We start from the raw sequence: 144179 nt of genomic DNA on the forward strand, positions 1-144179 counted from the left end.
AAATCTATAAAAAAAAATAAAAAAATAATAACTTGCTTGGGACTTGAACCCACTTCACGTCTACCGCGCCGTACGAAAGTTGACGGCATTTCAAACTAGACCAAACTCTCGTATACGTCATGTGGGAATATACACAAACTAAACGTTTACACCATAAATTTATATGAATTTAATAAAATTATTAGTTTGATTTTTGTCGAAATAAAACACAACAAAATATAGGGTAAGAAAACGATATATGAGATGAAGATTTGTAGAAAGTTTGTTCGTAATCAGATTATGTAAATTAAAGCATTGCTTACTAATAGGTAACTACATTATTTTGTTTACATTTTCCAAATAGATAGGTATTGAAACTATTAGGTATTTCCAACTGAAACATTTAGAATTACGTACATGCGGCTTTTCACTATAATTATAAATTTGATTTTATTTCTGTCCACACATCAATAAAAACTAATATTATACAATATTTTTGTTTACCGATAACCTCCATATTGAACAATTATTGACAGATCATTTCAAAATTTCAACACCCAATCAGAGCCCGTATAACAACTAATACCATACTGTCGGTGTGCGCATGCGCGGGGATCAATCAAATTTTACCCTCAATCGATTCGCCGCTAAAGAAGAATATATTCAATAATCCCTAAAAAGGGCTACATCACAGAACTATTTTTCGATTGGATGAACAATCATCATCAGTGCTTACGTGATCTAACATGCTAACCACCAAAATACAATACATATTACAAAACTATATGGGTAAAAACCCTTTAAAGTAATCCGTCAAGGAAACATAGATGAAATATGTGAACTTTAACATGGATTTAAAAATTGAAAATATTGACATGAAAATATTCCATGTAATATTCTCTAGGTACCATCTGAGCTCTAATTCGATTTGTTCACATGATGACAGTATGGTAGCAGGTGTCTACTCTATACTGCTTAACTATAAGAAAAACTTTCTATTCTTTCACCCGGTATAAGTACACAAAATAAGTTTGAGTAAATATTTGCACAACTTTAAGTTTTTGATTTTTGACCACTTCTCTTCTGTGTCTATACAAGCGATCTTCCACTCATTATATTATCTAGTAAGGTTTCCATTTACGCTGATGATACCAAGTTGTACGTTAATCCTATTGTTAACCAACATGTTCTTCAACATGATCTCGATACAATATTGAAGTGGTCCTTGGAGTGGTTACTTCCTCTAAACATTGAGAAATGCGTTGTACTACACATTGGCAAGAACAACCCGTCACTACCGTACTTTATAAATGGACATCCCTTAAGCTCGGTAACCTCCCACAACGACCTCGGAGTGATAATTAACAGTGACTTAAATTGGTCGGAGCACATTGTGTCGGTGTGTAAACGTGCAAACTCGAAACTATTTCTGATACGTAAGTGTTTTACACGTATTTCTTTAAATTCCATGTGCAGACTTTATGCAATATACGTCAGACCTACTCTTGAGTTTGCAGGACCGGTTTGGAATCCAGATCTCGCTCGTGACAAGGGATTAATCGAAAATGTGCAGCGTAAAGCTACAAGACTCGCATTCGGCCGCGTAAGACCTTGTTATGAAGATAGACTCACCATGGCTCATCTAACGACTTTCGAGCGTCGACGTCTTCGAGGTGATCTAATTGTATGCTTCCGAATTCTGAAATACAACTTTGGAAACCTAAATACCATGTTTACCATAAACCGAGATGATAGATTAAGAGGCCACCAATACAAATTAAAGAAGGAGCAGGCAATAGCACGGTCCAGAGTAAACTTTTTGCCTAACAGGATATTTAATATTTGGAATAATTTAGATCGAGACACCATATCAGCAACTACAGTGAATACGTTTAAAAACAGACTGGATACGACAATATTTCATACATAAAAATTGCACGATGTTAAATTTTCTATGGATATTTTACTAATATCTCTTATTTTATGTAACTGTCAGTAGTTATTTTACATTGTTATTTTTCTTTGTTTTTGGGCATAATAGGAGCTTGCTCCTCTGCCCTTACTTGTTATGTAATAATAATAATAATAATAATAATAATAACCTGTGGGAGTTTTTTGTCAGTTCTTCTATCAGGCGCGGCCCCCTGCGAATGGGGGATGCTTTCTGGGTATTCGTAGCGCCAATACCCAGAGAGTAGCAGAGATACTTGCCGTGGAACAAAAACTGACACCTGGCAGTAGGTATAAAATGCACACCCATGAGAATGGAGAATAATAATTTATGTTTAGGATCGCTGCCTGGGGATCGCCAGGGCACGTCTGGAGCCGGCGCTGGACGTGACAGCATGCGGGACGTCGGTGGCAGGGTGTTGAGGAGGCGGGCCCCTGTCATACAATCAGCTACAGCCCAACCACAACCACAACCACAAGCGAGCCAAACAACAACAAGAGCTCCACCCGCCGAAGGTGCTGCGCTGGATCATCAGCCGGCGCTCACTCAAGCGGGACGACCGAGGCAGCGCATGAAATGGACTGTGTCCATTAATGAAAATATTTTGCGCTTCTACTACAAGGTGACAAACCTCGGTCAAGAAACAATCGGCTACCGACAACAGCTGTATGCCGAATTTTGCAGGACGTACCCAGATATTCAAGTATCGGAGCAACGAGTATCAGACCAATACCGGGTAATTATAAGAAACAACCTTATCCCAGAGACTAGACGCAATACCATCAGAAGCGAAGTCGAACGGGAGATTCATAACAATATTGTAATTGAAGATCAAGTCCCCAATGAAGTTCATGAGCAGATTCCTGAGCTTGCCATACAAGAAACTCAACCTGACAATACAGAGCAGGAAAACAACGAGCTACATGATAACCTAGTAAGCGAAATGGCACGTGCTGTACAAGAGTTTAATGGAACAAACCCACTTAGCAGACCACCGCTACCACGAATAAACTCTTGTAAGAGACTAGGTGTGCTATTACAAATTGTGAACACTGAAGTCCTACCCAATTATGTCGTAGAAGCCCACACATTAGAGTATCTGCACATGCTAATCTACTGTGCAGCAACAGCAATTGCTAATGTAATGGGCATTAAGATCAGAACACGACGGGGTACTAATAACGGAAGGACTGGTAGCAGAATTGCACCCTGGGAAAAAAGACTGCTCGGAAAGATTGAATTACTGCGTAGGGATATTGGTCAAGTCACAGAATATATACGAGGTGTAAGAAGTACAAGAGTCATCAGAAGAGCTGAAGAAATAATACGGAATACTCCCAGACACTCAAGATTCGATCCAGAAAACAACACAGCCCAACAGTGCCTAGATACATTAAAACAAAGACTCTCAGTTTATTCAGGACGACTAAGAAGGTACAAAGTGAGTAACAACCGAAAATCCGACAATGCCCTTTTTGAGACTGCTGAGAAGGCGTTCTATCGAAAACTCAATTCCACCGTAGACAATCTCGATAAGTCTTACCCAAGCCAAGAAGAAATTCATGAGTTTTGGGGAAATCAACTTTCCACACCAGCTTCTCTTAACAACAATGCTGGATGGATAGAAGATAAGGCACAGAACTGCCAACACTACACTACTACTCTCTACGAACCCTTCACCACTGAAGAAGTCTCAAATATCATCAAAGAGCTTCATAACTGGAAATCACCTGGACCAGACGGAGTTCAAAACTTTTGGCTCAAGAAGTTTTGGAGTACTCATGAATGCTTATCAACACTAATTAATCATGTTATTTCTAATCCGCAGGATATACCATCATTCCTAACTCAGGGAACCACTTATTTAATACCGAAGGATCAAAATAACACCCAAGATCCAGCAAAATATCGCCCAATTACTTGTCTTCCAACTTTGTATAAATTGGTCACATCCTGTGTAGCCCGGCGTATCTACCAACACTGTGCTCTGAACAATATCATAGAGCCTCAACAGAAAGGATGCGCTAAGGGTTCCATGGGTTGCAAAGAACAACTTATCATCGACTCAGTCATTTCTAATCAAGCATATTCCAAAAAGAGGAACCTATTTACTGCTTTTATTGATTACAAGAAGGCCTTTGATTCAGTGCCGCATGAATGGCTTATAGATATATTGAGAATATATAAAGTCGATGATAATATAGTGACCTTTTTACAACATATAATGACAGAGTGGAAAACTAGAATTCACCTTCAAATACCTGGTGAAAGTAACATCGAAACTGAAAATATCGCAATCAGCCGGGGCCTGTTTCAAGGAGATTCGTTGAGTCCTCTGTGGTTCTGTCTAGCTATGAACCCACTATCTCAGCTATTGAACTCCACAGATGCAGGTTTTAGCATCAAAAATAACAACAATGTGGTGGCGAAGCTTAATCATTTATTGTACATGGATGATTTGAAATTAATGGCTTCCACTCGAGACCAACTCGACGAGATGCTAAAAACTGTAGAAACTTTTTCTAATGATATTAGTATGCACTTTGGACTAGACAAGTGCCGTATTTTAAATATAGTCAGAGGAAAAGTACAGCCCGGAGGATTCGATATGCAAAATGGCCAGAACATCGAGGCCATGGGTGAAAACGATATGTATAAATATCTTGGAGTAAAGCAGGCGCGGAAAATTGACCATAAACAAATGAAAACAGAGATAACTACTGAGTTTATACGAAGGGTAAAACAGCTGCTTCGCTCACACCTTAACAGTAGAAATTTGTTTAAGGCACTAAACACCTACGCATGTTCCGCGCTTAGCTACTCATTTGGTATTGTTAAGTGGACAAAAACAGATATAGATGCTCTTCAGCGAAAAGTGCGAACACACCTCACAAAGGCACAAAAACACCATCCTAAAAGTGCAGTAGAAAGAACAACATTACCACGGAATCTAGGAGGAAGAGGACTTATGGATATAGGTGAGCAATTAGATAAACAAATTGCTAATTTAAGAACTTATTTTCAGATGCAGGCTGAGACATCTACTCTTCATCGCGCTATCTGCGCAGTAGATGACACAACACCGATCAAACTGAGGGAACCAGAAATGCGCATAAACCACCTTACCAAGGACGAAAAAGTGCGCGCCTGGATGGGTAAACCTCTGCACGGGCGGCATCCCAATGAGGTCAGCCAAGATTACGTCGACAATATAGCGTCGAACTACTGGTTGACATCAGGAAAGATGTTCCCTGAAACGGAAGGTTCATTACTGGCCATTCAGGATCAGGTTATACCAACGAGAAATTACCTGAAATATATCATCAAAGACCCTCAGGTTCAAAACGACAGATGCCGATATGGATGTCAAGCCCAAGAAACCATCCAACATCTTACAGGGGGCTGCCAGGCATTTGCTGCAACTGAATACAAGGAACGGCATGACGTAGTGGGAAAAATCCTTCATCAAGAGATAGCTATCAAGCTGGGACTTCTCCAAACGGACCATCTCCCGTATTATCAATACGTCCCTGAGAGTATGCTTGAGGATGGCAACTACAAGCTATACTGGGACCGCACTGTGCTCACAGACCAAACAGTGGCACACAATAGACCAGATCTCGTACTAGTTAATAAATTAACAAGACAAACAACACTAATTGATGTGGCGATACCTAACAACAATAATCTACGTAGTAAATTCACTGAAAAGATCGCCAAGTACAGAGATCTAGAAATTCAAATACGAAGGCAATGGAGAATGCAAAGTACCCAGACGATACCGATTATCATGTCTACTACTGGAGTCATTCCGAAGACCCTCCTCGAAGGCATAAAAAAGCTGGGTCTGAATGAACATCTTTATAAGACCATGCAGAAAGCAGTACTACTCGCAACAGCCAGATGTGTACGGAAATTTTTGGGAGATACACCTGCATACCAAGTCACCTAGGGCTCGATAACACGGAAAGAGTCCCACCAGAGCTTAATCCTTTTGATACCGTAGGTATCTGGGATGAGTCAATTTTCCCCTTAGAGGGAGTGTGAGCCGTATGGCTAAATCTGGATAATAATAATAACTTTGTAAATACTAAAGAAAAATGTAAGATGATAAAAAAATTTTCTGGAATCCGTCAATCTGTTCACGAAAAAATCAACTATGAAAATGAGCATACTTTTCTATATCCTTAACTTATGCCTCGCAGTATACCTATTCTCTATTAAGCCGTTCAATACATCAATAATTTCTGGTAAGATCCAAGATAAACTTTAAAGACTTAAACTTTCCGTTCAACTGCAATCTATAAATCTCCTCGCTGACATTTCTGCTAACAATCTGCTATTTACCTGAAATTATTTAAAGTTCACGAAACCCACCACTGGGTTGTGTCGAAAGCCTAACCTTTGACCGAATTTATTTGGGCCAAATCGTGCAAATCTTATGATTATGTGGGAACGAACTCGAACGAATAGTTCCAATATGTGCAGAAGACAGCAAATTGGTACTTCAAATTGAAATTCGCTTACCGTGATTCCGCCGTATATCGTTAAGCATCGAAATCCACTTAGTGTTTTTAAAGTCCGCTCTTTCTTCTAATTAGCAATTATTGTTCAGTGCCAAAACTTTATGGCACTTCTCTTATTTACAAACAATCGGGTAAATAACTTACAGGACGAAGTGGACTGGCATGGCGGAGTTAAAGACATTTGAAAGATATTTCTCAACAACTAAGAAATTTTATAACTAAAACTACACGAGAAGTATTAGGGACACAGGAAAAAACAAACAGAAAATATGATCCTCCTTGGCTCTCTGACGAGATACAAGGAATGATAAAAGAAAAAAATACTCTCTTCGATAGATAGCTTGCCACTAAATCAGCTCAACACAGAAAAGAATATCAAATAAAAAATAGGGATTACGAAGGATTAAAATGAAAAAAAATCTTACTTGGGAATAAAAATGCATTTAAATTGAAAACCTAATAGGAGATGCTCAATCCACAGAAGCATGGAGAAATGTCAGAAGCTTAAAAAAGAATGCAACGTGTTGGGTTTTTTCAACATTAAGGAAGAATTTTCGCTGGTTTTGAATCTCGTTGGAAGCTAGAAATAACTAATAGGGGAGTGCAATTAGAACGAAAACATGCATTGTTTCGGAAAAATTCAAACAAGCTTATGTTTTTCTAAAAATTTTTTTGTTAGTTTATATACATGTTAAAGTAAAAAGTTGTACTCGCACATTTGACCGCTAATTGTTTATTAATTGTTTAAACAATAACAATTATTTTGTGTAAATAATTTTTAAAATATCGTTAAATTCATCATTTTACTTTGATCAAATATGTTTCTATTTTGTTTTTGATTATGCTGAATCCGAATATGGCATTACAATTTGAAAATTCTTATGCAGAAGCTCTTTTACAGTATGTCTGCGTAGCTAAGAACCACATGGAAAACTTTTTTATTATCAATTTTACGAAAAAATGTTATTCTACATAAAATGCTCTGGATAGTCAAACATCTAAAACTCAACCATCAGATATCAAATTTTATCAATTTTATACGAGTTATGTCAAAAATATGAATTTCGTTAGAAAGTAAAGTACCTTTATATTCCAGAATATCAAAAATTGATATTATAAAAAGTTGTTTGAAATTAAAAACTATGTTTAAATATACAATTACATCATTCTAATCGAAAAAAAAAAATTAATTTTTTCTCAAATTACGGATACTCATCATCATTATTTTATTAAAATTGTTTTTATTATATTAAACACAAGCTGTGTTTAGACTACTGAAATCTGGTCATCAGTTGACCAATTATCAGTACTTATTTAACTTGATAACTATGATTTAACTATGATTTAACTATGATTTAACTATGATTTAACTATGATTTAACTTGATTTAACTATGATACATAATCTCCTAGATCTTAACCCTATGGTATCCTCTTATTTTTTTAACAAGTATGAAATTTTAAAACTAAAACTAACACACAATACAACACTATGCTCTGCTTTTACACTAACACTTTACACTAACTCAAATGGTTTTCTTCGTTTGAGTCTTCTTTCTAGCCCAGTATTGTCGAGGAGCTGGATGGCCTCAATGTTTACATGACTATGGAGCCGTTGTTCGTGACTACCTGCCATCTTCTTGATAACTTTGTATACATCTTCTATCTCAAGATCCTTGTGGTAAGATCCTTGTGGAGGTCGACATTTCGGATATACCAAGGAGCATCAACGATGTTCCGTAATACTTAATTCTGGAATCTCTGGATAATCTGAATATTACTTGAATTGGCACAGCCCCAGAGTATTACAATTATGATAACTATTTTATTATCACTTTTACGAAAAAAAGTTATTCTTCATAAAATGCTCTCCCTGGTCTAAAATCTAAGACACAACCATCAGATATCAAACTTTTTTAATTTTATACGAGGTATGTAAAAAATATGAATTTTTCTTAAGAGTTAAGTGCCTTTATTATTCACAATATTTTAATTAGAAGGATGTAATTGAACACTAAAACAAATTTTTTAATTCCAAACAACTTTTCTTGTCCACAATTTTTGATATTCTGAAATTTAAAGGTACTTTACTCTTGAGTGAAACTCATATTTTTTTACATACCTCGTATAAAATTAATTAAATTTGATATTTGATGATTGCCTTTTAGATTATATACGATGCAGAGTATTTTATAAAGAATAACTTTTTTTCGTAAAACTGATAATAAAAAAGTTATCAATAGATTCCAAGTTATGCAGACATACTATATAAGAGCTAAAAAAATTTTTTTTTGCTGAACATTTATTATTGTTGAAGCTTATTATTAAATGTACTTTAGGTAAGTTTTACAGAAAAAAGTTTTGATCACTTTGTATAAACATTTTTTTAGCTGATAATTTTCGGTTTTTGTATTACATTTTTGTTATCTTCCTTAATTTTCTCAAAAAGAAATAGTTTATTTCATTTCTAAAGTAAAATAATTTAGTGCATTTTAAAGGCTACATCCTAAGATTTAAAAAATCGCTTACAAAACAATAATAGATCTGTTCAAACTTGAGTAATACCGTCTTAAATTGGTGGTAATTCTATAACACTACGAAGATTTCAAAAATTACATTTTTGAGACGTCATATCATTTGAATTAAATTTTTGAGATTTTTTTTGAATGAAACATCATTTAGTAAGATGCTTAAAAGGTAAGTTGTGCAAAATTGAGAGTTTTATAGTAAAAATTGTATTAGTTACACATTTTTAAATCATTTTTTAACAAAATTCATGTAAGGCTCATTTTCCGCTCACACCGTACTTATGCCCATACATTTTATTTCTTTCTATTATAACCATAAGATAGCTTAACTATTCTTCTTTCATCTTTAATTTGTAAAATTTCATTTGATCCATCAGTTAAAGAATTACATTAAAATAACTCAACCGTGCACTACGCCCTACTCTAGTTTACAGTGCGCCAATGTTTGTGAAAAGGGTGACTTAAGCGTTATAAATTAAAAATTATAGAAGATACAGATTTAATTTTAGAAAATTCTTCATATAAGGTTTTTTTTAACCTTTTTTGAATATTTCAAGTTTTTTTCCAAAATTTATATTTTTAGGATTATTTAAAAAAACATCGAATTTCGCAGTTCATTTGTTTAATAAAAAATGAAGCACCCACTTCTCGAGTAGAACTTTTTGATATGTTGTTTATTAAACATTTCTTAATGAAATTACAAAAATTTCTATCTTGTTTGATTTTTTCCGAAGTAAAAATCTATATGCACTCCCCTATAAGGCACTTTTCACAAATAAACTTTATTACATTAACACAAGCTTTTGGTATTAAAATAATAATTTATGTGGGATCGGACACAAGCCCTACTTTCCCGTTTTTATATTTTTTTATTATTTTATTCTAACAAAACCTTGGTAACGAACTTTCTTTGTCTTGTGTTAAAAACTTGTTGAAAAACTTTGTTACGTGTACACAAGGCGCAAACCACTAAACAAAATATTTAAATAAAGCAAAGTTTTACTAAATATTAGTGTTGGGAATTTATTTCTCCAACACAACGAACAAAGTAATCACAGATTTAATCCCTATACCAGAATGGAGTAACCACTATCAAAAATTGCTTACCGAAAATGGACCAGAATATGGCTTTTCATTCACAATAATTTGTTTCGAGCTTCTGTGTGGTATAATATTAAATATCTACGTCATACGTCTTTGGTTTGTATCATTGGTATATACCAATAACGTTTGACGGAGATATATTAATATTAGACGACACATGACAGAAGCTCAAAACAAATAACAATCGATGAAATGCCCAAGTACCAACCCCAATTAAATAACAAAGAAATATATGGAAGCATCGATATATCAGCAGAGGAAAGAAGGACAGCGTTATTTATAATGAAAAATGGCCGATTGCCTGGTCCAGGAGACATCCCTGTCGAACTTCTAAAGGCAGGAGGACCTTGTCTGATAATAAACACAATTACACAGATTATTAATTGCTGCTGCAACCAAATACACATACCATCTGAGTGGAAGAAGGCTAATTTAGTTTCTATTTTTAAAAAGGGTAATAGAAAAGATCCAAACTGTTATCGAGGCTTAAGTGTAAAAAGTACTATATGCCGCCTGTTTAGGCAACATTAAACAGAACATAGGTCATGAAAAAATAGGAGATCAGAGTGGATTCACACCACACATATTATCTTGTACAGATAACCTTTTTGTTTTGCAACAACTAGCAGAAAAGTTTGTATCCGTAGGAAAAAAATTACACTTCGTAGAAAAAGCTTTTGTTGACTTAGAAAAGGCATTTGATACCATTCCTAGAACAAAGCTGTGAGAAGCCTTGAAAGACTTGACTATTGACAACCACCTTTTGCAAATTATCATAGAAATGTACAGGAATAATACAGTACAAGTTAGAAAGGAGTGAAAGGCAGAATTTACAAAACAGTCATCAGACCAATAATGACATACGCGGCAGAAACACGACCTGATACAGAAAGGACAAAAAGAATGCTAGAAACATCAGAGATGAAAACATTGCGAAAAATCGATGGTAAGACGCTGTGGGATAGAGCTAGAAGTGCAGATATACGAAGGAGATGCAAGGTGGACAACATTAATAACTGGGTAAGAAACAGAAGAATAGAATAAAATGACCACATAAGCCGAATGACAGCAAATAGAGCAGTAAGGACGGCGAGAGACGGTTCCCCAATAGGAAGACAATCAGTGGGAAGACCACGAAAAATATGGAATGGGCACATTGAAAAACAGACAGAGTAATGTCTATATAAAAAGAAGAAGAAGAAGAAGAAGAAGAAGTTAGAAAGGGAGAGATATTGTCGCACTCCATTATTGTCATAAAAGGCCTTAAATAGGGTTGTAGTATGTCTTCTCTTTTGTTTAATTTGTATGTTGAGGCTGCCCTTAGAAGCTGGAAGAAGAGATGTGGCGGAATGGGTATTCCAATTTAATGACAACACCCTTTTCTCTCTTAGTTTTGCAGATTCAGGTAGTGATAGTTCAGGATGCTTTCAAACTCAAACGCAGGTCAAACTCAAACGTAAACCACGTATATGCTTTTTTGATACATACAAACATAATTTATTATTATTATTTGAATAAAACAAAATTTGTTTAAATCCAAATATTAATAAAAAAATATGAAAAACAATTTTTAAGAAACGCTTTTCTTTAGTTACGAATGACTAAAATTAAAAATATTATAAAGAAATCAACTAAAAAGCAAAAAATAACAAAATTTCAAACTCAAAGGATTATTAGAAAAAAACTGTTTTAAACAGATTAAATATACAAAAATTTCACACATTATTTAAAAATTGAAAAAATCTAACACATTCGTTAAAGAAAAGCGTAAGGCGCGTCTTCATCAAATAAACGGTTTGAGGATAGATACTTTTTTACTTTTCGCGCCCCACGCTTTTCTTTAACGAATGTGTTAGATTTTTTCAATTTTTTGACGAATGTGTGATATTTTTGTATATTTAATCTATCTAATTTCGAATTTTTGTTTCGAATAATCCTTGAGTTTGAATTTTTTTTATTTTTTACTTTTTAGTTGATTTCTTATAATATTTTTAATTTTCGTAACTAAAGAAAAGCGTTTCTTAAAAATTTTTTTCATAGTTTTTTATTTCTTATTTTTAGTCTTACACTTTTCAAACATTAAAATATATCGTCATGTTTAAAAAAAGGATGTACATGATAGACACATTTTTTAGATTTATTTCAATATTTGATACATGCATTGTACATTTTCAGTAATTTCTTCCTACATTTCTTAAATCAAAATCATTATTTACACCTATTACAGTTTTCGCAGTCTTTCCATCTCTTCTAATGCTTTACTATTGCACGGTGTACACCCTGTTAATTTCTCGCGAATTACGAATTCTAATGTTAATTGTAGCACGAAACGTCTCTACCAGTGGTTTTTCTAAGACTACGTTAAAAACACGAATTTTTGAAGTTATACTTCTTTACGGGCGTAATGACGGTGAAATTTTATATGGGAAAACCTAGCGACCGGGCGCATGCGCATTATAACTTTGTTCTGATTGGATGTTCAAATGACATGACAAAAATTATCCAATAAGGCAGCTGTGGCACAGCTGTGGGACTGCGTTTGGTTATAATGTATGCTTGTTGCGTTTTAAAATTTGTAGGAAGAGAAACAACAAACAAAAAGTTAGTTAATGGTTATACTGCCTTTTTAAATAGTTTTCATATTATATTTTTGGACTTATTTACATAGAAGAGATGATTGTTGCATATGCCAATGTGAAAGCTCATCAAACTGTGCCTAGTATGAGTGCCGCAGGCTTATTCAAAGCTAAAGAATCTTTCACTGGTAAGTGTTTTATAAATAGTTGATCAAATTTTGTTATGATATTTGAACATAGCCACTTTGCACGACGCAAGTGATTGCGAAATTTATTAGTCGTTATACGGGCTCCGATACCTACCTTGAACCTACCAAAATATATAAGTAGTGGTGTCGCGAAAAAAGGTCGCCAACAATTGGTCGAGCGAAAAAATGTCGCGCACATTTGAGCGCGTATCAAAAGGTCGCCGGCGAAAAAACAGCGCCGACGAAATAAGGTCGCGTGCAATTGATCGCGCGAAAAAAGATCGCGTCATGTTTTACATTATTAAAACCATTCAATTGGTTTTCAAAAAGGTTCTAAAGAAATTCTATTTGCATACTTTAACTTTATGCATTATGAGCCGATTAGTCTTGGAATTCCATCTAATTACTTTTTAATGTGTTTTGGATGTATAAGAAGATGGGAAAAATAACGTATATCTAAATACTTTTTAATGTATTTTGGATGTGTAGGAAGATGGGAAATATAGGAGAATGGGAAATTATTTCATATGGTATTTTCAGGTTATTCAAGTGAATATACTTGAAAATTGAACAATTTTGAACATGAAGAAAGTATTTTTTTTGTTCTACGTGAATAATTTTAATATATGGATCTAAATTCAGAAAGGTACTTTCCTTCACACTTTTTACAGGCTTAGGACTGTCAGCAAAAAACTGGCGTGTTTAAAAGTGTTTGCTCTTCCTAATCGGATATCGTTAAAAATGTACAGTAATAATAGTTCTATTTACAGTATATATTACATACAAACGAATACCAGGTACCAGTTTACCTATTTTTGGTATTTTCAGAGACCGGTAATTAGCATAATTGGTTCTTAGTAGAAAGTCGTTATGCAGATTAGTGAAGAATAAGTAGTTTAGATAAGGGCACCTTATTGTGTAGGTATTTATTAGGAATTCCATGAAGTCATTACGATAAGACATTATTGGAAATGCTAAAATAAGTATTGTACAAAAGTTCTTTGTCTAATTGTGCGTTATTCACTAATGTGGTAATTATTATTCCATATTCGTGAAACGTACTTTTATTACTTTTTAATGTATTTTGGATGTATAAGAAGATGGGAAAAATATCGTATATCTCATTATTCATTAGCTTGTCGATTTGTCAAGATGGTCTTAACTTACGTAAAGAGTCAAAAAGGTGCCAATATGTTGGTGTATAATGGATATATCCATAGAAAGGAAAAAACGATTGATCAAAAGACAATTTGGAAGTGCGCTCAGTACAATAAGCATAAATGTACCGGGAGAGTTCACACAGTGGGAGATGAAGTAGTGAAAAGTACAAGTCACAACCACGTTGCCGATGCGTCAATATTAGAAGCAAAAAAGGCTTGTAACAGAATGAAAGAACTGGCTCATCAAGTTGAACTAACAACACAAGGAATCATAGCTACCGTTTCACAAGAAGTGTCTGTGGGTGCAACTGGGCAGCTACCTTCTATTTCATCCCTAAAGCGAACTATTCAGAACACACGCCAAAGAGTGGAAGCTATTCCGGCAAATCCAAGAAGCTTAACAGAGCTTATTATTCCGGAAGAATACACCAGAAACAATAACGGCGAACCGTTTCTTTTATTTGACAGTGGTCCAAACGAACAGAGAATTTTAATATTTTCCACTGAAAGAAATTTAACTTTGATGGCGAGCTGTGAACACTGGTATGCCGATGGAACATTCACATGTACTCCTCTATTGTTTGGTCAGCTGTATACAATACATGGCGTACAGTATAGCAACGTTATTCCAACTGTTTTTTCTCTACTTCCTAATAAAACTCAGGCAACATACACTCGACTCTTCCATGAATTAAAAACGTTACGACCAGGTTTACGTCCTACAACAATAATGGTGGATTATGAAAAAGCAGCAATTAATGCTTTACAACAAGAGTTTCCTGAAGTCAGAATCCGTGGATGTTTCTTTCATTTCACACAATGTTTGTGGAGAAACATGCAAGGTACAGGACTGCAACAAGTTTATACAGAAGACGCGAATTTTGCTCTACATCTGCGACAATTGGCAGCCCTAGCCTTCGTACCTGAAGTAGATGTTGTTGCAACATTCGGAGAGCTACTGGACAGCGAGTTTTACACTCAAAATGAAAATTTACTAACACCTTTAATAAACTACTTTGAGGATGTATGGATAGGCAGATTGGATCGACGACAACAAAGAAGACCGCCAATGTTTCCAAGGAATCTTTGGAATTGCTTCGAATTTATAGAGGAAGATCTACCGCGTACTAATAATGCTGTCGAAGGTTGGCACAACAGCTTCTCCTCGATATTAAATGCAGCACACCCAAATCTATGGAAGTTTATTACGGGGCTAAAGAAAGAAGAGAGTTTAAATCGATTAAAAGTGGAGCAATACATAGCTGGAAACCAACAACCTCAAAAAAAAATTTATAAAGATACAGCGCGGCGAATAAAAACGAGTTGTTTGCAATACGGGAACCGGCCAAATCTAGAATATTTAAGAGGAATTGCCCAAAATTTTCAACTGCAAGTATAAAAAACTAAAAAACAATTAAAAAAAGAATTTAAAAAAAACAAAAAAAAATAAAAATTAAAAAAACACAAAAAAATAAAAATAAAAAAAAAATAAAAAAAAATTAGAAAAAAATAAAAAAATTAAAATTAAAAAAACTTTTAAACACGCCAGTTACTAACTGCCAGTCCTAAGCCTGGATAAAGTGTGAAGGAAAGTTAAAGTATGCAAATCTGTTATTAATATAAATGTATTCTTTAACTATGATATCTTCAATAAGTACTCACCAGTGACAATGTATTAATGAAATTGTGCCTGTTATATAATTTTTAACCACAATATCATTATTTTATTTGGGAAATTTTATTTTAATAAAGATAGTAGCCCTTAACCTACCCTATCTATATGTAGTATATACCCTGTAAAATATATTAATCTTATATTAAAACTTACTCTTAAATAACCAAGGGTAAATTTTGCGACACTGCCAAGTCGTGAAATAATACCTCTAGGTACTTTCCCTACAACATTTACAGTTAAAATTACCTTAATTCGACCATTAAATTGGTCGAACATTTTACATGATCAATTTCAAATAGGATTATTTACTTCCAATTATTTTCCTATTATTTAAAGTGGAAAATAAAACTAAAGTCATTTAGAAGTCAATATTGGGTTGACGAAATATTTTTTACCAATAGGTTAAAATGACTAATAAGAAAATATTTAACTGTTTGGGTCATTATTTAACAGCAATCCTTTAGTTCTATTGCATCATCTAAATCTGACCTAAGCCTGGATTAAGTGTGAAGGAAAGTTAAAGTATGCAAATGAAAACATATTTTCTGACGCGATCTTTTTTCGCGCGATCAATTGCACGCGACCTTATTTCGTCGGCGCTGTTTTTTCGCCGGCGACCTTTTGATACGCGCTCAAATGTGCGCGACATTTTTTCGCTCGACCAATTGTTGGCGACCTTTTTTCGTAGATCCATAAGTAGTATGTAATACTTTTATTTACATAATTTATATTTATATTTACATAATATATTGTCTTCTTACTCTATGTTTTGTTGTATTTTTTCAATTCTAAATCATTTCAATTCAAAATCAAAATAATTTAATTTACATAAGTTAAAAATGTCAAAAGGTTAATCTGTTTAGTTAGACGATCTTCGCACATAATGACAAGCTGTCTCTGTGGCGCAGTTTTAATGCGAGAGAATCCCAATACAACGCAAATATCAGCCGCGTGGTAAGTTGGTTCGAATCCCAATAGAAACTTTTATTTTTTTATTTTTTTTTTTATACATTTTATGATTGTAAGTATATTTATTATATAATTTTATTTTCAGAAAATACGTATTTAGTTAAAAATTTTTCCGACAATTAATGTTCAGAAATCATTTGTGGCATTTTTAGTGTTTGTGTGTGTTTTATTTTTTTATTATTTTAATTTTTGGCACTGTTTTAATAAAAATGTTTGAGAAGTAGTAAGTATAAATTAATTTAATATTTAAATAAAATATAAATAAAAAGTATATTAATTTCGTTTATAATCATATAATCATATAATAGAAGTATAATTTCTTACGTGCGTACAAAGTACACACACATTCTTTTTTTAAATTCGAATTTTGGTTGAAGATTTGTTTCGTATCGTATTGAAATTTGACACGAATAAGCGCCGATGTTTATATAAACAAAGATATGAGCGTTCAAAATTGTCGCCGCTTAGGATGTCTATAAACATGATGTACAAACATGAAACATAGTCGGGATCGGCAAAAAATTTGAAACTTTATTTTTTATTTATGAAGCATAACGTAAACAATTAACGTAAAAAGGGAAATTATGTATAATTTATACAATTAGCTACAAGCTGTAAAAGTTTCAAGTTTCTACATTGTAAAAAACAAGAAAATTTAAGCATTTTCCATTAAAATCGTTTTTGTTTATTTAAACAATTAATAAACATAAAAAAATATATTTATTGAATATTCGTGTAGTGTTCCCGCGAATGCATATGTCTGAAAATTTTCATTCATTTCCATTGAAGAAAAAGAAATCAAATTAACGTCTAAAGATTTGACCCAAACGATTGTACTAAAGAAAAGCATTTAAAAAAATAATATACTTAATTCCTTTATTCAGTTTAAATAAGATATCGATACCTATACGTACCTATATTATGATATACCGCAAGTTAACCTCTAGCGTCACTATTTTTTTTTTTTTTTGAATAACGCTCTGGCGTCACGATTTTGAATGACGCCCAATACGATTTTGCATCCGCCAAAATTCCATACCGAACGATAAAAAGTATTCACTTTAAAAATAAAATAAAACTGAAGTGACTATCGAAAGGTCAAAAAACCCTAGTATAGCAAGCTTTTAGCTTGTGCAGTAAACTTTTCTCATTTTGATAATTTATTCACACGTTTATTACTGAAGTCTCGTTAGGCTATAACATGACAAATTTACCAAAACGCATAAAGTCCAACAAAAATATTCTCATAAAAAACAAACGCTATTACGCTTCATCCTTCATAATTTATTTCTTGCTATTATTTAGTGGTACTCCCATGGTACCGTCATTTCTGCCCAACGGCCCAACGGAACGATGGAAATCGTTGAGATAGTCAAGTCGTATAAGGTAAATAAAAGGGAATCATAAAATGGAAGTTAAGGGTTTCTATGTTGCTATATGAATAACAACAGTATTCAACAAAATATGTTGAATATGTTCAATTGGAAAAATAAAAAAAGGAAATGCCAAAACCTGCGAAGACTACAGAACAATTAAAATTATTAAGATTTAGCTATACTAGCCCCATATTTAAGGGGAAAATTGACTCATCCCAGATACCTACGGTATCAAAAGGATTGAGCTCTGGTGGGACTCTTTCCATGTTATCGAGCCCTAGGTGACTTAGTATGCAGGTGTATCTCCCAAAAATTTTCGTACACTTCTGGCCTTCGCGAGTAGTACAGCTTTCTGAATGGTCTTATAAAGATGTTCATTGAGACACAGCTTTTTTATGCTTTCGAGGAGGGTCTTCGGAATGACTGCAGTAATAGAAATAATAGTCGGTATTGTCTGGGTACCTTGCATTCTCCATTATCTCCGTATTTGAATTTCCAGATCTCTGTACATGGCGATCTTTTCAGTAAATTTAGTACGTAGATACACAACAAATACATGGGAACAGCATTATAAATCCTTGCTGACTGAAGACCGCCCACAATACATACAAGAAGAATCAAGCCCAGTAATAGTAGAAGGTGAAGAAATAACAATAACAACAGAAATGGTACAGAAAGCTATCTCACAATTAAAAAATGGTCGGGCACCTGGCCCTGACAATGTTCCCGCAGAACTAATAAAATCAGGTTCAAAGAAATTAATCCGAATGATCACAGAATTCCTTCACAGAATTATTAACGGAGAACAAGTTCCAAAAACCTGGAAAGAGGGCTGGATCTCTTCAATACACAAAAAGGGAAGTAAAAGTGATGTCAACAATTATAGGGGAATAACTGTAACAAGCACAATGAGCCGTTTATATGGCAGAATACTGAAAACCATTATTTGCGAAGAATATCAACCCTATGAATCCGAAGAACAGTGTGGTTTCAGGGCCGGCCGATCTACGATTGATAATATATTCTGTCTAACACAGGTTATGGAAAAAAGACTAGAACGTGGACAAGACACACATATACTTTTTGTCGACCTAACGAAAGCATATGACACAGTGCCCGTGAAAAAATTGTGGGAGGTTTTGGACAATACACACATATCTGCAACTGTCATCAAAGCCATACAATGCATCTATAAAGATTCTATGTCAAGGGTAAAGAGAGGTAACCATCTGTCATCTAGCTTCCAAGTAACAAAAGGCCTTAAACAAGGGTGCTGCTTATCTCCCATTCTTTTCAATATATATACCGACGGTGTTCTCAGACTTTGGAAGCAGAAATGCAGTGGTATGGGTATACCAATCGGAGACATAACATTATACACTTTGAATTACGCAGACGACCAGGTGGTAGTTGCCCAAGATAAGGAAGACTTAGAATATATGACCAGAAAATTGATGGAATAATACAGGAAATGGGGTTTAGAGGTAAACATAAGGAAAACACAATATCTACACATCGGTAACCAAATACAACAGGAGGACCTAGATCTTGACGGAAGTGACTACATCAGGGGTTGTACAGAGTATATATATCTAGGGATTAAATTAACAAATAGTGGAAGAACGGAACCCAGTATAGATGATAGAGTGACGAAGGCTAGAAAGGTTACTAGAGCCCTAAACCCTGTCTTATGGCAACATAACATAAATTTAAATACAAAAATGAGGATGTACGACGCTATTCTGAAACCAATTTTAACGTATGGCTCCGAAGTGTGGCAAATGACAAAAAAATCCGAAAATAAGCTGCTTACTACTGAAACGGATTTTTTTAGAAGATCTGCCAGAATATCGAGATGGGACCATGTTCGAAATGAACAGATCAGAGAAAAAGTAGGTAAGCAGAAAACAATAGTGGACGAGGTACAACGAAACCAACTTACTTGGTATGGACACGTCCAACGAATGGGAGATGAAAGATTACCAAAAATTATAATGAGATGGATACCGCCAGAAAAACGGAAAAGAGGAAGGCCACCGACCTCCTGGAAACAAGGAATTACAAAAGCCATGTCAGAAAGAAATCTTCAAGAAAATGACTGGCTAGATCGACAGGCTTGGCGATTGGGTACCGGAAGGCGTAGAACGCTATAGAACCGGTTATATATATATATATATATATATATATATATATATATATATATATATATATATATATATATATATATATATAGTACGTAGATTATTGTTGTTAGGAATCGCCAAATCAATGAGTGTTTTTTGTCTCGTTAATTTATTTACTAATACGAGATCTGGTCTATTATGTGCCACTGTTTGGTCTGTGAGCACAGTGAGGTCCCAGTATAGCTTATAGTTGTCATTCTCAAGCATACTCTCAGGAACGTATTGATAATATGGGAGATGGTCTGTTTGGAGAAGTCCCAGTTTGATAGCTATCTTTGATGAAGGATTTTTCCAACTGAGTCATACCTTTCCTTGCATTCAGTTGCAGCCAATGTCTGGCAGCCCCTGGTAATATGTTGGATGGTTTCTTGGGCATCTCCCGTCTTTAACAATGTATTTCAGGTAATTTCTGGTTGGTATAACCTGATCCTGAAAAGCCAGTAATGAACCTTCCGCTTCGAGATACGGGATGTTGAAATTTTTCTTACAAACCGACGATTTATTTATTTGTCTAAAAACGGTTGAGATATGCAAGTGAAAGGAGGGTTTTTAAGATTTTTTGACACACAATTAAGAATTTTATATTCACCATTGACGTGCATTGGCGGTCGTATTACTCGTATGCACGGCAATGGTGAACATAAAATTCTTAATTGTATATAATAGGTACATTTTAAAACCCACCAAATTTCATTTGCATACCTCAACCGGTTTTACAGCAATAAATAAATCATCAGTTTGTAAGAAAAAATTCAACATTCCGTATCTCGGAAACGAAGCATTTAAGGTCGCGTCATATTATAATGCACGTCGCGTTTTCGGCACGTAGCGTTTGCAGACCGTCAATCGGACTGCCCATTCACATTATCATACATAGAACGTTTACGTTGGTTTCAGTTTGGTGTGGTGCAGATGTGTTTATTGTCACAACACATGTTTACATGACAAATTGCCTCGAAAACTACTTTTTAAATTAGACCGGGCAGTATCGTCGCCCCGGCTAGCGAAATTATTCCGATTCGATATGTTTAAACAAACTTACTCAAAAAGAAGTCCTTATAACATATTCACAGGGTGCCGAGCGGTACCGTGGTCGAAAAATTGTTTAAACATTTTTTTTTAACAAATTCACAAAAATATTTTTTTCATTTCGAGCAATATTTTTTAGATAAACTGGGTCATTCTGGGCAAAAAAGGTCTCTTGTCATTTTTCTCTAAAATTGATTGTTGTCGAGTTACATGCGATTAAAAATTTGAAAAATGCGAAAAGGCCATTTTCAAGGCTTAATAACTCGATTAAAAGTATTATTATGAATTTCAATAAGTGACCAAATCAAGTTTCAAACTCCTTCTTCAAGGTCCTAAAGAGATTTTTGTCATTATTTTACTACAAAGCTGTTATTTTTAGTTATTAACAATTAGCGCTATAGTCCAACTGTATCGTCGCCCCCGTTAGCGAAACTATTTCGATTAGATGTTTTTGCACAAACTTACTCAAAAAGAGTCCTTATAACAAACACATCCACAGGGTGCCGGGCGGTGCCGTTGTCAAAAAATAGTTTTAACAATTCTTATTAAACAAATTCACAAAAATAATTTTTTCATTACGAACGATGTTTTTTTAGATAATTTGGGTTATTCTTAGCAACAAACATATCTTGCAAAAATGCGGAAATGGCCATATAACTCGACAACAATCAATTTTAGAGAAAAATCACAAGAGACCTTTTTTGCCCAGAATAACTCAAATTATTATTAATTTGGGTTTAATTAAATTATTAATAAAAAATTATTTTTGTGAATTTGTTTAACAAAAATTGTTTAAACAATTTTTAGACCACGGCACCGCCCGGAACCCTGTTGATGTGTTATAAGGACCTCTTTTTGAGTAAGTTTGTGCAAAAAATCTAATTTCGCTAACGGGGGCGACGATACAGTTGGACTATAGCGGTAATTGTTAATAGTTAAAAATAACAGCTTTGTAATAAAATAATGACAAAAATCTCTTCAGAAACTTGAAGAAGTTGTTTGAAACTTGATTTGGTCACTTATTGAAATTCATAATAATAATTTTTAATCGAGTTATTAAGCCTTGATTTTTCGCAATTTTAGAGAAAAATGACAAGAAACTTTTTTGCTCAGAATTACCCAAATTATCTAAAAAAAAATATTGCTCGAATGAAAAAACATTTTTGTGAATTTGTTTAAAAAAGATTGTTTAAACAATTTTTCGACCACGGCACCGCCTGGCACCCTGTGGATATGTTATAAGAACCTCTCTTTGAGTAAATTTGTGCAAAAAATCGAATAGGAATAATTTCGCTAGCGAGGGCGACGATACTGACCGGTCTAAATACTCGGTATCAAATTCAAAGAAATACCTACATAAACAACAAGGGGAAAACGACCCGTATCTGTCAACATCCGAAAAATATTGTTTTCGAATGAACCGAACGCAGACGTAACGTGTCTTATACGTACAATATGAATGGTTCAATTTAAAAACCATTAAATTATATGTTTCGCAAACGAAACGCTACGTGACGAAAACGCGACGTGCATTATAATATGAGGCGACCTTTATAGTATAAGTTTATACAAAGCAGAATGCCGTTTCTTTTTCAAGTAGAATTAGCCTTTAAAGTTTGTCCCTTTAAAGTACTGATAAAAAACATGGCTAGTTGTTAAAATACCTAACTTTTTTATTATCCAACATAAGCGATTGAATAAAAAACAGAATCTTAAGAAAATCAGAGGCTATAGTTTGGTTTCAATTTCAGTGCATATTTTATAAATGCTAAAATATTCCACAGGATGTGGTGAACTTTGAGAAAAAACAAAGTTTGATTGGTACACCCGGTAGACAGTGACAATTTACCTGTGTAGCAACAATTTCATTACAGCTATATTTATTGTTTACACATTGTTTATTATATCAAAATTTTCAATTGTACGAGCCCTAACAACTGTTTGTTGGAACAAGCAGTTATTTGGCGAATAAAATATCAATTTACCGAAATTGTTTTATTTAATTTTTTTTTTGAAAAGTAATTATGAAATTAACAACATTTTTTATGATGTACAGAATTATTTTTACGGTTTAATTATATATTTTCTGTTGATTACTGTTGAATTAACTGTTTAATAATCGAAAACTGCTGACAACTAAATATTGGAAGCTTTTTTAATTTTCCTCGCGTTTTAGCGTGCCTGGAGAGAAACGCATTCAGTTTTATCAGCCTGACGGAAAGAAGGCTTTGAAATCAAACATAGGAGTAGCTAGTTTGTTGTCAACAATAATTATAACGCGTCATTTAAGTATAAACAAATTAACAACTCTCAGTTTTATCACCAGTAAAATACAATAATGGCACGTGGAAAACTTACTGATCCAAAAGTGCGAGAAATTATTATTCATCAGTACCACAAAGGGAAAACAATGCGAGAAATTTCCAGTGAATTGACTGTAGCAACAACTATTACTGTGTTTAATATAATTAAGAAATATGGTGAAACTGCCAGTATTGATGTTAGCGGCAAAAGCTCAGGCCGTCCAAAAGCTGTTTCTCAAAGGAGTGTAAGACATTTAATCAGAATATGTAAGTCGGGAAGAAGAAATACACTACGAGAGGTAACTTCTAGATGGAATAGAGAAACTGGGATACATGTTTCCAGAGAATGCTGTCGCAAATATATGCACAAAAGCGGTCTTAGTTTTTATAAGGTATGTTTGATAGGTTCTTATTTGCGATATAAATTTTCTATTTTTTTATTTATTCGAATAGAACAAAGAAAAACCATTGTTGACGGAAACTCAAAAAAGGAACCATTATATTTGCCGAATATTACCGAAAGCGTGTGATTCGGGAAAAAACAGAAGCATTTCATAAAGATTGTCTCAAAAGGACTGTAAACTTTCCACAGGGCACCATGGTGTGGGATTGTATGTCGGCCAAAGGGTTGGGAACTTTACATTTTATTGAATGCATAGTAAACGCAGCCAAATATCAAGATATCCTTGAATTTCGTTTTTACCAAGTTCGGCAACGTTATATCCATCCGGAGATTTTATCTTTCAACAGGACGGAGCCTCATGTCATACGGCTAAATCTACCAAAAAATGGATGGGAGAACATGACATTAAAGTTTTGTCACATCCTTCTAGTAGCCCGGACCTTAATCCAATATTAACTTTGGCACAAAATTAGAGTTTCACAATATTCGATAAAAATATCAATATTGTATTGATATCGTATCGAAAACCAATACGATATCGATACAATACATACCTTAGCAATATTAGTGTCGATACTATACTCATTATCTGAAATCAATACAATACTCTTGTATTGTCGATACGGTTGCCTCGATATTATTGAAAATATCGATATCGAGAAAAAAATGTTAACGCAGTTGTTTGGATTATATTTTGTGGAATATTTAGATCAGAAGTAATTATTTATGTATATAAATCTATAAGTGATCTGCAACCCAAGCATCAGCTGTTGTAATATTTTACACTTAAGTGTCAACTTGAAACTCTTGATAATAAGTAAATGACTGTGTGATTAGACTGTTTATATCATGTGGCATTTGTGGTAATATTATGGAAGTTAGTGATGATTTTTCAACAAAAATAATGAATTGTGATTTATTCCGAATATCCGGGATTTCCCTATCTTTTCAAAACCAGTTTTTAAACAATATAGAATTAGTAAGTATTAGTCGACTTTCAAAGAAGCATTCGTCCATATTGAATTTTTATAAAAATCTATAAGAAATATTCGTAATATTTTTAGAATAATGTCCATTTGCTAAGCATGCAAAAGTGGGCACAAAGAGCCTACACAGCTCAGATGTATAATTCTTTTTATATCGATATTTTATCGAGTATTGTATCGATATCGTATCGAAATCAATATAAATACGATATTTTTATAAGAAAGTATTGCTGATATCGATACTCGATACGATACTTCATTGGCATAACTTATACAATACTCAATACTTAAAAAGTATCGATATTGTATCGTATCGTGAAGCTCTACACAAAATGAAACAACGCCTAAGAAATAACCCTCAGCGCAATTTGCCACAACAAAGTACTAAATTACAAGAAATATGGGATAGATTCACCCCTGAATTCTGTAAAAATTCAGGATGTTATTCAAGCTAAGGGCGATGTTACGCCTTATTAATTTTTATTTAAATTTGTTAAAAACATCTTGTTCCAATATTTAGTTGACAGTATTTTCAGATTATCCAACAATTAATTAAATTGTAATCAACATGAAATATATAATTAAATTGTAAAAATTATTCTACAAACCAAAAAAAAATGTTTTCAATACTATATCTACAATTAAAAAAAAATAAATAAAAGAATTTCGGTAAATTGGCATTTTATTTGCAAAATGACTGCTTGTTCCAATTTAATATAGTTTGTTAGGGCTCGTAAATACTTTTAGCATATTATATTGATTCCAAGTTTAAATCCATTTTTGACTGGACTAACGCGCGATGGAGAAGACGTACATATACTCCGTATATATGTGAAGGCTTCACGTTTGGCGTGAAGCAGCTGGAGCTCCTTGTTTTCTTGATGAGCCTAGTTAAACATTGAAGTATGAGAACGAGAATGTTTGCGTGTCAAATTTGGCCGGCTTGTACCGAACAAATTAGTGCAAATTGCATTTTGTGAGCAGTTTGGAAACTGTACGATAAGAGGATGCTGTTGAGAAAATATTCAGCAATTAATATATTCTGCTTCTTTAAACCAGTAGTTGGACTTCGTAAGCCCTAGGTTTTCACCCAAAGTGATCGAAACTAGAACCGGAAATAGATATTTCAAATCATTTTTACTAAACTTTCGGTCACAATTATTTAAATAGAAATTAGTGGAGTCACTGAAGGTTTTCTCCTCCGATTTCGTTGAACCTCCATCGATTTTCATGAAAATTGGTGAGTAGTTAGAGGATACCTCAAGCAACAAAGGCGACAAGATGCAAACTTTCGCTTTTACCTTGGCGGTGGAAACCACCCCTTCTCTGGAGTGAAAATTATTTTATTAAAAATAATACCATAAATCGATGTAAGGATAAATTGTAAGTAAAATTTTTTATATAAAGTTATTAATATAAATCAATGCTTTTTGAGTTATTGAGGAACAAATATTTCATTTTTTCGTAAAAAAATGCATGCTTTAAAGCTGTTTTTCACGTATAATTCAAAAACTATAAGCTTTTAGAAAAAAGTTATTATTACTAAAATTGAAGATAATAAAAAATTTAATACACTCCTCACTTAAAGAACTAAACTTACTTTAGGTCCAAGTAAGTTATGGGTAATTGAATGAAATTTTTTTCGACGAGTACTCAAATATAATTTTTTAAGCTTAAATAACGGAAAAACGATGCATTTTATAAAATACACCTGTTAAAAGCACTTTGGATTACCTACCAACTGAGCTTTACAAAAAGTTAATAGCATTAAAATTAAGCAAGTTATGATGAAACTAAGAGAACCCTTTCGAATTTTTTAGGAAAAAGTGAAAAATAAAACATACGCTATTTCCACAAAAATTAAAATATATAGTAATCCTTGCAATAATTTCTTTATATTAGCATAAGTAATGATTTCAACAATTTTGACCCGTTTAGAATGAAAATTTTTGAAAGAAAGATATAATTTAAAAAAATCAGAATTTTTAAAATGATCGTAATTTTCATTTTCTTTTGTTAATAACCCCGAAAATACTCAATATACGCAAAGAATTATATTTAACCAAATTTTAGTTTTTTCTGTATCAAATATTTTACCTTTTTTATTATTTCTATGGGGTAAAAAATAACCGAGATAGAAACGTTTAAAGCTTCAATTTTGCTGCGAGAACCATGTAACCGGGGCCAAGATTAAATTCAACGCAGTTTAATTGCCCTTGGAATTATAGGCTATTGATTATGTACTATAGAAAGGAACTACAACGTTAACGGGGTTTTATTATTTCATATGGTTAATGCATCTCTATATATGAAAAAACCGCGGAGTGCTACCAATTAAAGGGGTGCGTTTTTGAGAAATGGGTGAATTAGTCCCTGGGCACAGGTTACGTTAGGGTGAGTTCTATGCACTTTTGGTACAAACACGTCTACATAAAAATTGTTCCTGGTTAAATTTCCTATCTACATATAACTTTTTAATGTCAAAGATATTTTTTTTACAAAAATATATTCAAAAGAAAAAGCACAAAGAAACCCAAAAGAAAGAAATTTTGTTTTTTGTTCCATAACTTTTGTCCACGGGGATATAGGTATAGACATTGCTTCACAAAAAAACAACTTACATATTTTCTCTTTAAAATGATGTTTTGTAGAAGTCATTAGGATTTGCAGTTTTCGAAATATGATTTTTTAAAGTTCACCACTCACAGCAATTTTGGGCAAATTTCCTTGTTATTTCGCAAATATTCAATTGTTCTGTAACTTTTTTCTACGTAACGTTAGGCATATGCAATGGTATATGTAGGAGGAATAGAAATCAATTACCTTTAAAATGTTCTACTGTTAATGTTGTACGACTTCTTTTAAAGAGTTTCTCTTTTTCAAGATTTTATACTTTTAACGAGTTTATATATTTTTTACGATTATTTTTTAAATTTCCCATTATAACTTTTTTTTCTACATTTAGGTACATATTATATGTATGTATAATAAAAAAGAAAGCTTATTCTGTTTACTTAAAAATGGTGTATTATAAGAAATTCTAGGATTATTTTTAAATAAGATATGCTTTTTCATAATGTAATAAGTAGGTACTTGCAACGATTTTTTATTTTAGGATTATTTTTTAAATTTCTCATTATAACTTTTTTATGTGATTGTGTGTTATGATTGAATCTTATTTTTTATAGGTAATATTTTGGATTCACTTGACTCGGCCGGGCAAACTTCAAAATATGGATCAATTCCAATATTTACTGTCCAAGCTCCTGTACCACAAGCTTTGCTTGAAAAAATAGCATGTAAATGTACCAAAGGATGTACAAAAAACTGCGGTTGTAGGGAGATATGAATTAGTTGTTCAATATTCCGCAAAGGGTACATGTGCATGGGTACTAATTGTGGGATCTCTAAGATAACTGAGGTGTCAGAGGAAGATATTGAAGCTAATGCTAACGAAGAGATGGACTTTGATTTTAAAAATTTTTGAAATGTCAACGTTTAAATAATTTTAACTAAAGTGATGTTTTCTCAGACTAATGTTTATGTAATTTTTGTAAAAGAAATAATTTTAAATAATACAGGTAAAAAACTATCAAAGAATCAATCGGTTTCCATTATTTAAATATAGATGATAAGTACACCATTTTAAAGAACAGAAAGTAAGCCCTCTTTATTGAGCAATACATAGTATATTCATGTACAAGAAAAAAAAGTTATAATGAGAAATATAAAAAATAATCCTAAAATCAAAAATCGTTGCAAGTACTTATTACATTTTGAAAAATAATATCTTATTCAAAAATAATCTTAAAATTTTTTGTAATACACCATTTTAAAGTAAACAAAATAAGCTTTTTTTATTATATAAAATAATATATAATATAATATTATATTACATATACTATATATAATATAATATTATATAATTTATTTATTTATTTATTAAACGCAACAGGCCTTGTAGGCCTAGGGCTATTTATAGGGCTTATATATAGGGCTATATTATATAATATATAATAATATTATTTTATTTTTATATTATATTATAAAAAATCGTTAAAAGTATAAAACCTTGAAAAACTATAATCTCTTTAAAAAAAAAGTCGTACAACGTTATACAGTAGACCATTTTAAAGGTAATTGATTTCTATTCATATTACGTGTACCATTGCATATATAGGTATACCTAAAGTTACGTAGAAAAAAGTTACAGAGCAATATTTGCGAAATAACAAGGAAAATTGCCCAAAATTGCTATGAGTGGAGAAATTTGAAAAATCATATTTCGAAAACTGTATATCCTAATTACCTCTACTAAACAATATTTTAAAGAAGAAATATGTAGGTTTTTTTTATAAAGCAATGTCTATACATATACTCTCGTGGACAAAAGTTATGGGACAAAAAACAAAATTTCTTTCTTTTGGGTTTCTTTGTGCTTTTTCTTTTGAATATATTTTTGTAAAAAAAAGTATCATTGACTTTAAAAAGTGATATTTAGATAGGAAATTTAACCAGGAACAATTTTTATGCAGATATATTTGTACCAAAAGTGCATAGAATTCACCCTAATGTAACCTGTGCCCAAGGACTAATTCACTTATTTCTCAAAAACGCACCTCTTTAAATGGTAGCACTCCGCGGTTTTTTCATATATAGATGTCCATTGACCATATGAAATAATAAAACCCCGTTAACGTTGTAGTTCCTTTTAGCTATCTTATTTTGAATATAATTAATAGCCTATTAGCTTTCAAACGGTTTTTAGGTAAACCTGTTATCCTAAAAATTAACGGAGTTATTAAAAAAAACACAATAAATAACATTTTTTTGGAAAAAATTTTAAAAGATAAATTTTGAAAAATTTTTGGAGCATAAATTTTAATGCTATCAACTTGTTCGAGGACTCTTTTAAGATATATTTCTCAGTACTTTGACAAATTTAATATGTTTAATAAGTTTATGTTATAAAATGCATCATTTTCCCGTTATTTAAGCTTGAATACTTAGATTTGGGTCCTCGTCGAAAAAAATTTACTTTCGATTACCTATAACTCACTTTCAGTTAACATTAAAAGGTTTTTTTAGTAAGGAGTTTAATTCACTTTTTATTATCTTCAATTTTGATAATAATAACTTTTTTGTAAATACTTATAGTTTTTGATTTATTTATGAAAAATCGGTTAAAAACATGCATTTTTCTCACGAAAAATTAAAATCTTTGATCTTTAATAACTCAAAAAGTTTTGATTTATTTTAATAACTTTATATAACAAATTTTGCTTAGAATTTGTTCCTCTATCGAATTATGGGATAATTTTTAATAAAATAATTTTCACCCTCGAGAAGGGGTGGCACCCACCCCCAGGGTAAAAGCGCAAGTTGGCACCATGTCACCTTTGTTTCTTGAGATATCCTCTAACCACTCACCAATTTTCCAGAAAATCGATGGAGGTTCAACGAAATCGGAGGTGACAGTTCATATCCACCTTCAGTGACTGCACTAAATGACTTTAAAACCGGAACTAAAGATTCAAGCTCGAATTTTCAATACGCTTCGATTGATATGTCACATGTACTATTTCTGCGACTTTAATATGGCACTTCCGGTTAGAACTTTTTAACCGGAAATGATATAAAAACCAAAAGTATACATTTGTTCTCATCTTACTAAGGCAAGCCGAGTAACATATCGCTTATACTATTTCGGTGACTTTAGAACGGTACTTCCGGTTGCAACTCTAAAACCGGAAATCCGAGGTAAAATTTTTCATCATTAATACCATCCTTGGGTTATAAGCTTTCATTCAACACCTGATTTGTCATTCTATCTATATTCGCAGATGGACAGACGGAAAGACAGTCATGAAACCGGAAGTATATATTTGTTCTCGTCTGGCTAAGGTGCGTCGAATAATATATCGCTTATACTATTTCGGTGACTTTAAAACTGTACTTCCGGTTGCAACTCTAAAACCGGAAGTCCGAGGTCAAATTTCTTTTCTTTATTACCTATCTTTAATACCATCTTTGTGTTTTACAAGGCTTGCGGATACGGCAAGTGAATTAGGACTTGTGGTAAACGAGGAAAAAACCAAATATATGTTGGTTTCTAAAACCTCCCGAAATATCCAACAGAGAATTCAAATTAACAATCACACCTTTGAGCAAGTCAAGGAATTCTATACAAAAACTTATGTATATGACAAACGTAGCAGAGGACAACGAAACTAGGAGAAATAATGAAACTGAGCAAAGAAAATCAAACAGCAGAAAATTAGCATGGGTTACATTCGGAAAAATGAACTACATCCGGAAAACTCAGAAATATGCCTAATACCTCCGCACAAAAGTATATGATCAATGTGTTCTACCAGTACATTCATATGGAGCACAGACATGGACCTTAATGAAAAAAAAAAATATGGAAAAAATGGCCTAGACTCAAAGGGCAATGGAGAGGCAGATGCTGGGTATCAAGCTAAGTGATAAAAAGAAAAACGCATGGATCAGAAATAAAACCAAAGTGAAAGATGTAAACAAACATGCACCTACTTTCAAATGGAAATTTGCAGGACACAAGAGACGGAAGATGGAATGAAGCGATAACCCACTGGAGACCTTGGGACCATAAAAGAGGAAAGTGCAGACCACAGATGAGATGGTCGGATTACCTAAAAAGATACGCAGAGACCAGATGGACGGGATCAGCACTGAACCGATTAGGGTGGAAAAATAAGGGGGAGGCCCACGTTCAACTTTGAGCAAACGAAGGGCAATAGATACATATAATGATAGATAGATAAAATCCTGGTTGATCATAGAATTAGGTGCATTGTTCCTTGGGTAAAAAAACTCGTGAAATAACAGAGCAAATCCCTCCTTAAAATGTTATCAGTTACCACCATGGTCAGGTATCCAATTTGCATTGCCGGCCATAACAAAATACAGAACCGTCGTCGTTGGTTCTGGGCAGGGGCAGCAAGTTATGGTCGGTCGGTATTCTCATGACGTTCGTGTGTTTGTTTATACCATAATCACCGGAGCAGACGTTGTAATTACCCGGAGCCCCAATTAAAATAATAGAGAGATGCCATGAACCATTAACATTTCATTTCATCGAGAAACTGTAGAGGCGGTCTCGCAACATTTTAAGACAACGCTCATTTTTACCAAACGGTCAAACGCTCTACAATTTTGAAAGAATCGAAAACAATATCGATGTTATTAATCGATGCTATTTATATTTAATAGAAAACATTTACTACAGCAATTTATATCATAGGTACCTCTTCCTTTGAGCCTAATCCTAGGGTTTTATAATAAATACATTTTTCTAAACAAATTTACGAACATAATTGCGTTAGCAGCCGGGAAGTATTGTTTTCTCTACTTTATCTACGACTAATTGATTAATTGAAAATTTGTAACGATAGCACTACCACAAATAGTTGAAGTGCTATTGTAGAGTACTTGTAAAGGAGTGTAGGATACCGGTGAGATCACACAAGAGTTCTGACATTTCAGTCAAATAGGGCATTCCGACCTACTGTCAAAATTAAATCAATATGGTATCCGGGATGCAAACATAAATGTTATTCTATCAGTTCCTAATGTGTTTTAGATCATTTTAGTTGCGTTTCTTTGTAATTTTGTTTTGTACAAGGATTCATTTATTATTTTCACTAGAAGAATTAATTTAAACACATAATATGCCTCATTTATGTTGTGTTTTAAAGTGTGGAATGCGAAGTATTCATGATAAAGTTCAGTATTATCGGTTACCATCAGTGCTACATTTTAAGCATAAAACTACTAAATAAGTTATTATTGAGAGACAAAACAATGGGTAAATGCTATACAACTTCCTATAAAAATGCTAAATAACTAAGTATGTTTATGTTACTTACGCTTTGAAAACTGTCTAAACTCAGCCCTTGAGGGAAAGTGGACTTGTATTATTTATTTTGCTAATATTTTGCTTGTACCTACTAGCAACATTTGTATTGTCTACCAACAACTTTATATGCACTTATGTTTATTTATTCACTGCTTAAAACTAAATAAAGTCGTTCAAGTATTTCAACAACTAAAAACTACACAAAATCTACAACAAAATGTTCGGAAAATGAAAATAAAAAAATGTTAACGGTAAAAAACTTAAGAAACATGTCGTACAAATCATATAAACAAACACAATGTTTGATAGTTTGCCTACCAGCGTTTTCATAAACGTCAAAGGGTGTGTCTATAAAAAGGCACACCCTTTCTCAATTCTATTTTATTTTTCATTATGAATTTAGGGATGGCGGTTTTTGACAAAATACCGGTTTTCGGTTATACCGGTTTTTTTGCTTACGGTTTAACCTGGCGCTTATAACCGGCCAAGAAAACGGTTTTTCGAAAACCGGTTTTCGGTTTTTTTAATCCAATAAGTTACAATGTTACATTTTTACAATGCACTATAGTTTGCGATACTCCACCTCGACTCGATACTTGATATCAATATGATCAAAATTAGTACTATCGAAAGAACATCAATATCAATATAAATAAAACACAATTTTTAATAAAACCATTTTATTCTATTAATTATTATATTTCTTTATTATTTTATTATTATTATATATTTATTGATTATTGTTAAATATAATATAGCGTAAGATTAATATAGACATATTCCAATAATATACAATTTAACCCAACCATTTCAACTTATAAAAAATTTCCCAGACTTTTTCAAACAGGATTTAAAAAAAAATAATATCAACATAAATATTTTACTTAAAAATAAATTGGATAATGCAATTTATCTTTTATTTTTACTACCATCAAAAAAATTGTATCATGTATTTCTTTTAAGACGTTTGTATTTGTATAATAGGTACATTTTAACTCGTTTAATACTTCCTGTATGGGTGTATCGTTTTGAAAACGTAGAGAAATCCTTGGAGATCCGTATTCGTATTCGTATTCGTAATCGGTAATTCGATATTCATAGTCAGAACATTATTTTTGGTAATCAGAAAAAGTCATTCACCCACTTTCAATGTCAAGAGTCAAGTGTGAAAAATAGATGATGTTTGCGTCTACTTCAACCAGATCACTTCTTATGTAAATATTATGATTACAAATACCTTTTCAACGAAATATTATAATAAAACTTAATTGTTTCTGGCTGATGTGAATTTGCATTTTCAGTTTGCTTCTGTATTTATAAAATAAAATTTAAATTATGGTTTTGTTTGGAATAATTACTTGAGAATAATAATTATGATTGGGATTCAAAATAATACCTAACCTAATCCTAATCACCGCAAAACCTAATAACCGGTTTTTACTTTAAAAAGAAAAAACCGGTTATAACCGGGACAAAAAAACAACCGGTAAAACCGGTTATTGCGAAGTAAAAAAACCGGTTTTATGTTAAAACCGGTAGGTTTTTCCCATCCCTATTATGAATGAAAATGTGAAAGACGTTCTACGTTTGATTCCACACTGTTTTAGAGGTTATTTTTGGTATCCATTGCATTCTTTTGTATATTCTGTTTTGTATTTTATATTCATCTAATTAGGGTCCCATTAGGGGGCAAACAGACTCAAACGGCATAGATAACTAGAAGAATCCGAATTACTTGGGCAGCAGTAGAAAAACTCAGTGTTGTGTTAAAAATCAAAAAGATACCAATAAATTTAAAGAAAAGGTTAAAGGATTGCTTCAAATACCTGAAGGTGATGGTGGACGACAAAAATGGAAGGAGTATAGAGATAAACAAACGAATTAAAGCAGGTAATGGAATATATTGGAAATATCACCGACTACTTAAGGACAAAAACCTGAGCAAAAAAACAAAATCAAAAATATATACAGCAGTAATTAGACCAGTGATAGCCTATGGAGCAGAGGCAATGTGCCTTACGAAAAAAAGACGAAGAAAAGTTAAGAATAATTGAGAAAAAAATTGTGAGAATAATACATGGTCCAGTAAAGAGAGAAACAGGGGAATATAGAAAGCTGATGAACCATAAAATAATATGAACCTAATTCCTCGGTAGAATGCAGTAGGATGTGGTTACCCATACTAAAAGAGGAAGTCAATATAAAGAAAATACCACGATTAGTAAGTCAGTAACATACGAGTTACTACATATTTTATATTTTAGTATTATTTATATAATATCTAAGTATTATTAATATTATTTATAATTTAAAATAGCGTATATTATACATGGGCGCCCATACCCATGGGAAGGGGGGCCGTGATCCCCCTAGCTTTTCGGGTTCTGTAAACTATATATGGTTATCCAAAGTATACAGAATATAATGTGCAACATCTTCACGTCTGGCCCCCCTCCTGAAAATTTTTGTACGGGCGCCGGTGATATTATATTAAAGTCAAAATTTGGTATTAGTTTTGAGAGTAAACTAAACGTAAGCCCAAATACTTACGATGTCGGGATAGTATCACGAGGTTTTTTCCTGGTTTTCCCTCGTGATTTACTATGGAATCTCTAGCGCGAGAATTTTACTGCCACCGTTGCATTTGGTTGTCTTTTTAAAGACAGATCACATGCTATGATTTTTTGTGGCGGATATTCTTGAGTTGAGGCTGATTTCATGTAATCGAATGAACTAACTTTTAGTAAAGTCGTCCCAGGAACGCAACTCATCAATATTGGCAATATCATTCTTCTACTTTAACAAAGTCTTCTACTTTAAAATGTATAATCCATGCCTGAATTGCCGATATAAATGAGTCAGATTAAATAAATTATTAGAAGAATTTTTTGCTAAGCAACAACATTTTAGTTTAATCCAGTATTATTTTGTATTTTGACGACACCCGACTTGGGCGTCGAAACGTTAATAAAATCATTTTTTTGGTAAAATTGTGGTTTATTTCCCATTTAAAATAGTTGATTATAAAAATGCCACAAGAAAATAGCTTCAGAACAACATAAAGGAGAAAATAGTGAATTTCATTAAAGCAGAAAGGCTCAGATGGTTTGGGCATACACAAAGAAGAGGGGTATAAGAACTGATTAGGCAGATAATGAACTGGAGACCAGTAAAAAATATACCAAGAGGAAGACCAAAAATAAGATTGGAAGATCAACTATTAGACGATATATCAAAGATGGAACTTGCAAACTGGAGAGAAAAGATTCAGGACCGGAGAGAGTGGAAGAAGATAGTAGAGAAGGCAAAAAAAACATCACAACCTATGAACGATGACCTAAAGGAAACTGCGGACTAATCAACCGCGTGAAATGGATTAAAAGAGCTCATAGTATTTGACATGAGCGACCTATACGCTCTGAGCTTCGCTGGTGTCGCTCCTAGCGGTTATTAATTCAACTTTAACCGGTAATTTTTAAATTTATTATTTAATTGTTATCGCTTAATATTTACAACGCAAAAAAGTAATTAAATTGTAATTGATTTTTTTAAGATGTTGCTAATCATTTTGACGTTCTATTGATAAAATATGAATTTTTTACTTCGGATACTTTCACAATTATCGTGTAGATGGCGCTAAGATTAATTTATAATTACATATTACGCAACATTAAAAAAACTGAAATTCAGTATTTAAGACGTAAGTATATTTAAGGTAAAAATATACACTAAAGCTTTGACCAATTAATATTTTTTATAATTAATGTTTTGAATTTTAATTTTAAATTAATCACTTTGACATTTATGTCAAATTTCCGGTAAACGTTTACAGACTTGCCACTACTGGCGTTCGCGAATTTGTGAATATCCCCTCTACGTACGAGCTCACAGCGTATATTCTAAAAAAAGTGAACGGTAATATGATAATTTATGAAATTGTAATTACACTTGAAACTTTTTTTGTAATGTAATATCTGTTTAATATTTTAATGTTATAATTCTAAATACCAAAATTTAGATTCTCGTTTATTTAACATTTAATTGATTTCTTAAGTTAAACTTGACGCAACACTGGCGGCCCTCTTCTTTGGGGGTCGTTCCCCTCCAAAAGGTTCTTTAACAATTATTGTTCCCATCAGACTATTTAATCGTCGAAACAATTTTACTAAATTTGTCATAAAAATGCATATTTTGATTAAAAGTTAATCGCCTAAACATAGACAAGTTTACCATTATACCTTAATAATATCCGGTCTCCTTAAATGATCAACGAAACGTAAAATTAAGAGAAATAAAAAAATGAACTGTCGTTTGATAATGACTTAAGATAGTGAATGATTTCTTAGAATTCGTATAATTTTTGTCAAACGCGAGGGAAGTCTGGGAAAAAATAAAAAAGCTCTTACGCTCTCGAGCCTACATTTTTTTGAATTTGCAGAGAAAAATTTACCTGAGTACTTATTTACCTGAGTACCGCCCGTCAAAATTTTCAATGTGTTTTAAATGTATTCATTTTTTCGGAATCCTGAGAAAACTTGAAAATTTTTGAATATTTTGTCGAGATATTTGCCACACATATTCGTAAAGAATGGCGGTACAGAGCCCAATGTGCGAAATATGTTAGTATGTGGAAATTACTCTATAACTAAATAAAATATTGCAAAAAGGAGTCTGTACTGCCATTAAGAAGAACAAAAAAATACACTTTCTTCAAAAAATAGTATATTATTCAACAAGCATGTAATGATGGCTATTACTCACGATGATGAAGTTTCATTACATGCGAGTAGAATACTATACTTTTTCTACGACCTTTATTTGTTTTAATTAGTAAAAAATTTAATTATCAACTACTCGAGATTTAAATTATAATAATTTACAAAAATACCCAAATGCTATTTACCCCTAGTACGTGGCTGAATAATTGGTTGCTTACTATTACCAAATTCTTATTTATTGTAAAAATAAAACTAGAAATAGTCAATATAAGTTCTATTCATTTCCGAAAAATTATAAGCTTAAATTTGTTCCTACTGTCAGTGAATTTAAGAAATAGGAAATGGCTGTTGTCGGTGGACGTATTTCATATATGGGCCATTCCACGAACATACGCCTGTTTTGAATTACTTCGACAACGAATATTTTACTGTGCAACATAAGAAGTACGAAAGTAAATGGCGCTAATAATTATTCCAATAAACAACAATGTAATTTGCAATTTACTTTCGTTCTTCTTATTTTGCAAAGTAAAATATTCTTTGTCGAAGTAATCCAAAACAGGCGTATGTTCGTGGAATAGGGTATATAGTTATAATGTATATTTACATTTAACTATATATAATATAATAATATAACTACTATACATAATATGTTATAACATATTTAACACAATATTAGTTATAAATTCCAATTAACATAAACAAAATGCGCTAATGTCACTGTCACTAAAATAAATGATAAACGTCAAAATTTTTAGTAAACAAGATATAAACGTAAAAAATATACTGACATTGTTACAGTTAAAATTCCTTTAAAAAATTTGCGAAGTTAATTATTGATATAATTTACAATAATTATTGTATTAGAGTTTAAGTATGTAATTTTATTTGCAGTTTATATACGATTAATATTAAAAGCGGCATGCGCCACTTGAATCTAACTTCAGCACGTGAGTAATGACCCGTGAGTAACTTCAGCCCGTGAGTAATGAATTATTACTCACGGGTACAGTAATGGGTGCTATTATCTATGAAAAAATAGCGAATAATGAGCATGTTATTAAACGGTCGTAGAAAAACTTTTTTATCCCATGCCTAGATTTTGTGTCACATTGGATCTACTAAAAATCGATTTTCTATATTCTATAACAAGAAATCGAACGTGACTGACTCGGCAACATTTACCGCGCCTATGAGTATAAAAATTATTGTTTTTAATAGTATAATGTCACTGTCAGTGTCGAATTACCGACGCACTGTTGCCTCACTGTTGAAAGTTCACAGAACTTTCGAAAAACAAAAATATTGATGACGCGCTACTGTTTACCCTTAAAGTTTGTCACACACCCTGTATTGATGAAAAACGTGGCCACCCAAGTAGAACAATAAAACATTTTAGTTTTATTCAAGGTTTATAAAGGTTTTATTGTGGTAAATAAGAAGATAATGGTTTTAAAGTTACCTTGTAGATATACTGCCAGAACTTTAAAACTGTTTAGCATTTGTCACTAGTTTTAAAGTATCTAATAAGAGTATCGAAGAAGACTAATTAAACTTAATAGATAATTTGTCTTATTGTAGTTTTAAAATTGTTTATTCTCAGTTAACTTTAAAACTAATCAGTTTTATGAAGAACTTCCGGACTGTTTGGTTTTATTAGATTCTAGTTTGTTACCTTTTAGTTTTATTGCACTTTTAAAGATTCTCCTAATATGACTAATAAAACCTATTATTAAGACTACTTGATCTCAAGACTATTATGTCCGTAAAACATATGCCTTAAAACTATTTTTTAGTTTTTATTTGAATTAGTAGGCTATTATAAAACCAAACGCTCTTAACTGAATCAATTTGGTTATCGTAAAGACTAAACTATGCTTCTTGTTAAAAACAATAAAACTACATTCATCCCCTCTTCTTTTATGTCCAAAATGGTCAGCGGTTTGTTTTAGAGCAAAACAGTGGTGTAGAGTGTTGTAAAAAGTGAAAGTACAGTTAGTATGAAAGAAATAAGTCGCAAGTACTTAAAATATAAACGAGCTGGTAATTTTAAAAGAAAAATACAACACACACTACTGCACCACGACGCCTCGATTTTAGGTTAAATTCACATTAAAACCGAGTGGCATTATTGACAACAGCATTAAAACTAAACGGTTTTAATTCCAAGGCAACCTTGCTTTTACGTAGGATATATGCTCTTGGAAAGGTATATAATAAAACCATTATTTGATCTTAACAATTCTCAGTCGATAGATCAAATAGTTTTATTTGAATTTCGGCCATATTGCTTTCTGGAGATGCTGAAAGCCATGATATATTACAATATAAGGCATACATAAAAATTATAAATAAGCGTATATTAATGACATAAATTCGATTTATTTTAACATTAAAATATTAAAATTGTAGATAAAATTATTTTTCTTTCAAATTAATATTTTTCCGATTTAAATTTTTTTATTGTTTTTATATTTTAATCGCCAAAAGTCATAAATTTATGTTTTTCTACCTTGACAGTCCGAAATAACCAAGTACTTTTTATTATTTTATGGTTACAAATAAGTATGTACCTAGCATAACACATATAAAAATCCGTTAGCCTATTTGGAGTATATGGGTTTAAAGAATCATAAGGGTTTAAACAAAGATCCCACAGAAAAATACCGAAAACAAATTAAACTAGCCATTGAAAATTCAAAATCAATACTAAATTAAACAGAACAGAAATATCTTAATATTATGAACCCACAACCTCCTAAATTATACTCTTTTATTAAACTACACAAACCTGACCACCCAATAAGGCCTGTAGTTTCTTTTTATACAGCTCCGTCGTATAAACTTTCAAAAAAACGGTCAGATATTATTACAGAATACACTAAATTTTCAGCTAAATTCACCGTAAAAAATACATTAGAACTAGTTAATAAAATAAAACATTTTCAATTGCCCAACAACTCCAGACTAATTTCATTTGACGTAAAAAATCTTTTTCCTAGTGTTCCTCCTACAGAAACTTTTGTTTTAGTAAAAAATCATTTAGACCATAATAGTACAAATCCGATCATTGCATCTGAAATTTTACACCTCCTTGAAATTTGCATAAATCAAGACTATTTTGAATTCAATAATCAAATATACACAAACAACAGTGCAGGACTTATTATGGGTAACCCTCTAAGCCCATTACTATCAGATATATTTATGAACCAACTTGAAACAACAATTTCTAAACATCCCGTATTTAAACAGTTCTTATATTGGTGGAGATACGTGGATGATATACTAGTATGCTTTACAGGAACTAACAGACAACTTGACCAATTTCTATCATACATTAATTCACTTCATAGTAATATTGAGTTTACAATAGAAACAGAACAGAATAATTCCATAAACTTTCTAGATGTAACGATTACCAGACTACACAACAAACATGAGTTCTCCGTATATCATAAACCTACCCATACTGACACAACTATACACAATTCATCATCCAATCCTACACAACACAAATTAGCAGCCTACCATAGCATGATACATGGACTGATAGAAATTCCCATGACAAAAAATAACTTCGAGATGGAACTAAACATCATTAAACAAATAGCAGTAAACAACGGCTATAACGAACAAACAGTTAACAAAATTTTAAATCAAAAACTCCATAAGAAAGCCCTGAAATTAGTGTATCCACCACCACAGAAAGAACCCAGTACCTTCTGCTCTCTCACATATACTGGCAAGATAACAACAAAAATAGCCAGATACATAAAAAAGAAAGGAATAATACCAGCTTTCAGAACTAACAACAACTTAAGCAAATATATTAAGAACAATAAAAGCCGAAAGAAAAAGCAACTACAGAGTGGTGTGTACAAATTTACTTGTAGTGACTCCGAAAACGTACATCGGTCAAACTGGCAGAACTTTTGACAAACGGATAGCATAACACAAAAGGGCTTTCAACAATAGAAAAACAGACACTTCTACATACGCACTTCACCTTCTAGATCATAATCATTCTTTCAATGAAGAGTTTCAAATTCTGCATATCCAAAATAAAGACCTTAAGCTATCTTTTTTAGAATCTATGGAAATTAATAAACTGAAAAATACAGGTATAATTCTGAACGACCAACTCGAGACAAACAGCTCCCCACTCCTCAACCTCTTCAGTTAGATACTTAAAAAGGCAAACACATTGTAAATTACATCACTTGAGAAAGGCACTCTGCCGAAACAGCTGTAGTCACATAGTTGTAAATAATAAATTTTGTGGAAGTATAGAAAACAAAAGTTTTCAATGTTTTATTGTGAGATAAAATGAACTTCCATCAAGGTCGAATCCATCAATTAGAATCATTTAATATGGTAAATTTTGTCTTTAAAAGTCTTCATTTAAGAAACCTTTTCAAGTTTGCTATAAAACTGTCTGCACTTAAAGTGTCTTTTAATATGGTTTTAAAAACACCTTCACAGCAGCTTTAAAACCAGTTGTTTAAGAAAACAAAGTTTTAAGAACGTTTTTATTTTTGGTTTTATTGACCTCTTACAGAGTGGGCCCTTTTATGCCGAAAGCGGTTTTATTGCAACCTTAAGGTTTGCTTAAAAACCAGATGGTTTTAATGTTAGTTTTATTCTACAGTTTTAAAGTATCCTTAAAAGACTTAACAAACCCGTTCGGTGCTAATTGGGCGCAGTTGTTAAAGTACCTAACTTTTTTATTATTCAACATAAGCGAATAAAACAGAAAACAGAATATTAAGAAAACTTGAGGCTATAGTTGGGATTTAATTTCAGTAGTTTATAAACGCTAGAATAGTCCACATAGTGATGCGAACTTTGAGAAGAAACACAGTTTGATTCGTACACCCGGTATACTATGACAATTTACCTGTCTAGGAACAATATTATTACATCGATGTTGTTAAAGAATAAGGCTATAACATGTTAAAAAATTACTTAAATCGGACGACATGTTTAGGAAATTCGAGACATCAAAAATTACCCATTTTTAAGGTGCTGCGTTAATTTCTTGGAGTAGTGTTTTCCAGCACTATATTATTTCTCACTGCGCACAATACAAACCGTTTACCCATAAAAAACATAAATAAAGTAAAATATTAAATTTATAAAATTTTATTGCTTTATACACCTTACCTATTTTTATTGTGGTTAACTGTACATTTGCAATAAAATTCTTTACTTTAGGTTAAAAACCGTATTTTTAATAAAAAGAGATATGGCTTGTACACTTGCCTTAAGATAAATTTATGTCATTCTGATAGAAGTCGTGACTGAAGATCCACGACGGAAAGAGTAACATTTTGTTAGGAAATTTATGACCCAGATGATATTTATTCTCAACTAGTCAGAGCTGGGAATTTAAATAACAATAATATGTGTTTCGTTCCGTAGTAGCGGTCTTTGCAGGAGAGTAGTAGATTGCGGAAGGACGTTAATTAGTTGAATTAACTGCGCAATTTCTACTAGAACTTCTGCACAAAAGTAATAGTCCCCAGTACACCGTCCTTTTTTTAAAATGATTACAAAAGTCTTAAAAGTGGTTGTAACTGTTTCGCTTCAGTGAGTCAGTCTACCATCTTCTGAAAATTTTCAGAGTGCAGCTTGGACGCGTTTCCGCACGCTCAACGCCTTAAAGCAGAAAACTGACGGAACGTTTTGCTACATTCTGAGTGAAATAGAAAAATGTAACAGAAAAAGATAAAAACTGAAGACGGGATTCAACCCAACGCGAAAAAGATTAAACGCAACGTGAAATAGAAAAATTTCTGTCAAAATTTGGTATTTATGTCATTTGGTATATTGGTATTTGTTATACATTTTTATTTTATATTAAGGGGGGGTATAGTATTTTTGATTACTTTTTTCGATTTTTTTTATTGGCTTATTTGATTGTAAATATTTTCTATTTTCAAGAGTACACCATTAAAATCTCAAGTTAATCCGAGCAAAATTGACGGAGATATGGATATATACAAAAATTTTCTTAGTATTATATTGACAAAACTACATTTTTTTAAACGCGTTTTCTGAAAAACATGTTTTTTGAGGCAGTGTACATCATAACTCAAAAAGTAATGCACCGATCTTTCTAAAATTTTGCACACTTCTTTTTTAGATATTTTACTAGGTAGTGACGTCGAGTTTTTGCTTATTTTAATATTTTTTTGTTTATATTACCATTTTTCTCTTTACCGAACACACTTTTTTTGTTTTTTTTTTTTTAATTTTATCACTTTAAAGTTATACCATGAATTTAAAAATCAATATAATCATAAAAACTCGACGTCACTACCTCAAAAAATTCTTAAACTAAAATAATCTTTTTGGTTTATATGTTTCAAATGATTCTGTCGGAAGATATGGCGTACACCGCAAATCATCTTCTTTTTTGGATCATCTACTTAAAAATGACGTCACCGCTTCATTTTTTAATATTTTTCAATAAAAATTTAACTGAATAATCTTCCAAGTGTTGTTCTTTAAGATATCCTTTTACCAATTTAATTTAACCCTACCACTTTAAAGAGAAAACGTTTTAAAATTATGCAAAAAAACGTAGAATTAACTATCCCCCCCCCCTTAATATTATATTACTCCTATAGATTGACTAGGTCTATTATCCGTTGGAACTTTACCAAGCTGTAGACGGGGTTGTGAATTGCAACTTTTTAGAATTCCCTCTTGTCTTCAATGCAGCATCCATCTGGCTTGCAATTTTTAGAAGCCATGGAGGTGTCACCAGGAAAATGGTCCAAAAAGTTTTTCAATTAAATATCTTTTAAAAATATTTTATAAATATTTTTATTATGTTGAAAAAGTTAGACCACAAACATTACTAATTTTACGGTCTTGTAGGGTGGTAACTGCGTTCTCTTTCTTTTTAAACGCTTTTATTTAGTTCAATCGTTTGCGTCAAATCTTTAGACGTTAATTTGACTACTTTTTCTTCAATGCAAATGAATGAAATTTTGCAGACATATGCATTCGCGTGAACAATACACGAATAGTCGATCAAAAAAAATTTTTTCTGTTTATGAATTGTTTAAATAAAAAAAAAACAATTTTAATGGAGAAAGCTTAAATTCTCTTGTTTTTTACAATGCAGAAACTTGAAACTTTTACAGATTGTAGGTAATTATATGAACTATACATAATTTCACTTTTTACGTTAATTGTTTAGGTTATGCTTCATACATAAACAATAAAGTTTCAAATTTATCCAGTTTCTGTCCGATTTCTATCCAGTTTTCAGCGAAAAAAAGTTATGGCACCGCAGAGAGACGAATGCTGCCCTTAGTATTGTCGTGGGCTTCGACTGTCCATAAAAGGTAAGGTTCAACTGTTGACTACGCTGTCGTGAACTTGGGCCCGAAAGTGTTTGCGTAAGGACAGGCTTAAAAGCCTGCATTGAGCCTGCAAAGCTTACGTTTTATTGAGCCGAGTGCGATCATTAAGGTACGTATCCATACAAAAGTGAACCCCGCTCGGTGTAGCTGCTCAAATGGATACGCCATGCGCTCCCCTACATATAAACCGCAAACCGGTTGAATCGAAGAGGGTAAGCGCCGAACGGCGATCACCGTCGCGACGAATCCACTATGTGGAGCTACTACACCGAGCGAGGTTTACCCTTGTATGGATACGTACCTTTAGACGGCTTACGCATCGAAGAACTGCATTGCGAGAAATTAACAGGGTCTACACCGTGCAATAGTAAAGTATTAGAAGAGATGGAAAGAATGCGAAAACTGTAATAGGTGTAAATAATGATTTTGATTCAAGAAATGTATGAAAAAATTACAGAAAATGTACAATAATTTATGTATCAAAAGATGAAATAAATGAAAAAATGTATCTGTCATATACTTACATCCTTTTCTAAACATGACGATATATTTTAATGTTTGAAAAGTGTAAGACTAAAAATAAAAAAATATGAAAAAGTTTTTTTAAGAAACGCTTTTCTTTAGTTATGAGTGACTAAAATTTAAAATATTATAAAAAAATTAACCAAAAACCAAAAAATAAAAAAATCTAACTCGAAGAATTATTCGAAAAAAACGTTCGTTAAAAAAAATCTAACACATTCGTCAAAGAAAAGCGTGGCGCGTCTTCATCGAATAAACGGTTTTCGCCCCACGCTTTTCTTTAATGAATGTGTTAGGTTTTTTCATTTTTTTAACAAACGTTTTTTTTTTCGAATAATCCTTCGAGTTTGATTATTTATTTTTTGGTTTTTGGTTAATTTTTTTATAATATTTTAAATTTTAGTCACTCATAACTAAAGAAAAGCGTTTCTTAAAAAAAATTTTTCATATTTTTTATTTACTATTATATATTATTATATCTCTCTTTGCCGACTCTCTGTCGTGAGATTTCCCCATAACTGTAGCTCTAGCGTGGTTAGGTTTTTTTATTGCAAAACTATAGTTTTTAATTTTAATCAAAAGTTATATGTTAAAATAAAATAAATAATTTTTGTAGGGCAAAAAAGAGGGAGCATTCGTCGAGTTGACACCCGCAACATGTCACTCTAGCGCCGTACAGTTTTGTTATTACGAAACTCTTAATTTCCAATTAACAGTACTTACAATTTAATCACAAAAGATTGTCGATCTCTTGTCCGACAAATTTACAGCCTCGTTTCATTAGTCCGACAACGTAAATATCTTAATTATGACAGGTTTGTTTCGCAATTACAAAAGTCATAATATTTTTTAACTTTCAAATAAAACATGTTTATTAAAAAAGTAAGTGTTCAGCCAAAAGCCAGAGATACGGGATGCAGCCAGAAAGCAGTTTCTTAACGAAAAGTCTTTGATTTAAAATATTGTTTATTATTTTTATTTCAGTTATTTTAATTGTTTTAATTGTAGTAAACTTTGTATCTAGGGCTGTTCGTATAATTTCCAGATTAAATTCGGGCAGTGAGCCTATACGCTCTGAGCTTCGCTGGTGGCGCTCCTGGCGGATTACTAATTCAACTTTCACCGGTAATTTTTAAATTTATTATTTAATTGTTATCGCTTAATATTTACAACGCAAAAAATTAAATAAATTGTAATCGATTTTTTTAAGATTTTGCTAATCATTTTGACGTTCTATTGATAAAATATGAATTTCTTACTTCGGATAATTTCACAATTATCGTGTAGATGGCGCTAAGATTATTTTATAATTACATATTAAGGAACATTAAAAAAACTTAAATTCAGTATTTAAAACGTAAGTATTGTTATATTTCTATTTGATATAAAAATTAAAATTTGATAATTATAAACAAAATTCACTTTAATATAAAATATTTTTAATTTTCTCAACCTCGGGCATATAAATTTAGAACAACCTGTATACAACAAATTGTTATATTTAATTTTAAGAAGTGATTAGAATAAGCGTACGAAACTCGGAACAATGTGCTTAGATAAACAAAGTGAATGACGCGTACCATTATCGTTCTTCTCGGAAGGTCGATCATTAGCCTATGCTAAATAAAACTCAGTGAAATAGATGATAGTTCATTATCGTTTTTCGCGGAAGGTTTCGATCATTAGCCTATGCTAAATAAGACTCATTTGAAAGAGAGAATAGGTCATTAAAATTTGTAAATAGTTAGAAAGTATTTTAGAATGGGAATTAAATATTTTCTTTGGAAATCCATTAAGCATATTTAGAAAGTTTAAAAATTGGTTTTGAGGAATATTACGAGTGAGAGTTGGTGGTGGAAGATTGATTTGTGAATTTGGAAGGGATATTTAGAAAGTAGGGGAATGAATGACAAAGTGAGATCAGAATGTTTTGAGCTGTCGAGAAGTGAAGTCGAGTAGTAGACGGTAGTGTACGGAGAGTGAGAAAGCCGGTAGTTCCGTGAGTGTGGAGTATCTATCGTGGAACGAGAAGTAGGCCAGGTCGAGAGTAAAAGAACCTCCTTGAGCCAAGAGTGTCCCGGTAGCTGATAGCAGTTTCGAAAAAGGTAGAACACAGCATCACGACCGAAGCAGGAACGAGAGCTATTCGAGCTAGTTTTTCAAAGGAGTACATTACTGGAAGCCAGGACGAGGTTTGATCGCAGCCAAGGATAGCAGGAACGGGTTTTGTGTGAGGACATTTTCAGTTCACCAGGAAAAGGTCAGTCTCATTTCTTTGGACATGAATGTATGGGTTTTTCGTATTAAATTCCACATAAAAAATTGAATAACATAATCAATTATATCAGAAAAGCTTCATCAAACTTGAATAGAGTTGTTCCTAATAACTCCTAATAGTTAAATGTTAATAAAAACTTTCAATTGAAAACCAAAAGGAAATAAGATTCCCATTTGTAAATGTTATGTTTAAGAATAATAAGAAATAGCAAATATTAAGCATTGATTGCCTTTTAAATAAAATAAAAAATATTTTGATTATAATTGTAACCCATATGTGTATTTTTTTTACTCTTTTCTTTTCTATCCCGATTAGGAACCATTAAGAAATATTTAGAAGCCACGAAAGTAAGTAATTAATTTATAATTCGCCCTGAGATTGAAAACATATTGATATGTGATCTGGTTAATTAATTAGATTAGTATTAATACATTGATTAAATTAAGTGACATATAAGAATATTATCTCATATCAAAAATCAAGATCACATCAGTATATTTAAGGTAAAAATATATACCACAGCTTTGACCAACTAATATTTTTTATAATTAGTGTTTTTACATTTAATTTTAAATTAATCACTTTGACATTTATGTCAAATTTCCGGTAAACGTTTACAGACTTGCCACTACTGGCGCTCGCGAATTTGTAAATATCCCCTCTACGTACGAGCTCACAGCGTATATACAGTCGAAAAAATGAAAGATTACCCATGAACGATCACATTAATCACTTATTTTGTATTTGCTGTCTTTTTATATAAATAAAAAACGTTTGTTATAGAAAAATACAGCAAATACAAAATAAGTGATTTATGTGATCGTTCATAGGTAATTTTTCATTTTTCCGACTGTAGCTACATCAGTGAAGTGTACAACAATAATAATTACTAGATTTTAGGTGAGCCGTTGGGAATACCTAGGACAGTAAAGTAGTAGATTAGGTTAAATATAAAATGCCAGGTAATCATAGGATTAGGTGCATTGTTACTCTAATAAATGTATTAAAAAAAATCTTCTTGGTGTTACTAAAAATGACTATTATTACGATGTGTTAATCTTCTCTATGCAAGTCTTAAAAGCCAAAATATTACGGCAATTACAAACATAATATTCTTTTAAGAATGAAGTAATTTTCTGTTTGTTTAACAGCACCTTTGCATAATGTATTTTTAATAAGCATAAAAATATGAATATAATTTTAATAATTATAATGACCAAATGAAAATTATAACAAAGTACTTTTAAATATGCACAAGATATGTCACTTTTTATAATTATGCTACAAAAAGTTTACTTTCTTACTTTTTTCTGATACTTACCACTAAAAGCGTATAAAAGGGACAAAAGGGTATACTTGTTATTAACGTTTCGACGTCCAAATCGGATGCCGTTGTCAAAATACAAAAAATATTAATGAATTAAACAAAAATGTTGTTGCTTAGTAAAAAAATTCTTCTAATCATTTATTTAATCTGACTCATTTATATCGGCAATTCAGACATAATATATTATACATTTTAAAGTAGAAAACTTTAAAATGATATTGCCAATATTTATGAGTTGCGTTTCTGGAACGACTTAACTGAAAGATAGTTCATTCGATTACATGAAATCAACCCCAACTTAAGAATATCCGTCACAAAAAATCATAATGTGATCTGTCTTTAAAAAGACAACCACATGCAACGGTGACAGTAAAATTCTCGCGTTTCCATATTCCAGATTCCATAGTAAATCACGAGGGAAAACCAGGAAAAAACTTCGTGATACTATCGCGACATCGTGAGTATTAGGTCTTAACTTTGTTTACTCCCAAAACTAATACCAAAATCTGACTGTAATATGTACATATGTTATTTTAAATTATAAATAATATTAATAATACATAGATATATAAGTAATACCAAAATATAAAATATGTACTCACTCGACATGTTATTGACTTACTAATCGTGGTATTTTCTTTCTATTGACTTCCTCTCTTAGTATGGGTAACCATACTAAAAGAAGTTAGTGGAAACATCTTCAGTGGAGAAATTCAAGTACAGTCCTGAAAGAAACAGATAGTAAAAATAGAAAAATCAAAGAAGCGGCTCTAAATGAAACGAATTGTGTCGCAAAGTCCTCGGTAGAATGCAGTAGGATACTAAAAGAGGAAGTCAATAGAAAGAAAATACCACGATTAGTAAGTCAATAACGTATCGAGTAATATCTATGTGTTATTAATATTATTTATCATTTAAAATAACAGATGTACATATTAAAGTCAAAATTTGGAATTAGTTTTGGGAGTAAACAAAAGTAAGACCTAATACTCACGATGTCGGGATAGTATCACGAGGTTTTTTCCTGGTTTTCCCTCGTGATTTACTATGGAATCTCTAACGCGAGAATTTTACTGTCACCGTTGCATGTGGTTGTCTTTTTAAAGACAGATCACATGTTATGATTTTTTGTGACGGATATTCTTGAGTTGGGGTTGATTTAATGTAATCGAATGAACTATCTTTCAGTAAAGTCGTCCCAGGAACGCAACTCATAAATATTGGCAATATCATTTTAAAGTCTTCTACTTTAAAATGTATAATATGTGTCTGAATTGCCGATATAAATGAGTCAGATTAAATAAATTATTAGAAGAATTTTTCACCAAGCAACAACAATTTTGTTTAATTCATTAATATTTTTTGTATTTTGACAACGGCATCCGATTTGGAGGTCGAAACGTTAATAAAATAATTTTTTTAGTAAAATTGTGGCTTATTTCCCATCAAAACTACTTAAATACAAAAATGTCACAAGAAAATAGCTTCAGAACAACATTGTTCAGAGATAACCATATACTATATGTTACAGTTCAAGTTGATTATCCAGTTGGAGTTGACTATTCTTAGTTCGAGTCAACTCAAACGGCTGGTTTCAGTAAACGTTGATTATAAATATAAAATGAAGATTTTTATTCAACATTTACTAGTAAAAGTAGACTCCAACTAGTTAAACTATACTCTTCCCAATGCCATTTAGTAAGAGTTGATATACACAAACAACCGATTCTAGAAATTAAATAATGTTACTGGATATTAGGCCAGGAAATGAAGCCGAATTATTTTCTATATTATGCCGCTGTACGCTAAAACCTTAGGCTTGGTTGCCACCCCATCTTAAGGCGGGAATTTTTCATTACATTTTAACCATGTAAATCGACGGAAAATGTAATTCTAAGAAAAAATGTCCTGTACGTTTTCTTCGTAAAACTAATATTTTTCGAGTTATTCGCGGTTGAAAGTAACAGTTTTTCGACGAAAAAATCGACTTCTTTAGAGGGTTTTTGAGAATTACTCAAAAATATACATTTAATCAAAAATTGTATCTTTTAGAAACACAAACAAAATCCTTTTTTTTATAATTTTTCTACAACCAATACAAACTGAGATACGGCATGTTAAAGGTTAGCTTTTTTCGTCAAATGCAAAATTTGAAATATTCAAAGCCAAATAACGGAAAAACTTTTCATTTTGCAGAATATTTAGAAGTATGCAATTAGACTTTTCGAAAAAAAAGTTTCTAGTATAAAAATTGGGCGACTTATGATCAAAATAAGGTCGGTACCTAGTTTTTTTCTACGAAAAAATCAGTGAAAATAACCCCATAACTACCCTCCTAATTAAAATTGATCTTCGGCCTTCTGTAATTCTTTTTTTATGTATTATCAATACACCCAAGAAGTTTGACCTAATTAAAATTTGGAAAAGTTGGAGTTTAAAGATAAAATGATTTTTTGCAATTTCGTAATCGTAATTTTCACCCTTTTTTGGCAGAACCGGTTTTTGACAGTAATACGTTATAATATATTCCACTTTCTCCATTCAAATTGAAAGATAGAAAAGAAGAAACATATGCTCATGTGTTGCGTATGTGTGTGTATTTCGTTGATTCCTCGCCAATGTGTTCTACAGTTCGAAGGAAATAACATGTGCTCTGACAATTTTTGTAGAATTATTCAATTGTGTTTATTGTAGTAAATAAATTGCTTAGTTTCTGTGAAAATTGGAGTTATACTGCAATCCCATTTTTTCTGGGTGCTCGGGGGATGATTGGCACAATAGCCCATCACTTATAGAAAAAGATGAAGATGACATCGATCTCGATGAAGATGACTAAAAATCTATTTGTATTTGTAAACTCGTATTTTTGTGTTATTAAATGTTTTTGAGCATAAATCTACTTTTTTTCTGTATAGATCATTAAATTACTTATAAAAATTGCAATGGTATTAAGGGTGATTTTTAAGGGTTGAAATGTCATGATATTATATCCTAAAGCGTAAAACAATCATTATTTAACAAATCAAAACCAAATTTTACCCATATTAAGGTATACAACTTTTTTTTATAATAATTCTTGACAATAAGGGGTAGTTTACACCCTAAAAATAATCAACGCCCTTGAGCATGATATAGAATATGAAGTACAGGGTGACATGATCATAATCCCAAATTTTTAAAGTTTAAAATGTTATTCTATATTTTTTTACAATTAGAGGTAGTTATCACCATTAAAAAACCAAAAGCCGTACAACGGCTCAAGTATAGAAAATGAACTAGAGGGTGAAATTTTTTCTTCTTCATTTCTTGACCTATATTTATGTTCGAATCATGATAAGTAGTTGAAACTTTGAAACGGACACAACAAAGAGACGCACAGTCATCAAAAAAGCACGTGAGATTATACTCGTATAATCAACATTTACTGAATCGATCAAGGAATAATCAACTCAAACTAGTAAAAGTTAAATTAAATTTTTCAAATCAACTTTTACTGCTCGTTTTAGTTGGAGTTGACTCGAACTAGGAATAGTCAACTCTAACTGAGAATCAACTTGAACTGTAACATATACACTCTCTGATGGTCTCTAATGAGAGTGAAACTAGTAAAGGTGTTTATGACGCTCTCTGAACAAACTGAAATATAATACGTCTCTTTATTTCGTTTTACGGCGAATCCTTCTGTATTAGTTTTACTCCTAACTGAGTATCGAGACCAAGTTTTGGTTGGAATTTTGCCACGCTGAATTGGCAGGAAGTGAGGTGCAAATTATAGACTTCCCCGTGTCTTCTTTAATTCAGCATTCGTTTGGTTTGCAAGTAATATAAACCAAGAAGGCGTAACCAGGAACTTGGTCTCATTAGATGTTTTATTTCTTCCCTGATACCAGGGAAGGCGAAGCAAAGATATATAAAATAGCCAAACAGAGAGCAAAGAAAGCAAGAGATTTTAATCAGATTAGATGTATACGAAATGAAAACAATAAAATTCTAATTCACAAAAAGGATGTCAAAAAGAGATGGAGAAAGTATTTTGATAGTTTATTAAATGAAGAATTTGACAGACAGCCTGTGGAGTTAACAGAGACAGTAACAGCAATGGTTACCAGAATAATAAACGAGGAAGTGGCTCAAGCGCTTCAAAAAATAAAGAAAGGAAAAGCAGTCGGACCAGATGGAGAGCATTGGGAGAGACAGGAATAAGTTGGCTAGCAGGTCCATTTAATAGAATTATGGAAGTTGGACAAATGACAGAAGAATGGAGAAGCAGTATATTAGTACAGTACCTGTCTACAAAAACAAGGGAGACATACAACAATGTACAAACTACAGGGCTATAAAACTAATTCATAAAATCCTTTATAAAAGGTATATTTGTTAAAATCCCTATACAGGGCTAAATCAAAGACAGAACTAGTTTTCGATCGGTTGACCGATCATCATCAGTGCAATCTTAGAATCTACATGCAAGCCACCAAAGTAAAAATAACAGGGTAAAAACCCTTTACAATTGATCCGTCATCGGAACATATGACAAAGATGTGAATTATAACATGGATGATTAAGATATCAATGTTTTTCGCCCGAGGTACCAATGAGCTCTATCTGACAAGTTCACATCATGACTGTATGGAAGCAAGTGGATGACGGATCAATTGTAAAGGGTTTTTACCCTGTTATTTTTACTTTGGTGGCTTGCATGTAGATTCTAAGATTGCACTGATGATGATCGGTCAACCGATCGAAAACTAGTTCTGTCTTTGATGTAGCCCTGTATAGGGATTTTAACAAATATACCTTTTATAAAGGATTTTATGTTTTTGTAATGGTATACAGCCAACTACAGGAAATTTTTCCTCGTGGATTTATAAAACTAATTAGCCACACGATGAAAATATGGGAGAGAGTAATTGATAGACGGATAAGTGAAGAAACCGAAATATCCGATAATCAATTTGGCTTTATGCAGGGCAGATCAACAACAGATGCAATTTTAATTGTAAGGCAACTGATGGAAAAATACAGGAATAAAGAGACCAACGCTCATATGGTATTCATTGATCTTGAGAAAGCATATGATAGAGTTCCTCGAGAAATTATGTAGTGGGCACTTAATAAGAAAGGAGTCCCTGGCTAATATGTAAAATTGTGAGAGATATGTATGAGGGAGTAACGACTAGTGTTAGGGCAGGTGTGGGAGAGACTGATAAATTTCAGGTGAAAGTAGGATTGCAGCAAGGCTCGGTGCTTAGTCCTTATTTATTCTGATTAGTTTTGGACCAGACAACAGCAAAACTACAGGGTAGCATTCCTTGGTGCTTAGTGTATGCTGATGATATGGTATTGTTCATAAATAGTGAAGACGACATATAGACCTGAAAATTTGTTAATAGACCTGAAGCTGAAAATTTGTTAATAGCTTAATGAAGGCTCGGTGCTTAGTCCTTATTTACTCTCATTAGTATTGGACCAGATAACAGCGAAACTACAGGGTAGCATTCCATGGTGCCTACTGTATGCTGATAATGTGGTGTTAATAGGAAATAGTGAAAGAGACTTAGAACAAAAACTGGAACAGTGGAGACAAGCTCTGGAGGAAAAAGGTTTAAAACTTAGTAGGACAAAAACAGAGTATTTGGAATGTTCATTTAAAGATGGAGTTACTACAAATAAAATGGTATCTTTGAATGGTGAAATGGTTGTGAAAAGCAATAGTTTTAAGTACCTAGGATCGGTATTACAGAGTAATGGAGAAAGCGATGGAGATGCATGCAGTAGAATTAGGGATGGATGACGTGGAAAGAAGCGGGTGATGTGTTGTGTGACAGAAAAATTCCAATGAAGCTGAAGGGAAAATTCTATAAAACAGCCATAAGACCGGTTATGATGTACGGAACTGAATGTTGGGCAGTGAAAAAGAAAGAGGAACAACGAATGCATGTGGCGGAAATGAGAATGGTTAGATGGATGAGTGGAGTGACAAAGAAGGATAAAATTAGAAATGAGTATATTAGGGGAAGTCTAGGTGTGGCACCAATTGATGCCAAAATGAGAGATCATAGGTTAAGATGGTTTGGTCATGTTCAACGTCGAGACGTTAAGGGACCGTTCAAGTATTACGTAACGCAGGTTGGGGGGGGGGGTCAAAAATCTTCAAAAATTGCTACGTAATAGTTAAACGCCCATTACAGTGCGTTATGTGAGGGGGGGGGAGGCGGGTCAAAAATCTTCAAAAATCGCGTTACGTAATACTTGAACGCTCCCTAATCATCCAATACGAAAAATAGCTGAAGTGCAGATTCCTGGAAGGAGTAGAAGGGGAAGACCAAAGAAGACCTGGGGGGAGACGATAAGGCAGGACATGTTGGTAAAGGGGATTAACATTGATATGACCCAAGATAGAATTGTGTGGAGAAATGCAATTAGGGAAGCCGACCCCGCATATGGATAAGGCAAAGAGAATGATGATGATGAGATGTTTTATTTCTTCGTATTTTTTATTAGATTACAAACATCAATGTATTATCGTTTAATTCTTCTTATTCACGTGACATCGACTTTACGAAGTAATTAGTTCCACGTCATTGTAAATAAAGAAAAAATGTCCGTTTCGTCAAACGACTGGCTTGCATGTCTTCGCTTGTGCAATGTTTATTAGGTTTTTATTCTGTAAGTGTCGGATAAGTATTGTCGACAAAAAAATTACTAGAACAACTCACCACATAAAATTACAGTAATTGGTCCATTTAATTGTAAATTGTTGCAGGACAAAGTGTTAAAGGTAAATAATGACTAACAAATACAATCTACTTGTGTGTTCCTATAGTCTTTGCTTAGCTGGTTCTCATTACAGGAATTCCGCTCTTCTTTCACTGTAATTATTTAGTTGTGACAGATTTAGTTTTTCATGTAAGTACCGACGTTCGTTTCCTTTTTGAATCATACGAAAGTGTACAGTGCTTGTACGGAATTTTAAGTTCTCTGAAAGTACTAGTGAGACATAGACGGTACTGTACCGTCGGCCCCGTTAGCGAAATTATTCCGATTCGATTTTTTTGCACAAACTTACTCAAAAAGAGGTCCTTATAAAAAATCCACAGGGTGCTAGGAGATGCCGTGGTCGAAAAATTGTTTAAATAATTTTTTAAACAAATTCACAAAAATTTTTTTTTTATTTCTAACAATTTTTTTTAAATAATTTGGGTCATTCTGAGCAAAAAAGGCCTCATGTCATTTTTCTCTAAAATTTATTGTTGTCGAGTTATACGCGATTTAAAATTTGAAAAATGCAAAAATGGCCATTTTCAAGGCTTAATACCTCGATTAAAAATTATTATTATGAAAGTCAGAATGCGACCAAATCAAAGTTCAAAACCCCTCCTTCAAGATATTGAAGAAATTTTTGTCATTATTTTATTACAAAGCTGTTAGGTATTTTTAATTATTAACAATTAGCGCTATATAATAATAATTTTTTTCCACGACCATTTAATAATATGCTCATTATTCACTATTTTTGAATAGATAATAACACCTATTACTGTACCCGTGAGTAATAGTTCATTACTCAAGGGTTGAAGTTACTTACGGGTCATTACTCACGGGTTAAAGTTAGATTTAAGTGGTGCATGGCACTTTTAATATACTTATTATTATTAGCAAATATAATTACTTAAACTTGTTTATTTAATAAAAAAAACATTCTAATTTATATCAACAATTAACTTCAAAAAATATTTAAAGAAATTTTAACTGTAACAATAGATCAGTATATTTTTACGTTTAAATTTCAACATTTGACATTTTAAGATTGACGTTATTAAAAGATAAATATAAACAATGTACCTATACTAATTCCGTAAAAGCGTTTGCGGATATGGAATTTACATCAATAAATTCTGTTTTACTTACTGTTGATTATACAAAGATTTTTATTGGGAGCAAACGTTCTTTCTCATGTAGTTGCCTTAAAATATGTCTTATTTTTAAAAGCCACCGCCATTATATACCATGGCACTAATGCCATTTGTAAGATTCTAACAGTGTTGCCATAGTTATATAAAATATGTTTTCTTATGAAAAATGAAATCTTTCAATTTTAAATAATGTTAGTAGTTGATAATTATATTTTTCTCCTAATCCAAATAAAAAAAGGTCGTAGAAAAAGTATAGTATTCTACTCGCATCTAATGGCTATTACTCACTCTGATGAATTACGACACTCGCCTACGGCTCGTGAGTAATAGCCATCATTACATGCTCGTTGAACATTTTAGCATTTTTCAAATTTTATATCGCGTATAAATCGACAACAATTAATTCTAGAGCAATATCACAAGAGACCTTTTTTGCCCAGAATGACCCAAATTATCTAAAAAAAATTGTTCGGAGTTAAAAAATTATTTTTGTGAATTTATTTAAAAAAATTGTTTTAAACAATTTTTCGACAAAGGTACCGCCTGGAACCCTGTGGATTTGATATAAGGACCTCTTTTTAAGTAAGTTTGTGCAAAAAAATCTAATCAAAATAATTTCACTAACTATAGCGCTAATTGTTAATAATTAAAAATAGCAGCTTCGTAATAAAATAATGACAAAAATTTCTTCAGGATCTTGAAGGAGGGGTATTAATCTTTGATTTGGCCACCTTTTGACTTTCATAATAATAATTTTTAATCGAGTTATTAAACCTTGAAAATGGCCATTTTCGCATTTTTCAAATTTTATATCGCGTATAACTCGACAACAGTCAATTTTAGAGAAAAATGACAAGAGACCTTTTTTTGCACAGAATGACTCAGATTATCTAAAGCAATTGTTTAAATGGAAAAAAATTGTTTTTTTGTGAATTTGTTTAAAAAAATTGTTTTTCTACAACCGTGTTAAAAATGCAATTTTTAGCACTCCATGCGTGCGTTAAAAATGCTACTTTAAGGCAGTAGTGCTTTAAAATATTTTTAAGGCACTGCAGTTCGTATTGACCGTACAGACAATTTTGATGTAATGTCAAAAAATATAAAAATGGAATGTCAGTCAAGTTCAAGTAAAAGTTTTTGTAGATACTGTCCTGTAATTACGTTTGTAGAAAAAATATTGTATGATATGCGTGTTAAAAAGTACATTTTTAAGGCACTCATGTGAATTGCAGAACTCGCTGTCGCTCATTCTGCAAACTTTCACATGCGTGCCTTAAACGTGTACTTTTAACACTTATATCATAAATAACTATTAAACAATTTTTCGACCACGGCGCCGCGTGGCACCCTGTGGATTTATTATAAGGACCTCTTTTTGAGTAAGTTTGTGCAAAAAAATCAAATCGGAATAATTTCGCTAACGGGGGCGACGGTACAGCCCCGTCTAACAGTGAATGGATTTTACTAACGCGATCGATTGATCCGTTTTTAGATATCGAACAAATTTGGTCAATAAAACTGTGAGTAATTATTTCAGTGATTCCGTAGATGGTATCATATTATTGATGTCATCTACACTACACACTTCTATATTATGTAGGTCTTTCACATTTCTAACATATTCCAGCAAATCATTCACATACCAAAGCCAAATAATAGACGTAACATCCTTTCCCAATACCGTGCGTATTGTTCGCCAAAAACTTATAACAAGGTCTGCTTTCGTAAATTTGGCAGCAGCTTATGACACCGTAAGGCACAGAACATTGCTCAACACATTGTACGGCACTCTCAATCACCATCATTAAAGTAAAGTCGTATATTCCTTACTAAAAAACAGACGTTTTTTCGTCATGATGAAGGCAAGAGTAAGTAGCCCTAACAACACAAAACATTCCAGGAATGTACTATCAAATTTCTATTAATGTTTGAATGTCCTGGACATTCAAGGAACATTCGGTGAACATCTGATTAAATTATTGGTGGAATGTTACCACAAGACATTCTATGAACATACTACCAATGGTATATATTTTAAGAGTGGCCATTTACTATTCAATTTGCGTTCAATCCAAACCACGTGACTTCTGATTGGCATACAAAGTTACAAAGGTTATGTTTGTATCTATTTTTCATTGTTTATCGTCGTATTTTGTCTATTTTGGATTCATTTTGATTTCGTTTGCTGTTTTTTGTGAACTTTATAAACTTTATCACAATGCAAAGTGATTATTTAAGGAAATTATTATTGGAAATTCTAGATGTTGAAGAAAGGTAGGTGAAACAATTTTTTCCACCTACCTCTACCGAAAGTATACTTTGCCGGACCTGATTGTAGGGAGCAAAGTTGTACTTTTCCTCCCTAGGGATGCAAATATTTTTCTTCCCTTGGGAGGAAAAGTAAAAGTTCATGATAATTCATTCATGAAATATAACTTATTGACGCCCTGTACAATATCTATTTTCTATTACGTAAGTATCTATACATTTTAACGTTTATTTATAAAATACCCCGTATTTGGTAGAATGGTAAAAAACAGTAAATTGTTATTTTGATTTAACAATGTTTACATTAATAATTTGACTTATATTTGGCAGTTATATCGTACCTACTTGTTAGTTTTAGTTTTAATAAATTTTGTTGGTTAGTTACATAAATAAATTAAGTAAAAATGAAAAAACGACTTATTATTTGAGGAAGGTGGAAAAACCATATGTATAACATCGGAGTAAAGTGCCTTTTCGTTTCTTGAAACTTCATTCTCGGGAGGAAAAGTAGCACTTTTCTCCCTTGTTATACAAATAGCTATTATTTACTGTTCATTTTTCTCTGATATTTATCAATAATGATGAATTTTGCAAGCAATAACATTATTTCTTTTATTGTTTTAGATATTTATTGAAGCTGAAAATAATTGGAGATTTAGATCCATATACAATTCAATCAGAATTGGATTTTATTACAGTAAAGTGCATTCCACCAAATTACTATTACAGATATTTATACATATCTGGTTGAGTCTCACAGTTACTACTCTAAGCAGCAGATAAAAGCATACAAAAGCCTTCAGGCACATAAATATTTTACAGCTGGATTTGTTATTAAAGTTGGAAGTCACAAGCAACAACTTCATAAGTACAAGAATATTGAGGAACCCCAGCTCCTCGATACTACTGGAGCAAACTAGACGATTGAAGAGGACAAAGCCTTTTAAACTAGTTTGAGTGATAGGTGATAGTGAGAATCAGAGCGTAGTGCTTGTGTGTCTGTGTATGTTAGAATAGTGCACAATCTTGTTAGATTAGATAAGAGACGCTATGGGGTAAGCTCTTAATTTTAAGGAACAGTAGTAATTTAGGTTAAATTAAAATTGCTCATTGGCTACATGAATTTTGTAGGAGACGAAAAATCAAGGGTCATCTCCTGTTTTCACATGTAAATTTTGACATGTTTTGTAGTAAATAGATAGTTAAATTTACTACAAAACATGTCAAAAAATATCATATGAACATAGGAGGTGACTGTAAAAAAAGATTTTAGTCTCTCTTACAAAACTCATGACAAAACAAATCGGGGGTATTATGTCACATCAGCGACAATATCCAGGGAATGTCTAAAAAATATAGGTACTGTGAATGTCCAAAGAACGTTCGCAGACTTTCATGGAAGGTTCCAACAAGACATTCAAGGAATGTTTAAAATGCTGACAGAGGACTTTCCTGGGACATTTAGGGGACGTTCTTGTGCTTTTGAGGTTATTCCAGGAATGTTTTCAATATCCTGTGTGTACATTCTAGGAACATACATGGAATATTTGGTGTTATTAGGGATGTAGCCCGATACGGGGCCGAAATTCTATGAATGACATGTCCGGGCACGATAAAGTAAAGTAAGTTCCAAATAAAATTACAGTAATTGGTATATTGTAAATATTAGTAAACGAAGTGGAGGCTATATATAAATATTTTTAAATGTGATAACAGCAACATATAGAAAACATTGAAAAAATGTGATAACGCAATGAAAAATAGACTGCTAAAACTTACCTTTAAAACAAAATCCACGTAGAACCATATCCACTATTCTCCTGGTCTGCATCAGGATCTATGACTTTTAAACTGGTGCTTCTCTGCATCCTTATAACTAGATTTCGCGTGAATCACTCCGGACATCTTCTGATCCCGGCGGCGACCAACTCATTCTGACATATCTGTCATACCATCACCAAACAGTTCCTATTAGTTGGCCATCAAGAAGTCTAAAGAAGAGATTTTGATGATTCCTCTTCAATTTATAGCACTTGCGTTACTGTTAATGTAAGTTTCTTACACTTTAGCAATTCCATCTTGCTCCTCCTCGTTTACCTTGTTTTGTCCCACTTCTTTCTTCATATCAAAATCTCTCTTTTAGACAACTCAGCCTTGAACAACTTGTCCCGGTCTCGAAAGACTCACAGATTAGTTACGCTTATTGACTACTTAGAAACTGTCAATGATCCACTCTTATCAATACAGTTATCAAAATCTCGCTCTCACTCTTACTTTGTGGAGTCCCTACCTTTAATAAATATTTCAATATTTGTTCTTAAATTATTATAGTAAGTAGTAGTTTTAGGTATATTTCAGTTTATTTATCTATATTTTTATTAACTGAACTATTATTATTTTTATTTTATATTATTATTTAGGCTTTTATGTATCTCACATCTCCACCACAAATAAGTATACTCTTACCTTTACCGATAATAACGACCCGACGTTAACGACACGGCACTGTATGCTGTAATAAAAAGAAGATTTGTTAGAACATACATATATTTCCGGTGGAAGTCCTCAGTTACTAACGCAAAAACTTATCCAGGTGCAGATTGTGGAAGCGACCACCAACTCCTTGTAGCTGTATTCCGAATACGTTTTAGAAACAAACACAAGCCCACTCCTAGATCTCCCAGGTTTACAGAGACTAAACTTTTAACTTTCAAAGAAAGAATAAACCCAGTGTTAACTGAGACAAGTACTACCCCCATAGATGATATCGAGACTTTCTGGGGAGGTTTTAAAAGAGATATATTAGATACAGCTAAGCAAGTCGCCAACCCATAAAAAACAACAGTCGTAAACCATGGGTCAGTGACCAAACATGGAAAATTATAGAACAAAGAAGGCAACTTAAAGTTGGCAGTTTTGATTTAAACGACTATCGAAGCTTATCAAGAGAAATCCAGAGAAATTGCTGGAAAGATAAAGACAAATATGTGTCTAACATTTGCCAGGAAGTAGAAATCCACTTACATCGAAATGAAACAAGAGATCTCTTTCAGAAAGTAAAGTTACTGGCTCGGGAATTCAAACTCAGAAATTACGCTATAGAGGATGAGACAGGTAATATGGAAAGCGATATGAATGCGGTTCTCGAGACTTGGAAGAAATACTGCACAGAACTCTGTAAAGCTGAAACCTCTAACATTAATCATATAACAGCACTACAAGTCTCAGCAACAACCCTAGAACCAGATATTCTAAGGTCGGAAGTAGATGAAGCCATAAAACACCTTAAAAGAAATAAATCACCTGGTTGCGATGACATCACGGCAGAACTTTTACAGAACATGGGTGAACATGGTCTCCACTTAATGTGGAGACTGTGCAATCATGTATAATCGGCAAATGGCCCAGTGATTGGTGTAGGTACCGCACTATTTACTCCCATTCATAAGAAAGGCGTAACCACAAAATGTAGTAACTACCGAACCATTTCACTAATTTCACACCCAAGTAAAATTCTGTTGAGAATCATCAAGTGTCGCATGTAGGCACAAGGAAGTAAATTCTTAATATGCGACAACTCATTGAGAAAGCACGAGAATTTAAAATTCCGATGATCATCTGCTTTCTGGATTATCAGAAGGCATTTGACTGTAAAAACTGGACAGTTTTATGGAAAGTTCTACATGAGATGGAATTCTACGTAAGTCCGAACCTTTTAAAATAGGTAGAGGAGTCCGACAAGGATATATTCTATCTCTAAGTTTTTTTAATTTCCATGGGGAATATAATGAGAAAAGCACTCGACAAATGGAATGGCGGTATTTCTATCGCAGGAAAAAGATCTCAAATCTCAGATATGTAGATGATACAACATTAATAACTGCATCCGAAGAAGAAATGTCCAGCCTGCTGCAACTAGTGGAAGCCGAAAGCAATAGATGTGGTCTAAAGATAAATAAACAAAAAACAAAAATTATGATAGTAGATTATTCAAATTCACTTCAGACAACAGGAGCCTTAGACCAGTTTGGAAGTGGTTAACGAGTTCAATTATCTAGGATCCTACATCAGTAATACAGGATGTTGTGAAACAGAAATACGTAGGAGAATAGGCATGGCCAAAAACGCTATGAGTCGATTATCGAAAATCTGGAAAGATCGCTCCTTGTCGAAGGACACCACAATAAGATAGACGTGTCAACGTATCACCAAATGGGCGTTTTAATGAGTGGAACATGTAGAATATGTCAAATGACAGGAATTATGACAGGTAATAAATAGCAGTCTGATTTTTTCATGAGAGTTTAATCTCTGTTCGGAGAGTTTAAGTCTGTTCTGTCGGACAAAATAAATGTGCCGTTTTCGTGCTGTGACCGTTCGAAATTTTTAACCTGTTCCACAATTAAAACTACCCCTGTTTCAGTGTTCCCATATATCAAAGTTTATTCGACTAGACACCCTTAAGCTATTAACAAATTTTCAGCTTGCTATTAATCAACTTTTTTTTCATACGCGGGATCCAGACCTATTAATTTTTCCCATATTTAAATACGGATCCGAAACATGGACAATGAAATCGGACGACAGAAAAAGGATTGAAGCCTTTGAAATGTGGTGCTGGAGAAAAATGCTTCGGATCTCATGGACGGAACACAGAACAAATCACTCAATCCTTCAAGAGCTTAATATTCAGACTCGACTTTCCTCTATTTGCCTCTCCACCGTCTTAAAAGTTTTCGGCCATATTGCAAGAAAAAGTGATGATAATCTTGAGAGACTTATAATTTCGGGAAACGTTGAAGGGTGCAGAAGTAGAGGTCGCTCACCTACTCGATGGACGGATCAAGTACAGAAAGCCAGTGGAAAAACATTCTCTTAATCCATGAGGGAAGCTCAGGACAGAAGCCGATGGAAAGAGATAGTTGCTCGTATTATAGGAAATCACGACACTCAGCAATGAGGAAACGACTGAGGAGGAGGAGGAGGAGGACATATATTTATTTTGCGTCATATATACAAGAATTAAAAATTAATATCATAAAAAATGAGTAAATTTTCCTAAACAAAATTATTCATAAATTTCGTGGTCAAGTAAAAAGAATAAAATTGAGAAAAAAACCTTAAAAAAGTTTAACCGGGCCAAAAATATTGATTTTTACAAGTTGTTTTAAGAAAATTGTTTAAATAATTTAAGATTACTTTCCGGATGGGCTATTTTTTGAGCCTTATTCTGGGCTTATGAAAATGATTATTAGTCCATTCTTTCACGGTTTTTGCTCTAAATTTTAAAGAACCGCTTGGATTGACATGAAATTTGGCATACGTATAGCTTACATGTCAAAGAAAAAAAGTGATATTGTACCGATGTGTGCTTTTGCCCTGGGGGTGACTTTCACCCCCTATTGGGGGTGAAAAAATATATGTCCAAAATAAATCCGGAAATGGGTAAACTGACTAATTTTAAGTAACTTTTGTTCTATATAGCTTTTTCGCCAAGTCAACACTTTTCGAGTTGTTTGCGAGTGAATATGTTCATTTTTCAACAAAATAACCACATTTTTAGACGGTTTTTCGCAAATAACTCAAAAAGTAAGTATTTTGTCGAAAAAAACGTTCTTAGCAAAAATATTGCATATAAAAAAGTAAAAAAAAATTATGTACGCGTTAGGTCTCTGGATCTCGTAGAACCAGAGTTATAGCCAATAAAAAATAGATTCATATTCACCAAATTTTAAATAGAATATTTCGACGTGAAAAATCCAAAAAATTAAGCACTTTTTGGGGAAAACCCAATACAACTTATTTAAAGTGTTTAAAAAAAGCTTTACTTCTGTTTTTACAAACAGTTTCTAGCATTAAATTTAAGCAAGTTACGCTCAAAATAAAGTTAATCCCTTTTGTTTTCGCAAAAAAAAAATCGGGAAGACCACCCCCTAATTAGCAACTTAAATGAAATTAATCTTTCCCGCTCCACAAATTATTTTACTTATGTTTTGTTTATATGATCTGTAAGTTTCATCGATTCAAAGTGCTGATTTTTGAAAAAATTTGGTTTCAAAGTAAAATTTTTAAAAATTTAAATTTTGAAAAATATGCTTTTTTTCAAAATAACTTAAAAATTGTTAGAGATACCAAAAATCTCGAAAAACAAAAAAAGTCAGATTTGCTTTTCTGAATATCATGTATTTTTTTGTTTTTCTGTTAGACAAAAATTGATTAAGATTTGGTGTTTCTAAATGTGCATACATTCGTGATCAGTGACTCGTTCAACCCCTTTTAACTACAGCTCTTTCAATAATAAGGACTTTGAACCGATGAAACTTACAGATCGTATAAACAATATATACACGAGTCAAGAAACTTGTGAAGTCGTAACGATTAGGTTCATTTAAGATACTAATTAGGGGATGATTTTCTCGATTTGTTTACCAAAACCAAAAGTGACTAACTTTATTTTGAGCGTAACTTGTTTAATTTTGATGCTAGAATTTTTTTTTATAAAACAAAAATGAAGCTTTTTTTAAACACTTTAAATAAGTTGTAATGAACTTTCCCCGAGAAGTGCTTAATTTTTGGTTATTTCACGTTAAAATATTCCATTTGGAATTTGACGAATATGAACCTATTTTTCATTAGCTATAACTCTGCTTCTACTAGGTGTAGAGACGTGATATATACCCCATTTTTTTAAATTTTTTACAGGCTATATTTCCGCTAACAATGTTTTTTCGACAAAATACTTTCTATTTGAGTTATTTACGAAAAACCGTCTAAAAGCGTGGTTATTTTGTTGAAAAAATGAACATATTCACTGCCAAATAACTCGAAAAGTATTGACTTAGTGAAAAAGCTCTATAGAAGAAAAGTTACTTAAAATTAGCCGGTTTATCCATTTCCTGACTTTCTTTGGACGAATATTTTTTCACCCTCAAGAGGGCAAAACCTCAAGAGGTGAAAACCACCCCCAGGGCAAAAGCACATATCGGCACAATATCACTTTTTCTCTTTGACTTGTTAGCTATGTGTATGCCAAATTTCATGTCAATCCAAGCGGTTCTTTAAAATTTAGAGGTTTTGCAATATTTTACCGTTAAAGAACGGACTATACATATATTATGTAAAAAAATCTCATGGAAATAGTAGTGCAACCAGTGAGGGTATTTGGCTCAGAATTCCATCATGCTGCATCAATTTACATGATATTTTCACTGTAAGTGGGGCATAACCCCACCCCGTTTGTTTTCACAAACGTTTTATGTTAACAGAGCCAGATCAAATATTTTGGTGCAGTCACCTCTAGTACAAATGCAAGCTCACTACAATGCGAACTCTGATCTCTTTGACATCTTCAATTCTAATTTACGCATCATTAAGAATACTGCTAACGATATTAGGTTGCAACCAGTCACTTTTTAGCATCTTGCTGTTATATTATATATTTATTCTGTATTTTTGTATTTAATTGTTTTACATACTATGTATTTTCTGTTTTTCTTTAATTACTTTATAAGTTTTTGTTCGTCGTTGTTCGTATGTGAGTGTGTTTTTCTCATTTTGAGTTTTTTCACACACTTACATATAAACGGCGTTTATGTAGTCTATGTATTTTATACTGTTTTGTTGTTATGTTTATGATCTGTAAACGGTAAATTTACTAATACGCTTAATACACTAACCCAGATTGTAATTGGTCCAGTACTGTTATTTGAGTACTAAATAAATAAATAAATAAATAACACAAGAAATAAAGTCTACCATATATCCTATAGCATTTTTATCTTGGGGGTGGTTCTCACTCCTTCTCGGGGGTGGAAAATTTATTGGTCAAAATAGCCACGGAATTGGCTAGATAACCTAATTCTAAGCAAAAATGATTCTATAATTTGTTTTTGAAAACTCAATACTTTTTGAGTTATTCGTGGTTGAAAATTTGTTATTTTTATTGAAAAATGACAACCTTTTCGACTGTTTTTTGCGAATGCCTTAAAAATTATGCATCTAACGAAAAAAACTAAGTATATGGAACATTTTTGTAGCTTAATTTCTTCATAAATTTTCTAGTTATAATACAAAAAGCGATATAGTAGGTGAAAACAGATTTTTTTGTGCAAGTTGTGCAAGAGAAATGTGCTTGAAAATACCTTTAAAACGAGCAGTGTCAAATGTCGATTATATTCACACTAAGCGAGATAAGCCGCAGAAAATATTGATGACTAATGTATTTTAAGGAAAAATGAGTATTTAACCCTTCATCCACAAGAATTTAAATACATCGTTTTCCTTCTACAATACCTTTTATTATAGTTTAAAAAGTTGAAGAAGTTTAAAATGATTAGTTTTTGAAAAAAAAATAGGATCAAATTATACAGCGTATTTTTAAATTTTCAAAGACTTCCTTTTTCTCCACATAACTCGAAAATGATCAGAGATATGAAAAAAGATATAATACAAAAATGTAGGGTTTTTTCAGATAACAATTTTGTTTTATCTTTCATTACTGTATCTCTTTATCATTTTCGAGTTAAATGGACAAAAAGGACGATTTTTAAGAAAATTTTAAGATACGCTCTATAATTTGATATTATTTTTTTCCAAAACTATTCATTTTAAACCTGTACAACTTTTTTAACATAGAAATATTACTATAATAAAAGGTATTGTAAAAGAAAAACGATGTATTTAAATTCTAGTGGATGAGGGGTTATACTTGGTATATATGATGGTAAATATAATTATCATTTTTAATCGACATTTAGCAGTGCTTTTTAAAGGTCTTTTCAAGCAGTACAAAAGGTATTCGTAGCGTTATACCCCTAAAATTCACCAATTCTCTCTTATTTTAAGTTAAATACACATGAACATGCACAAAAAAAAATCTTTTTTCGCCTACTGTATCGCTTTTAACGAAATGATCCCTTAACTCTCAGTAGGTCTATTAGACAGTTGATGGTCCGACAAAGATGGATTTCATTTCAAGAATCTGCTATAAATCTCAAAAAAATGTGTTTTATTGTTTAATTTGTTTCTTAAGTTCTTTTATGTATCTATGTATACAATTGTTGTACACACATAACATATTGTTAAATTTATTTAAACATGCAAATAAATCCGTTTATGTTCAATGTTCTACATAATATTATGTATTTTTTTTCGTTAATTTAAAAAATAAATTTAGTGTATTTTGCCTTTTGAGATAAAACTATGAGAATTCAATAAAACGACACCACCTATGAATCACTAAACAAATACTATACAGGGCGATGTTTTAGTATTATTCAAAACAACCTCTTCCTTAATGGTACAAAGGTCTTATGACCAAGTGCCAGAGACTAACGAGTGTCGCCTGAGTTAAGAAGAAGAACCTCTTCCTTTTGAAATTATGGAAATTAGCTAAAATGGTTTTATTATTTACAACGTATACCCCAAGCTGTGGAAATATTAATACATATGTATAAATTAAATATTTGTTAAAAAAATAGATTTTGCAAAAAAAATTTTTTTTTTAAATCTATAGTTGACTCTACCAAACTTTTAATCCATAGTCAAATATGATTTTTTTTATAAAAAAAAATAAGTAATCGTGTGTAGAAAAAATAAATATGCCATTTTAATTGCCTATTTGTGTAATTTGTAAAATTATTATTAGAGTTTTCAAAAACCATATACAGGGTGAAATTTTTTCTAAGACCAAAACGAACTAATTTTTCAAATCCGGGCCTGATTTTTTTCTAGTTTGAATAAATCAGTTGATTGGGTGGTAACTTATAAATTGAATATTTGTTCAAAAAAAATTAATTTTTGTAATAAAAGTGAATTTTTTAAATCTATGGTTCACTTTACGAAACTTTTAATTCATAGTCAAATTTGATTTTTTTTATAAGAAATTAAGTAATCGTGTGGGGAAAAAAATTAAAATGCCATTTTAATTGCCTATTTGTGTAATTTGTAAAATTCTTATTAGAGTTTTCAAAAACCATATACAGGGTGAACTTTTTTCTAATACCAAAACGAACTAATTTTTAAATCCGGGCCTGATTTTTTTCTAGTTTGAATAAATCAGTTGATTGGGTGGTAACTTATAAATTGAATATTTGTTCAAAAAAAATTAATTTTTGAAATAAAAGTTAATTTTTTTAAATCTATGGTTCACTTTACGAAACTTTTAATCCATTGACAAATTGGATTTTTTTTATAAAAAATTAAGTGATCGTGTGGGGGAAAAATAAATATGCCATTTTAATTGCATATTTGTCTAATTTGTAAAGTTATTATTAGAGTTTTCAAAAAACGTATACAGGGTGAAATTTTTTTCTAAGACCAAAACGAACTAATTTTTTAAAGCCGGACCTGATTTTTTTTCTAGTTTGAATAAATCAGTTGATTGGGTGGTAATAGTATAATAATTGACCAAACTAAGAGAAACATCGATCTTACTGTTCAAAAATTATGACGAATAAAAATTTCAGACACAAATGGGAGCATACACATTTTAATGGTCATTTGTTATTCCCCATAGGGGCCTCCATACGAGAAAGGAGTAGGTACAGTTCCTCACGACTCACCCTGTATATCTAACATTTACATAATACACATTAATAGTACAATAAATACGAGCAATATGCATTTATTTATGAAACTTACCATTTCTTCCTCAGTTTTCAGTTATATCTATAAATCCATTAACACTTTTCCTCACAAAATGGACGTAGCACTAGAACAAAGAGAAACCTTTGTTAAATAATACCTAATAATAAAATTACACAATTATAAACAAAAATTATTAACTCCAATATGTAAAATAAATGTGTATAATAATACATAAGTATGTACTCAGTTTTATTTTAGATTTATTTCAGTATAAAATACTTACTTTTGGTTATTTTATTAGAAGACTGCATCTACGTAACGCTTGCATTCTTGCATAATTAATAATGATAATGAAAATGATCTTTTATCGAGCTGTATTCGATCTATCGATCTAGTATTATCGATCGTTTTTAACTCGTTTGACTCTGCCGAAATATACCTACTCGATGTAATGCGAATAATAGGACCTTAAGCGGTGTTGTCGCTCAAAAAATCAGCAAAATTTTTTGAGCAACAACGCCGTCCTCAGTAATAGTCGCAGTCACATCAAATATTAAATAATATTTCAATTCGACAGCGACAAAAGAGTTAGATAGATCATAGATAGAATCATAGAGAAATAAAAATAAGGATTATTTTGTTTATTATTATTATTATAAATTATATTTAATTATGAAATTATAATAATTAAATATTACTACTTATTTCTCTTAGTTTTATTTCTCTATGGATCGAATATAATAGTTTGATAATAGATTTTTTGTAGATAATGTCGTTATCATTCTTCGTATGGAAGTGTTATCTACGTAAATACATTCTTCTTAATAAAATCGCCAATAGTTATATTTTTATACAGAAATAAATCTAATATAAAACTTAATATGTATTAAATACACATTTATTTTACATTTTAGAGCTAGGTTATAATTCTTGTAATTCTTGTGTGTATTGTTTTATTTTATTTATTTAACAGAGGTTTCTTTTTGTTCCAGTGCTGTGTGCTTGTTGTGAGGAAAAAGTAGAAATGGATTTATAGATATGTCAGCAAAACTGGTAAAATGGCCTTCTTCTTCTTTTATGGTGACTATTCGTTTAGATATTGGCGATCATTCTGGCTATAATTATTTTATTAACTGTTGCTTTAAATAGATCAGTTGTTGTTGTTGTGTAGAACCATTTCTTCAGGTTCTTTAACCATGATAATCTTCTTCTCCCTATACCTCGCTTTCCGAATATTTTGCCTTGAAGGAATATTTTCAGTAATCTGTATTTCATGCCGTTTCTTATTATGAGTCCGAGATATGCTAATTTTATTTTTTAATTGTAAACATCACTTCTCTTTCTCTCCCCATTCTTAGTAGTACGGTCTCGTTGGTTGTCTTGTCCATCCATGATATCCTTAGGATTCGCCTGTATAGCCACATCTCGAAGGCTTCAAGTTTTTTCTTCATCGTTTCAGTGAGTGTCCAGGATTCAACTCCGTAGTACAATATTGGGAAGATATAACATCGTAGGAGCCTTACTTTTATCTCCAGATTAAAGGTTGTGGCTTTCAAATAGTTTGGCCACTATAGGCTTGGAGTTTGCACAAATAGGCTTCTCTATTCTACATTTTACTTCTTGCGAGTGATCGCATTGTTCGTTTACTAATGTTCGAAGATACTAGGTATACTGCAAAACCTTTTTGATAACGGGTAAATCTAGAAACACGAGTCAGGGGACGGGAAGAGACTCGAATTGAATCAAAACGAAACCGTCTATTTTTATTTTGTTTTACACCATACTCTGTATTATAGAACAAAATGATAACGATTCAGATGGGTAAACTGAGACGCGTTGGTGGAATATTTTCCTAAGCGTCGCCCGTTTGGTATTTTCATACCTGGGTAAACAGTTTACTTGAATAGTTATCGACACTCATATATCGACTATTGTCTTTCAGACTGCCCAAGTAATGCCTACTGTGGAAACCCATGACTTTGGGGAATGTTCCCCAGAAGTAGAGTTTCACGATACGATACAATATCGATACTTTTTAAGTATTGAGTATTGTATTGGTTATGCCAATGAAGTATCGTATCGAGTATCGATATCGGCAATACTTTCTTATAAAAATATCGTATTGATATTGATTTCGATACGATATCGATACAATACTCGATGAAATATCGAGATAAAAAGGATTATACATCTGAGCTGTGTAGGCTCTTTATGTCCACTTTGGCATGCTTGGAAAATTGACATTATTCTAAAAATATTACGAATATTTCTTATAACTTATATGTATATTTTATACTTGTTGTTTATATTGTATACAAACGAAGTTTTTTACTTGTTCTGTATGAATTATATGTATATTCTTATAAAGATTGAAATGGCTGAATGCTTCTTTGAAAGTCGACAAATACTTACTAATTCTGTATTGTTTAAAAACTACTTTTATCTACTCTATGTCATATTATGTATCTTTTTAGTTTGTGAAAACTGCCATTATAGATAGCAGTGCGTGAAGTGTTTAAAGTGTGCGTGAATAAACAATGTATTTTAAATGGGACTTACTTTTTCGCACTGTTTTTGACACACTTTCATATAATCAAATATCCTTAACTTTCGCGTTGTCATGGTGATGACATAATGAGCAATAAATTACGACAAAAGTTTTGACAGTTTTGTGGTTTGAAAGAAGTTAGAATTTTTAAATGTCAAAGTTTTAAAAATTGTAGAATAGAAATAAATTCCAGTGACGAAGAGTTACAGTTTTTTATTTGTTTATCGTAGATAAAATATTGTATGAAACTGTGCGTGAAGTACTCTTTGCGAACTTACGCGATATATAGCACTCGCTCCGTTGTCACTCGTGCTCTAAACATCGCGTGCGTTCGCAAAAAGCATACTTCACGAACTGTTTCATAAATAACTATTATCTACTCTAGGTCATATTATTATTATGTATAAGTTTTTAGTTAGTGAAAACTGTCATTATAGATAGCAGTGCGTGAGGGGTTTAAAGTGTGGTGATGGTGATGGCATACTGAGCAATAAATTACAACAAAAATGTTGACAGTTTTGTGGTTTGAAAGAAATTAGAATTTTTAAATGTCAAAGTTCTAAAAATTGTAGAACAGAAATGATTTCCAGTGACGAAGAGTTACAGTTTTTTTTTTTTTCGTTTATCGTAGATAAAATACTGTATGAAACTGTGCATGAAGTACTTTTTGCGAACTTACGCGATGTTTAGTGCACGAGCGACAACGGATCGAGTGCTATACACTTACGCGATGTATAGCACTCGCTCTGTTGTCGCTCGTGCACTAAACATCACCTGCGTTCGCAAAAACCATACTTCACGAACTGTTTCATAAATAACAATTTTCTGCGAGCGTGCAAAAATGTCTATTTTTCCGCACTCGTTTTAGTTTGGAAAGTTTTACTTTTCCGCACTGAATTTAGATATTTTAATATGGCCTTAAAATAATTATAACACATGCAATAAACTAATATTTAGATAATATTTACTAATTTATTTCAAATATATCTTATTGTGTTCATGTTTTAATGAAATTAACGCGAGAATTCGGTGAAATAAAATTATTTTGACATAATATTCGAAAGTCAAATCAGTAGACAATAATAGTGGTTTTGAATCGTCGTCATGGAAACCAAGATCGTCGTCATGCTAACCAATTATATTGAAAGTTTGGTTTTGACAACCTTGTCAAAGAATTAATTTGTGTATGTATTTTCATATTAATTCAATTAATTGATTAAAATTTGGTCATTTTTTAAACGCTCGTAGAAAAAAAATATTGTTCCTAACTCTTGCGGAAAGTCTCTTTTCCGCACTCGACTGCTTGCCGAACTCCGCTTCGAGTCGTTTGGCAATCGCTTGCGGAAAAGTATGACTTTCTGCACTGGTTAGGAAAATAACTATTGAAAATATAGGGAAATCCCCGAAGATTCGGAATAAATCGCAATTCAGTATTTGTTAAAAATTATTTTTGAGTCATCACTCACTTCCATTATATTGCCACAAATGCTACATGATAAAAACAGTTTATGATAGTGCAAACACTCCTGACCACGGAGCAGTAGACGAAATTTGGTTTAGTCCCCACTTCCATGCGAAAGGCACTGTATCTACAATAGAACATTTCTGCCTTTCCGTGAATTTTGACAATTTGACTTTTTGACTCCGCCTTCGCGCAACTCTATGGTCAGGAGTGTTTGCACTATCTTCTAATCATAACAGTCATTTACTTACTCTCAAGAGTTTCAAGTTTAGGCACTCAAGTGTAAAATATTATAACAGCAGATGCTTGGGTTGCAGATCACTCATACTTTTATGTAATAAATAATCATGATCTAAATACCTATTCCACAAAATATAATCAAACAACTATGGCGTGTTTTTTTTTTGATATCGATATTTTCAATAATATCGAGGCAAGCGTATCGACAATACAAGAGTATTGTATTGATTTCAGATAATGAGTATCGTATCGACATTAATATTGCTAAGGTATGTATTGTATAGGTATCGTATTGGTTTTCGATACGATATCAATACAATATCGATATTTTTATCGAATATCGTGAAACTCTACTCAGAAGTAATTGAATGGCTTTGTAAATTAGACACATATTTCGTTGCAGTTTCATTTTATTTTAGTATTTGCATATACATGTGTATTTATCGTACTGTGTAAGTCCATACATTATGAACACCGAAATACACTGGTCGTTTTTCTGGAAACACCATAAATAATAATTAATTAAAATACTAAAAAACCCAATCAATTTAGGGTAAGTTGGTTCGCCTGGGAGAGAGGGCGTACCACAAAGTACCTACAAGATTAACTGCCCGATTAAAATTTTAATCAACATTTTTAATTTCAGACTTGTTGACTTATCCTCGGTAGCAGAGTTAGTTTAGGATCTTTTTGAGACTAGGTACTTCGTATACAAAGTAACATAATGTTATATACGTGGAGTGACTAAAACTTAGTCGAATAACTAATTGTGTTTTAATGTTTTTATTCTTTTGTTTTGAATATTATATTGTCCCCAAACAGATTAACCACAGATATGTAGAGACATGCGTGGAATGAGGCAAGGTTATATTTTGTCTCCTCTAATCTTCCATCCCTACTCTGAAAGAATTTTTATTTAAGCTTTGTAGGAAATTGACAAAGGTATTTTACTATATGGGTACCGTCGGCTAAACAATATCAGATATGCAGATGACACCACAGTAATTGGGGACAACCTAAAAAACCTAAGGTTACGTCATAAGTCCTTATGCACAAAATCACGTAATACAGTCAACAATATGGACTCAATATAAAAGAAAAGAATACAAAGCTTATGATCATTATCAAGAAAACAATCACAGAAGGCACCTCCACACTCTACGTCAACCGCATCCCTTGTAGAAAGAGTGATGTATTTCAAATATCTGGGCATCATAATGAATAAAGAATGGCGAACAACCAAGAGATAAGAGCGCACATTAGAAAATCTAGATTCGCCTTCAGCCGGATGGCGTCTTCTTCAAGGAGCTATATTTTACGTTAATGCGAATGAGTTCGAATCGCAACCAGTGAGAACTTTATTTTATTTTTTAAATCCCTAACTTTTTATCTTTTATTATCTTAAATATTACAATTGATTAAATCATTAATAAAATCGAAAGGAAACAAGTAAGCAGTGTATATTTTCAATATTTACTTAATATTTAACATAGCCTGTAATTTTTAAAACGAATGGTCCTTATCGCTACCGAAAATAATACTGATAATGAATAAACCTAAAATGATGATGAATAAAATAGACTAAAATAATATACGTAATCTTCTTTTATTCGTTACAAACCAGTAGATTTATTTTTCCAATATAATACATATAATGGATTTCTACGGCTGTCGCCGCTTTTCCATACCCAGCTTCCAATTTTTTCTATCTTAACACATTTCTTCATCTAATTGCCTCGAATCCATTGACTCCTGAATATTGTCCCTCCAGCTTCTCCGTGGTCGTCCTCTTTTTGTTTTCTCCGGTGGGATCCACTCTAATATTTTTCTCGGCCAGCGAGTCTCATTAATTCTTTTAACGTGACCGAACCATGTCACCTGTCTCTTTTCAATATCGTCTATTATAGTTTTTTCCACCTTCATATGTTCTCTAATTGTTTCATTTCTTACATGTTCTAATCTCGAAACCTGACAACCTCTCCTCAAAAAGTCCATTTCTGTACTAAGTAGCTTCTTTTTATTTCTTGCACTTATGTCCCAAACTTCTGCACCGTAGATTGTAGCGCTCTTCATTATACTGTCATATATTATTCTTCTCTTTGTTTCCTTCCTGATATCTTTGTCCCATAAAATTGAATTGAGGGATCTAGTGATGCTTCTACCTTTATTGATCCTATGTTGTATTTCATCTTCACTATTTCCTCGTTTGTTAAATATAGCTCCCAAATATTTGCATTGTTTCACAACAATATGTCTTTGTTCCAATGGTAGGTTTTCAATGTCTTCGTTTCCCACTATGAAGTATTCTGACTTGTCCATATTTATTACTAATCCTGCCTGTTGATAATGTTCATTTAGCTTCCGTATCATATAGCTTAAGTCATCTTGATCTTGGGCTATAACAAATTGGTAGTCCGCAAAGTATAATGTAAATAGAGAGTCGTCTCCCACTTTTAGTCCCATCGGTTTCACTGCTTTTGTCGACCTGTGTAAGGATTGGTCAAGGTATATTTTAAAGAGAGTGGGACATAGACAACATGCTTGTCGGAGGCCTTTTGAAGTATTAGGAACCTTTTGGAGCCTCAGTGAAATTTTTGCCGTTTTTGATTCTGGTGTTAGTGATCTCATATTAACATTTTAGTTGCTTGTATGAGCTTTCCATCGATACCGATGTCTTTCATTGACGTCCATAGTTCTATTATGGGGACACTATCATAGAATTTTTCTAGGTCGATACGATAAGAGCGAAATGAATTTCTTGATTTCTCTGTATTCTTTTTTCTAATATAGTATGGTATAGTTAGACCCAAACCCAGACATCCAAAGTGAAAGTTATCCTCCAACACCAAATTGTTCTATATGGTCCACATAATGTTCAGAAAAAAGTCACACCATTTTGAGAGTCGGGTTTGGGGGGGAGAGGGGGAGAAATCTGCAAATTCGTAGTTTTTTACGTTTCTCGTCAATATTTCTAAAACTAAGCGGTTTAGCATGAATAACACTCTACACAAAATTGTTCTACATTAAATTTTAAATAAAAAAGGTCTTATCCATAACCCTTCTAAAATGAACGGTTCCAAAGGTACGGAGGTATTATAGTATAATTGGTCCAAAAAAAGGCCTAACCCAGACATCCAAAGTAAAAGTTTACAAAAAAGAAGCTCCGTCCCAAAACGGACGGTCAAAATGGTGTAACTTTTTACTGAACAATATGTGGACCATATAGAACATTTTGGTGTTGGAGGAAAACGTTTACTTTGGATGTTTGGGTTAGGCCTTTTTTTGGACCAGTTATACTATACTACCTCCGTAACTTTGGAACCATTAATTTTAGAAAGATTATGCATAGAGCCTTTTTTATTTCAAATTTAATGTAGAACAATTTTGTATAGAAGGTTGTTCATGCTAAACCGCATAGTTTTAGAAATATTGGCGAAAAACTTAAAAAACTACGAATTTACCGATTTCTCCCCCCTCTCCCCCCAAACCCGACGCTCAAAATGGTGTGACTTCTTTCTGGACATTGTGTGGACCATATAGAACAATTTGGTGTTGAAGGATAACTTTCACTTTGGATGTCTGGGTTATGCCATCTTTTGGATCAACTATACTATACTAATAGTACTATTTTAAAAGTGAAGAGATTGTCTACGGTTAAACGTCCCGCACAAAAACCAGCTTGTTCTTCAGCTTGCTTTGTTTGAATTTCTTGTTCTATTTCATTTCTTAATATCCTAGTGTATAATCTTCCAATGGTGCTGATGACTGCGATTCCCCTTTAGATTTTGGGGTTATTTTTAGGTCCCGTCTTATGTATGGGAGTAATATGTGATGTTAGCCATTCATCTGGTACTTTTTTTCCATTTAGACATCTTTCGAAAAAATTTTTAAGCATATCCCATAATTTAGGTGGTCCATATTTTATTAATTCAGGATTAATTCGTCCACTTCCGGGTGCTTTCCTGGATTTCATAGTTTTAATAGCTTCTTCCACTTTGCTTTTATCTAGTTCTATTTCGTGTTCTCTCTGTATATCATTCTCTTTTTCTTGTATTCTTGTTATGTATTGTTGTCGTTTTTCTACTAATAATTCCTTAAAATGTTGTTCCCACTCGGCATCAGATATACTCTTAATTGTTTGTCCAACTTTTTGTGATGTTCTGACATTCTTTTTGTCAGATGATGTTATTTTGATTATGATGTTATTTTCTATTATCTTGTAAATGGTAAAAAATAAAAATTTGATATTTTTCAGTTATGTACAACTTTACACACCCTATCAAATTAGCTACCAAAATGATAGTGTTTCCATTTAATAAAATCAACGGTGACGTCATATCTCTAAATTGGGGCGCCCTGTTTACATTACATATTATAGTATGTAAAAAATTTTGATTTGAAATATTCATCGACAGGTCTGAGCATTTTTCAAAAAACAATTAGTATTTGAACAATTGCATTTATTCCAAATTACAGACTCACTCTGTATAAACCGCCACCGATTGCATCGTCCAGGGTGAGCGCCGAGCGGGAGCACCAAAGTATCAACTATTTGGACTGGAGCAGTTACACGGAGCACGGAACACCAACCTAATGGACACGTATCTTTACCTCTTCGCGTACCCGTAGCCAGTTGCGATTTCGAAACGAGCAAGATTCCACGGCCTTAGCTTAAGCCTTTCAATATGTAAATACATATCAAGCGCAGCACATTCATCACCACGACACTGACAAGACAAATCATTAGTATACGTGACCTTTCCGAAGCTCCGCCCTTCCGGTACATTGAAATCGTACTATCTGGTACTGGTACTGGTACTATGTAAACAAACGCATACACTTTATTCATCGTAAACGTAAAAATGTTAATTAGTAGATGGGCGTCAAGTTAGAAATAATATGATTTACGAATAGTATAGTCCATTTACTCACGGTTTTGCTCCGGATTTTAAAGAATCGCTTGAAACACAAACACAATATTAGTTATAAATTCCAATTAACATAAACAAAATGCGCTAATGTCACTGTCACTAAATTAAATGATAAACGTCAAAATTTTTAGTACACAAGATATAAACGTAAAAAATATACTGACATTGTTACAGTTAAAATTCCTTTAAAAATTTTTCGAAGTTAATTATTGGTATAAATTACAATAATTATTGTATTAAATAAACAAGTTTGAGTAATTTTATTTGCAGTTTATATACGATTAATATTAAAAGTGGCATGCGCCACTTGAATCTAACTTCAGCCCGTGAGTAATGACCCGTGAGTAATGAATTATTACTCACGGGTACAGTAATGGGTGCTATTATCTATGAAAACATAGCGAATAATGAGCATGTTATTAAACGGTCGTAGAAAAAATAATAAAACATCTATTTTTATAATTCACTTGTCACCGTGATGTGTAAATATGTATATCTGACACGTTAATAGTATGTGCCTTGATGGTCTTGTTGGTAGAGCATTGGACCAGAGATTGAGAATTCGCGAGGTTGCGGCTTCAATTCCCGGACGATTCATACTTTTTTTGTTTTTTTTAATATTTGGCGTTTTGGTTAAATTTTGGTAATTATTGTTAATTTTTTGTATTGTAACTGTTAAGTAGGTATATTTATTTCGTTGAAATTATATTATAATAGAAGTATAACTTCTTACGTGCGTACAAAGTACACACACATTCTTTTTTTTTAAATGCCCGTTATTTTTCAATTTTGTAATTTCTCCAAATTTTCTTTATATAGATATGTATATCATTCTTCATCGTCTAAGCGTTTAATTACATCTAGATAATAAATTTTATCAGCTGTACAGCAAATCTTGAGACACCGACGAACGGCCGCTTAACCGTGAAACTTAAGACCTGACGACTGGCGGAATTAAAAAAATAAATGTATACGAATCAGGATAGGCGTCTCACCACCTACTGGGATTATTCCGTTAACTGCCATCGAAATCATTAATAATTAATTTTTGTAATGACTTAATAACAATTTAAATTTTTGGATTTAATAAGCGGCCCAGATAGGCATCGGTCTATCCAACCGTTTTAATTCAAACAGAAACTCCACGGTTTCTGAATTAATGCGAAAAAAGGATGTTAGAAATATTTGAGGTGATAAAATCGTTTAGGCGCTGAGCGGAAATTGTGGTAGGTTAGTGTTCCAGTTGAAATATGATGGACGTGGTATCTTCCGAACAATAGATTATGAAATTTAGTATCTTGAAATAATTGAAATCATAATAATTCATAAAACTCATTTTCGTAACAACTGACAGCTCAAGTAGTAGTAGTAATTGAGTTTTTAAATAGTTATGTCATTCTTCTTCTTCTTTAAGTAACATATATGCGACGGAGGTCGGCAATCATCATAGCTATTCGGATTTTTGAGACGGCTGCTCTGAAAAGTTCATTTGATGTACATCTGTATGATTCTCTCAGGTTGCGCAGCCACGATATTCTGCGTCTCCCTATACTTATTTTTCCTTGAATCCTTCCCTGCATAAAACTTGGAGTAAGTTGTATCTCTCTCATGGAATATGTCCGAGATATTCCAATTTTCTGGTTTTGATGGTATTCTTGTCTATACATATATCGCTATTCTGTTCACCAGTCTATAAAAATCTTCAATATTTTCGGCTAAGATGACAGTTTCATCCGCAATGATGAAATGTTGTTAATGGGAACTCCGCTCACCTTTATTCCAGCTGTTTCGCCCTCAAGGAAAGGAAGACTTGAAGAGGCTTATATTCAGATGTGGACGTGAATGGCTACACGTAGAAGAAGAAGAAAGAACTGCTTTAATATGTGCTTAATTGTTAATCGCGCCAACAATGTTAACTACGTAGGAATTTTGATAGCTCAACCATTATTGGTAATTTTTAGGATCAGTCTAGATTAATATGTATCTGTTTCCGAAAAATTATTTGCGATTGAATATGTTCACGACCAACCTAATAAAATTTCACTTATTTTTTGTTTCAATTAATGTTTGGCTTGAATCACCAATAACTCACAAACTAAAGCAGTTATGTATAGGGAATGCTTAAGAAATAAAAAAGTACCATAACATATCAATTCATTACAATACTAAAATACAGGGTGTTCCATTTAAGAAAATACTCATTCCGGCTTTCGACCAACCCTTTATTCTAAAATTAAAAATGTATCTATATATACTAACAATCCTTAACAATATCAGACTATATTAAAAATCATATGAACGTAAATAGAGTTCTTGATGTCAAACTACTACAATTCTACAGGGTGTGAATATTGCTACGAAATTAAGAAAACAATGTAATTCTCTTTTAAACTACCCCATATAACATCACAAAACCTTATATTTTAACAACGAAGACATCAAGGAGAATTTAAAAATGTAAAAATATACAGGGCGCGCCCATTCAAATAAACGAAGTTATAACCAACATCCGGTATAATTGGAAGTAGGAAATAGATGAAAATACTTTCATTAAATAGATCACTCCTTAAAACTCATTCGTTCCCATTTTCATGATTCTGTTGCCTTTAGTTTTCGAGATATTTCTAATAGGACATTTATCTGCCTCACTCTGTAGACATAGTAAAAAACAACCAAATTAATAAATGTCTAAACTTGCACATTCTGCAGAAAGAAACTTGTCCTAAAATTGCACACTCTGCAGAAAGTTTACACGTATATTATGTATCTTTACGATGTGGTATTTAGAATCATACTAACTGATAAAGAAAAACTTTTGAGTGTGTGTCGTATCATATTTTTTATCAACTTAGACGACATATCTTTAAAAAGTTTCAATATGATATTACTGTCGGCGTCACAACACAGTTTTTTTTATGAAAGGACAGCTGTTCTCAAAATCTAGACAATTAACATACAATTAATTTCACAGCGAAGGCGTCCGTCGTCTACTAGGAAAGAATGCATTACAAAATATTTTATTTTTACATTGTAATAATTTATTATGACCTATGAGTACGTGTCAAATAAATATGTCAAGTGTTCTTTTAATGAATATTTTGATTCGCTATGTATGTTTATTGAATTGTTCATAATCCGCACAAGTCCAATTTTCCAAATTTTTTTTACCTACATATCTTTTTGCGTCTCATAGTCTCTAAGCATATACCCGAACTACTATATTTCCTAAAATGACACTTAATCCTAACTGCAAGACGCAAGAGTCTCGCAGGCTTAGTCTTGTTCTTGCTCAGGTCTTGCACGGTCAGTCTTGGTCTTGGTCTTACTAAAATAAAGCGGTCTTGGTCTTGCGAAAATGCAAGAACAAGACCAAGACTGCAAGAACAAGATCGATTTTGGGCAACACTAGTATAAATTAGATAGGATCCTGAGGTAATTGTCTTCTTTATATAGGACTTTATTTAGGAATTTATCTTCTTTAATTTCTTTAACAGACATAAATCTATATCTTGATTGACGTCTAGGCCCCTTTGTATTAAGATATTAAGTGAAAAAAGAGCTTCACGCGTTCATATGTTATGTCATTAGTTAACTCTTATAGTGCTGTTAATTTTTTTTGTAAACAAAAATAAGAAATAGTATTTTAAAATACCGTAAAATATATTTTTTATAGCATTATAACAATTTTCCTACTATCTATATATACAGTGAAACCTCGATAAGTCGGATTAATCGGGACCGCGGCCGATCCGGGTTATCGAAAATCCGGGTTAGCCGAAGAATGTGGCAAAAATTAATAAAATATATATAAATAATAAACAAATACAGTGGTACCTCGATATACGAGCGCCCTAATATACGAGTATTTTGAGATACGAGCCGCCGAGCGAGCGATGTTTTGCTTTGAGATGAGAGCAAAATTTGAGATACGAGAAACCACTTTTTACTAAAATTCATGCTTCTTTATGACTACCTACTTCTAACTTGAAGGAGGTGATAAAGGGTATAATGCCAGCTAAGGGCGTTAAATAATTTCCAAGCTCCGGACCTCTCTCCATGAAAAGATGGAGAAACTAATGATGGTGTTGGTGACAGAGAAGCAGCTTCAAGGAGGAACCTTAACACAAAGCATTATTATGTGACAAGGGACGAGCGATTTATGAAAGGGGGAAGAAACAAACCTCTTTGGACAGTTTTTTTAAACGAGCTGCAGATGAAAATGAGCAAAGTGTGACGAAAAAAGCGAAGACCACTGACGAAAATTAAGCGGTTCCGTAAGCACCTCACTTTTTCTTATGATTTTACAGAATATGTATGTATTTTTTTTTTATTTATAAATAAATGTTTCTTCTTGTAAAAATATTTTTCTCATTTAAAAACACTTAACAAAAACAACTAAAGTGATTTTTTTGGGACTGTAACGGATTAATGACATTTCAGTTAATTTCAATGGAGAAAATTGCTTTGACATACGAGCAATTTGACATACGAGCAAGGTTACGGAACGAATTACCCTCGTATATCGAGGTACCACTGTACAGATTATAATTGCAAAACCATGAAATACATATTACACAGTACATCTTAGTTACATACAGTTGTATACAGTATTGTTTATTTCTTGGTAAAAATTTCAGTCAAAGTGAAAAAATATTTGTTTTGCCAGATAAAAATCGATCCGGGTTAGCCGGAATTCCGGGTTATCGGAGGTCGACTTATCGGGGTTCCACTGTACTACCAAAATATACCAAAAGCTATATTCTCTTTTTATTCAAAATACACTTGATTTATTAAAAAAAACTATAAAGCACACAACAGGCATTAAATACTTACATTAAAATTATTTTTACACAGCTGAAGACCTTCAGAATGAACTAAAATGTCTTTAATGTCCTTTCAACATGCATGGAACAACTTTAATTTATTCACTTCTATTCTACTTTCAGTATTCACTTTCATTTTCCATAGTAATTAAACAAACATACACAATTCAATACATACTATCTCTTCAAAACTGTATTAAACACCAAAGTAAATAAAACGGCATGGGTGATTCCATTTCAAATCACTCAATTGTGGATCAAAAAAACTTTTGGATCTACGATTTGTCTGAAAATGTGTATATAGCATCTGCGGGATTTAGGAATTAAACATTTAAGGTCGAATTGTCTTTTCTTCTTTTTTTCTCAAAATGTTATTTTAAGCGATTTTACAGTGATTTGATATTTATTTAAACAAATTTGCGTTTTCTATTGTAAAGTATCAATGGAAAACATAATATTTTAATAGAAGGGACTCAAAAATGTCATTATATTGCATTATAATAATAAGTTATTTTGATTCAAAACAAGTTTTTGATCAAATTTTATAGTGTAGAAAAGGTAAAAATATCGTTTTTTACATTTTTCTTCATTCCCAAAATACGTCATAATCGATTTGGCTGAAAATTTGCCCACAGATAGCCAAAACATAGGACTTTATGTGGTTAGAAGGATTTGAGCTATATTACAATACCAAAAAAGTTACAAGCAATATCATAGTAAAAAATATAGACGTCTACTGTAAGTACAATTAACTCGGAAGATATTGACCTCACGACAAAAATTGTTAAAAAGAAATTGTAATAATTATGAACACGATTTATTTGGAACAATTTCAGTTCCTACCACTTTTGCTGAAAAGGTAAAAATGGCGGAGATAATGAGCAAAAACGGTTCTCCTTTAAAATCAAGATGGCGGCTAACGTAACGGAGGAATTCATTCGCGATTTTAAATTTAGGCTACTATTGATCCCCATAAAGGTTAGAAAAATAAAATTTTGGGCAGCTCGGCATGCAAGTTTAAATGCTATCCCGACTGGACTAATATACCTACTTTTGAGTCTGATATTATTGCATGTAACTTTTTTTTATTGTAATATAATTTAAATCCTTATAACCACTTAAAGTCTTATGTTTTGGCTATATGTTGGCAAATTTTTAGCCAAATCGATTGTGATGTATTTTGAGAGTGGAGGAAAATGTAAAAAAAGGTATTTTAACGTTTTCTACACTATAAAATTTGATCAGAAACTTGTTTCGAATCAAAATAACTTGTTATAATGCCATATAATGACACTTTTGAGTTCCTCCTATTAAAATATTATTTTTTCCATTGATACGTTACTATTCGCGGTGTGGAAGTACTTGGGTGGGATACGAGATACGAACGTGCGCAAATAGTGGAGAAATTTTGCAACTTTCTTAAATAATTCATAGTGTCAATTGAAATTTTCAAATTGACGTATATTTCATACCTACTGTCATTGAAGAAGAAAAATTATATGTTGCTCCTGGTTGCTCCACAATATTGATAAGATATGCAATTATTATATGAAAGTAAATTTGATTAATTGTATTTTGCTCGCAGTACTGCATTTATTAATTAATTTTATTTACTACATACAATTGTTTACCTTTTAATAACATAACCAGTCTTACTTTTTCTTCTTATAATTTTCTTTGGGCTATGGCCTTGACAATTATCCAGCAACCAAGACTAATATAATTGGCCAATATAATTAAAAGGAAAAATGTTGCTGAGCTATGAAACCAGGTGTCGCTTTTCCGAACTTGCACAGTCCCAATAGAAAATGTAAATTTGTTTAAATAAACACCAAATCACTCTAAAATCGCATAACATTTTGAGAAAAAAAAAGAAGAAGACGATGTTTTGACCTTAAATATCTTATTTTTACGTCCCGCAGAAGCTATACACCAAGTTTCAGAAAAATCGGAGATCCAAAAGTTTTTGCCTGAGTGATTTGACATGGAATGTACCATAAAATATAAAGGATTCAATAAATATTGCCTTCGTAAAAATGTTTATTCTTCTTCCACTTGTCTAATTAACATAAACAATTTAAAATGCATATTTTTATTAATAGTTCAGCCGGTCTTTATTGAACCTACCATACAATTTACATGTTTTATAGTACCTCAGATAAGAAGGCCATTGTGGCCCGTAATTAAAATCACAGTTTTAATTTCTGGAATATCGTACCCTATAATTACAGTGTGAAGAAAACAAACATCCTCGTTTTGGGTTAGATTTATGACCTCAATTAAAAGTGAATAATCATTTTTAAAAGTGCATTGTTAGCTTGATCATGCCTCCTTGAAATTGATACTTCTAAGAAATATGGCTGTGAAATTAGCATATACATTTTTGTCCAGTCCAGTCGGTAATAACATGGCGCATACGTCTTGCTGTACCCATATCATTCTTTTATTTATTTGATTAATTATTTATATATCTACAGAATCGCCTCTTAAACCATGGCATCAAGAGAGGGAAATTATTTTTATTTTTGCCTTGAATATTCCAGGGAACTACAGTTCTCGCCAGTGGCGCATACCCCCTAAATGCGACACTATATATTATGTATTGGTATATAATTTTATGGGAAGAATTCAGAAAATTAATTTTATGCCCTAGACTACGAGATCGTAGAGATTCATCGCCCTGTATATGGCCAAAATATGTAAATAATATATTTTTAGTCGTAAGCAGTGTTTCGTGGAAAGTGAAAAACATTAGTGGTTAAGATTCTACGAACGGACTTAACAATTCAAGAACAATAGAACTAAAATTACGATCGGTTTTAGAAAGTGGATGTATTTGCGTTTGACGTGAACAACAGAAAAATTCTAAATGCTTCCTAGAAAGTAAAGACGGTAATAAACAAAATTGTTTAGTTTAGAATATAGGATTTTTCTAGCATGTAAGACCAAAATTAATTTTGGTATCTCCTGGAATTTTACAAGATGGAAAATTTGTATACAACACTATTTGTTTTTAAGAAAGGAAAGTAGGGATGTAATGTGTAGAGAGAATGCTTGTGATTGGCGAGGAGACGGATGGAGGGGAGTAGAGTGTTTGAGTCTCAGATGGATGAAGGAAAAATATTTACTGTTTAATTAAGATCTGAAGAGAGCAGTCCAGTTCAGAAAGTAGTGATTTGGTGTGAAGTGGTTAAGTTGGTGGCCGTATAAGCAGATTTCTGTTAAGACGAAATCGTGATTGAGTCGAGAAGTAAAATCTCCTCGTGTACGAATAGATTCCAAACGAGTAGATTTTTTAGAAAACGGTGAATTCTATCGACTTTAAACAAGAGTACCTTTTCGTTATAGAATACCTCACAATATAATAATCCAGAGTCCAAAATGCTTCAAAATTAAAGATAAAAAAGTTATACGATAAAATAACTGTTGCCCTACTCAAAACGGACGTCTATGACCTGTACTAGAAATTCGCAATGCATGGAATCGATTTATCTCTGGAAGATAAATATATGTACCAATTTTCGATTTTCGCAATAGAAGCATCCTGGAGTTATTTAAGAAAAACTAATTACAAGACGCCATTTTCAAAGAGCTCTAGCTCCCTTAGGAAGCATTTTCGGACTAGGTGAATTGGGTTAAATATCTTAAAATTATCTGAGGAATCTCCGGTCTTCGGTTGTCGGTAGAGTTTCTGGACACCCTGTATAATCGTACTTAATCATATACAAATATGTGGTGAATTTGAAAAATATTCAAAATATCTCGATAAACACTGGCTTATCGAAAAAGTACTAAGAGACAAAAAAGTTAAAAATATTGGGTTTACCTAATAGTGCAACAATAATAATTTAATTGAAACGTACACAAAAGTTTGGGGGGTTTAAGGGAACAAAATCCCCATAAAATTTTTATGTGGTGCACAAATTTTATTTTAATTTTTTTAAGATGTTGCTACTATAAGAATGCCACCAGTCCATTTTCAATAAAAAATTTCTAAGAGTTTTCGATATATGAAAAAAAAAATCGATTTTCAGTTTGTAACTTCAAAGGGCTGTAACTTTTTTTGTGTGCACTATTGTATATAGGCAAGTGAGGTTCAATCAACCTATTTTTGACCCCAGAATCTGTCGTATAATTTATGACCAATCTTTTCGGGACACCCTGTATACAAATGTAATGTACTTATTAATGTCATTTTGTTTTTCATAAAAATTATTCAATGCTGATTCCGTATTCATAGAAAAACACGGCTCCAGCAGTGCCACTGCAAACGACTTAAAAAAATCCCGACATTATTGAGAAAAACAAGTATTATGTAATACAAGAAGCTTGGGCTTAATTACAAAGACTATAGATAATTTAAAAAAGTCGTTAAAATAACCGCAGAAAACATTTTGCGAAATAATATAGGAATACTGTTAGATATGAATAGATAAATATTAATAAGTAATAAATGTTTCGTTAAAGCCTTTTTTTGTGTAAGTGGAAGTAGTAAAGAATGTATTGAAGGATAATAAATTTAATTAAAAATTACAACGAAACAATATAAGAAATCTATGAATATATTTATACTGAGTGACAAAAAAGGCAAAAAATATACGTTGAATAATTTTAATTTAAACATTTCACAAAATTAATTTACAGCTGCTTTTTGGTAGAGTGCCTTTCTCAAGTGATATATTATATATCTTACTGGGGTCCGGACAAATAATCCCCGGACAAATAATCCCGGACAAAAAATCCCCACAAATTATCCCTCGACAAAAAATCCCCGGACAAATAATCCCCGGACAAAAAATCCCCAAAAAAATCCCGGACAAATATTCCCCACAAATTTTTTTGGACAAAATATCCCCACAAAAAATCCCGGACAAAAAATCCCCAAGAAATATTTGTTGTCGAATAGTTATCTAAAATTTTCCCGAAATTTTGACAAATTTCGAATTCCAATTCCATGCTGAAAACTTCAAATTTTACATGACAAAAGAGTGTAAGTTTTTTCAAAAATAGTGGAAGATATGGGGAATGAGCTAAGGCCCCGTTTTCATGTCAGGCGCTTAACGCGCGTTTTGATAACGCGCGATTACGACTACATACATTTTACTGAAGACCGTTCCCATGCTGACGCGCGTTTTGGGTCATTAAGACGCGCGTTGGCATGTGAACGGTCTCAAGTAAAATGTATGTAGTTGTAATCGCGCCTATCATGAAAAGGGGGCCTTAGCTCATTCCCCATATCTTCCACGATTTTTGAAAAAAACTCACACTTTTTGTCATGTATAAATAAAGTTAACAAAAATATAACACAAATAAAGTTTTCAGCATGGAAGTGGAATTCTAAATTTGTTAAAATTTCAGGAAAACTTTTAGAGAACTATTTGATAGCAACTTTTTCTTGGGGATTTTTTGTCCGGGATTTTTTGTGGGGATATTTTGTCCAAAAACATTTGTGGGGATAATTTGTCCGGGATTTTTTGTGGGGATATTTTGTCCGGAGATTATTGGTCCGGGGATTTTTTGTCCGGGGATTTTTTGTCCAGGGATAATTTGTGGGGATTTTTTGTCCGGGATTATTTGTCCGCGGATTATTTGTCCGCGGATTATTTGTCCGCGGATTATTTGTCCGCGGATTATTTGTCCTAGCTTCAAACTATATCTGTATTTTTTTAATTTATTAATTTCCATAGATTTTAATTAAGATAGTTTAAGGAGTTTATTTTGAATATGCAGAATTTGAAACTGTTCATTAAAAGAATGATTTTGATCCAGAAGGTGAAGTGCGTACATAGAATCTCTTTTTCTATTATTGCAAGCCCTTTCGTGTTCTGCTATCCGTTTGTTTGTTGTAATCTAAAGCAACACTCAAATAAACATAATATCGTTGACATGACCGATAAAGCGAAACTTGCTAGAAAGCATTTTTAAATGAATCGTAAATGAATAATTTTCTTGTATTTACGACATTTGACCTGAATCGCTTCCTGTATCAAGTTATTTTTGCATGGGACTCATTGTGTCCTTAAGGGCCGGTTGTTCGAACGCTAATCAAAAATGATCATTATCAAATATTTAATTATTGTCACCAACTGTCAATGTCAACTTTGTTTGGGTTGCTGAAAACATAATTATGGATTACAATTAATAAATTAATTAATCAATTATGATAATAATTGTTATGTTAATTGATTAAATAATCTCACAATTATAATCAATTATGTTTTCAGCAACCCAATCAAAGTTGATATTGACAGTTGGTGACAGTAATTAAATATTTGATAGTGATCATTGTTGATTAGCGTTCGAACAACCGGCCCTAATTCTGTTATCTTAATTGACATCTTAACTACATTTCTATCTCGAACAAAAAGTACATCTACTAAATAAATTATTTTTTAAACTCTTTCTCAAATTCAAACAAACAGTTTGAATTTTCAAACCTGTAACCATTAGCCAGTTTCACTTGACTTGAATTATTTGTCAGAAAAATTGACTTGAAATTAAGTCAAAGTTAAGTCAATTTCAAATATGTATTCAAGATTCTAGAGTGACAAATTAATTGAAAGTTCTGTCCGACAAAAACATGGGACGTTTTCGAAGTCTGACGTTCGAAACCTGTAACCTGTTCCACAATTAAAACTTCCCCTGTTCCAGTGTTCCCGTACATCAAAGTTTGTCCGACTGAACACCGTTAATAGACCAGGACTAATCTGTAAAAAAACGTGTATTTTTGGATATGAGAAGTGGCATTCGGATTTTTGGAGATAAAGTTAGGTGACACCTTCAGTGTAATAATAATTGACTTATGCTCCTTCTCAAATATGCCCTGAACATTAATAAAAAAATTTAAATATTTAAACATGTCGAAAAACATCGATTTTTTCTGCTTTCTTTGCTTATAACTTTAAAACGGTTCGTTTTAGAACAAAGTCGTAGAGAAATAAAATAAAGATAATTGAATTTTGTATAATATACGACTGGTCAAAAATGTCTTAAGGTATTACCTTTTCTGCAATATAGCAATAAATACAAAATAAGGGGGCAAAATACGCATATTGTTATTCAATGTTTCTTAACCAATTTGATGGCACTTAGAACCTTAGTAATTCGCTTACTTACCTTAGAAACCTTAGAAAATTCTTATGACTTACTTAAATGGTCTACCAAATTTCATTAAAATCGACTTAATAGATTTTGCATAATAAATTTGCAATGTAAATGTTTTTAAAAAAGTTCAAATTTTTTAAAATCTTTCTGAACAAAAAGTAGACCATTTAGAAGTTGGCTAATTGTTTTACATATAAAGAGGTGCTCTACCTATCTAATACACTTTACAGAATTAAAATCGGATTATTTAAGGGGGCTCAGCAACGTTTTAAAATTATAAACAATTTTTTGGCTTATAAACAAATAATTTTGTGTAATAATAAAAAAATTAATTTTTAGCAATGCAAATAATTAAAACCGGTATAATTTGACTTAAACTTTCAAAAATTGCTATTTTAGCGATTTGCATCAGCAAATTTTGCGTCAGCAGAATTGCTATTTTATTTTTTAATCAAAAGTTATTCTCGTTCAAAAATTGCAATTTCTCGATTTTTTGAATGTTCCACCGCGTTTATCTCAAAAACTATGCATCCTACGACAAAACTTGTAAGAACATTTTTTTCTTACAATTACCCAAGACATACCACAAAATGTTTTATTTTGCGAAAAATCGATGTTATGTAATTCCTCAAGTTATTTGTTTATAACAATCTTATCGACATCCGGATCAACTGTTACCCAAAAAATTCGTGTGCTACGGGCCAAAATACATAAAAAAACTTGTGTAAGTCCATCTAAATACAGGAACCCGTACCACCCCCTCCTTGACACAGCACTAATTTTTTTTATAAGTCAAAAAATTGTTTATAAATTTAAAACATTGCTGAGGCTGCTTAAATAATCAGATTTCAATTATGTTAAGTGCATTAGATAGGCGGAATGCTTCGTTATATGTAAAAAAATTGACAAATCTTTGTATGTTCTAGTTTTTGTTGTGCAAGATTTTAAAAATTTTTAATTTTTTGAAAAAAGTTTAGATTGCAAAATTATTAGGCAAAATCTAGTAAGTCAATTTTAATGAAATCTGGTGGACGGTTTTAGCACATTACAAAAATTTTCTAAGCGAATTAGGATGGCTCCAAGTGTAACCTAAGTAATGGAAAACATCGAATAAAGACAGGTTTGTTTTGCCCCCTTATTTTATATTTATTGCTATTTTGCAGCTAGGGTGTTAAATTGAGACATTTTTAACCAATCGTATCTGATAGAAAATTTAATTATCTTTGTTTTATTCCTATACGACTTTGTTCCAAAATGAATCGTTTTAAAGAAGTAGAAAAAAAAAAGAAATTTTTTGAAATTTTTAAATCTTTTATTTTTTTATTAATGTTCCGGGCATATTTGAGAAGGAGCTTAAGTCAATTATTATTAACGAAGTTATCAACTAACTTTATCCTTAAAAATCCGAATGCCACCTCTCACATCCACCTAAAAACAGATCCTTCGTGGTCTATAAAGCTATTAACAAATTTTGAGCTTGATATTAATCAACTTTTTTTTGGTACGCGGGATCCAGGCCTATGAACTTGGCCAGTTTTTTCGTCTGTACGTTATATCCTGTATTTTTCTCAACGCACGCATATAATTCCGGTATTACCGCACGTAATACCCCAACTTTCAATAACAGAGAGATTATAAAGCAATAAAATTAATTAAAGAGTTGCATCTTTGCATTTACTGATTAGTGACGGACACGCTACTGACTTTAAGTTAAAACTGGACCTTTTAAACACATCGTAAACATGATGGAAAACTGTTTCTTTCACACACACATTAAAAGGTACTTCCACAGCAGATTTAAATCAGCTGGAAGTGTATTTTTTCGCTGCTGTTCTTTTTGCGCTTATTGGCTATAACATACGCAATGCATGCCTGTGTTTAAGAATGTAGCAATATATGATATTATGGTGTTTACAGCAAATCAGAATAATTTTCTTAATCAGATGTGCTTTAATTGCATACCTACCTATAAATATGAAATCTCGAAAGATAAAAATTGTACATGATTTTTTTTTGAAAACATAGAACCAACCGTCGACAGCATAATGAACAAAGTGAAGAATAATGAGGACCTACCAAGTTTTTCAAAACCCACATTTCGTAGGTTACCAAATGACATGGGTTTTGAATATGGTTAAAGAGGTCGAGATTCTATAATGATGAAAAGAAAAGATATCATATCCTGGAGACACAAGTACCTCAAACAAATAAAAGCATTGAGGAAGAAGGATAATGTAAACCTTGTTTATACCAATTAGTCTTGGACTAACGTCGGTGCTGCAGTCAAAAAGGGATGGAGGAACACAATGATCAAAAATCCACGAGGACACTCTACTGGACTAACATCCCAGCCCGAGGACCCAAAGAGGTCCTCGGTTTGTTCTTCCTCAAGCTGGAAGCGCAACTGGTTTTGTGGCAGGGGCCGAATTAACTTTCTTGGGAAATAAAGGAACCGATGGTTACCACGACGAAATGGACGGGATCTATATGAAGAATGGTTTGAGAAGACGTTAATTCCAAACTTGCCGAAAGGCAAAGAAAACGTTGTCGTTTTGGATAACGCGTCACACCAATCCCGAAAATTTGATTTCGCGAAAAAATCGTGGAACAAAAGGCAAATCAAGGATTGGCTAATCAAAAAGAACAATTTCTTCGAGAAAGATTACCTAAAAAGTGAGAAATAAGTGAAATCCATTTTGCACTTAAAAATCGTATCACAGCATGAATTTCACATTGGCGATAACAGCGACTGTGACCTCCATCTTCGAAGGCTGCCAGGCCGACACTCAGCAATGCAGCCAACCGAAAGTGGTGGGGTGAGAAAAAAGGGAGACTTGATGTGTAAGGCAGAGTTGTCAGATTTCTCCCAGCACATCGTACTCTTTCTCAGCGGCATAGGGAATCTTATTTTAATATGACTCGTATATAGTAGATAGGGATAGTAACTGACTGACTGTGTAAATTACTTTTCCCTAGTTTTGTATGTTAGTTTGATAATTATAAGGTTAATTCTTACTTCTTATTTAAACTTATTTCGGATAATTAAACATTATTTAATGAACTTGATATTTATTATTCTTGTTCGTCTTCTTCTTTAAGTACCGTGTCTGTAATCAAACGTTAGCTATCATCATGTTTATAGATTCTTAAATGTTTCTCTATCGGCTCATGCGCGAAATAGTTCTTCAGATGTTATATGGTACCTTCTTTCATGCTAGAGAGAGAGAGAGAGAGATTTCTATTAAAAAAGGATCAGGCTACCGGAACAAAACGACATGGGCAACCTAATGTTGCCAACCAGACGTTGTTTGATGTTTTGTTTATATCATGTGAAAAAATATTTTTCCACCTATCTCTACCCAAAGTATACTTTTCCTGACCTGATTGTAGGGAGCAAAGTCGTACTTTTCCTCCCTGGGTAGTAAAAGTAAAAGTGACGTCGTGGTATGTCATTGATGAAATAACTTATTGACGCCCTATACAATATTCTATTATCTATTACATAAGTATAGTCTCGCTAAACTCAGACACAATTGGCTAGTGATTTCAGTAAGTAATTTTGCCAATTTGCTAAAATTGGCAAAATAGTTATTTTCCTAACGAGTGCAGAAAGTCATTCTTTTCCGCACGCAACTGCAATTTGCCGAACGACGCGAAGCGGGAGTTCGGCAAGCAGTCGACTGCGGAAAAGAGACTTTCTGCAAGAGTTAGGAACAATATTTTTTCTAAGAGTCTTTAAAAAATTACCAAATCTTAATCAATTAATTTAATTAATATGAAAATACATACACAAATTAATTCTTTGACAAGGTTGTCAAAACCAAACTTTCAATATAATTAGTTAGCATGACGACGATCTTGGTTTCCATGACGATGATTCAAAACGACTGTTATTGTCTACCGATTTGACTGTCGAATATTATGTCAAAATAATTTTATTTCATCGAATTGTCGCGTTAATTTCATTAAAACAGGAACACAATAAGATATATTTGAAATAAATTAGTAAACAATATCTAAATATTAGTTTATTGCATGTATTATAATTACTTTAAGGCCATATTAACATATCTAAATTAACACGCGTGCGGAAAAGTAAAAGCCGCGTGCGGAAAAGTAACACGCGTGCGGAAAAGTAACACGCGTGCGGAAAAGTGAAACTTTCTAAACTAAAATGCGTGCTCGAAAGTAGACATTTTTGCACGCTCGTAGAAAAAGGTAATTACTAAATAGTTTTTAATTTTGCCAATTTTGGCAAAATTGGCCAAAAATAAAAAATTACCTACTAAAATCACTAGCCAGTTGTGTCTGTATTTTGCAGAATGGAAAAAACAGTAAATTGTTATTTTGATTTAACAATGTTTACATTAATAATTTAACTTATATTTGACAGTTGAAAGCTCTGCCTTACCTACTTGTTAGTTTTAGTTTTCTAATAAATTGTGTTAGTTAGTTACATAAATAAATTATTTAAAAATGAAAAAATGACTTGTTATTTGAGGAAGGTGGAAAAATCATATGTATAACATGGGAGTAAAGTGCCTTTTCCTCCCTTGAATGATTACTGCCCTCCGCTACTTTCCTTCCTTGTTATACAAATAGCTATTTCATATCGTTTATATCACTGCTTTCGCTGCACTTTTGTGTTATACGACATTTTGAGATATTAATAATTGATAATAAGCGAGTCCATTTTTCTTCGTGTACCTAGTCAAGTGTTACATGCAGTCGGGTCTGGTTGACCGTCGAATGTTGAATAACTCGCGTAGCGTAGCCGATCGGCCAATTCTCAGGAGAGTTTCATAACCGTTACCGTTTCACAAAACATGAGAAGAGGATACAGGGCGTGTAAATTCCGCTCTATCCAAAATGAGAGACGTTCCCTTGTGCAGCGTCGACAAATGACGGTCGACGGTTTGGTTTATGGCCAGACCACCGCCGGCTCGATCTGATCTCACAACTAATGGTCGCCTCCGTAATGATCGCAATTGTAATCCATGTGTTTACTGACTTTAATTGGTTGCGTCAGATGCAGAACAGAGTGTTCGAGCGTTGTGTACAAGGATTTATGGACAGCTCGGTCCTGTTAATGGCTCCCACAGGACTGCATTGTCTTCTCTTACGCGGTTGCACCAAGGTCTTCAGTAAACGGTGGTGCCAAATTTAGAATTGGCTAGTTCTCCACCAACTTCGCCGTAAAAATATCAAATAACTAGATGAAAAGCACGTACCTAACATCGAAAAGTAAAGTTTACAGAAAATGTAACTTAAGGAATACACTTCGTTATTGGCAAAGTTTGTTTAGCAGTAAATGGTTGACTTCAATTAGTGCGGTCGTAAATATTATTAAATTTATCTGACTTGGCCCATTGTTAAGACAGGTCCGGAGAGATAAGACAGAGTGCCTTCTGCAAATTAGTGCCTTCCCAAATGACGGGACCTCTACTAACTTACAGTAAGAGTCTCGGCATTCATCTATTTCTTTCTCTTCGAATATTTTTAAAGTTATACTTCTTTAGGCACGAGGGTAAATTTTTATTTTCCTGGACGCATGCGCACACCGACAGTATGGTATTAGTCGCTCAAACGTTATACCGGATCTGATTGGGTGTTAAAATCATCTGTCAATAATTATTATTCAATATGGAGATTATGGATAAACAAAATAATGTTGTGTTTATTAGTTTTTATTGTTGTGAGGACAGAGACAAAAAGCAAGTTTATAATTGTAGTGACGTTTTAAATAGTTTTTAAAAGCAACAGGTACGTACCTTATTGTAAATGTTTCAGTATTGTAATAAAACATTACAAATTATATACCTATTAGGAAATTGTACCTACCTAGCTAGTAGGTAATGCTTTGATTTACATAATTTGATTACCAACAAAAATCTTCATCTAATATATTGTTTTTTTAGTCTATATTCTGGTGTATTTTAATTTCACAAGAATCAAACTTATTTGATTAAACTAAGAGAATAAGCAACTGTCAAAGAAATTTCAAAACATTTAGTTGCTATATCTTCCCACTTCATTCACATGTCTCGGTACTTAAATTCTGCGTGGGGTGAGTTCAAAATAATCTAACAACTTGATAGACGCAGGTTCAATTCCTAATGCAAATTCTTATTTTTTTTTTATGCATTTTATGATTGTAAGTATATTTATTATATTTTATTTTCAGAAAATACGTATTTAGTTAAAAATTTTCTCAACAATTATTGTTCAGAAATCATTTCTTTGTTTCATTTTTCAATGTGTTTGCGTATGTTTTATTCTTTTATTTTTTTAATTTTTGGTATTGTTTTAATAAAAATTTTTGCAAAGTAGTAAGTATCAAAATTAGTTTAATATTTAAATAAAATATTAATAAACTGTTTAAACTATATTCATTTTGTTGAAATCATATAATAATATAATAGAAGTATAACTTCTTACGTGCGTACAAAGTACACATACATTTTTTTTATGTATTCTTTCTCTGTTGTCTCTTATTGTTCTTATTAGGTATATTTGTTATTGCTTATTCTGAAAGCTGACGTTATTTCTTCTATTTTTTATATGTTTAGCTATTTTTGTTAATCTTTCCTGTAATATGTCCTGTATAATTGAGCGAAATTGTTGGGTTTTTTCTTTGGTGGTGGAAAGTCGAAAGGCTTCATTTTAGGGATTTTTTATGCAGTTTTTAGTTTAAAATTTTGTTTATTGTTTGTTCGCTGTACCCAGTGTTTAATGCTATTTGGTTAATCATATTCTATCTTGTGAAGTTATTTTATGGCATGGGAATTTCTGTTAATCTATGTTACACAGGCCCGTGCGCAGGGGGGGGTTTTGGGGGTTCTAACCCCCCCCCCTCCCATCGAGAATTTTTCCACATAATTTTCCACTAGCAATAGTCCTTATTCTACGAAAGTCAAACCGACTTGATAATAAATATTTTGTTGTCAATTTTTGTTTCGACATTCTCAACTTTCTCGATCTTGTGCACGTTTTTTTTTTTGAATTTTCCCGCCTTTTTTACCTCCTATTATCAGTGTCATTGTGAATGCAACCATCGATAGTATCGATTATGGAGACCTGTAAGAAGGAGTGGAAACGCAAAGCATCGTTTGTGGGCTAACTGATGTTTAAATTTAGTTAATAAAAATATAATATGTAAATTAACTACAGACCGACAGTCTGACTTTTATAAAATTAATGTTAATTTTTGTGAAATATTTTGTCTCAAAAAATGCATTGTTTCGACAGAAAAACTTTCAAGATCCTCCGATTATCACTACCATTTTCAGGTTAAAATGTTAAAATAAAAACCAATAATAGGTAGATAATACACAAATTTTATTTACACCGAACGAAATAACATACAAACGAATATAATCCATGAACGTTATAAATAACATAAAGACAAATCATTATAAAAAAAGTCTATTAACTTCGTTAAGTTCCCTTTTGAATTTTTTAACGGAACGATAACTCGATATAAATCCCGGTACGAAGAAAGTTCTTTTAGTGTAAGCTTTCTTGGCACTCATATTTAAATAATATTAACCACCAAAACCAGTAATTTTATATTAACTACGAATAATTAATTATTTTCAAAATTTTCACATTCACTCCAATGCAAAACTAGCATCTATCTCTACGCCAACTCCGCCTAGTGACAAACCAAGCAAACAGGCAAAATAGTGTAAACAAATTTCAAGGTCGTCCTATCTCGATTCCTCTCCTCTGTGTAGGTCTCCATAGTATCGATACAACTGACTCGAACTGACTAGTCAGCTGTTCGAGCTGTGCGGACATTTGTTGACTGTTTGTTGACATTGATTGATTTTCGATCCTCATATTTTTTACCATGGACATTCGTCGCTTTTTGTGTAAAAAACCGCGGATTGAACACAAAAATGTAAGTATCGAATGCTGTTGATTTCAGTAGAATATCAATCACAGCAAGGATTTGCAGGTTATTCTGCTACAGTTTATAGTATTGATGATACCTTTTGTTTATTGATAGGACGTGGGTGAATGTAATCAAGATAAACTTCCAACGGTTCAAACTCAGGCCGGATCTGCAGAAAAAAAAAGCATGCAAGCAAGAAACGGAAGCAGGACAGGTATATTTTAATTTATATAATAGGTCATTTCATATCAGAAAATCTATTTGAATTTCTAGGGCGGGCACGATTCACAACTGCAATTAGAACATTGTGAAGGTTTCGTTGATTTTTATTCGGAACATTATCATTGATACGTTTTTTATTTCAATATGTTATTCACTTTTCAGTTATATTTTTAGAAAATTGCTGATAACGAAAAAACAATTTATTTTTATGTCACACTCATTAATTGTTAAAAAACTAACTGGGGTACAAAAAACTGAAAATAATGCATATTTGTTGCTAGTATAAACTTTTCATGAATGTATCAACAACAAAACGTATCTACATCAAACCTACGAAATTTTCAAACTTTATGAACAAAATACGATTTTACTAAAGCCGGACTTTCTTATGATTTTGCAAAAATTGGATATTTATCATGTATTTACTTCCTCCGAACATCTGTTATATGTGTATTTTCGACGTACTTCTTAACAATATTATTGTCCTACTACGATGTTTTATAAAATCATGTTTGAGAAATTCCAAGAATTCTTTCAGTACATTGAAAAACCCTATATATAAAGATAATGAATTCAGTATGAACAGAGACTAATGTTTCTTGTATTCTCTTTTGCAGAGTTCTTCAGATATGGACATTGATCCTGAGGTACCGAAAAGTCCATCTTCGCCAGTTTGCTCTACGAATGATAATATAAGTTCATACGATATAGGATTATTCGTACAAAGGTCTTCAGCTGATGGGATAAATTTAATCCCTGGATTGCAAAAGAAAATTTGGACTCCACCTGACGGCTACAGTTTTCCCGCATCGGGCCCTAGAAATTTGAAGTTCCAACGCTCTTGGCTCCTGACATACTCATGGCTGGCGTACTCGGAGAGAGAAGACGGTGCATTTTGCAAATGCTGTGTCTTATTTTGTGCTCGAGCGGGAGGGGTTGGTCGCCAAACCTTGGGCCAGTTAGTCACGAATCCATTGAGAAACTGGAAAAAAGCACTGGACACTTTCGAAAAGCACAATGCATCAGAATATCACAAGAGAAGCCTGTTGCAATGGAGCTTGAGACTGGAAATCGAAGACGAAAATGCTTTATCCATTGATTTACAACTTTCGAAACAAAAACTTGACTTTATAAATGAAAGTAAACTACGCATGATTCCAATTATTGAAACAATTATTCTTTGTGGCCGGCAAGGGCTTGCTCTTCGGGGTTCCAGGGATACGGGGAGAATTTCTGAAGATGAACCGTTAATTAATGATGGAAATTTCCGAGCTCTCTTGAGATTTCGAGCAAAAAATGATGAGAAGTTGAAGAAACAACTGGTTGAATCGCCAAAGAATGCTATGTATATAAGCAACCGAGTTCAGAATGAACTAATTAACATTTGTCACGATCTGATCATGAATCACATTGTCGATCGAGTCAACGAATCGATGGGCTTTTCTTTTCTTGGAGATGACACACCGGACATTGCAGGAATAGAACAAAGTTCAATTTGCACTCGATACTTGGATAAGAGCGACGGGAAGTTTACCATTCGTGAAGATTTTTTGTGCTTCATCACTATCGCAGATTTCACTGGAAAATGAATAGGAACTTCTTATCTCAATTTCTTGGATTCTTCCGGACTTAATTGCACATATTTTCTCGGACAGGGATATGATGGCGCGAGAGCGGTTAGCGGAGAATTCCATGGAGCCCAAGCTGTTGTCAGAGAGCGTTATCCACTCGCGCTCTACTCCCATTGTGCGGCTCACAGCTTTAATTTGGCAGTCAGCTCTGCATGCAATATAACAGCAATCAGAAATTGTTTGGGAACCCTCGAAAGCATTCATACTTTCTTCATCTATCCGAAACGCCAAAATGCTCTTCAAGATGCGATCAATGAAGATGAGACGCTACGTGAAAGTCGGTTGAAGAAATTGAAAAAATTTTGCAAAACCAGATGGGTAGAGCAACACGAGTCTGTCGCAACTTATCTGCACTTACAACCAGCAGTAATTCGGGCTCTTGATGTGATTTGGACCACCTGGAAGGATCCGACGACTTCATCTGGAGCTTTCCAACTTCTTTCAGCAATAAAAACTGCAAATTTCCAGGTAAAATTCAAGACTCACACTAGCACGTTACCAGCTCTCTATTATAAGATGTTTGTATATTCTTTATTCTTTGAATTTAACTTCCAGATCTCCATGCATATTTTGAGCTCAGTACATTCTTTGACTTTGTCTCTCAGTCGAGTACTTCAGTCCGAAAACCAGGATCTTGGCGAGGCTATCGAACTGGCTGATGCTGCGAAACAAGTCCTGCTTGAAAGAAGAGAAAACGCCGAAAAGGACTTCAGAGGAATTTTCAAAACCGTGAGCGAAATCAGCGCAAAATACGACATCGAACTGCGGAAACCAAGGCTCGCGTCAAAACAGACTCAACGCTCCAACGTACAAACTGATTCAGTTCAAGATTATTTTCGCATAACGATTTACATCCCATACATTGATTTGTTTCTGACCCATATACAAGATCGATTTTTGAATCACCGCAAAATTTTATCAAACTTTGCTTGCCTCTTCCCCAACAAAATGAAGAATTTCAATGAAGAATCCTGCGCTCAACTGTTTGAACCATACTCTTCAATTTTGCGGGATGATTCCCGTGACATCTGGGTAGACGAAGTCAAACTTTGGCGTCAACGCATCGCCGGAAAGAACGTTAAAAATTCGCTTGAAGCACTCGATGTGTGCAATGGAGATGCGTTTCCAAATGTACATCAAATGCTTCGCATTTTGGCAGTTCTGCCTGTAACGACAGCAACGAATGAACGCTCCTTTTCAACATTGCGTCGCCTCAAGACTTACCTCAGGTCAACAATGTCTGAAGATCGGCTGAACGGATTAGCTTCGCTCAATATACATCGCGATGTCGAGGTCGATCCGCAAAGAGTTTTGGAGAAGTTTTTTTCTACACCTCGCAGAGTTAATTTATTATATAATAACTGAATATCAAGTCAAGACCAAGACACAATAAAATGTCTTCATTTATAAGAAAAGTTTCTTATTATTTTTTATTAACTTCATAGCCTAACATGATACACATATGTCAAACCCCCCCCCCCCCATAAATGAATTCTGCGCACGGGCCTGATGTTACATGATATGTTATACTGCTATAATATGTTGTGTAGGATGGGATGATGAATTATGTATATAGTTGTGTGAAATGCTGTAGTAAAAATAAATTCTAATACATTTTGCGGAAGTGTAAAAAAACAAAAGTTTTCTAAAAAAAAAAGGTTATAGCATGAGAGCTGTTAGACATTTTTGAGTAGGTATTTTAGGCAATCTTAAAATTTATCACTTAACTCTTCCATGATAGCCTAATATAAAAATGCCGGTCTGGCTGAAGGAGAGTGGTTATTTTCTCCGAAAATCCTCCTCCTTAAATTTAAAAAAAAGGGAAAAACTTGTTATTACAAAATATATCTTTGAGCTGACTTTAAAGTAAACTTAAATATTTAATTATGAAGAAAATAAACAAGCCAGGTGATTTTCGAGTGGTTTTAACTATGTAAGATGCTTGCATAGGCTCCCAGGCTTATTTTCAGGGATTTTCAGGGATCTGAACTTCAGGAGATTGCATCTGAATCTATACATACTATACATACATTAACCAATATAAAATACACAACTATACATGTATAGCTATGTACTTTCTTTCCGGACAGGGGGGGTGCAAGCATCCCTATGCAAGCATCTTGCAGGGTTAAAATCACTCAAAAATCGCCTGGTTTGTTTATTTTCTTTATATCTAAATATTTAAATTCACTCTAAAGTCACCTGAAAGATATTTTTTGTAAGAACAAGTTTTACCCTTTTTTCAACTTTGGGGGGATTTTTGGGGAAAATAACCGCTGCCCTTCAGCCAGACCGGCATTTTTGTATTAGGCTATTATGGAAGAGTTACCTGAAAAATTTTCAGATTGCCTAAAATACCTACTCAAAAATGTCTCACAGCTCTTGGACCATTAGGACTGCATGGGTTGAAGAGAAACAATATCCCTCCCTCCCTTCCTAGGCCGTTTTGAAATTCAATAATTTTTTTATCAGATAACTTGTTAAATTTTACAAAAAATTTACCTTAATAAAAAAATTGTAACGTACGTCCATGATACGTGTTGTAGTAACAAGAGTGTAACTTAAGTCTGTGTAAATTGCACATAGTCGATACCGAAGATGTTGGTCTTGTCCACAGAATCAACAGAATCTCCGCTAATAATAAAGGAGAGAATCGTTCTCGGGCAAAAGCAGGTTATTTCATATTTCAACAAAACGAACCAGGCTATCATCATGTATAATTAGCCGACGGCCATCACATAAATTATGATGTTAACGTTTTATAGGAAACATAGCTACAACTTTTGATTTATTTTATCGTGTGCAGTAAAAATCCAAGGATCCCACTATGAAATATTCCAATTTATCTCCTTTTTAGATTGGTTCTTCTTGCAAAATGGATACAATATTCCGCAAGTCATTTACGATATGCATAAGCCTTAAATGTAATGTTTTAGTTCAGAGAAGAGAAATAAGGAAAAAATATCCTGTTGGTGACACAACCTACTCCAGGCCGAAACCAAATTTTTTTGAGTAGTATGGACATCTACATATATTAATAACCTGTATGTTTCCTGCAGCCGATTTTGATGATATACATAGTTATAAACAAATGAAGATCAAAAACGGTAAATTTTCGCTTTTTTCGTCTATTACCAAAAAGTTAAGCATTTTAAACAAATTTGAGAGTAAGAAACTCATAAACCGTATAAAAAACTTCAATGTGGCGTTTGCAGAATCTGTCTATCCTAATTGGTTGCTTAGAAAATTGCAAAATAAATCATAAATTCTTATTACACGGATTACTGAGACTTCTGGTGCTTAAATCATACCCTAAATTTCAAAGCAATTGTTCAAATACTTTAAAAGTTATTTAATTTGTTTATCCCAAATTATTTTTTTTGCAACACTATAGATAAGTCAGAAAATTATGAGGTTACTTTAATACTTCGGACAGTTTATGAAAGCAGAACATTTATACTATTAGCTTAATTAAAAAAAATGACAAAAGTAATTTTAAACAGTGTAAAATTATTTTACAAAAACATGTCGATTTTTTGCTTACTTATAAACAATTAGAATAACTTTTTAACTGTTAACCGTAGAAAAATAATTTTTTTATATTTAGAAAGACTGAATTTTTATACACATTTATAAAGAAAAGCAATTGTCCTGGGACAATTAGGGACGAAGTTAGCCCCCCACCCTATTTTTAATTCACATGTTCTTGCAAAATAAGTTTGCAATATTTAAAATTAGTTTTTGTCATTTTTTTTAATTAAATTAATAGTGTAAATCTTCTTCTTTCATAAACTATCCAAAGTATTAACGTAACTTCATCATTATCTGACTTATAGTGTAGCAAAAAAATGAATTTGGGATAAACAAATTAAATAACTTTTAAACTGTTTTACCAAATTTATTTTGCAATTTTGTAAGCAACCAATAAGGATAGACATATTCAGCAAACGCCATATTAAAGTTTTTTATACGATTTATGAGTTTCTTACTCTCAAATTTGTTTAAAATGCGTAACTTTTTGGTAATAGACGAAAAAAGCGAAAATTTACCGTTTTTTGATCTTTATTTGTTTATAACTATGTATATCATCAAAATCGGCTGCAGAAAACATATAGGTTATTATCATAGATGTCCAGACTACTCAAAAAATTTGGTTTCGGCCTAGAAGGGGATGTGTCACGAGAAAAATCTTATTTCTCTGGACTATTTATGCAATGAGTCACCTTTAGAGAAAACCGTTGGACATCGCAAAAAAACTATTTTTTTTTATTGGTACCCAATTTTGCTTATTTAAAGTACGCCTCAGCGTGTTTAAAGTCAACGTTCAAAACCTCGCGTGTTTTAGTTACCATGGCAACAACAGTTTTAATTATTGATCTGACCTGACGGGAGTACAAACCTTGTAACGCCAAAAAAATAAAATACGAATAAAATATTATTAACAAATGTTTCAAAAGCTGTATAATAGAAAATCTTAATATTTTAAATGAATGTGAAAGGTACAATGAAATATTTATACTTCCGTTTTTTACATCAGAGGAAATGCTGTTCAAATTAATACTACCGACATTCTCGGAAGCCAATGAGGTTGTACTTCCATTAATGGCACCCCCAATAGTGTTTGAAACATTCTTCTTATCGGTAATACTCTCTTCAAGGTAACCAGTCGCCACAGCTGCCAAATTTCTATCCTACTTGTAGTTGGATTTGATCTATTTTCATAACACCGTTGGACATAATTATAGCGGACGTACGTCGAAACGCATGTCCCGTGCAGTTTTCAGGATCGTCCAATTTTAGGTAACGTGCAAATTGCAAGAGACATGATCCAAATGTATTAATATCAACTACCTGATTAGTACAATTCCCTTTATCATACCTTAAGGAAACTCGATCTGTACTTACATTTTTGGGGCGCAATAATAAATATCTATAAATAATAAATAAATAATAAAATCAAACGCACATAATTAATTGAATCGTTATTAGCAACTGTAAAACATCGAGCCATTACAGTTTTAAATGGTCGGATAGTAATAAGCGTACGCTTCCTTATTCCTTGATGTCATGTAAACGTAGATCGCACAATTCACATCTTCTACAAGAGCAAAAGATACCGCCGCAACTGGCTACCACCTTTAAAATAAATAAGTACAGTACAGTGCATTTGTGAAAAACTTCAGCAAATCATCTTCCTTGAATACATAAGCCTTCTTGGGCACGTCATTCTTGCTAATTGCCTTCACGAATGCATGCACATTCACAAATGATTTTAAATCGACCCCTTTGTTTATCCTCAACATACTTTACAATTTCGAATTGGTAGCCCACATAGTCGACTGCTTGTACTGTTCCGATATTTTCTGAAGGTAAGCAAGCACAACTCGTTCATCTGTATCTGTTACCTTTTGCTCTTCCATCCATTTAATGAGCTTGTCGTATTCTTTGGCATTCGTGGTTCTGTGGTATTATATACATTGAAAATGCTCTATTACACTCCCAAGCTGGTTATTCGAATTTTTCGAAAACAAAAAAAATTGTTTTATAAACATAGCTCCTTCATTTTGGTGATAAAAAGTTTATTCAGAAATGATTTTGTATGGTTTTTTCTATAAGACGATGTAAATTAAGGGGTCATATACGTTTCTCGAGCTTAAAAAGTAGTCTAAATGTAATGATAAATTGTACGAAAACTATTGGGCTAATTTATTTCATTTTTTTTATTGTTAAAGGTGGAGCATAAAACATATGTTAAAAGTTAAAAAATAATTAAAAACATGGCGGCTGCGTGCGTCCAGTGGCGTAGAACGTGTTTTTTTTTTGTTCAGGTCAAACGGTGGGCATCATAACTGCTTAACCGTTCGTCCGATTAACTTCATTTTTGACATACATATTCTAAATTAGATTCACTATCGTGTGACGAGAGCTTTTTTGATTAAATTTAACCATTTTTGAATAGCAATAAAAAAAAGACAATTTTTTTGGTGAAAATTACGACTTTTTTTAAATTTCGACCATTTCCGTAATTTTTTTTTCTTCTTAAATTCCTCTCGTCACACGAGAACTATGACTCTAAAAAATGATAAAAATTAAACAATTTTTGTTTCAGATAAATATTACGAGCTGAATCATGCCCACGCGTTTGACCTGAAAAAAACACGTTCTACGCCACTAGAGGCAGCCGCCATGTTTTTAATTATTTTTAACTTTTAACACATGTTTTATGCTCCTTAAGAGTCCACCTTTAAAATAAAAAAAAATGAAATCAATTAGTCCAATAGTTTTCGTACAATTTATCATTACATTTAGACTACTTTTTAAGCTCGAAAAACGTATATGACCCCTTAAATTCCGTAAGATCTCTTAGTTTTTAAGTAAGGTGAGTTTAAAAGGCTCTAATAAATAAAGCTCTAATAAATAGAGGTTTTAAACAGCTATACCTCACTAAATTATCACTCTATGGAAAATCAATACACCGGGAAATATAAGTTATTAAAAATGCTACAATTTAGTCGTCTATCTTTTTTTTTTTCGTATCTCCAGTATTTTAGGAGATATTTTGAGGAAAAGAGTGAAAAATACAAAATCAATGCAAAAAATCAATTTACCTTTAAACTCCAATTATTCTAAAATTAGGCCTTTTAAATAGGTTAAACTTTTTGGGTGTATTGATAATACGTGTATAAAAATAATTACAGAAGGGTAAAAATCAATTTTAATTAGGAGAGTATTTAGGGGGTTGTTTTCACTGATTTTTTCGTAGGACAAAGTAGGTATTGTCCTTTTCATGATCATTTTTCAGTGCGTAACAAATAATAGGAAAAAGGGTAAGTCCGTGATAATACACATTTATGACATTTATTCTAAAATGACATTTTAGTTAAATCTGACAGTTGTCACATTTTATTTTCAATATGGAATAAAAACAAATCAAATGTGTTCCTTGCATTTATAAAATGGTATTTTCTTTGATTTGTATAGTCTTATAAATTATACAGATTATATTTGTAATATTATTATCTAATTAAAAAAAATATTTTTTATTATGGCGCCATCTATCGACAACTAGAATAACTAGAAGAAATGTTATAAAAATGTCACCGACGAAATGTAATCACCGACGTGCCTTTTCTTCTGTCACATACAATTTAATGCGTTAGAAAGAAATCGAAAAACTGTGACGCACAGATGATCATGATGATCATGAGAAATACTATACCGAGCTTATTTTGAACATAACTTGCTTGATTTTTATGCTAGAAACTTTTTTTTGAAAGATCTAATTGTGTACCTGAAAAAAGATTCTGCAAGTTTTCCACGAAAAATACAAAGCTTTTCCTTTATTTGGCTTTGAATATTTCAAATTATGAATTTGACGGAAAAAGCTAACCTTTAACATGGCGGATCTCGGTTTGTATTGGTCATAAAAAATTATAATAAAATAATTTGGTTTGTGTTTCTAAAAGACAATTTTGATATCTACAGATTTTTTGGTTAAATGTATATTTTTCGAGTTGTTCTCAAAAAACCGTCTAAAAAAGTCGATTTTTTCGTCGAAAAACTGTTACTTTCAACCTCGAATAACCTCGAAACATATTAGTCTTACGAAGAAAATGTAAAGAACATGTTTTTTTTAAATACTTTTTCCATCGATTTCCATGGTTAAAATGTAATGAAAAATTTCCACCGCCGAGATGGGGTGGAAGCACCCCCAAAGTTTTAGCGTACAGAGGCATGATATAAAAAATGATCCTTGGACTATTCCTTACCATCTGTGAAAATTTCAAGTAAATCCATTCTGGCCGAAAAAAGAATGTGTGTGTAATTTGTACGCACGTAAGAAGTTATACTTCTATTATATGATTTAAACGAAATTAATATACTTTTCATTTATATTTTGTTTAAATATTAAACTAATTTATACTTACTACTTCTCAAACATTTTTATTAGAACAGTGCCAAAAATTAAAATAATAAAAGAATAAAACACACACAAACACATTAAACAAGCCACAAATGATGTCTGAACATTAATTGTCGAAAATTTTTTTAACTAAATACATACGTATTTTCTGAAAATACAATTATATAATAAATATACTTACAATCATAAAATGTATTAAAAAACAAAAAAGAAAGTTTCTATTGGGACTCGAACCAGCGCCGATAAGAGCGGTTGGTATTGGAATTCATTCGCCTTCTCCGCTTAGCCACGGACACTATGTGTCATTATTTATGAAGATCGACTAACTAAACGGATTAAACTTGTGATATTTTGATATTTTGAAAATTGATCAAATTATTTTAATTTTGAATTGAAATGATTTAGAATTGAAAAAATATAACAAAACATAGAGTAAAAAAACAATATATTAGGTGAATATTGATAGAAATTTTGATGGTAATCAAATTATATAAATAAAAGTATTACATACTATGTATTTTGGCAGATCAAATAGGTAGGTTTATACCCATGATACATTAACAATTATTACGTACCTGTTGCTTTTAAAAACTATTTAAAAGTCACTACAATATTATAAACTTTTTTGTTTCTGTCCTCACAACAATAAAACTAATATATTATACATTTGTTTACCTTTACCTTTACCTCCAAACCACAGCTGCCATATCGGATAATTTTTGACATGTCATTTGAACATCCAATCAGAACAAAGTTATAATGCGCATGCGCCGGGCTGATAGGTTTTAACATATAAAAAAATCACCCTCTATCGCCGGTAAAGAAGTATAACTTCAAAAATTTCGAGTCAAAATGCTTCATTTTCTGGCCTACTACTTAATAAATAATTTGTACTATCTGATTGGAGTAGTTCATTATTTTTCAAATTTGTAACTTAATCCCAGTATCTGAAAAAATTGATTGCCACGAAAGAGACATTAAGCTACGCGAGTAGTTAAGTAAACTATATTTTAATGGTATCATAGATGTTCTAGGTGTAAATTAAACCATCACTTTTGATGATCTGTTCTAAATTATACGTTACCGCTACTAAAATGAAGCAATTCATATATTTTTTTGTGGTTTAGCTGGTGTGGGAGAATATCCTTTTAATTATTCGTTTTTAAAGTAATTTGTAATTTGTTTTTTGTCGCTTCCTGTGCTTTAGTATAGGGAGAGAAGGCAGCCGCTATATTTCAATTATTATGTAAAGTATTTACTTTTCCGTCAGTGGCACAATTGCGAAACTAATAACTTCCTTTATGACTTTATGACATTGTAAAAAATTCGACTTGAGCACTCGAGTTAACATTTGTGCCAAAAAAATTTAACCGTTTTCAACTATACAAAACGGAAATAATAAATAAATTTTTAACTTGTTTTGTATTGACAGTTGACAGATAGTAATCAGTGTCAAATTACCATTATTTATACACTGTTTTGCTTGTTTGTAATAATTGGTCCAACCTCAGACAAGTTTACTCCACTCTTATGAAATGTTGACACTATTGAAATTTATGAAATTTTGACACTATTGGCATTTCCTATGTTAGTTAAGTTAAATCGGCGAGGTTTTTTTTGTGTTTTCTGTGTTATTCTATTAAGTTTTATATTTTTAGTCTGGTTTTATATAGTCCATTCTTTCACGGTTTTTGCTCTAAATTTTAAAGAACCGCTTGGATTGACTTGAAATTTGGCAAACACATAGCTTATATGTCAAAGAAAAAAAGTGATATTGTGCCGAAGTGTGCTTTTGCCATGGGGGTGACTTTCACCCCCTCTTGGGGGTGAAAAAATATATGTCCAAAACAACTCCGGAAATGGGTAAACTGACTAATTTTAAGTAACTTTTGTTCTATAGAGCTTTTTCGCCAAGTCAACACTTTTCGAGTTATTTGCGAGTGAATGTGTTCATTTTTCAACAAAATAACCACATTTTTAGACGGTTTTTCGCAAATAACTCAAAAAGTAAGTATTTTGTCGAAAAAACCGTTCTTAGCAAAAATATAGCCTATAAAAAGTAAAAAAAATGGTGTACGCTTTAGGTCTCTGGATCTCGTAGAACCAGAGTTATAGCCAATGAAATATAGATTCATATTCACCAAATTTCAAATAGAATATTTCGACGTGAAATATCCAAAAAATTAAGCACTTTTTGGGGAAAACCCATTTAAACTTTTTTAAAGTGTTTAAAAAAAGCTTTATTTCTGTTTTTACGAAAAGTTTCTAGCATTACATTTAAGCAAGTTACGCTCAAAATAAAGTGGGTCCCTTTTGTTTTTGCAAAAAAAAATCGGGAAGACCACCCCCTAATTAGCAACTTAAATGAAATTAATCGTTACCGCTCCATAAATTATTTTACTTATATTGTGTTTATATGATCTGTAAGTTTCATCGATTCAAAGTGTTTATTTTTGAAAAAATTTGGTTTCAAAGTAAAATTTTTAAAAATTTAAATTTTGAAAAATATGCTTTTTTTCAAAATAACTTAAAAATTGTTAGAGATACCAAAAGTCTCGAAATACAGAAAAAGTCAGATTTGCTTTTCTGAATATCATGTATTTTTTTGTTTTTCTGTTAGACAAAAATTGATCAAGATTTGGTGTTTCTAAATTTGCATACATTCGTGATCAGTGACTCGTTCAACCCCTTTTAACTACAGCCGTTTCAATAATAAGGACTTTGAACCGATGAAACTTACAGATCATATAAACAATATATACACGAGTCAAGAAACTTGTAAAGTCGTTACGATTAAGTTCATTTAAGATACTAATTAGGGGGTGATTTTCTCGATTTTTTTACCAAAACCAAAAGGGACTAACTTTATTTTGAGCGTAACTTGTTTAATTTTGATGCTAGAAATTTTTTTTATAAAACAAAAATGAAGCTTTTTTTAAATACTTTAAATAAGTTTAAATGAGTTTTCCCCAAAATGTGCTTCATTTTTGGTTATTTCACGTTAAAGTATTCCACTTGGAATTTGACGAATGTGAACCTATATTTCATTAGCTATAACTCTGCTTCTACTAAATAAAAAAAACGTGATATATTCACTATTTTTTTAAATTTTTTATAGGCTATATTTTTGCTAAGAATGCTTTTTCGACAAAGTACTTACAATTTGAGTTATTTGCGAAAAACCGTCTAGCAGCGTGGTTATTTTGTTGAAAAAATGAACATATTCACTGCCAAATAACTCGAAAAGTATTGACTTAGTGAAAAAACTCTATAGAACAAAAGTTACTTTAAATTAGCCAGTTTACTCATTTCCTGACTTTGTTTGGACGAATATTTTTTAACCCCCAAGAGGGGGTGAAAACCACCCACAGGGCAAAAGCACATATCGGCACAATATCACTTTTTTCTTTGACTTGTTAGCTGTGTGTATGCCAAATTTCATGTCAATCCAAGCGGTTCTTTAAAATTTAAAGGTTTTGCAATATTTTACCGTTAATGAATGGACTAATATAAAAAACAGTTGATTTTAGATATTTTAGAACTCTTTAGCGACGTATTAGTATAATATAATACTTATCGATTACCGTCGAAATCCGACATGATCAACAAAAAAGGAAAATGTATTTGGTGATTTTTTTGTGACATTATTGGGTGTGAATCTGTCTTTTGAGTTAACTCCTCCTGTTACTAGTTTTTATATTCTATATTTCTTTTTATGCGAAGGTAAATAAATATTTTTATTTCCTAACTTAATCAAACAAGAAAGTAGTAAGAAATCAAATCGGAGAAAACAAACTATTTATTCTTATTTACAAAACTATAAAATCAATATATTATAATTATAATTATTTAATCTTAGTTAAAAATATAAAAACAAAAGAAAGAGATGAAAAGTCCAAAACTAATGTTTATGCTTGCCTCGAAGAATATTCTTTTTAGTGTACACTAATATTGTAATTATTTAAAACTATGTAATGTTACTATTTACAAAAACAAGAACAAGTTATCTGACTACTGTTTTTTTATATTGTAATTATTTAAAACTATGTAATATTACTATTTACAAAAACAAAAATAAGTTATCTGACTACTGTTTGTGGCGGTGGCGGCTTAGACTGGTAAGTGGTAAAACAACGTTTTCTTTAGGATAAAAATTGGTCTGATCCTACCTTATATTTTCGTCGATGTTTCATTTGTCGTACGGGAAAAAAACACACCACTCTCTAGTTTACTTTATTTCCACTTTATGTTTCCACGGGCACTTAATAGTTTCTCCAAGTATTTGTCGGCATTGGTAAAGGTGTCTCAAAAAACCCACAACATACAATAAATAGGGGAGAACGAAAAATTGGCCTGAAGTGAATATATACATCAGCATGCAAAAAGAGCAGAAGGTATAAATTAAAACTACTAAAGGTTTCCCTTTAGACCACGAATCAGGTGTTAAAAAAACAAAGCTTACCTTAAAGATAGTGTGTGGCCAAAAAGAAAGGTCTTGAAGACCTAAATATCCGAGAATTATAAATCCTTGACAAGCAAGATACCATAAAACTTCAGAAAGTTGAATATTTCTTGATTAATTCTCTGGATGACTTCCGATTTAAAATCCTTAGACAGTTTCATAAGACAAGTCTTGTCCTCATGAAGTGAAAATCAAAAGTGAACAAGATATGACACTAGACAGGTAGAGACAAAGAGATGGCACTTACTAGACAAGTAGCAATTTTATACCTAAAGCCTACTTCATGCCTGATTTTCCTATATGGTTTCGGACTTAAAAATGGCTTGATAGCAGCTAATATTCAAGACAATATAGAAGCTTGATTTTTATAATTATTTAGGCCAGTACTTGTGACAATAAAGCAAAAATTATGACAATCTGATTTATAAAAATCGTTTCTAGTTGCTTAGTGACTTTTAACCCGTAACAGTTTATGAACGTATTTCTGAAACTGCTTGCTTGTGGCATATAGTGCTGTCGCCAGGCGGTGTACACCGGCCTCCTTTATTTAGATGGACTTACCCAAGTTTTTTTATGTATTTTGACCCGTAGAACACGAATTTTTTGGGTAACAGTTGATCCTGATGTCGATAAGATTGTTATAAACAAAGAACTTGCAGAATTACACAAAAGCGATATTTCGCAAAACAAAACATTTTATTTGTATTTTTGGGTCATCCTAAGCAAGCAAAGTTCTTACAAGTTTTTTCGTAGGATTTTTTCTTTCAAAAAATCGAAAATTGATATTTTTGAACCCGAATAAATTTTGATTAAAAAATAAAATAGCAATTCTGCTGACAGCAATTGAAAGTTCAAGTCAAATTATACCGATTTTGATTATTTGCATGGCTAAAAATTATCTTTTTTATTGTTAAACAAAGCTAAGCGTGCCCTTTCCCCTAATCTGAGATCTAACCAACTATTTTAAACTCTTGTAAGTAAAATAAGAATTGCCATGTTGATATCCAACCTTACATAGAAGATGGAACCTTAACCTTTAACTACCCGCGCATCAAGTTATAACATAACTACACGCGTGGCGTACTTTATACGCCACAAGAAAATCCACTTAAAAACAGCGGATTTGTTTATTTTTTTTTTGAAAAAATACACTTAGTTGTTTGTTATAAACCTTATTCGGTATCAGTGAATACTTGGAGTTCCTTACCAGTAAGCCAATTGGGATTTATAACTGGAATCATGGAATAACTGGATTCCGTGATAAATAAAATTACTAATAAAAAATTTTTTGAAATGTGATTTTTTGCAGGAGAAAAAGTATTGTTTATAAAGAAAAATAGATTTTGTGCCATAATGACTAAAAAACAATTGAAATATGTTCTTATATTACTACTTAGATTAATATAATCGTGGTGTATATTGTCCACCACCGGAAACAACAAATAATAAACTGTAAATTACGATCTTCTCAGAACGCCGATTATAACGAAACTAAAACCAAATTGTAAAGCACATTCCAGTGATAGGTTAGAGAGATAAACAAAGTCAAAAATTAAATTTTTAAACATATTTGCAGTAGAATTCTTATATATGGCGTACAAAATACGCCAGCGCGTGTAGTTAAAGGTTAAGAAGATTAAAAAAAACACAACTTTGGTTCATTCCCTTGTTTTGACTGAAAATAATTTTAAATTATAGAAGTCTCTGATATGATATATGTACATCAAGTTTTGTTATAAACATTTTTTATGATACCTATATAACTCATAGTTTAGCCGTAACAAAAGAAAACCATAGGTTTGGCTTTGGCACACACTGTATTTTTTTGTCATAAAAAAGTATTAGAAGAAGATGCTTTTAGATTCGACAGAAAAAAGTTATTGTAATTTTGTTGATATGACCTAGTGTGTAGAACTAAACATTTATACATAGTTGAATCTTCAAAGTACTCAACAAGCCTGTTATGTTCTTATCTCGGTATTTATCTCCGTAATCTCCCATTTTCGGATTTAGTCCAGCAGCGGTGAGATCGGTCGACGACGAATACAGATATTCGGGATTTTTCAAATATTTTCCAGTTTTCAGGTATTTCTCAAAACATGTAACTGCAGCCTCGATGCAATTAATGTTGAGTTGGTCGAACATTAATGGGAATTCATATCGGATACCTTTCTTATTGTTATTGCTTCACGAGAATTTTCTAGTTTATTTTTACTTTACACTGTTTTTTTTTTTGTACGGCGAATACCAATTAAATATCTGTTTAACAATTAAAATTAAGGCTAATAAAAAAAAACTTGATAATGTTTTTTTATTGAAAAATTTACCGCATCCACAATGAGGTGATCAGTGGGAATACAGTGTACGTATAAAATTCAAATAAATTTTATAATACTCTGGGCTAATTAGCAAAGCAAAATTCATGGAAAAGTTATTTACCAGCAATTTCATTGCTGGACTCGAATATTATGATTCTATATATTAATAATATAGGTATGCAAAGTCCGCAGATAGTGTGCTTCTTTTTTTATTAACAAAATGGCGCCCCCAAATCGTGTTTTTTTTTTCAATTATTTGTCTATAACTCCGAAGATTTTAACTTTACACCAAAAACACTCAAATAAACATTTACCCCAATTTAATTCTACATATAGGCTTGTTTTTCCCTATTTGCTCCGACGAAAATTTTCCTTGGAAAATGTGGGTTTTCCCAACAAAATCTCGAATTTTCAAATAAATTTTTTGGCAAGTAATTATTTATCAATAATTAAATAACTTGGTGAAATAAAAGTTTTCTTGGTATAGATTATAACTGCAGAAGTCGGTGAAAATTAAACGAATATTTTAGCAACAATTCAATTGTTAATTAACAATTTACAGTCGCAATAAAAACCAAAGTAATCATGAGATATTGATCAAACTTAGAAAGATTATAAAGACGTGATGCCTATTTAATATTTTGTCGACAAAATATAAATTTTTTATTTTTTTTGCATAATCTTTAAATGTTTAAAAAAATAGTTATAAACAATAACATTTCTCAGAAATTGTTTATTATATTCTAATTTTAAAAAATACTTAAAATGCGTATTTTAAAGTTCTTGAAAATGAATGCTTCAAAAAAATTTTCTAACCATTTGCAAAAAAGTTATGAAACAGCAAAATAATTATACGATTGCTCCGTTGTTTATAATTTGTTCTTATTGTTTTAAAGCTTAAAAGTAAGTCTGTGGTACAATCTAATTACTCACAAAGAATATCAAATATTAGTTCAATGGTTCTATTTTAATCAAAGATTAAAAATACTTTTTTTGAAATTTTTAGCGCGAAAGTAGGCTTGATACAGAGCCGGAGATGTTCACTCGAAGCGACTGACACGCTTTAAACTCGCGCGAGTTGTGTATGTGGACGGGTATAATACATAATACATAGCTACGGTACTGTATTAGTCTACTTTCGCGCGTGTAAATTACAAAAAAATATTTATAATCTTTAATTAAAATATAACCATTAAACTAATAATCATTATTTTTTGCAAGTATTTAGCTTGTACTTTAAACTCACTTTTACGCTTTGAAAGAATTTAAAAAAATTATAAACAACGCAGTAATCGTATGTTTATTTTGCTGTTTCATAACTTTTTTGCAAATGATTGTAAAAAAGTTTTAAAACTTTCATTTTCAAGATATTTGAAATACGCAATTTAACTATTCTTTAAAATTAGAATACAATAAAAACTTTCTGATAAACGTTAATTTGTTTATAACTATTTCTTTTAAACATTTAAAGATTATGCAAAAAAATAAAAAATTTATATTTTATCGACAAAATGTTAAAAAGGCATCTCATCTTTATAAGATTTCAAAGTTTGATCAGTGTATCATAATTATATTGGTTATTATTGCGACCGTAAATTATTAATTAACAATTGAATTGTTGCTAAAATATTCGTTCAATTTTCACCAGCTTCTGCCTTCTGGAACTATAATCCAAACCAAGAAGGCTTTTAAGTCACCAAATTATTTAATAATTGGTAGATAATTACTTATCTAAAACTTTATTTGAAAATTAAAGATTTTGTTGGGAAAACCCGGATTTTCCGAGGAAAATTTTCGTCGGAGCAGATCGGAAAAAACATATCTCTATGCAGAATTTAATTGCGGTGAATTTTTATTCAAGTGTTTTTGTTGTAAAGTTAAAATCTTCGGAGTTATAGAGCAATAATTGAAAAAAACACGATTTTCGGGCGCCATTTTGTTTATAAAAAAAGTAGCACACTATCTGCGGACTTTGCATACCTATATTATTAATATATATAATCATAAGCTTCGATTCCAGCAATAAAATTGCTGGTAAATAACTTTTCCCAAAAATGGCCTATTCTCCGATATAATTAGTCCAGACTATAATGCATTTTATCAACATACACTGCGCTCCAAAATTAACGCATAATTTTAAAAACCCTGGTATATCAAATAATTTTATTGTTCCGATTTTTGTGATAATATATTATTGTTACCTCCGGTATATTGTAGAATTTATCAAAAAACGCACGACACTTTTATCATTTTTTGCAAAAAAATTAATAATATGCTAGTTGTGCTTCATTTTAGTTTGAATTTAGTTGGGTTGGAATACGTTATGCTGAACGTTTAAAGAGGTTTTTCAAGTTTATTAAGTGTTTTCCATTTAAAATGAATCACCACCCAGGCAACCAAATAACGTTTACAAAACGTTGAAAAAACGTCATAATTATAACCAAACCACGTCATTTTATCACGTTTTCTCGACGTCGAAAGTCACGTGAATATGTCCCCACCATAATTGACGAGATTTTTATCACCTTTTAAATACGTGATATCAAAAACGTAGTTTTTATGTCGTTTTTTAGATTATGTTTCATTTTATGGTTTTAAAGATACAAAATAATTAGGTATTCGTATGGGCATTGTTGGTATTGCAATTTTTCATTTAACCGTTTTAAATTTAGCCCATAGGCTAAAAGTTAAACCAAATTGGAAGACTCACTAAAATGTATATAATTACAGTACCATCAATGCAACATACCCATAGGTATAGAATTTTCACTTTTATATATATACTTACTGTGTCAAAATTGAAACAACATATTATAAACTAATAAATAATTTATTGTTTTTTTTTTAATTAAACTCGGTAACACATAATTGGTTCATTAACAGAAAATAAACACCAAAACAAATTATTAAAACATAACCTCAAACAGTTTTCAAGAAGAACTATTGCATTGGACTAACTCACTTAAGAAAAACTAACAAAAATCTCTTGATTAACACGTTTCTTAAACTAAATATCTAAATGAAAAGTCTTATTTTGTCACACAAACCACGTAAACAATAAATGAAACACTTCTTATGGAAATTTTTTGGAGTCATAAGTCTTTAAGCTCCTCCCAATTTTGTGACGTCAGACTGCCTGAAATGAAAACGTGTTTTTAGGCGTATTTTAACGTCATTAATCTTACGTATTTAAAATCACCTACAAAAGACGTGTATACGACGTAATCTTCAAACACGTGTATATATTCAACCAAAAACTGACGTTTCCTCGACGTTCTTGACGTCACTTGTTTGCCTGGGCAGCAGCAAGAAAATCGAAATTTGTCAGAAAGTGACTGTATTAGAATCGTTACTCTTCGCGAAGAAGGATACACTCAAGTAGAACTCGCTGAACGTTTTAACGTCACTCACTCAACCATTTCAAGAGTGTTGACACGTTTTTCTGTTACTGGAGAACTCGAGAAGACCCGGTCAAGGCCGTAGAAGGGTTACAACTCCTACTCAAGACCGATTTTTGACACTTCGTACGCTGAGACAAAGGTTTCTTACCAGTACTTCTCTACAAAATAAATTTTTGGATCGTTATAACTTTAGAATCAGCCAAAATACGATTAGAAGAAGACTTGTCGGAAACGACCTACTCCCTGGAAGGGCACCCACTGGGCTATTATTGACCAGAGACCATATAAGGCAAATATTGCATTTTGCTCGTGAACATGTTGTAAGGAATAATGACCATTGGGGAAGAATATTGTTCACCGATGAATCAAGGTACAGTGGAAACTCGATAACTCGGATTAATCGGGACCGCGGCCGATCCGGGTTATCGAAAATCCGGGTTAGCCGGAGAATATGGTAAACATTATTAAAATGCGGTATACTTACAGATAAAATCCGTTATAATTGAAATAACATAAAATATATATACGCACAGTACCTACACACCTAAATTATTAAAAACACGTAAACACAAACCTAAGCAAACGGAAGCAAATACAAGACTGTACTACACACAATACAGTCACAATCGGAACGATGTTATGAACAGTGTAAACTAAGACCATTGTTTAAAAAAGAATTTTTTAAATAGACTTTTAGTCTTTTTTAAACAATGCTAAGACAGTTTGAAATAAATAAAGGAATAACAGGTGCCTGTTGATTCCGATAATTCCGAGAAATGACCGTCGCTCTGCCGCCGCCGCCGTGTGCCATGAGTTATTTTTACTATCGTATAGGGATGGCTGTTTTTGACAAAACACCGGTTTTCGGTTATACCGGTTTTTTTTGCTTACGGTTTAACCTGGTGGTTATAACCGGTCAAAAAAAAACGGTTTTCCAAAAACCGGTTTTCGGTTTTTTTAATCCAATAGGTTACAATGTTACATTTACAATGCACTTTAGTTTGTGATACTCCACTCGACTCGATACTCGATATCAATATGATCAAAATTAGTACTATCCAAAGAACATCAATATCAATATAAATAAAACGCAATTTTTAATAAAACAATTTTATTCTATTAATTATTATATTTATTTATTATTTTATTATTATTGTATATTTATTGATTATTATTAAATATAATATAGCGTAAGATTATTATACAGAGAGGGTCTGTAAAGTGGAATAAATTCAATATCTCAAATACTAATTGTTTTTTTGGAAAATGCTCAGACCCGTCGATTAGTATTTCAAATTGTCCTTTTTGACATTCAATAAAAATGTATACAGGGTGTCCCAATTTAGAGATATGACGTCATCGTCGATTTTCTTAAATGGCAACACTGTCATTTTGATGGCTAATTTGATAGGGTTTGTAAAGTTATACATAACTGCAAAATATCAAATTTTTATTCTCTACCATTTACAAGATAATAGAAAATAACAAAGTTATATCTGTAATTTGGAATATATTCAATAATTAAAATACTAACTGTTTTTTTGAAAAATGCTCAGACCCGTCGATTAGTATATCAAATTGTCATTTTTGACATATAATAATAATGTATACAGGGTGTCCCAATTTAGAGATATGACGTCATCGTTGATTTTCTTAAATGGCAACACTATCATTTTGATAGCTATTTTGATAGCGTGTGTAAAGTTATACACATCTGAAAAATTTCAAAATTTTATTCCCTACCATTTACAAGATAATAAAAAATAACAAAGTTATGAAGAACAAGAAGTAATCAAACAATAATTGAATTTATTTATTTCAATTAAGCAAATGCTCATAACGTTGCCCATTGACAATTTGACAATAATTGAGGGCAACATTATGAGTTTTTGCTTAATTTATTGAAATAATTAAATTCAATCATTAGTTGATTACTTCTTTTTCATAACTTTGTTATTTTTTATTATCATCTAAATGGTAGAGAATACAAATTTGAAATTTTGCAGTTGTGTATAACTTTACACACCCTATCAAAATAGCTATCAAAATGACAGTGTTGCCATTTAAGAAAATCAACGATGACGTCATATCTCTAAATTGGGACACCCTGTATACATTATTATTATATGTCAAAAAGGACAATTTGATATACTAATCGACGGGTCTGAGCATTTTTCAAAAAAACAGTTAGTATTTTAATTATTGAATATATTCCAAATTACAGATATAACTTTGTTATTTTCTATTATCTTGTAAATGGTAGAGAATAAAAATTTGAAATTTTGCAGTTGTGTATAACTTTACACACCCTATCAAAATAGCTATCAAAATGACAGTGTTGCCATTTAAGAAAATCGACGATGACGTCATATCTCTAAATTGGGACACCCTGTATACATTATTATTGAATGTCAAAAAGGACAATTTTAAATACTAATCGACGGGTCTGAGCATTTTCCAAAAAAACAATTAGTATTTGAGATATTGAATTTATTCCACTTTACAGACTCTCTCTGTATACATATTGAAATAACATACAATTTAACCCAACCATTTCAACTTATAAAAAATTTCCCAGACTCTTTCAAATGGGATTTAAAAAAATAATATCAACATAAATATTTTACTCAAAAATAAATTGGATAATGCAATTTATCTTTTATATTTACTGCCATCAAAAAAAATATCATGTATTTCTTTTAACACGTTTGTATATTTGTATAATAGGTACATTTTAACTCATTTAATACTTCCTGTATGGGTGTATCGTTTTGAAAACGTAGGGAAATCCTTGGAGATTCGTATTAGTAATCGGTAATTCGATATTCATAGTCAGAACATTATTTTTGGTAATCATAAAAAGTCATTCACCCACATTTAATGTCAAGAGTCAAGTGTGAAAAATAGATGATGTTTGCGTCTACTTCAACCAGATCACTTCTTATGTAAATATTATGATTACAAATACCTTTTCAATGAAATATTATAATAAAACTTAATTGTTTCTGGCTGATGTGAGTTTGCACGTTCAGTTTGCTTCTGTATTTATAAAATAAAATTTGAATTATGGTTTTGTTTGGAATAATAACTTGAAAATAATACTTATGATTGGGATCCAAAACAATACCTAATCTAATCCTAATCACCGTAAAAACCTAATAACCGGTTTTTACTTTAAAAAGAACCGGTTATAACCGGCACAAAAAAAACAACCGGTAAAACCGGTTATTGTGAAGTAAAAAAACCGGTTTTACGTTAAAACCGGTAGGTTTTTCCCATTCCTACTATCGTATACATAGTTCAAATTACACAAATACACATTATCTCTCAAATATTATATTACATACTATCCCTTACAAGATAATTCGGATGGAATTCCCCAGATTAAAAGACTGGACCGATATCAAGCACAAAATAATCTGGGGAATTTCATCTGCATTATCTTGCAACGGATAGTACATTTTTATTGTTGAAATGTTTGTCTGATGAAAATCAATCCGGATTAGCCGGACTTCCGGGTTATTGGGGGCCGACTTCTCGGGGTTCCACTGTACTGTCTTTTTTCTGATGACAGAAGAAACGGAGTGTACAGAAGGCCTGGAGAACGCTACGCACAGTGTAACTCCGTAGAGATTGTAGAGTATGGCGGCGGTTCGGTAATGGTGTGGGGTGGGATTAATTTTTAGGCTCGTACGGAATTAGTTAGACTAGACCGCGGGCGGCTGACATCGCACAGGTATATTACAGACATTTTAGAACAGCATGTCGTGCCATTTGCACCATTTATTTGGGATAATTTCATGCTTATGCAAGATAATGCCAGGCCACACATGGCAAAAAATTGTACAGGAATATCGCCAGGAGGTTGGAATTCCTGCCATGGATTGGCCTGCGAGAAGTCCTGACCTCAACCCAATAGAACATGTTTGGGATATCATAGATGACTACGACAACTACCTAATGCACCAAACACATTAGATGAACTGTTTTTGCGGTTTGTTGAAATTTGGGATCAAATTGATCAAGCAGAAATAATAACGGTAATTCTTAGTATGAGAGATCGTTGCCAAGCAGTAATAAATGCCAGAGGAGGCAATACTCGATACTAGTACTCGATACTGGTACTTTTCTGAACTTTAAAAATTTCAATTTCGTCATTTATTTATAATGTTAGTTTGTTTAGATCAGATGTTTGTTTACATGTTTAGATTTATGTAATATTGTATATTTCAATACATTTTTTGTAAAAACGAAAAGTTTTCTATTTCAGATGTGCTAAAAGCAACCATAAAGCAAAAAATAACAAACAAAATTTTTTTCATTACAACAGAAATTATACTTTTAAAATTATGCGTTAATTTTGGAGCGCAGTGTATTATTTTCAAGTACCATATATTTCACTTATTGACTTAAATATGTTGCATGTTATTTAACAATCTGATTTTTCCTCGATCCTAATAAATTCTACTCTACTCATTTTTTTGTGACTGTCTTGTTCAATATGGTTCGTAAATTGTTTCGACGCGGGAATACCTTTAATCGATAATTATCCAATCATTCCAAATGCATGCAAACTCCTAAAAAATGCAAATGGGCCCCATAAAAATATGAAACCGAGGATCTGTTACAAAAACTGGCGTTACGACTCTGTAACTCAGCGTATTGGAAGACAGGCCCTTTACACGCACGCGGTCGATGGACCTCTTCTTTAATATGCAAATTAACTCGAGAAATATGTTCATATATTCCGTTTAGGTAAACTTCGTAAAATCTTAATGGGTTGTTAAAACACTTTGACATATTTCACGAAAATGGAACACCTATCACAAGTTTTATATCCAGTACTTAGTATACAATACTGCTGCACAAAATAATCACATAACATCGTTTTTGTAACTATGTACCTGCAATTTTTAAAGGTATAACGATGGAAACTTTGTAGAAAGCTTTAGAATTGTAGAAGAAGAAGAAGAAGATTTGTAGAAGAATTTATGCTTGAAGAGTTGGTTGACATAGCTGATACTGTCCAGTCACGAATGTTCGTCAACCATGCTCATTTTTCGCCACCAAGTGCCCTGCAGAGAAGCCAACTGTGTCGTATATATTTGTTTTATTGACTACAATGAGGCATTTGATACAGTCAAACATGATAAGCTAATAAATTTCTTGAAAAAAGCGGAATTAGATTATGGAGACTTAAGAATCATATATAATTTATATTACAACCAAACTACCAACAGCAGAGAAGCATTGTGGGAGACTATGGTAGAAATGGGAGTACCTGAAAAGCTGGTACGATTAGCAAAGGTGAGCACGGAGAACGCTTCCGCACGAATCAGAATTGGCAGCACCACATCGGAGGAATTCCTCATTGACACCGGTGTTAGACAAGGAGATCCTCTCGCCCCCTGCTGTTTAACTTCGCACTGGAGCATGAAGTAAGGAAAGCTCAGCCACAACTAACAAACGGATTTGCAGCCCAAGGATCAAAAATACTATTGGCCTTTGCAAATGACGTGGACACAATTGCATAATCCACCAGAGATGCAAAAGAAGTTTTCACCCTATTCGAGAAAGGAGCCAAGGAAGTTCGTGTTAAGGTCAGCGAGGACAAGACCAAGTACATGGTGGTTACGAAGAACCCAACACCAAGGGTTAGATAAAACTTAACAATTAATGAATACAATTTTGAAGTCGTCAAAGAATTTAAGTACCTGGGAGCGATCATAACATCTGAAAATAAATATGAAAATGACGTGGCAGCCAGGATCATTGCAGGAAACAGGGCATATTACTCATTAAGGACCCTACTTAAATCAAGAATACTCTCAAGACCAGCAAAAATAAGACTATGTATGGTATAGTTAGACCCAAACCCAGAAATCCAAAGTTAAAGTTATCCTCCAACACCAAATCGTTCTATGTGGTCCACAAAATGTTCAGAAAAAAGTCACACCATTTTGAGCGTCGGGTTTGGGGGGGAGAGGGGGGAGAAATCTGCAAATTCGTAGTTTAATACGTTTTTCGTCAATATTTCTAGAACTAAGCGGTTTAGCATGAACAACCCTCTATACAAAATTGTTCTACATTAAATTTGAAATAAAAAAGGCCCTATGCATAACCCTTCTAAAATGAACGGTTCCAAAGTTACGGAGGTAGTATAGTATAATTGGTCCAAAAAAGGCCTAACCCAGACATCCAAAGTAAAAGTTTTCCTTCAACACCAAATTGTTCTATATGGTCCACATATTGTTCAGTAAAAAGTTACACCATTTTGAGCGTCCGGTTTGGGGGGAGATGGGGGAGAAGTCGGTAAATTAGCAGTTTTTTAAGTTTTTCGTCAATATTTCTAAAACCATGCCTTATCGTAAGGAATGTTCTGTAGAAAAATATTCTACATAAAATTTAAAACAAAAAAGGTTCTATACATAATTGTTATAAAATCAACGGTTCCAGAGTTACGGAGGGTGAAAAGTGGAGGTCTTCGATACTTTTTATATTTACCGAATTCTTCCCCCTCTCCTCCCCAAACCCGACGCTCAAAATGGTGTGACTTTTTTCTGAACATTATGTGGACCATATAGAACAATTTGGTGTTGGAGGATAACTTTCACTTTGGATGTCTGGGTTTTTGGTATAGTTATATCATACATATTGCCCAAAAAATATATAAAGTATCGAAAACCTTGACTTTTCACCCTCCGTAACTCTGGAACCGTTGATTTTATAAAAATTATGTATAGAACATTTTTTGTTTTAAATTTCATGTACAACATTTTTTTATATAACATTGTTTACGCCAAAGCACAGTTTTAGAAATATTGACGAAAAACTTAAAAAAACTACTAATTTACCGGCTTCTCTCCCATCTCCCTCCCAAACCGGACGCTCAAAATGGTGTAACTTTTTACTGAACAATATGTGGACCATATAGAACATTTTGGTGTTGGAGGAAAACTTTTACTTTGGATGTTTGGGTTAGGCCTTTTTTTGGACCAGTTATATTATACTACCTCCGTAACTTTGGAACCATTCATTTTAGAAAGATTGTGCATAGGGCCTTTTTTATTTCAAATTTAATGTAGAACATTTTTGTATAGAAGGTTGTTCATGCTAAACCGCATAGTTTTAGAAATATTGGCGAGAAACTTAAAAAACTACCAATTTACCGATTTCTTCCCCCTCTCTCCCCCAAACCCGATTCTCAAAATGGTGTGACTTTTTTCTGGACATTGTGTGGACCATATAGAACAATGTGGTGTTGAAGGATAACTTTCACTTTGGATGTCTGGGTTATGCCAGCTTTTGGATCAACTATACTATACTAATATAAGACAATAATTCGTCCCACAAAACCGTATGGAAGCGAAACATGGACTCTGAATCAGCGGAAAACGACAAAATTACTGGTACTTGAATGAAAGATACTGCGGACTATCTATGGGCCTTGCAGAGAAGAGATAACAGGAGAATGGAGAAGAAGACACAATGATGAACTCCAGACAATATATGGAGATGAAAACATAGTACGCTACATTAAAGCAAACAGAATACGAGGTCACGTGCTAAGATCAAGTGACAAAAGACTTCTGAACGCCACATTCTGGGAAAGACCCGATGGAAAAAGGTTAGTTGGTCGCCAAAGAAAGAGACGGAAGAACGCAGTAGCCAGTGATCTACGCAAAATGGGAGTACAGCAATGGAAAATAGCTGCTCAGGACCGACAACAATGGAGGGAAATAGTAAACGCGGCCAAGACTCACATAGAGTTATAGAGCCAAATGATGATGAAACTACCCATATTAAAGTGGATGACCAGTCAAGAGAGGCATCTTCATAGATAGATTGAGGCAAGGATGCATTCTGTATCCGGTGTTAACATGTACCTTAAACATATCTTAGAAAAAGCACTGGGAAAACTACAGCAAGGCGTATTAGTCAACGGAGTGCCTCTAAACGACATTAGATTTGCCGACGACGCTTAGACGTTTTACATAATATCGAGCTATCAGGTATAATAGCTCTGGATCCCGCGTGCCAAAAAAAAGTTGATTAATAGCAAGCCAAAGGTTTGTTATTAATAGCTTAACGGTGTCTATTTAGTCGGACAAACTTTGATGTATTGGAACACTGGAATAGGAAAAGTTTTAATTGTGGAACGTGATTTTAATTGTGGAATGTGTCATCCTGACAAGTTTATGATTGTGAAAACCAGCAGGTTGTTTTTAAGTTTATTTAACCCGCCATTACACGCGCTATGAGGAAATCCCTCACCATATTTGTTTATAACCAATGAAATTGTGTAAACTAATACGATAATCTTAAGCACTCAGGAATGCCTTTAGCATGGTTTATGAGAGGGTATGAAAAAGTTATAGAATATTTCAGGCGGCCAGTGTGCTGTGTGATAGTTGAAAGAAGAGACATCCCTCTTCAAGTGAGGGAATTCCTCACTGCGCGTGCAATCACAGTGAAATCACGTTTCTATTATCTCAAAGAAACTTTTAGGTTTTTATTTAATATTTAGGTAGGTTTAATTAAAATATTATTGTTTTGATTAGGTTAGGAACAGTGGCACACCGAGGGGGGTTTGGGGGTTAAACTCCCACCCAGAGCATATAGAAATATATATAAAAGAAAGTAGGAAAATGTAACTTGTCTTTCACAAATAATACAAAAAACTTTCGGTGCCCAAGCAAACCCCCCCCCCCCCCAGAGGAAAATTCTAGGTGCGCCACTGGTTAAGAACCCATTTTTAAATTTACCTATTCTAATTGGGAAATAAGCCACATTTAACTTGAAAAATTGATTTTATTGACGTTTCGAATTCCACCTCGGACGTCGTTATCAAAATACAAAATATTAATAGTTAGTTACATAAATGCCACAAAGAAATAACTTCAGAACAGTTTTTAATTTTAATTTGTATTTTTAGTAAAATGAATTCGCGTAAAGAACGTTAATTTCTTCAGTGGCTTGCTGAAATTGAAAATTAAGAAAACTTGCTTTTGATCTATATTATTTTTACTTTTGTTTTGTTAAATTAATAAAAAAAAATTGGTTTACGAGACTTTCTATAATATGTGAGTACAACCCATTTTATATTTATACATGTTGACATTCATTCTTCCTCGAAATAAGTCGAATTTATGTAGGTGAGGGCGACGCTCATACGCGTGCAACCACGTCACAATAGAAGACGCGTGTAACGGCGGGTTAATAGCAAACTTTATATTATCATATATCTAAAAATGTTTGTCCGACAAATATGTTGGTCATTTTAATAAGTCCGACACGTAGAACATGTCAAATGACAGGAATTATATTGGTAAATAGAAGTCTGTAAATAGAAGTTCTGTCCGATAAAATACATGGGACCTTTTCGTAGTCTGACGTTCCAAATCTGTAACCTGTTCAACAATTAAAACTTCCCCTGTTGCACACCGAGAGAAAAAAATTCTTGACATAAAGAAACTTTATTAATATTTAAGAAAGATCGACTTGGCATATTGCCTAAGAAATATATCTTTGTATGTAAGATATAATTTTCTAAAATATTTCAAATAAATTCTACTACAGCCAAAGAAATATATCTTAAACATGATTGAACTATCACTTTCTGGCAAACTTCAAACCCATTTATCAGAAAGAAATTACACTTGATGTTAATTAATTCTATTAGTCATAAAAATATATTTTCTACACATTACAAAACTATTCTTTCTGAGCAATAATATTTCTTAGTAAGGAATATTATTATTTTACTATTAATAATTAATTTATTTAATGTTAAGAAATATATTTCGCAGAGATGAACGTATATTTAGAGTTAAGTTAATATTCCTTGAAAATAAAGTGATATTACATACGGCCAAATAAATCATTGTGTTAAGGTAAAATCATTATTTATTAATAAAACAAGATATAAAACGTTATTATTACATACAAATATTTTCTCCACTCTTAAACCACTGGCTTCTACACAACAATAAAGGGATAGAGAGGCAAATCCAACTTCCTCAAATTTTCCTTCTTTTGTTAATAGCACTTTGTATATCAGCAATTCACTAAAACAAAATCATTATGTAGAAAGAGTAAACTTACTTTAATAAAAAGTTTTTATAAAGATCTGGATATTTATTTTGACAAATTTAGGAAATACAAAAAAAAACAAATACACGGCCCCACATAAGAACTATTAATACTAATAATAATCAATCATATTTAGTTCAAACATGGCATTATTTAACCTATACATCTTTGTTTATTTTTTTCTTTTTGTTAATGAAATATTAATTATTAATCTGTATAATATTAAGTCACACAATAAACATTGTTTAGCTAAAACAAGAGGGAAAATACAACCAATGTAAAACATTGAAGCAGACATAATAATATGTAATTTTCTTAATTTTTTAATCTAAAAGAGACAGCATACCTAATCATTAAGAAATTGTATTACGGTAAAGTATTATTAGTTTACATCTAAGTCATTTAATACGTATTAACTAATTCACGGTTTTCGGCAATAACATTTCTTAACCATAAACATATATTTCTTTTAGACTAACTGATTTCTTTATCTCAAATAAATTAACAGAAAAAATCCTCAACGTTGCACCCGCCATGTTTGATATAGCGTTGTATATTTTGATAGAAGACGATACATTCAAGAAACCTATTATGGTTGATACACATTTTTAAAAAGGTACTTACCTGTATGAAGTTCTAGCATTTCTGGAAGGCCCCGCAGTTGGTTAATAACTCCTTTCTTAATATTGTTCTGAAGCTATATTATATCATTCTGTCCCAGCTTTAAATTGTGGCATATTTCCCAGTTAGAATAATAAGCTCGTTTATTTCAGAGTCGTCCATCATTCTACCTAAAAAGCATTTAAAAATACAATTATGTTTCTTTTTTAACCATTCGGATACGCAACAATATTATTATTACATCTTAAATTACTCAATTTACTTTTATTTAATACCTATATATGTACGTACCTTCAAAATATCCGTAATTTTTAAAGTACACCAATAAATCCAACATCCATCTATATTAACATGAACATATCACGCCATCTTGACAAACACTGACGACTAAATCATAAATAGTTAAATCTGCGCAATTCTTTTGTGGAAGAAAATCTCTTTGCAAGTAACATTTCGGCATTAATGACAAAGTTTTTATTTTATAACCACACTTACTACAGAGGGTATTTCTGAAGAATTATTTCTTGTGGTTTAAAATATTTATTTGATTGCAAGAAAATTTCTTGTTCACAAATATAAATATGGATTAACTTAACATTATATTTCTTATACTGCAAAATATTTGTAGTTTTCAATTTAAGAAATAAAAACTTTAGGATAAGAAAATTAAATGTAACCATTAATGCATTTCTTAGTATTGAAGAAATTATCTGTAAGAAATTATTGAGTTGTGTTTAAAAAACTCGTTTCTTTATATGTGAACCGGTATGTTTAAGTTAATAGGATATGTTAACTTTTAAGAAATATTGCTCAAAGAAATCGGTGTTTTAGGAGAAAAGAAATTGTTCTCTCGGTGCAGTGTTCCCGTACATCAAAGTTTGTCCGACTACTAGACACCGTTACGCTATTCACAAATTTTCAGCTTGCTATTAATCAACTTTTTTTTGGTAGACAGGATCCAGGCCTATAAGTAGAGAATATGGATTGGATCTCAATATGAAAAAAAACAAAGTAGGGGAGAGTTGGATAAAACGGGATAGTCGGATAAAACGGGATACCTAGCCTAGTCTAGAGACCCAACTAGTGCTGCTATCAATCGGACAACGACGAAAACTTGTTCTCAGTCGTCATTTTAACATTCTCAGTTCGTTTTACCTCGATGCCATTATTTGATGAAAAGTTGTTGTGTTTAGAACTGTTTGACTCTATTTTTTTGGTACTTTGTACTTTTAAGTGCGTTGTTTTCTACATTATATTGCCTACATATCTAAACATATAATTCCGGTGACTATTACATTTAATTAAGCACTTATTAACTAATATTCTCATGTGTAGTCTATCTAATTTTACTTTCACGTTTAGGCAGGAGCCATTTTTGTTTTGAAAAATGTCGGAGTTGGACAAAACGGGACACTTATAAGTTGGATAAAATGGGATACAGTTTTTTATGTCCCTTTTTATGCACCTATATATTAGTTGGCCTATTAATTTTTTAAATAGCGATAAAGCGTGTTCTCATACTGCAGAAAAGAACAACATATTTTTATGTGACTTTTTTTCTGATATACGTACCTAGTCCTAAATAAAAGGTCTTATTTTCTATTTTGCAATAAAACATAAAAAATGATTATTAAGTTTCTGACTACTGAAGATATTGTTTTTTCAAAGGTAAATTTTGCTTTGCAGTCTTATATCTACTTAAATATACTTTTCAGATAATTTTATGCAAAAAATTAAATATTGTGAACCTATCCCGTTTTATCCAACCGTGGTATGCTAAAACGGGATGTGCAGGACTTTAATAAATATATTTTTTTACTATTTTCCAGTCATTAAAAATAGCTAAAAATATGTTTTTTGTGTGCTTCAATAAATGTTCTACCTATAAAAAATAATAATTTGATAATTTTTTTAACATTTTTTCCGTAATAAAAATAAACAAGAATGGTATCCCGTTTTGTCCAACTCTCCCCTACATGAGAGTCAATAAGCGCGAAATACGAAATTCACGGCATTTGGTTAACAAATAGACAGGGTACAGAGCTACACTACACATATATTGGTACTAATATAAGGAGCACTCCATTGAAATAAAACAACGCATAGGGAAAGCAAGATCAGCGTTGATAAATGATAAAGTAAAGTCTCTTTTCAGAAGTCACGATTGACCACCTACCAAAATGTCTATCATTAGATGTTGTTATTTTCTACATTATTATGCTAAGTCAGCTAAGTAGAGTCTTTTAAGTATAAATGCAGCAAAAATGAAGCAGCTGAGAAAATTAGCTGGAAAGATGAAGCTGGACAGGGAAAGGAACGACAACATCACAAACGTGTTAAGACAGGAACCGATAGGGAAAAAAATTGAAAAAGGAAAACTGAATTGATTTGGACATATAACTAGAATGAACGAGAACAGACTAGTAAAGAAGTAGACAGATGTCAAAAGACAGGGTAAAAGAAGAACGGGCAGACCTAGAAAGGAGTAATTGGAACAAATCCAGGAAATCGGGACAGTGAGGGAAAACAATGCAACAGATGAAGGAAACGGCAGGCGGCAAGAGACCGAAAGGCGTGGAGGAAATGGATAAAAAATGAATAGGTGATAGCAAAGTCCTACTATCTTATTGGGCATAAGGACAACGAGAAGAAGAAGAAGAATTATTTGATTACTTGGTCTGACAATTTTATGTAGGTAGGTACTTAATAATTTGTACCTGTTATTCGCTTTTTATACATTACCTGAATGTCTTTAGAACAGCCCTACTCTCTACTCTAGTACCTACTTACTTTAAAAATAAACGATTCAATATTTTACTGTTATATCGTCGTAAATGCTGTAAACAAGCATTATGTCTAGCATACACGTTTACAGGCTTCTTTCACTTTCTAAAAAACAGGAGTTCATTGCCTGTGAAAATATTTGCAAAAGTGTAGTACTGTTACCGACATCTAGTAGCAGTAAATGTAACCAATCTACTCTACAGTTTCCTTCGTACGTGTCGTGAGTAGAGATTCACAGTTTTAGAATGATGCTTGCAGGAATGTAACTCTTGTACTATAGATGACGCCACTAAAACCGACTGTTTCATTTAAATTAAACTAAAAATGAGTAACCCAAAAATGTATACTAAATTTAAATTCAAGTTGCAGTAGAAATAAACAAACCAAGACACGTTAAATGCTACAAGGAGCACTTAGTCCGTTCTTTAACGGTAAAATATTGCAAAATCTCTAAATTTTAAAGAACCACTTAGATTAACATGAAATTTGGCATACACATAGCTAACAAGTCAAAGAAAAAAAGTGATATTGTGCCGATATGTGCTTTTACCCTGGGGGTGGTTTTCACCCCCTTTTGTGGGTGAAAAAATATTCGTCCAAAGAAAGTCAGGAAATGGATAAACTGGCTAATTTTAAGTAACTTTTGTTCTATAGAGTTTTTTCACTAAGTCAATATTTTTCGAGTTATTTTGTAGTGAATATGTTCATTTTTTCAACAAAATAACCACGCTTTTAGACGGTTTTTCGCAAATAACTCAAATAGTAAGTATTTTGTCGAAAAAACATTCTTAGCAAAAATATAGCCTGTAAAATTTTTTAAAAAATGGTGTATATATCACGTCTCTACACCTAGTAGAAGCAGAGTTATAGCTAGACTTAGGCAAATATGCAAATTGCATATTTTGCATATTACGCATAAAAAAAATCTCCAATTCTGCATATTTTTAAATAAAAGGGCATAAAGTGCATATTTTGAAATTTTGGTTGTATACATGTATGTATTTTTATATTCATGTAACCAACAGCTTGGAAATCTCAATATTTATTTTGTTTTATAATCTTTTGGTATTCAATTTTTTGGTATCGTAACTAATAAAAGACAGTTCCAAAATCTGCCAGTTTATATCTCTAGGTAAACATTTTTATTTTGACGGTCCTTTTAACTTTTGTTGTAAAATAAGCCGTGAACACCTGACCCCTGTCTCTGTAATTGTTGTGCTTTGAAAATGCCGAAAATAAACAGTTCAGTGTCATTCATAAAATAAAACTACAGTTTTTCTCAGAAAACTATTACCCAATTGGATTCCTCCAAATTATCATTGTTAGACACATTTTAAAATAAAAGAATTTGAATCATTGTGTCAAAACGTTAAAAGTAATACATATTGAAAAGTAAACTTTCCAAAAATTTAAACAACCATGGAAAAAATAGGAGTGGTTCAAATACTAGCTGGGGCATTTTTGGTGCAAGTATTAGCCAACTATTATGGTGAATTTGAAAAATGCCCCAGTTACATCACTTGATGTCGAAAGAAGTTTTTCTATGTACATACTCAGATAGAAGCCAGATTTGTTTATGTTAGAAAAATTTTTTGTACCACAATTCGAGATAATATCGTTTTTTGTAAATTAAAAAATATTGTAAATATTTTTTATTACATGCATATTTTCTAGATAAACTTGCATATTTTTTAGTAAAACACTGCATATTTATGCGCATATTTAATACATTTTTATTTGCAAATTTGCCAAGTCTAGTTATAGCTAATAAAAATAGGTTCATAATCGTCAAATTCCAAATGGAATACTTTAACGTGAAATAACCAAAAATGAAGCACATTTCGGGGAAAACTCATTACAACTTATTTAAAGTGTTTAAAAAAGCTTTATTTTTGTTTTATAAAAAAAATTTCTAGCATCAAAATTAAACCAGTTACGCTCAAAAAAAAGTTAGTCCCTTTTGGTTTTGGTAAAAAAATCGAGAAAATCACCCCCTAATTAGTATCTTAAATGATCTTAATCGTTACGACTTCACAAGTTTCTTGACTCGTGTATATATTGTTTATATGATCTGTAAGTTTCATCGGTGCAAAGTCCTTATTATTGAAAGGGCTGTAGTTAAAATGGGTTGAACGAGTCACTGATCACGAATGTATGCAAATTTAGAAACACCAAATCTTCATCAATTTTTGTCTAACAGAAAAACAAAAAAATACATGATATTCAGAAAAGCAAATCTGACTTTTTTTGTTTTTCGAGATTTTTGGTATCTGTAACAATTTTTAAGTTATTTTGAAAAAAAGCATATTTTTCAAAATTTAAATTTTTAAAAATTTTACTTTGAAACCATATTTTTTCAAAAATAAGCACTTTGAATCGATGAAACTTACAGATCATATAAACGCAACATAAGTAAAATAATTTTTGGAGCGGTAACGAATAATTTCATTTAAGTTGCTAATTAGAGGGTGGTCTTCCCGATTTTTTTTTTGAAAAAACAAAAGAGACCAACTTTATTTTGAGCGTAACTTGCTTAACTTTACTGATAGAAACTTTTTGTAAAAACAAAAATAAAGATTTTTTAAACACTATAGAAAAGTTATAATGGGTTTTCCCCAAAAAGTGCTTAATTTTTTGGATATTTCACGTCGAAATATTCTATTTGAAATTTGGTAAATATGAATCTATTTTTCATTGGCTATAACTCCAGTTCTACGAGATCCAGAGACCTAACGCGTACATTTTTTTTTACTTTTTTATAAGCTATATTTTTGCTAAGAACGTTTTTTTCGACAAAATACTTACTTTTTGAGTTATTTGCGAAAAAGCGTCTAAAAATATGGTTATTTTGTTGAAAAATGAACATATTCACTCGCAAATAACTCGAAAAGTGTTGACTTGACGAAAAAGCTCTATAGAACAAAAGTTACTTAAAATTAGTCAGTTTACCCATTTCCGGACTTATTTTGGACATATATTTTTTCACCCCCAATAGGGGGTGAAAGTAACCCCCAGGGCAAAAGCACACATCGGCACAATATCACTTTCTTTCTTTGACATGTAAGCTATACGTATGCCAAATTTCATGTCAATCCCAGCGGTTCTTTAAAATTTAGAGCAAAAACCGTGAAAGAATGGACTAACTCCCGAATCATAATTTACAATGTAGGTATAAACTTTGGAAATCATGATTTGATATTTACAACCACGCATCAAAATTAACGCATCACCTTAAAAATGGGAGATATTTGATGTCTCGTATTTCCTAAACCTGTTTTCCGATTTTAGTGATTTTTTTTATATGTTATAACTTTATTCTTCAAGAATATCGTTGTGATAATATTGTTGCTAAACAGATAAGTGTCATTGTATACCGGGTGTAACAATGATAGTGTGTTTTTTCCTCAAAGTTTGGAACATCCTGTGGAATATTCTAGCGTATATAAAATATTGAAATTAAAACTCAACTGTAGCCTTATGTAGGCTTTCTTAACACTCTGCTTTTTAATTCATTCGCTTATGTTGGATAATAAAAAAGTTAGGTACTTTAACAACTAGCAACGTTCTTCATCAATACAGGGTGTTTCTAAATAAGTGCGACAAACTTTAAAAGATAATTCTGCATAAAAAAATAATGACCGTTTGCTTTATAAACATATGTCCGCAAATGCTTCGTTTTCGAGATACGGAATGTTGAAATTTTTCTTACAAACTGACGATTTATTTATTGCTCTAAAACCGGTTGAGATATGCAAATGAAATTTGGTAGTCTATAAGAGGTAGTTATTGAGCATTTTCTAACATACAATTAAGAATTTTATATTCACCATTGGCGTGCATACGGGTAATATGACCCAAAAAAGTCGCAATAACTACCTCTTAAAACCTACTAAATTTCATTTGCATATATCTATCATCTTCAAATTCCTCTGCAAAGTCTTCAAGTTGGTTAAAAACATTCCATCTTATTCCAGTCTTATTACTAGTAAATTGGAAAAGACTGCAAGACTTGTACACACTTCTAAATAGGTCAAAACGGCAAACAGGTGTATGTTTTCAAAAAAACTTTTGATAGTGTGTAAAAAATACACACTTTTACACATATACACATTTTTTCCACCTACCTCTACCGAAAGTATACTTTTCCGGACCTGATTGTAGGGAGCAAAGTTGTACTTTTCCTCCCTAGGGAGGAAAATATTTTTCCTCCCTAGGGAGGAAAAGTAAAAGTGACGTCATGGTATTTCATTCATGAAATATAACTTATTGACGCCCTGTACAATATCTATTTTCTATTACGTAAGTATCTATAGATTTTAACATTTATTTAAAAACACTGTATTTTGCAGAATGGTAAAAAACAGTAAATTGTTATTCTGATTAATAATTTGACTTATATTTGACAGTTGACAGTTATAATGCACCTACTTGTTGGTTTTAGTTCTAATAAATTTTGTTGGTATAGTTACATAAATATATTAAGTAAAAATAAAAAAATGACTTGTTATTTGAGGAAGGTGGAAAAACCATATGTATAACATGGGAGTAAAGTGCCTTTTCCTCCCTTAAATGATTACTGCCCTCCGCTACGCGTCGGGCAGTAAACTTCATTCTCGGGAGGAAAAGTAGCACTTTCCTCCCTTGTTATACAAATAGCTATTTGTATAACAAGGGAGGAAAGTGTAACTTTTCCTCCCGAGAATGAAGTTTACTGCCCGACGCGTAGCGGAGGGCAGTAATCATTCAAGGGAGGAAAAGGCACTTTACTCCCATGTTATACATATGGTTTTTCCACCTTCCTCAAATAACAAGTCATTTTGTCATTTTTACTTAATTTATTTATGTAACTAACCAACAAAATTTATTAGAACTAAAACAACAAGTAGGTACAATATAACTGTCAGCTGTCAAATATAAGTCAAATTATTAATGTAAACATTGTTAAATAAAAATAACAATTTACTGTTTTTTACCATTCTGCAAAATACAGGATGTTTTATAAATAAACGTTAAAATGTATAGATACTCCGTAATAGAAAATAGATATTATACAGGGCGTCAATAAGTTATATTTCATGAATGAAATATTATGACGTCACTTTTACTTTTCCTCCCTAGGGAGGAAAAATATTTTCCTCCCTAGGGAGGAAAAGTACAACTTTGCTCCCTACAATCAGGTCCGGAAAAGTATACTTTCGGTAGAGGTAGGTGGAAATAGCTATTTACACACTATCAAAAGTTTTTTTGAAAACATACATCTGTTTGCCGTTTTGACCTTATTACTAGTAGCCTTGGATATAATCCAGTCGATTACTATCAGGAATTAGGTCGGAGAGAGCACACAGCCTTGCCTTACTTACCAATATCTATTTTTTGTTCTGTTAACTTCGCTTCTTTGACTATGCGTGCTGTGGTCTCTTCGTAGAACAGTTTTATAATTCTGACATAGTTGGGAGACATTCCGTATTTCTCTAGCAATTTCTATAAGGCTTCGCGATCTACACGATCAAACGCTTTCTCGAAGTCTATAAAGACCTATTGGTAAGTATAATTAAAAAAATAAGATGAAAACAGTGAGTTAACAAGCATTGTTTAATGAAACAGAGGATACATTTTACAACTTACTTAAATTACTATTGAAAAAGTAACAAAACATTATAACGAGAGTAGCTACTTAGTTTTAGGACAAGGTTACACCAATGAAACTGTAACTGTAAATGTTAGGTAATATTTTAGTGCTACAAAATAGAGTATTGTTTGTTAGAGTTAGAGTACTAAATGTTATTTATTGTGCGAATGTTATTGGTACGCTATTTGAAATGTGTTATACTTCCTTGTCTATTTTAGAACTAAGGTAACAAATCTCAGTATTATGAAACTGAAGTAATAAAAATTTTGGAAACAAAACGTATTTAGCCTCAATTTTCACTATTGGTTCTAATTGCAATTTTTATCAGGTACACAGGTTCCAGTTGAACTATCTCTTAGGAACCCTTTTGCACACGCACAATATGGGAAACAGGCTTGAAGACACGCAACATCTGTAGGGCACTTCGGTTTTGGGATTTGACAGGTTGGTTCTGGACAAGGACACGGACGGCAAGCTTCTACTTCGTTAGGTTTACATTCTTTTCATGTAACAAAAAAGGTATATTAGATATAATTTAGAAGAAATAATGTAATATATTTTGGTAATCGATATCATAGCAAGAAGAAATGCGGGCGTGGTTTAATCGTTGATCATTCACCTTTGCATACTTTGAGATTAAAATCACCCAATATCATAAGTATTTCATGTTTTTTTAACATATTTTTCCGTCGACCGTCCATTTATGATCAATTTTAACACCCTCAAAATCATTGGGTAATGACCCCTATTAATGAATGATTTTCTATTAATGAACGATTTTATTATAGGCAACACAACATACATTGCTTGCATTAATTAAACGCTCTGTGATTGGCAGTGACTTGTAGTGTAGGTTTCTTCTTCTTCTTTGAGTGCCTCTCCTATCGGAGATTGGATATCATTAGGGCGATTCTAATTTTATTTACTGCTGTTTTGAACAATTCGTTAGTGGTACAGCCAAACCACTCTCTCAAATTTCTCATCCAGGACATTCTTCTACGGCCTGGATTTCTTCGTCCTTGGATTTTTCCTTGCATTATGTTTTGTAGGAATGTGTACTTTTGTCCCCTCATCAGGTGGCCTAAGTATTCAAGTTTTCTCTTTTTTATATTCAGTAGAACTTCTGGCTTGTTATTTATTCTGCGTATTACTTCTTCATTTGTAATTTTATCCACCCAACTTATTCTAGATGTTGTAGATCTTCCGCTGTTCTTGCCATTATCACAGTATCGTCAGCATATCGAATGTTATTGATAACTTCTCCATTGACTATTATCCCTTCGTTTGCATATGAGAGAGCTTCTTGGCATATTTGTTCGCTGTAGATATTAAACAAGAGCGGTGACAATATACAACCCTGTCGTACCCCTCTACGTATTTCTATTTCGTCCGATGTTTGGTCTTCTATTTTTATATTAGCTCGCTGATTCCAGTACAGATTTAATATTATTTGTATGTCTCTGGTGTCAATGTTCTTACTCTCCAGGATTTCTTTGAGTTTACTGTGGCGTACTTTGTCAAAGGCCTTTTCAAAGTCTTTAAAGCAGGCGTGTATCTCTTGGTTAACATCTAGGCATCTCTGTGTTAGAACGTTCAGGGCAAAGAGAGCATCCCTTGTACCTAATCCTTTTCTGAATCCCATCTGTGTATCGTTAATATCGATGTCTAGTTTTTGATAGATTCGGTTGTGGATGACTCTAAGAAATATTTTAAGCAGGTGACTCATCAAGGAGATTGTTCGATGATCTGAACATTGCACTGCCTTAGTTTTCTTCGGTATGGTGACAAACGTAGACAGCAACCATTCTTGTGGTATTATACCAGTACTGTATATTGTATTGAATATATGCAATATTATGGTTACGGATTGAACATTCAAAAGCTTCAGCAGTTCTGTAGGGATTTCATCAGGTCCGTTTGCTTTTCCATTTTTAGCGTTTCTTATTGCGTATTCTACTTCTTCTTTCAATATGTCTGGCCCAGTTGCATTGATTATCTGAGTTAAGTTGTTTCTATCGTCTTCAAATAATTCATTCAGGTATTCTGTCCATCTTTTTATTTTATTCTCTAGATCTACAATAAGGTTTCCATCTTTGTCTTTAAGTTTACCTATTTGGCATTTCTTTATGCTTCCTGTTATCTCTTTTACTTTTTTGTGTATATTGAACGCATCGTACTTTTTCTCATAGGTTTCCATTTCTTCACACTGTTCTTTAATCCACGCCTCTTTGGCTTCTTTTATTCTCTTTTTTATGTGTTTGTTTATTTCTTTGTATTTGTCTAGGTAATTCTTCATATTTCTTCTTTGTTCCATCAAGTCTATTATGTCCTGTGTCATCCACCCCTTGTTCTTTGTTGTCGTTTTTGTCAGATGTCTCTTTCCTGCTGTTTGTATAGCTGTATTTATGTACTTTAATTTTTGGTTAACGTTATCTGTATCGTTAATTTGTTGTTGCACTGAACTGAGGTTTTCATTTATTTCTTCTCCTGTTTCTTGTTGTATATTTTTGTTTCTAAGTTTAACTAAATCTAGTGTCTTTCTTTGTGGTCTCCTTATCTTTTTTGGTCTCACCTCTATCACAGTAACTACCGGATTATGATCTGAGCCTATATCAGCTCCTGGGTACGTCTTAGTACATTTAACAGCATTACGATACCTCCTTGCTATCAGAATGTAGTCTATTTGATTTCTCACTATTTTTTCTTTGGTATGTTGTGGAGATGTCCATGTATATAATCGCCGAGGAGGTAATTTAAAAAGGGTAGTGTAGGCAACCAAACATATACCTATTTATATTCCCACTAAAAAATTTAAAATCAAGTAGCCGCTGTTAGTACTATCTGTCCTTGTATGTCATTATTTACTTTATTGTTTAAAATTCTGTGTATTTGAAAAATCAAAGATGGATATATCTTTACTTCTGAAAAGTACGGTCGACGGAAAAGTTTTGTAACGAACTCGTGCATTAAAATGGCGATTAACAATCTCGAACATTAACGCGCTCGCACCGCTCACGCGTTAAAATATATCAATTGTTAATCGCCCTTATTAATACACTTGTTGGTTAAATGACTATTAATACTTGTTAAATATGGCCGGAATATTTTTCGATAGCCTTGTCTTCACTCTGAGCTGTAGGTGCACATCTTCTACTAAATTTATTTTAACTTTTGGAATATGAAGTTGTAACATCATTACTCCAAATTTGATAGAATAATAAAGCCAGAGATTGATTGCCAGAATAGAAAAAAATGTCGACAAGCACCTCATCCTACAACAAGGAGGATTCTGACCTGGCAAATCTTGTACCGACCAAGTCCTCGCACTAACAGAACACATTAAAGAGGGCTTTGAAGAAAAACTTATAACAGGGACTGCTTTCGTAGATTTGACAGCAGCCTATGAGACAGTAAGACACAAAATATTGCTCCGCAAATTATACGACACTCCCAATAACCACCATCTGGGTAATGTCGTTGTCGTATATTCCTTACTGCAAAACAGAAGTTTTTTCGTTATGCTGGAGGGCAAAGTAAGTAGCAGCTGGGACTCCACGAAAGCGACTAAAATTCAGGAAAAGCTTCCTTGGAACAGTGCAGGATGAACCGCCTGAGAATTTTCCTCTTCACAAGTTCAATGGACCGGCCAGTCTCTAGACTTTAAAACGTGGAAAACTATGAGTAAGATTAGACTCAGGCAACCAAGTGACGTCAATAGCATCGAGGAAACGTCAGTTTTTGGTTGAATATATACACGTGTTTGAAGATTACGTCGTATAAACGTCTTTTGTAGGTGATTTTAAATACGTAAGATTAATGACGTTAAAATATGTTTAAAAACACGTTTTCATTTTAGACAGCCCAATTCTGACGTCACAAAAATTGGAGGAGCTTAAAGAGTTAATGCTTATAATGTTTGTTGTATATTGACATGACTCCAAACTTCATTTATTGTTTACTTGTTTTGTGTGGTAAAATAAGGCTTTTGGTGTTTTGATGTTTATTTTCTGTTAATGAACTAATTATTATGTGTTCTTCACGATTCTTTTTGATTTAATGGACAGCATAACGTTAAATTAAGATATTATGCTGGATTATTTCATTCATAGGAGATTCTGAGCAATAGAAAGCTATTTGCTCATTTTTGATAATCTCCCGTCGTTAAGTATATTACGTCAGATGCCCTTCGTTGCTACGAAAAAATACATTCAGTGACATTAATGACAATTAATGTTTTAAAAATTATAAAAGTAATGACTTTCAATCGTCAAATATTTATAAAAACTGTGTGTTTAATGGTACTTACATAAATAAATTACAATAAAATTTTGGTTTTGAACAATTTTATTCATGAAATAATCGCAACAAATTGCACTCGACCTCTGAAATTAATATAGAATTTTTGCTCTCGTGACACTGACATAATTTCACTAAAGTGTCACTCGGGAAAAATTCAATAATTTCAGAGCTCTTGTGCAATTACTACTGATAATTTGTTAATAAATTATTTATTAGTTTATATGTTGTTCCAGTTTTGACACAGTAAGTATAGGTACCTATATAAAAAGTGAAAATTCTATAATGTTGCATTGAGGGTATTTGTAATTTTATTGTAATTGTATGCATTTTTTTATACAGTATTCCATTTGGTTTTACTTTTAGCCTATAAGCTAAAATTAAAAGAGTTATATGAAAAATTGCCAAACCAACAATACCCATACGAACAATTATTATTGTGTATTTTTAAAACCATAAAATAAAAAATTATCTAAAAAAACGACATATAAACTACGTTTTTGATATCACGTATCTAAAACGTGAGAAAAAGGCATGGTAAGACATATTCACGTGACTTTCGACGTCGAAAAAACGTGATAAACTGACGTGGTTTGGTGATAATTATAACGTCTTTTCAACGTTTTGTAAACGTTATTTGGTTGCCTGGGGAACGGGGTTGCTTCTATAAAATCAAACATGGTAAAATAGGGGAAAATAGACAAAAGATGATGTGAACTGTGGCTGTGGAGAAACACAGAATATGTAACATCTTCTTACATGCAGAGACTGTCCTCATCGGTGAACACTCGAAGATTTGTGGCTCGCCAATAAAGATGGAACCGATGTAGCCCGATACTGGGCCGAAATTCTATGAATGACTTATCTGGACACGATAAAGTAAAGTAAAGTATCTATTGGTAAATCCATTTTTTTTAAATAAAAAGAAAACACTGATTTATCAAGCATTATTTAATGAAAGAGTGGATACATTTCACAACTTCTTAAATTACCAACTATTAAAAAAGTAACAAAACATTCAGGGCCGCCTCTACCATGTGTGCAAAGTGTGCATCGCACACAGGCGGCCGATTATAGGGGCGGTTAAAAGCAGGCCACTGATGATAATACTTTTTTTTAAAACGAAAATAAATTCAAAAAATTAAATAGTAATGATTCAGATATTTCTATAAACTCTAATATTCCAAACAATGTAAACAAAAATGCCAGAAAATGTTATTTATTATATGAACTGCCCTTTTGCAGCTGTAGTCATAAAGTAGTTCCGTGAATGCTTCTTAATTCAAAGTGGCTGACGGCTTTCGGACTTTAATCATTTTTATCTACGTGGTCCATATGCGATTTTTTCAAATTCTGAACATTTATGATTTGTTAAGAGAGTACGATACGACAATAGGATACTTTCCGAGAATTTAGATAAGTGCTTGTTAAGTTGCTCTCATTGAGTAATAAAAATAATTAAGTCTTTTTTAATACTGGATTTTTAAAAATTACTGGTTTAAAAAAATATTTTTTATTACTTGATGGTTGCTCTGTTATATTATTGTTCCTTTATGCTTATGTATGGTATTTAATAATTGTTCCTTTAATAAATTATTTATTAGTTTATATGTTGTTTCAGTTTTGACACAGTAAGTATAGGTACCTATATAAAAAGTGAAAATTCTATAATGTTGCATTGAGGGTATTTGTAATTTTATTGTAATTCTATGCATTTTTTTATACAGTATTCCATTTGGTTTTACTTTTAGCCTATAAGCTAAAATTAAAAGAGTTATATGAAAAATTGCCAAACCAACAATACCCATACGAACAATTATTATTGTCTATTTTTAAAACTATAAAATGAAAAATTATCTAAAAAAACGACATATAAACTACGTTTTTGATATCACGTATCTAAAACGTGAGAAAAAGGCATGGTAAGACATATTCACGTGACTTTCGACGTCGAAAAAAATATT

At 32.3% G+C, this 144179-nt stretch overlaps 1 protein-coding gene across 1 annotated transcript; it reads left to right on the plus strand.

Moving 5' to 3' along the window:
* The first annotated feature begins 23581 nt into the window (after positions 1-23581).
* LOC114337882 (52 kDa repressor of the inhibitor of the protein kinase-like) lies at positions 23582-102126 on the plus strand. The gene is made up of 4 exons (XM_050659215.1): positions 23582-23791; positions 99675-100197; positions 100651-101156; positions 101244-102126. Exons 1-4 carry the CDS (start codon positions 23582-23584, stop codon positions 102051-102053), a joined length of 2049 nt encoding a protein of 682 aa, XP_050515172.1. The 3' UTR covers positions 102054-102126.
* The last annotated feature ends 42053 nt before the right edge of the window (positions 102127-144179 follow it).

The sequence above is a fragment of the Diabrotica virgifera genome, chromosome 8 (genome assembly GCF_917563875.1).
Source record: "Diabrotica virgifera virgifera chromosome 8, PGI_DIABVI_V3a".
NCBI classification, from domain to species: domain Eukaryota; kingdom Metazoa; phylum Arthropoda; class Insecta; order Coleoptera; family Chrysomelidae; genus Diabrotica; species Diabrotica virgifera.

Coding starts and splice junctions, on each gene's coding strand:
- LOC114337882 (XM_050659215.1), top strand. CDS start 23,582: ATGGCACGTGGAAAACTTACTGATCCAAAAGTGCGAGAAATTATTATT. Junction 23,792..99,674: donor AAGCTGTTTCTCAAAGGAGT/GTAAGACATTTA, acceptor TCTCTTTTGCAG/AGTTCTTCAGATATGGACAT. Junction 101,157..101,243: donor TAAAAACTGCAAATTTCCAG/GTAAAATTCAAG, acceptor TTTAACTTCCAG/ATCTCCATGCATATTTTGAG.